This window comes from Bactrocera oleae, chromosome 6 (assembly GCF_042242935.1).
Source record: "Bactrocera oleae isolate idBacOlea1 chromosome 6, idBacOlea1, whole genome shotgun sequence".
Taxonomy (NCBI): Eukaryota; Metazoa; Arthropoda; class Insecta; order Diptera; family Tephritidae; genus Bactrocera; species Bactrocera oleae.
Window position 1 is genome coordinate 40,359,549 of NC_091540.1, and position 104,757 is coordinate 40,464,305.

Sequence of the window (104,757 nt, forward strand, 5' to 3'; positions counted from 1 at the left end):
CTTTACTTCATGCTTTTAAAGTTATAAAACATTCCTTTATTCCGATTGGAAGGCTTTTCGAAGAAACTTTCAGGCAAAAACTAAAGATTTAAAAAGGTTCCGGATTTAATAAACAAATTGCTTTTAAGGTCTGATCCCTTTATTATTGGGCAACAGGAACTAGCTTATAGCCACAAATCAACGCTACTGAAGTCAACTACAGATTTACTTGATGAGATAATATGAAAATTATTTATAAATTTGTTGTTTTCTAATGTTTGTTACATGTTTTTCTTGATTTAATTTTTGTTATCACAACATTATTTAGTACTACCAATTAATGCGAATATTCTTGAAATGGTGTGTTTTTCTTTTGTATTGTATTATTATTAGTAATATCACGCCCGACTTTCCTTAAAATAAAAATAAAAGTACTTGATCGATCCGATAGTCGTCTAATTTTTTTATAATATATGTATCATACTTTTGTAGATTTTTGGTGAAAACCCTAGGTGCACTTTGCAGCTTTGCATACTACTACAGATATCATTAAAATGCAAACGGTTCACAAAACATGATGGAGATATTGTTGCATAATTATAGGCTCTGCTTATGAATTGATGAAAGCAGAGAATTTCAATAAATAGAGAAGGCGGAAATTTTAAATCAAATATTTTTGAGTACTAATATTGTAGTTTTCAAATGAGAGAACATCGAAAAATGCAACTTCGACAAGAAAAATACACCACGCAGTGAGGGAGTAAACAGTGGCTAAAGCGATTATATTTCCACCTTTAAGGTGATTGAGGTCGTAAGCGTGAAGGAGCTGAGTCATTCCGAATACGAGCATTTACGTTCGAATCAGAGAATACAAAATATACGTTATCTGTTCGAATCCTGAAAATCTTAAGTCTTAAATTTTATTTTCATTTTCATTTTATTAATTGAAGCCTTAGCTGTTGAGATCAGCTCCTTTAATAGCAAATTTTACATACTGAGATAATTAAAATATTTCAGGAAAATATGATCATATGTTTATTAAATGTTCCCTTCCCTACAAGAACAGTGACAGTCATCTGACCAGTAATATGACAGTCATAGTTGAAAAAATTTCGTCAGCGCGCAGAACAAAGTTTCTATCATTTTCTTAGGAGCCTTGTGCAAAAACTGATGTAAGCAAACGTATGTGTGTGAATTGGCATCTCTCTTTTACAGATGGATACTCGGAGTTGATTCACTATATATCTATACTGCTCACTCTCATGTCTTTTTCTAAGTCATTATTTCTTTAATAAATTCAAAACTTTTAATTAAAATTAGTTATAATAATATACATACATAAATATAAAAAAATATAATTAAATAATAAATTTTCACTTAATTCCATGCTTGCTCCTCTCAAAAGCTCTGATGTACGTATTTCTCCAGTTTATGAATATTTATTTTATTTTTATTTAAAAATGAAAATAACTAAAAATATAATTTTATTTTAAACTTAATAATAACTTACGTATATTTTATTTGAAAACTCCTTCGTTATTTATTTATTTTTAATAAAACAAAAATTGTTATTGCACAGGAGCACACAACTCTTTCAGTTTATCGCATGAAATAACTTATAATTATAATAGTACAGCAACTGGTTTGCTTTTTGATTATACTTTGCTGATGTGCAGACAAAAATTTAGTGTTGCCGACTTTTTGCATAAATTACGCGCAAAAAGTGACAGAAGAACGTGATGGTGTTGGAAGTGTTGCCAGAAATTTACGCAGAACGTGATACTTTGACAAATTTGAAACGCTGCAGTGATTGCCATCTTGAACGCACCCTTTATTGCATATTTATTGCTTTTCCGCAGCCCCTCTGAGGTTTTAATGTATTCGCGTTACCATTTTCGTAACAAATATGACTAGAAAAAAAATATAGATATAAAACTGTACTGACTTTTGTCATGTATTTTTGATAAATTGGAAACATTTAATAAAATTATGTTACAATATATAATAATTTAGACAAAACTATGTAAATTTTAATAATCGAAAAATATTTGAATAGGTAATAGAAACATTCTTAAAGTTATAAATTTTATAAAATAACACGGCAACGCACTATAGCATATTTGAGGCATTTGGACGTTTTAGTAGTAGAATACTAGTAGGCAGCCCGTACCAGTATGAATTTAGAACTAAAATATTTGGGGGCAACCCGTACCAAGTGTGACATTTTTGCGTATGTATTACTGAAAAACTTAGGGCTGGTTACTTGATGATTTATACAATGGAACGAAGCAAGTTGAACGATCGTAGACAAGCAGGGGTCAAGGGGTACACTGCCACATAAATATTTCAGATATTTTTTATTAATCGAATTTATTTTATAAACATTTAAGTATGAATTTACGTAAATATTATAATATTACGAAAATAAACTCTAAGATGTCAGTATTTTTTAATACAAATTAGGCAATATAATAATATGTTATAAATCCTCCGTTGAAACGCCTCTGTTCAAGGTGGAAGTAAAGGCGAGTTCGCGGGGAGACGCTGCGGGGTAAAAAATTGAGTTCTGACAAAACGTTGAAAAAAAAGATATGAAAACTTTGCCGACAAACATACATACATACGATCTCGCATACATATTGACACCAAATTTTGAGCACCGTCCCGGAGTTGACAAAACTTGTTTGAATCCACAATTTTGCGACAATGTTTGTCCTTTTTGCAGTACTTTACTATTGAAAATTTACTTATGCTATTTTGAAATACTACGAGTACTGTTGGCTGTATTTTCATAGCGTCGTATTTAGATAAAATCGGCTAAATCAATAACTATGAAGTAATGATAATAAGTAAACATATAAAAGTACTATGTGGAATGTGCTTAGAACTTATAGAAGTAGTAAAAGTTTGTATGAGTGGTAATTGTACAGAAATTGTTGTTGTTGTAACGGTTACCTAATCCCCGCTTGGGTGGTACGTTTTAATTTGGTTGTCGTCGGGGTCATCTAACGGGAGGCCGCCAGAAACGTGCTGCTTGGACGGGGTCGGACCATATTGAGTACAGAAATTGTATAAATTAATGCCATATATTGTGCAAAATATGAAATAAATTAGAACAATATTTTAAGTCGCTTATAGGCCATGTTGCCAATTCTCCGTTCTAAAGGAGAGCATCATCGTGAGGAAGCAGCTTATGGGCAACATGCAACTCCGGAGGGATGGTAGGATTTTCAGTAATGGTGGATTGTAAAATGTAAATTTTTACTAAAATCATTTTTTTCCTTTTATTCAAACTTCATTTTTGTTATGAACCAACGCACTTTGCTTTGTAGCAGACGCACGCTCCTTATGAATGAATTTTTCGTCATGTATGAAATACTTAGAAAAGTTGCGCAAACTTCTCGAATCTTACTGCTGATCATGCTGCGTCTGCGCTTTTTTTTATCGCTTGTGCGATGTGTTTGATTTTTTACAAATGGCATATTGTGTACTTGTGTACATATGTAAGTATGTACATATATACAAATGGGAATATGTGTATATGCAAATATATTTGGACATGCGCATAAAGAAAAGGCATGAATATTAATACACAAATTGGCCAATTGAAACAACTAAAAATTAATACATACAAAGCTGTTGGAGTTCACACATGAGACTATTTTACTCAGATGTGACACAATTACTAATTGCAACATCAAATATTTTGGCTAAGTTCAAATCCTTTCACAAATATTTTTTATTTTTATAAACCTTTTTTATTACATGACATTTTAATTTAATTCCTTTTTGTTATTTTAATTTTCGTTCATACGCGTGCCAAAGAACATCTGCATTTTTGAACTTGCGCTTTTTCGATATTTTCTCATAATAATTTATTAATTTCTCTATTCATTAACATTTTCTGGCCCTACTCCATTTCCGGTCAACCTGATGAATAATTACAATTTTGACAAATTGACTCGTTTTTGATTTTCTCCTCTGCTATATTAATGAAAATATATATACACTTTTCCGTAGTAGTTATGTTTATTTGTTTGTTTCTTTGAGTTGACAAACGTGAATGCATTATATAATATGTAATCTACTTAAATAATAGAACCTAAACTTCAAATCAATCAATTAAATGTTGACAACTCTCAACAGAATGTAGAATCTTGTATGTAGCAATTAAATATTGTATTGTTTGCTGTTTCTGTTCAGCAAGGATTCCCAAATCTTTTATAATCGCTCATTCTGTAGCTATATTGAAAGTAGGCATATATGTATCTTACAAATTTCTTAGCATGCGATGATGAATATTTTCAAAACAAATTTCAAGGTGTTTAACGCAAGTAGTATACGCTTTGAAAATTGGATCTTATTGGGAGGGGGGCGGGAGGTCTCCAAAAGTCCTACTTATTACTTTAAGTATTAATAATTGTGTCGGTTACAAACTAAATTATTTTGTGGAGTACATAAAAAATTAATCAGGCAAAATGATAAAATGTGGAGCATACACATTATCCAGTCGTTCCTGCATATGTCTGTCTACCATTGTTAATTTAGGTCTTTACTCGTTCTTTTTCATTGATTTTAAAGCCCTTTCACGCAACTGTTTCTCTAAGTCTTCATTTACTCCTCCTAGAAGTAAAGACGCCGATGTAGATTTTCCGATACGTTCGCGGACTTCATCTTCCTCGCCACTGCTTGAAGAGCTATCAGCCTTTTTGTTCTTCTTCTTATGTTTCTTGTGTTTCTTACTCTTCTTGGCGTGTTTTTTATGCTTCTTATGCTTTTTCTTTTTTGACATTGCCTCAGCTTCGGAATCCGAAGAGCTATCATCGTCTGAATTACGTTTTGATGTTTTCTTTGCCTTCTTTCGTTTCTTCTTTGAAATTTGGTCATCATCTGAATCCGATGATTCGCGCTTGGATTTTTTCAAACCAGAAACCGAAGTTGCACGTTTGCGTGAAGTGATTTGTTTCGATTTCGAGCCAGCTGTTTTGCTTTCCGACTGTTCTTTTTCGGAGTCATCGCTTGAATTGGATGAATCATTATCTCTTGGAGCGTGTTTCTCGACCACTATTTTTTTATTTCCCTTCAAACTACTTTGAACCGTTACTTCTGATACATCGTTTAGGTATTTGCCTTTACCGACCTCAACTGCATTTCGCTCTTCTCGAATTTCTTCGGTGTGTGCATTCTTTTCTTTGCGCCCAGCCTTGCCACTTGCTGGTAATTCTACCACTATCTGACCTTTGCTTGATCCTTTTGAATTCAACTTTTTCATGGCTTGTTCGTCATCGCTATCATCGTCAGACTCGTCTTCACTTGTTACTGACTTTCGTCTTTTAGATTTGGTACGCAATTCAGAATTCTTCATTCTCGACACTCTTGTTTTTTCAACTATATTACGCTCCTCCTCATCTTCACTGTCATCACTATCGCCGGAACTTTCTGAAGACGAGGAATAACTTTCTTTACGGCTCTTTTGTGGCTTTTTCTCCTGCGATTTCTTTAGCGCATTTTTCTGAAGTTTTTCACGTTCGTGAGGCTTCAAAAATGGTGACGGTGTGCGAGACAAACTTGAACTGTATCGATCACGTAATTTCTCGTTGCGTAAAGTTGGACCAGTAGTAGCGGTAGTGGCTACAACCAGCGGAGCTTGCTTCTTTACTTGGTGAGATTCAGTTTGAATTGCTTCCATCTTTGCTTTACGATTTTCGCCACGTTCTTCTTTGGATAAGTCAATGGTTTTGACAGAGGGACCTGCATATTCAACCGACGACCGTCGTCCTGAAATGATTATAATTTAGAAGAATATGTGAAATTCTCTTAATGGCCATAGTTACCTGAATTTGCACGAGCTTTTGACATTTTTTCCGAAGACTGGCTGGAATCCCGACCGCTTCTATCGCGGGACCGTATGAGACTTCTTGAACGGTCTCCGTTGTTTTTAATTGGACTAGTTTGTTTTGTTGTGCTGGGCTGACGGTTCGCTGCTTGTTTAGTAGGTTCATCGTCTAACTCCCAATTCGAACTTTCTGACGAGGCTCTAGCTTTTGGTTTTTGAACATTGCGGTTATTTTGATCCCACCGACTGAAATTATTTCCTCCGCCTCGATCACGAGAATTGTCACGCATTGGAGAGGATGGTCGGCGATCACGTGGACCTGGACTAAATCTTCGTTCTCTTGACCTTCTTTGGTACTGCATATTTTGGGGTGGAGAGAATCGCCGTTGCGGAGAAAATTTGCGGAATTGATTTTGCATCGGCGACATACGGCGATCACGATCTCGTTCGCGCGAATATCTGCGCTGAGGTGAGAAACGACGATCAAAGCGTCCGCCAGGACCACCTACACCTCCTCCTCCTCCACCACCGCGACCTCTACTGGGACTACGGCGCCAGAAGTTCATACGACCACGATTATTTCCTCCACCTCGACCTCGAAAGTGCATCATTGGAGATCGACGTCGATTAAAACTGTAATATTAAACAATTTAAATTAGCAAATATATTTTATTGAAAATATATATATATATATATATATACAACAAAATATATTTCTATATTCAAAATATTACTCACCGTCGGGGAGATCGCGAACGTCGCATAGGAGAACGTGATCGATTGCGTGATCTAGAACGATTACGAGATTTTGAACGGCGGCGAGATCGAGAACGTTGATTGCGTCCGCCACCACCACCATCATTTCGAGGACTTCGATTATGTGGTGAGAATCGTCGGCCAGGCATGTCTCCTCGTCTGCCTCTATTGTCCGCCATCATCCTTCGCCCACCATCCCGCTCGTGTTCTCTATCCATGGAGCTCGCTGAAGAATCGCGATTATGCCGATAATGCCGCTTCTTTTGAACGCTGTTCTTGTTACGTCGTATTTCGAAGTCCTCTTTATGCTCAGGCGATGGCGAAAGACTGGTGTTTCGTGAACTAGATCGACGTACGCCTTTTTTATTTAAACGCTCAGAAGCTCTTGACGAAGGGGATGAAGATCTTGAACGTGAACGTGATGACACAGCACCTCTTACTGATCTTTTACTAGCGGATCTATTAAATTATATGTTAAATTTAATGAACTTGAATCCATTTTATGATATAAATGAAAGTCGGAATTTATATTAATATAAATATGTAAATTTAAAACGTTACCCTTAAAAGTTAATTTTTAAATCACTGCCACATAATATACTTACGTTTTTATATTACTTTATGAATTGTTATATGTTTCAAAATTGATTTCAATTATTATTGGAAATAAAAGAACAATTTATGTATATCTAAAAGCTTCAAATGACCAGGTGTATCCCAAAAATTTTATGTAGTTCACGATATACCAGATTATTTTCTTTTATTTTATATTATTTTAAAATGAATACGTGTAATTACATGTATAACACAGATTTTGTATATATTACCTTGAACGAGAACGGCCTTTAGGTGATTTGCGTGCAGTGGCCCTTTTGTCAACACCTGATACACGAGAGCTTTCACTATGATTCGGGGAGGGAGTACGCTTTCTTGCGTCGCGCTTTTTAGCGGCTCCGCCGTCTTCATGCCCGTTGACTGGTGTGTGTGGGTTAGAGTGTCGAGAGCTTGAACGCTTCCGATAGGGAGATGAAATTGTGTTTTTGGAATTTCTTACTGCCGCTGGGGATGGCTTTCGTTTCACGGGTGATTTTGAACGTGATCTTGATCTAGATCGTCTATCTTTGGAACGACGACTTTTTGATTTCGGACTTTGACGTTTTTGCGGAGAATTAGAGCGTGATAGCTGACGCTTCTTGCTTGGTGGTCGTCTAACACTACGATCCCTGGAACGACTACGAGTGCTACGACGACGACGACGATCTCCACCAGATGATCTTCGCCTCGGTGAACGCGATGGTCGCCTTCTATCTCTGGGAGAATTGCGTCGTCTCTGCGGTGACGAATTGCGTTCACGAGATGATTTTCGCATCACTGATCTATCCCTGGAGCGTTTTCTTGGTGATCGATTACGTATTTTTGATGCGGCCGCTTCTGCTGCTGCAGATCTTGCACTAGCATTGGGTGACCTGGAACGGTCGCGCAGTAAAGCTGCAGCTGCTGCTGCTGCCGCAGCATTCACACCGGCTGAATTGCCCCCCTCAAATTGCTTGCTTTGGGAAACATTACCTAAATTAGTTTCTTCAGCCGAATTCGATCTAGATTTAGCTGATAATTGTGACCTAACCTGCTCGATCGCGCTCAATGTACTTGGTGGTAACTGCTGCTCACGTTGACTCATTTCATCACGTTGTCCATCATTGGAGCGATCTCTACCGGATCGTCTGTCACGGTCACGATCCCGATCGCGTTCATTATCCCTATCACGATCCCTGTCTCTATCCCTATCGCGTGAACGCGAACGATCATTTTGTCGTTGTTGCTCTTCCCTCTTAAGTATCTCATCTTTCTTTTGCTGAATAAACTCGGCAGGGATTCCACTTTCGCTCTCTTGTGCAGATAGTAACAAAGACCATAATTCACCCATAAACTGTCGTGCATTTTTTCCATTTAAAAATCCTGTCATATTTATTTGCATTTTCTTTGGGCACGGAAATTTTTCTTCCTCCAACTGATTGTAAACAAATTCAACGACGACATCGTCTTCGATGTGTAAAATATCCGTGATTTTTTTGCTGATCCAGGGGCGCAACACATCTAGTTTCACCTTTGACATATCCACACGTTTATTTAAGCAATCTCCAAATTTCATTTGCTTCATTAATTTCTTCTCCTTGTCGCTGAAACGAGTGTCCTGCTGTTGGGTGGTGCCCTGGAAATATTTATTGTTACCGAATAAGTTAATTTTTACAAAAGAGAACATATCTTATGTGAAAATTAAAAAAAAAAATTTTAATATATTTCAACGTCAGGTCCCTTTACTTAATGAAAATTTTTTTTTTTACTTTTATTATAAAAATATTCTTTTCAAATTAAAACTAGAAACATTATTGCACGCTTCGCATTGACTTTAAAGAAATCTAACGTTTCTAAATACATTTTTAATATTACTCCATCAAGAGCATGAACGAGTTTTTTCGCCTAACTTAACGTTTCTTTGGTTATTTATTAGGAAGCAATATATCTTAAGTAATTAAAATTGTCTCATGAAATATTAAATTATACAAAAATCATTTTTTAACATATATCAACTAAATTATAGTGATAACTGTTTAATAATTTGACTTCGCATCAAAAATGTCTAAACATGCATTTAAATACATAACCTAATTTTTTCGCTTTATTTGTTTATAGTTCTAACATACATAGCAATAGGCGGGTAATCAACTCTGAGATACCTTGTTCGCAGAAATATATTTAATATGTTTATGCAAAACATTTTTTTATAAAAGCAGCAAAAGGTGTGAAAAACGCTTTCCTCCTGTTAACATAAGTTCGTTCATATCTTCAATATATTTCGATTTTTTTTTATGTGAAACATATGAAAAATTGAGATGAAAATAATCACTTTTAAATAATGTATATATTTAAATATTTAAATAAAGGAAGTGATGTAACATTAATTTCCATCCCATTATCTATTTAAAAGTAATCACTACTTACCGTGAACATCATTTTCAAGCAGTTTTTTTCAACAGTTGCGAGTGTCTTACAATTTTTTTTAGATATCCACAAATGAGCACCTTCACGACATGACAGTGTTTCAATATCTTCCTTTAATGGATTTGGTTCAGGTATAGTAGTTATATACCTTGTTTTTAATTACTCTCAATTAGTTGTTTCTGCCACACGGAAATAGTTGCGCCCGGCAACTGGGGCTTCAGATACGCACACGGCGGCAAGCGTAAAATTCAGCGTTTTGAACAGAAAAAATAGGAGGCGGGGGTAAGTAACCACATTCGTTATTTTAGCACACAAACTAACCTCAAACGTTATAAACTCAGTATAATAAACTTATTTAATATATTTCCACAGCGTTTATTCTAAAACTCCACATACTTTTACTTTATTATATCAGTAATAAACTTTTTTCGCACAATAAAAATTTTTCAATGCGGCCTGCTGCACTGCAAAATGGAGACGACGCAACGAAAAATTCAACGAAATTAGAGCTGCCATATGCATGAAGGAAAATTAACACAAAAGTAATTACAAAAATTCACAATAGCTGCTGGCTAAAAATAACTGAAGTTTTTTTAAATCCAAATAATACTATCGAATTTTAATAAAATGCTATATATTTGGTAATATTTTAAATATTATATGCACGGAGTTTAAAAGCAAAGGAAATTAATGAACAATTGATGTGGAATGGAGCGTTCTAAGCAGAATAAAACCGATGTTTTGCACCGTTATGACATCAGTTTTTTTGAATGCAAAAGGAATTTTGTAAATTGATTATCTGCAGAAAGGTAAAACAATCAACTCAAAATATTATTGCAGCCTTTTGAATAAGCTGGGTGAAAAAATTCGTGATAAAAGACCTGGTTTGCAGCATAATAAAGTCATTTCTCATCAAGACAATGCACCGCTCACAAAAGTGTTTTAACAATGACAAAATTCAACGAATTAAAGTACGAATTGCTTGAGAATCCACCGTATTCATCAGATTTGGCTCCCAGCGACTACCAGCTCTTCACATACCTGAAACAATTCCTTCGTGAAAGCCGTAGACGAGTATTTTGCAGAGCTTCCGGAAAGTCATTATAGGGATGGCATAAAATTATTGGAAGATCATTGGAATAAGTGTATTGAGGTTAAGGGAGATTATATTGAATAAAAAACTATATTTCGTACCAAAAACAGTATATTTTTTTATTTCGAGCGCAGAAACTTTTCAACCACCCTGTATACTATAGAGAAGGCAAAGACTTAAAAAAAAACTTCATTCACATTCTTTGATTTCCCCAAAAAAATTTATAAGCGGATTTCATCAGAGTTTGACCCCTGCGGACTCGAAAATAACAGAATTGAGCATATTGAGTGTTATATTTGCATATAATTTAAAGATATTCTGCATATATTTGGTATCAATGCATAAAGGTATATATATATGTGCAAATGTACATATTTCATAATGAATTTTATAAAATCTCTTGAAATATATAAAGAATTGAGATTTGTATTATTACAATATATATAAACAATATATTTACCATATATTTATTTGTTTTGGTAATTAAAAGTTTTGATAACATCTGAAAAGACCAAGCAGTCGTACCAGAGAACGTATATTATAATAAAATTATAATATAATATAATATAATTATAATATAAAATACGTTCTCTGCTCGTACGAACATAGTTTACGTTTTCTGTTTTCAGCGGAAGTTAAAGAGGAACGTCAAACGAATACGTCAAAATCTACAGGAACAGGAAGTTTTAGCAGAGGATGTAAATTAATGTTCTTTTAAGTTCTCTGATTGAAAGGCCTTATCAAATTGAGATTAAATAATAACGCTTCAGCAGTAAACTAATGTTTGTTGAAATTATGGTTTATTAAAATAATTTATTGTTACAGATGTTCAGATACATACATACATACGTAAATGCAAAATTCCGCTTTCTTCCTTAATTCTTATACTACATACATTCATAGTTTTTATTTTATTTGCAAAAAACAAATACGTACTTGCGAGTACGCCTAGTACGAGTGTACATACAAGAATATTAACACTAGCTTAATATATAACATATTATTTTCATTTATGGTATAGACTTGTATTTATTTGTATACATTTGTAAATATGTCTTTAGCATAAAACTTATTAAAAATAATTAAATAGAGAAAACTTTGAAGTAATCAATAAATAGGCAATCTTAAACCTAAGCTTTTGTTCGTATATTTAATTATTTCTGATATACTGTTACGGAGAGACGTACATACGCTTAACTTATAATGAAACCCATAATAACAAACCTATGCGAATAAAATATCGTATTTATTTTAGCTCGTATGTTATTTTTTTAGTATAAAGAAAAGTAAATTATTTGAAAATACCTTTACAAACAAACATATGTCTATATGAAAATACGACATTTTAAATATATAAGTCATATTTTTAAAAGAAAATCTTGTATATCAAAAAATAATGGTATTGCTTTCGTTATTAACATGGCGACACACACATATTTTATCTCTCTTTATCTCTTACATAATTTTTAATTTTTAACGTATTAATAGATATACTAAATTTTCTCTAAAACTGTTTATACGAAGAATAATATTGCAAATATTCATTTAACTCCTTTTAACATTATTATTCAAGTAATTTGCTGTTCATTTAAATTATTTGAAATCAACATTCAACTATTCTAGAGAAATATGTATATTTATGCATATTTATCGAAATCAAAATATTTATGCTAATAAATATTTTACAACTAAATTTGTAAGTATATTAATAACTGTAAAATTCAACAGAGAAAACTTGTTGAATTCATCATATTTAGAGTAAAAATGGGCATTCGTAGCAAATATAATATAAACTCTATCGAAAGATGTTACATCTTTTATGCATACAAATGTCCATTTTAAACAGTTTAGTTTATATGTAGGTATGTAGCAGTATATCAGATATTAACAAATTAAACTTTTATTTGGTTCTGAAAATAAACTAAGGTATCATATTTGGCTCCTGCGCGGCCCCCGTAGAATATTTGGGCTTGCATACACACCCGCTCTCAACCAGTACGTAGTCCTGACCAGTCAGTGTGACTGGACCCAATGGAATTACAAGAAACAGATACGGCACATATGTCTGAGTGCATTCACCACGTACAACGTCACATTCGCCCGATCTGCGGAAAATAATAGATAAATTATATAAGTTTAAAAATATGTGAACAGGAGTTATGAGGAGTTGAAAAACAAATAAGCTCTGACTAACTGGTGTTAAAATACTATACTTGTTTTTCTTTTGCTAAAATTTAAAACTCTTATGTATGTACATATATTCTGAACACAGTTTTTCTTAGCCTAAGGGCTAAAATACTTTGAAAGATACTAGAATTGTAGATCAGAAACATATCAAAGATATGTGATTTTCCTCAAATCCAGAATGGAGCAAGAGTTAGAAATCTAATTGCTTCAACTACCAAGCCTCTAATAAAATATCGTTTCTTAATGAATTTTGCTTTCTATTTTCATCCCATATCTTTCTTATTAAACCGACTTACTCGCACACTTCGAATACGACTTGTTGTAACAGATCAGGGAACTTTTGTACAATGGTAACCGGCTGTCCAGATGTCAAACTAACTCCATACATTGGCGCCGTCGTATTGTAGCGTGTTTTGCACAGACGTGATGGTGTTTCTCTGCATTGGCTAACAGGCGCATTTGCCAAAGAGCGACCTATGTGATTTATAAAGAATTAACAAAGAATTATAAAAATTGCCAGGAATCAAATAATAAAATGAAATAGCTAACCAAAACGATTGCTGGCAGGAAGATCATTATTGACTTCGTCATAGGCACGTAGTAGAGCATTCGTTGTTATCGCAGGATCTAGCGTTGAGGGGAATTTACTTTGACGTCCACGCCTAGTGTTGCCATTCCAATTCGAGAAGGTTCGTGCCACAGCCGCGCTGATGAGAAAAGAGGAATTGTTAATTACATTAACTTTCAAAGAAAAAGTTAAGAATAATGGTGAAGATTTCAATTTTATAGTTTAACTTTCGAGGAGTCCAACGGATATTTTTATTTTACCTTGGATAAGGCGAGTTGTTCGGCCCCAGACAATTGGGAGAATCAATTAGCGCATTGCCGGACAAATATTTCAAGCCCACACTGCCACTACATTTCTCAGCCTTTTCAGTATCATAATTTGACCATAGTGCCGCACTCACAACCTGCATGCTTAAAGCAATTATAGCAACTGCCAACTTCATCTGTAATAGAAAAATATATTTTAATTTTAATTATGCAGTTAAGGCAAAATACTTTGTGATAGAACAAAAGCACGCAAACTTTTTACACATTATATAGAAATTAAAAGGATGTATGAGGAACCAAATCGAAATCTAGTTTCATTAGGCAGTTTTAGCTGCACTTTATTAGATCAATTCTAAAATAGTATCCTATATTGTGACAAAATACAAACATTTTAGCTGAGAGAGATTCAGGATTGATTACAGATATGTGCCATTAATTTCGGAAAATTTTAAAATAATTTTTAAAAATTTATTGATCATTAAAACCTTTTTATACGTATTTTAATACCCTGAGCAGAGTATATTAGGTTTTCCATGAAGTTTGTAATGCCCAGAAGTAAACGTAAGCGACCCTATAAAGTGTATATATTATATATGTAAATGATCAGCTTAACGAGCAGAGTTTTTGAGATATCGATCTGAATCTTTGCACACATTCTTTCTTCCTCAAGAAGCTGCTTATTTGTCTGAACCCCCGATATCGGGCTGCTATAGCGTATAGCTGCAATACAAACTGAACCAGCAAAATCAAGTTCTTGTATAGAAAATTTTTTTATTTCACAAGATATCTTTACAAAATTGGGCATATATTTTTATTCAAGACAACAGTAAAATCTTCGAACAAATTGTTTTGATCGGATCACTATATCATATAGCTGCCATATAAACTGACTGATCAAGATCAAGATAAAGATCTTTTTATACTCTTTTATGATATAAAAATGCACCTGTGAAGAGTATTATTGCTTCGCTTGTTGGTTCTTGTTTTATTTCCTTCAATAAATAACTTTTCTCTCTACCTGATACAACCTGAATAAAGTTATTACTTCGCTTGTCAGTCAGAATTGCAAAAATCATAAATTCAATTAAAGCTAAAAAATTTCTTACTAAATATTAAACCGAAATCCAAGCATATACATAAAGGGTTCAATTGTATTTGTAAACAGAACTTAATACCATTTAAATTATTACAAATTGTTATGAGTTTTTTGACTTCGGTAAGTCTTAAGTGTCATAAAACTAGACTTCGAGTCATGAATTCACTTTCGTTTGCTTACGCCGCTTTGTTCTGGTATAGATATTGGTATCACTTTGCTATACAGCAGTATGCATATGTACAATATATTAAGCGTAAATATCTACATATATAAATTTATTTGTTGTAGCTCGTTTTATTAACATTCAATTTAGTTTTATTTTTCGTTAGTGATTTCATTGTCTAAGAAATAGTTGGTGTGAAAGTTAAAACGCGAATTTTTTTTCATACATACAAACACACTACATAAGCATTCGTACATAAGTAGATACATATAAATGAAGAGAGTGGACTTGTTTTGCGATTTTTTGATTATATATATGGCGATCAATTTGAGACTTATTTAAACTTTATAGGTCAAGCCAAGTTAGTAAGCATATAAGCTTATTCACTTTCACTACAAACTTCCTCTTTTAGAAGTGGTTAATTACGATATAATGCGAAGAACAAGTCATGTGTGCATATATATACTATAATATAAGCATATAAATGTATGTTTGTAATTCGATCGTCGTGCTGCTGATGCGGCCACTGATTACAGTCTCATTTTCGATTCAAATCAAGGGAAATAAAATTTTCTGTTACTTATTGAAATAAATTTCTTTTTTGCAATATGTATCGAAAGTTCTGCATTAGTAGTCGATATATGTATACACGTAGCGTGTAAAGAGCAAAATAATCATTTATATGAACAATGAATTGAATCAGCGGCGGCATGCCGCCCCACTAACCTCCATCAGCTTACAGTGTTTATAGAATGCAAATGATACGAAAATATTCGTTGGTACAATATACCTACATGAACATACATAGAAACTCTGTGAACTGACAAGTGATCGGTATGCAGTAAGGCTTGGGCATGCGAATACAACGAAACACTCAAGTGACAAACTTTCTTTTCTTCTCAAAATCGTACGCAGCGGCGGCGAATGTCCATTCATTACTTTTGATTTTATTTTTGAAATTTTTTTCTTACTGTTCCATTTTCTCTCAACTGTACACGCTTAGTAAAATAATGAAGGGAAAATCATATTAATTGCTGAATTTGCTTGAATTTTTATTTGCACTTTGCTTGTAGTTGTTTGTAGTTTGAGTTTCATTTGCCTCGAGAAAATGAAAGCGAAATTCTATTATTCAATTCTTTATATGGTCGAGCCATCGCTTTAATGAAGAAGACGATCAAGTTTGCTATTACATTCGCCCATCAAACTGCCGCCTATGCATGCTATGCGGCATGCAAAATCGTTAGTCTGTCGTGTCTATATGATTTAGTGGATATAGCACTTGCTACCACACACACATATATATACTTGTATATATGCTTTGTAAATACCCGTTGGTATATACATTTGTATGACTTAATGGCCTACCGTGTGAATCACTCTCGCCAACACCCGGCACTTTCATCTCACTGCCCACGGTGCGACTCATAACGGCACGTTTTTTTCATGATTCTCTTCTTTGCCTTTTTACTGTAAATGTACAAGTTTTTCAACTCGATTAAAATGTAAACACTTTTTTATGCAGTAGTTTTACATATGTAAGTAATATATGTACTTGCAGGTAAATACATACTTATGCAGAGCCGTAAGTACAACTAGTTACTCCGCTTAGGTAAATAGCCTGCAATGAAGGGCAATGACATTTGTTGTCATTGAATTAATAGCTTGTCAAGTAAATTTTTTATTCTTTGCTTTGTTTTTGTTTTTATTTTTGTTTTTAAGAAAATGTGGACATGGAAATGGCCAACCAATGTTACCGTACGTTGTTATTGCTCGAGTCTACCTATTGAGACTTTCTATTTAGTAAATCGTCATCGTCATAATTATCAATTATGAAGGCAAAATCTTTTTTCTTCGGCTATTACATTGTTTAAAGGCATTAAAGTTATACAATGAAAAGCCGTTAATGTCACACACTAGCGGTACTGTGAAAAAGAAAAGCTATGTTTCGACATTTATTAAAAGAAAAGCCAATAATAAAAACTTTGTTCACCAAATTTATGTTTATTGAAAAACTTTCGAAAACTATTAAAAGGGTTTTGTTTTTCTTGACAATGCGAATTTCTTGGCGAAAAGCTGCTTTTGTTTATTAGTACTGAATCGCTCGCAATTATATTTTGAAAGACCGATGTAGATTAATTGGAGTGCCATAGCTGACTAGTAAGTTTCAGGATTTTTCAAGTGTTTATATTATAATAACATTGTATTTGTTGTTTAAAAGTTTAAAATACAATTAAGCGAAGGAAATGCTTATTTTGAACTGGATCTCAATTACACGTATAGCACGATAACAATTGTGATTAAAAGTGAAACGACTTGCTTAAAGTTCTTCCTGAAGATCTGAATCATAAAAAGATTGTTCGTATTACTACAAACCCTTAGGCATCCTATATATGTAAAGTCAAACGGCATTTGGTTGTCTATTAAAATCGCCAAAACGACTCTTACTGCAAAAAAGCATCGATAGAAATGAAAATTATCCTAAAACTTGAATTACTCTAAAAATCCTCTGAATACCCCTCACTTTCCTTAGATGCAATATAATATCTGCAAGATAGCTGCCTCGCACTCAACTTCGATAAACTTTTCGAATAGATAATCGACATTTAAATAATAATACGAACGGAACAATCATACCAGGCACTTTCGTTTTTACACACTGACCTGGTATCATATTACAAAATTGGTTAAGCCGCAATCAAATTAATACATTTTTTACCTTCTTACTTATTACTATTATACATACTACATACAAATTGCTTCGGTCATTTATTTACCTTTTAATAAACTCGTATTGCATATTAATACTTCTGCTTTCTTTGGATCAGTTTTCTTAAGCAACGAATGAAAGACTATGCATTGATCCGTAGAAGGCTTTTCCGTCAACAGGGTGGCACATTGCATCTATACGAGCAAAAATCAACATACGTGCGCGTCTATTTACAATCACTCTGTTCTATTCGGGCTATCTACTGTTGCCTTAGAAAAGAGCGAATACTTTGTTGTACTTCTAAGCTCTTTGCTGGTCACACACATCTAACATTCCATAGAAAGAAAACACAACAGAACTGAATTAACTAACACTTCAGAGTATAATAACAAACAAAACAAATATACAAAACCAAGAGACGGCTTAAACTATTTCTGTAAAACCCGAGAGCTGAGGGATGTTTGATTCGGGATCGCTTTCGAGTTTAGCGATCAGCTGACTTTTACAGGCTATAAGAAATCTAACTAGAAATCACTATATTTATCTATTTAAGTAAATATTGTCGTGGAATAAGATTAAGACTTTCAATAAAGTCTTGTTGTTTCCTTAACTAACCCAATATGGTATGTAAAAAAATGGAGAGCATACGAACTAGATTGAGCTGCTAATTCAAAGAAAAAAGTTTGCAGATACTTTTATTATAAGAATTGGTTTGTGGAATATTTGTTTTTATGATCTTGGCAGTTATTTTACTTTTTCATCATTTCGCTTTTTGTGGGCATTCTTCTTAAATGCTGAACCCTTTCTAATATATGTATTTCGTGATTGTTAGCTGCTTCAAATAATAAAGATACAAAGTTTATATTGGCATTCCGAAATACTTGATTGTTCTATTTCACGACAATTGATTGCCACCTGAGTACCAAAAAAATATATTTTATCGACTATTCAGATTCAAAGCAGGAAAAGTTGCATTAAGTGAGTTTTTTCTACAGCCCTGAAAGCTTTCGGGATTAAAGACACAAAGTGGTGACCGCTCGCAGTATGCTTAGAAATATACTCATACGCATCAAAGATACTCGCACAATGTGGTATATAGAAAATGACAAGCACCGTTAGATTGAGGTCGATGACCCATATATGGTCAAGTGGAAGTAAAAATTGTATTGGCGATAAATATTAAATACTCACCGCTACTGTTCGGTTAGAAATAAATACAAAATAACGATAACAAGTATATACATACATATGTACATATGTATGTTACTACACATATATACAGTCTTAGGGTGTTTGTGTAGATATATTCAGAGACGTTTTTAATGCTTATGTTGGACAACGGAAGAGCATGTTATTCTCTGTTCTACATCCGTGGACATATGTGTTTGTGTGTGTGTGTGGGTAATAATAAATGTGTTTGTTTGCAATTAAATCCATTAACAGCTATTAGTATCGAAGTATCTTGGTGATCGCTTGTCGCTGGTTTTTATCTCTACGAACGCTGTATAAAATAAAGAGTTGTCATGTGTTTCTATACATTTGTACATATATGTATGTATGTATGCTTTAGCATTTCCGCAACACATTTCAGTAAGAAAAGATAATTTAGATTGAAAGTAGACTACTGATAATCAAAATGTATTGAATTTTATAGTATAAATGTATATATATAAAAGGTAAACTTGGTTTTAACGATTTCAAAACTTTTCAGTAAAATTTTAACACTTTACTTATCTGTGGGGAGCTTAAAGCAAGTTACTCGTTGAAAAAAATAGTTTCGGAGTTCATTTGAGCTGACTTTCAACCCAAATAAATCGAATATCTTTACTTTTGCAGTAAAATCATGTAAGCACATACGCTTATACTCGAGTGCAATTTCTAAGCTCTCGTTAATTCTAACACAAGTTTTGAAGTAATATTTCGAACTACTATATATCTAATTTGTGGGAAAATCATTTAAGTAGGCCAATATATAATTATCTTACAAATTTATATTTGATTTGGAGATATTAAGTATCCGTCGAGCTATACATTATTACCTCTAATCCGTAGTTGAATACACAATATTTTAAAATAAGTGAAGCTTTTGTCTGTGCCCAGAACTGTGTCAAAGTGCTATGGTTTTTAATTTACTAAATCTAATAACTAATTGATATAATGTAGTACGTTAATTATTTAAGTAGTTGTCGCTTGATTGCTTCAGAACCACCAGTCCAAGTTCGTTGCTTAAGTCTTTTGAATATCTCGCGAGCTGAGTTTTTAACGGCTGATAGGTGCTTACCAATAATATACTATTGCAAACAAATATGGACGAGATAAATTAAAAAGATGTGGAAAACAGCCAACATTCACTCAATGAGCAATTTGATTAATATTCAAACATTCCATGCAATAATTATTGGAAATAACGCTACCTCTGCGAGTCTGCCAAAGTTTAGTGCACTTCCATTTATAATACTTTCGAGCAGTTTTAATACCGTTTTGAGTTGTCCCATCTTCTGTAATGGCTTCCGGCTAAATAAACAAACCACAGACTTCATTCCAGTCTACCAGACACTTCAACATGTCTGCACTCATATACATTTTCTAGTCGTTTAGCACTTCTTTTTACGCTTGAAATTCATCACAGTACCGGTTTGTGTCACCTAACGTTTAAAATGATGGCATCGAAGATGACTGCATAACGCTTAAGTAATATGTAAAACAAATCAACAGAAATATCAATTTTACTACTAAAACTGTAGAAAAAAGAAAAAACATTTAAAATATACGACCTCATAAATGGTGTAATTTTTCAATACCCGTTGGTGGATAACTCTCTATTATTAAGTAGAAGTATATGCTGACAGGGGCCTCGTGGCATTGATGCTTTATAAAATATGTTCTACGTGGTTGCAAAATAATGATAAAAGAAAATAGTAGGCAGGTATGTATTGTACTAACAAATAGGTATGTATATATGTATTATGAATTATAAAAACTCAATAATATTGTGTTAAATGTGGGAATAATTTCTTCTCTGCCAAATTCACAGAAATTTTTCTGTCAAAAAATATGCGCAGCATATCCCGCGCAAAAACTGATAAAATCCTTAAATTGCCTGTTTAATGGTTGATTGGAATGAGTGCCTCGTACCGTTGACTATGAATTATTAACGGTTACACACAAGATTATAGAAATATGCGCAGCGCTTTGAAGACAAAATGTTCAAAATGTTGGATGCTTCCATTTACCGTTGACTCTTATGGTTGTGGGAATTCTCCAACCAGTAACCAGTTACTTTTACAAACGCCTTAAGCAGGAATTTCACTTTGTGCATAATAGTTACTCTCCCAAAGCCGTATACACACACACACACACCCACACACTTACATACGAACATTCTTAAAGCATACACAGATATTATGTACGTTGAGCAGTTAAGATTGATGTTGAGTGCTGTTCGTTATGTTTATGATGTGATGACGGACGAGGCTAATTTTCATTTCCCATCACATTTCCACAACAACAGCAATAACCCACCAACTCACGCGTTCGTATCAAATCGAAAGTCTCAAAGCGGTACCCGACATTGGCATTACGCCTGTAATTACTGTCATTTGACACCAACTTTGCTGAAATCTCTGCAACCGCTTTAGCGCCAAGAAGCGTTTGACCCAAAATTGTTTTTTTTTTCACCAAAAAAAAAAAAACACTCGAAAGACGTTGTTAATGGGTTCGGCTTCACGCCAGTACGCTTGAATATTTTAATATTTTTTTATAATATTCTATATATGTATTTACAGTAAATGTATGTATGTGTGTATGCAAATATGTTAATTCGACCGCGGATTTACGATGCTCTTTCTCCGTGAATATGCTTAACCTAGTTTCTTACTCTTCTCGCAATCAGATTTATTCGAAATGAATCATTCGAATAATTATCTCACTCATCATATGTGTGCACGCACAAATACAAGTATGGTATGCATGTGTGATAAAGGTACGTACGGACGTAAGTACAAACACGTTCTCATTATCCACATTAAAATCATTTCAATAAATCATTATATTTTGTGTGAATTCAAGTGAATGGCATGCATGAAATTTCACTTTGCGTACTTATTTTTTTGTTTAGGGGTGTTGTGGTATTCAAGACAGATTTGCGCAACCCAATTCTGATTTTCAATCGAGTATACGCAAAACCAATATTGGAATCAGCTGTTTCTAATGTGACAAAACTTGCAATAATAAATTTGGAAGCATTTGATAAATTTAAAATACTGAATAAAGTCTACTACAGTTTACAATTTTACCTTTTATTATATTTGAAGATAATAAATTAAAAGGAAGATATTAAGTAATCACAGTAATCCACTTGATGCATGTCAAATGTGGCTTGGATTTATTTGTATCGCTTTATACATGCTTACTTTACAAATTTATATGACATTATCGACTGAATAAAGACGCATTTGGGTGTTAAATTACGTTTATTATGTTTTGCAAATTTTCTTAAAATATCTGGATTTTTTCCATAAACTCAATAATTATGACATTTTGTGTTTTATGCTTAGTTTTCCCCTATAGAAATAACGATAAATTAATTAACTTATTAACTACTATCCTGGTGCTTTGTTTCTGATAACAAAACCGATAAAATTTGTTTTCGATTTTTGTTTCGAACGTCAAACTAATAATATCTGAATTCAAGACATCCTTCAAGGAGTAGCGATCGCTTTCATCGGATGCGATTTATTCCCAGCTTTAGCCGGAGTTATTATTTGGAGAATATTTTGTTTGGCATAAATTGATTTGATTGTATCAACGTATGAAAACGATGCAAATTTATCCCTACCCAATTATGGTTATGCTAAAGCCTCTACTTCGAATAGTATATTTAATCTTCTATACGTCTCAATACTCTTTCTATAAAATGTGTAACCTTTCTACTTCACTAATTGTGCCAATTTTATGTTTTTATTGTTTATATAAAGTACATATAAATTTAAAAATATTAATATTGGAACCAAAAAAATCACACACAACCCTTTACAAATAAAAAAGTTTCCATACAGGGATTTTATTTTGATCGGTCAGTTTGTATGGTGGATATACAGTGACTTGTAGAATAATCCATGCTGAATTTGGTGAAAATATCTTGTCAAATAAAAAAGGTTTCCATCGTTAAGTTCAGTTCGGTTCCGACATGTGAGCAGCTGCTTAGAGATAAAAGGACGTGTGCATTTTTTGGATCGATGGCTTAAAAATGGAGGGACTATTTCGTGTTTATACAGGCAGACAGACAGACGAACATAGCTAAATTGACTTAGCTGGTCACGCTGGTCATTTATACATATATATATTTTATAGCGTCTCCGTCGTTTTCTTCTGGGAGTTACAAACTTGATGCTCTCTTTTGAAACTATCCTATGAATATCCTCCCAGTATTTCTTAATACTTGTGCGCAGACCACTCTTTCTATTTTGGTAAATTAAAAAGTTTTAATTACTTTCTTTTCTTTCTTATATATATTTCTTTATTAATATTTTTTATACGCAAACCGCAATTTGCTCACAGAATTGTTAGAAAACTAAGTGCCCAGGCAACCGAAAACAAATCAGAAACCAACTTCACTTGCATTTAATAAAAGCGTTGAAAACTTATATATGGTACATGAGACGAGCTAGCATGAATATATATGTACGTATATACATGTGTGTAAATAAAGTGACTTCTGAATAATACTTTGGCGTATATTTTATGCGATTTTCCTTACTCATATAGACTATGTGGATCCTTTGAAGAATTTTTTGTGAAGTTGACTCTTTAAGCATACAAAATATATTATAGTTGTCTAAATATGTATTAATCTCCACTCATGTATATTACTATATATATAAATATATATGTAGAGATGCATAATACATAAATAAAACAGTAAGCAGACAATTGTACAAGGCGATACTGGTTTGCCACTGAAGAAGAGGCCAAAGTTGGGAACAACAGCAACAGAATTCAAGACGTTCATGGCCATAATAGCCATGCACCAATACAACACCAACATGTTATTGGAATGAGTAATAAGCAGTGAGCAGAGAATCAACATCATCCATTTTCTACACAATTTTCTCCCTGTTCGTTTTTTAATGAGGTCACTTACATTGGTTATGCTTCTCCAAAAGCACCGGTATGCCATTTTGGGTAATGCACGTATTTGTTGTACAGCAGATAGTTATTTCCAAGAAGACAAAACACAACGTCGCAACCAAAGGGGCAGCTCTCCACGAATGCTTTTCTCAAATTGCCTTTATATTATAAATATAAACAATTCAAAAATGTGCACATTTACATAAATAAAATCTCAATTCACTTTCCACTATCGATCACTTTAATCATATGTACGTGTGCATTTGTGTGACTTTTTTTGAATTCTTAATTATTTAGTTATTTTTAAGCATGTAACGTTTCTCTTTTGAACCAAGGTTTGGGTTAATGGTAAAAATATTAAGCGGAATTTCGTTTCGAACGCGTAAGGAACGACAGCAGCGAACAGCGAATGGCAATGACGAGCGTTTGCTTTCCAATACACGAACCGAACTAGTCGAGCGCTCACCTTAGACTGACGGTTAAAATATCTTTTACGATTTCTTAAGCGTTCGCCTGTGATTTGGAGCCAGTTCTTGTCCAACAGCTGCTTGGCGTTGCTAGCGAGCAGTCCCCCCGCTTAATGATTTGGTCGCTTGCTTGGCCGAGCAGGTTTTTGTGCTAGCGCTCTTGCTCTGTCACAGGAACTGTGTTTTCTTCTTTTGCCACACACACCACTACATCTCACGCTATACGAATTTCTTCGCGGCTGTATCCACAGACACACATGCGATTATACACATGTACAGGTGTATAAATTAGTATGTGTGTGATGAAGCTGAAAATTTCTCGCGCTTCATTTTCCCATTCTGTTTGCACTGATAGCGCGACCATGCCTTTAATTAATTTTTGGAATTTTTTTTTTCAACTTAAGTTATCAAAAAGCTAGACTTACATACGTATGTTAAACGTTTTACGAGTTTTAAACCCTTCTTTTTTTTAGCTTACAAGCTTAAGTCGACCTCTTATGTACGACAGATAAAAAACTACAAATTCATATGGTTGGTCCACAATCATGGTGAGTTTGAAGCGCACAATTGATTTTTTAATTACAAATGCATTCCCTTAACTTTTCGACCTCCCCTTTCAGCCAAAAAACGAACTACTAGCCAAGTTTTATTTGTTCCTCTTTAGTTAAATACTCAGCTACTTACACAAGATAATAGTCAGAAGATTAATGTCGAAGGATATTTAGAAGTAATTTAGTATAGTTTAGTCGGAGCTTCTGATCCTCTCTTTAACAAGGAACTACTACTTTAGGGCATCATAATACAGAAATCTCTCAGTGTGCTTTTCCATATTTCAATGGTCTGGAAATCATGATATCGAAACGTTTATATTATATAAGCTTAAATTATTTATTATTAGACCCTTAAAGGTTTAATAAAACTTTAATTGAGAGCAAGTAAGTTAGAGATGATACTTCGCTAAATATTTCAACTAAGAACACATTACCATACCAAGTGCTGTAAAAAGAATAACTGTCGATCAGTGAAATATTTTTGAAATTGCTCTCACCTATGAGCCCCTTTTGTCTGGATAACTTCACTTTAAAATAATAAAAAACGTCAACTTCGGTTGCACCGAAGCTAGAATAAAAGTGAAGTCAAAATACCTTATCAAATAAAACAGTTTTTCATATAATATTTTGATTGTTCAGTTCAGCTATATGTTATAGTAGTCCGATCAAGACGGTTCCGACAAATGTCCAGCTTCTTTGAGAAAAGGACGTGTGCGAAATTTCAGTTTGATATCTCAAAAAACGGAGGAATTAGTTCGCGTATATACAGACGGACATGGCTTAATCGACTCAGCTCGTCACGCTGGTTATTTTTTTATGTATATATTTTATAGAACATCCGACCTTATCTTCTGGGTGTTACAAACTTCGTGGCAAACTTAATACATATACCCTGTTCTGGATAAAACAAATAAAAATCATATAACTTTACTTCGTGTTTGTCGTGCCTTGCAAAGGAAAATCTAGATTTATATGGTAATTAATTTTTTTACACCTTCTCTTCGACTAAAATGGACTCTTTTTTTCTTCAAATAGTTTCATTTCTGGAAATTAATTTTTTGGCACAGAAATCACAATTTCTTGATATCCAAGTAAAGACATTGCCAATATATCATATGTATGTATGTACAAATATTTTTGTTTTTTCATTGAAAGGTGGGTTGTGAATTTTTAGAATGAAGGGAGCACAAATGTTGGCAGCTTACACTTCATCAAAGCAACTTTAATGGTGACGTGTTACCTCATAGTGTTGTTGTTATCTTAATTTATATTTACGCCTTCTCTATTCTTATAATGCTGAGGTGCGGCTAAGTGTTTACAATTCGTTTAAAAATTTAAAGAAAGTTTCTGCAATTCCTCCACAATCAAATTGTCTGCTGGGTAATCCAAAGTACTGACGTGCATGCGTTTTCATTCAAAAAATTTCACCTTGTACGCGACATTTTTAACAATTTCTTATTTAACGTAGACATTATAAAGCAGAGCATTGAAACGGAAAGCGTTTCTTATTTGACAATTTGGAATTGGACAGGTGTAAGTTAAAATCAATCACGACGAGTTCCTATATAATAGCAAAAGCCTGATATTTTTTATGCTAACTATATTATTACTAATTGAATTAAATGTGAAAACGGAAAAAATATTTATTACTTGTTATAATATGGCTGCACACGATGGGCAAAGAGCGTGTGAAAGAGGTGTAAACACAATGCATGACAAAATGATCTGTCGACGTTGGCGAGAAAAATAATTCATATCGATTTCGATTTAGACGTAATTTTTTTTTATTTTACTCGTTTTGGTGGTATATGCTGGGAATGGAAAGTGAAGATGATTAACAATGGTGTGGGTTCTTACATAACCGTACACAAATTTACAAACTGAAAACGCTTGAACTGATCATTTTAATTGACGCATGCACACGCTGCTAAGTATACGCTATGCGACTGTAGTAAGTATAACATATTTTGTTTAGCATTTATGGTTATACTTCAATATATCTGAGAAATATACTTACATACTTATTTAAATGCTCAAATATCAATCAATAAGTATGCATTTATTGTGTGAATGTTTTTTTTTGAAAACATATGTACCCATATGGTATGTATATCCAGTAATAAAATACTTGAAATGGTTTACAAAAGTAGTTAACTTTTTTATGTTTTTATTACCAACTATCTATTTCATGTTCCAATTTAAATTTTTCAATATATTGAAAAAAAATTATTCAAATGTCTAATTTAAATAAAATGTATACATATATAACATATACAGAATTTCAACTAAATTATTATCGTTATAGAATCTAATCTATTAACTTCGATCTAACAGTGTCTTTTCGACACTAAATTCATGAATACCCCAAATAAAAACAACAATTCCCCACTCAACATTCTTATCTGAGAATAAATTTTTTTCTTATCGCTCCACAAAAGGTGTGTCAAAAACGTTTTCAAGTCTACTTTACACTTCTGTGTATTTTTTTTATAAAATTAGCATTAGCACATATTTTAAATATAAGCCTAAGTTGAATTGAAGAAGAATTGTATCAAGTTGCAATTCTATTAGCATATGAACGCCAATGTCTGTTGGAGACTCTATACAACAGAAGTAAGTCACGATCCATATAAATAAAGGGGGTAAGTATGGATGTATATACAAGTGTAAAGATTATTAATTAACAAAACGATTAAATGTGAATTCAATTATTTAAATATTGTACTTTCCGCAAACATCACATATGTATATGTAAAGGTATGTCTTTCGTTACACATACATAAATTGATATCTGTATGTATGTGTACCCATGTGCGCATGCGAGACACATAAAAACGTTTGTAATTATTTGTGCTACAATTGTCAACCAGCTAAATGAGTGATGAGAAAGTTGCTGTTGTTCCAACGTAATTATACTCCACACTTTTTATATCTTTATTTGCAAGCAAATTGAATAAAATACTTATTAGTACAGCAAATTAACGCAAACGATATGATATTTATGTGCTACATAAAAGTCTATATCTATTCACGTTAACTGTGATTTCAACACGTTTTACAACTTTTCTTTTGTTATGTTGCACATATTTTGTTGATAGCATTACGAGCGCTTAGTTTCCCTCGCTAAAAGTTAACAGCTAAAATCACTGTTACAAATTTGGCTTAGACCGGTGAGTATGTACACACATACATACATACACATGTATATTATACATACCAGCTCGTACTTTGATGGATGCGACAGCAATTGGCGTCATTAGGCAGAGTCCGATTGTCATCGAGAAATCCGCTACACTGCAATCATTACGATTTACAAATGCTGAAGCAAAACAACACATGCATTTAGTACGTACACATTTAGAAAAGTAATAAAAATAAATCAAAATTTTAAAACATATGTATACATACAAGACACAAAACAAACCATTTGCGCAAACAACAACAAATTACATTTTGGAACAATAAATACAATGCGCATGCGCAACCAAGCCGTTCAGCGAAAGTAACTGAACAAGTTCCAACGGTTTTATCTTTGGCAAATGACCAAAACCGACCGTACAAATTAGCATTTTTTTTTATATTACACTACCACATATGTATATAAGTATTTGTTTTAGGGTAGTCAACCATAAAAGGGTGAACTAATCATTTTCTATTGGCATAAATTTTAGTCTACATCCTATTGCATTAGCCAAGTGCAGGCAATATTTCCTTTCACTTATACATTCATATTTGTATAGATTGCATTCGGAATTTTTAAAAATCCTTTAAATTAACGATATATAAAATTTAACACTCCAATTATAACATAAAATTTCGTTATAAATATCATTCATACACTTTGGTGAAAAAAGAATATTTATGACTTTATTTCTTTTGTTTCAAGAATATTTAGTTCTCACATCGGAAACATACATATACATATATTGTAAAATTATATACAATGCAGATGTATTCAAATTACTTAAACTACACTATAACTATATTTCTTAATCTTTTACATTAATTAGCTTTGATATTGATGCAAATTATATATAGAGCAAATTTTAAAATTGTTATTCAAATTTAATTGAGTTAACACCCATGTCAATTTGACCCCCACGATAGCTTCCACGCTTCTTCTTGGTTTTTTCATGTTTAAATGACTTTCCCCGTGTATATTTCAAATCTTTGTTCGCTCGATCACCCCACGAACCAGATGCATTTCTCTGTAAAGCAATAAAATTAAGGTTTTCGTAATCATACATCAACATAAATAACACAAGCGTATTTAAAATAGTCGGCGAAATGTTAACGAAATTGTTATGTTGTGTTTTCTAAAATATTTTTCATTCGTTTATCATACGCCTAATCATCAAATGTGATCTTTTTATTCTGTGACCCTGATGAATCGAATGATTTATTAAAGGGTTTATTCGCTCCACCGAAGTTTCCGCGTCCTGATCCACGACCACGTCCACCAAAGCCACCACGACCGCGATCACCGCCACCAAATCCACCGCGACCACGATCACCACCTCCGAATCCACCACGACCACGATCACCGCTACCATATCCACCACGACCACGGTCACCACCTCCAAATCCACCACGACCACGATCACCACCTCCGAATCCACCACGACCTCGATCGCCAAAGCTGCCACGACCACCACGTCCACGTCCACCACCACGTCCGCCACCGCCGTTTTCAAAACCACCAAATGATTTTCTCTCTCCAAACTTTTGGAAACCGCCTTCTCCGTCACCGCCGGCACCACCACCTCTACCTCCTCTGCCGCCTCCGCGACCGCCAAAGCCACCGCCGCCGCCTCTTCTATTATTAAAGTCTCCACCTTCACTCTAATATGATCACATAAATGTTTTGTGAATCGGTTGGCAATAGTTAGGGTAACAGCACATGAAAAAGGAAACACAAATTATTTTATTTTTGAATAATTTCAAATTAAAATCACTTAGAGTAGAACATTTGTTCGAAATAATAATCGGCTTTGTCGCTAAACCGTTGTGAAAAATTTCTTCATAAAATGGAAAACATTAGAAAAATTAAGGATTTGCTTATGTTTTACATTTTATGAAAAATCCATAGGTTTTGCGATAAGACCGTTGGAAAAGAGTACATAATGACGAAAAGCATTTAGAGGTTTTATGTCTAAGGCATAAATCCGTCATAAATAAGTAAGTGCCTCAAACATAAATTTCATAATTTGTGAATTCCATTTTCAGCTGCGATATTGACAGTTCGTAACAATTTCGTCGTACATTTCACCCACTTAATAAACACCATTTGAGGCACTTACCTTGGCTTCGAATGACATATCTTTTACCCGTTCATCTATTTCTACCTCCTCTTCACGCACTCTTCTGAAGGGCGTATTTTTTTTCACTTCACCATTTGATTTTCTCTGATCATTAAAGTTTGCTTTACCATTAAAATTTGGTGTAGATGCAAACCCTTTTTGCTGTGGCTTTAGAAATTTTAAATAATGTGTTAAAAGGCAGCTACAAAATATTTTATATGTTTTAAATTACTTAGCTAAATTTAATACTTTATATTAAATCTGTCAAAAAACAAAGATTTTCTGTCGAAGTTTTTGAACTTTATAACATTAATCTTCTTTCTTTAAATCAAAGCTATCATTTTTGTGGTTAACTTCACCTAACTTTAGTTCAAGGAATTCATATTTTTTTACGTACCTTGCCTTCGCCGCTTTTAACGAAATTATTATATTTATTGTTAGACTGATTTTTTCCAGCAGCAGATTCATCAAATTTTCGCTTTACTCCTAGTTTTGGTTTAGGCTTCTCTTCTTCGTTATTGTCCTCGTCGTCATCGTCATCGTCATCATCAGAGCTGTTTTCCTCTTTCTTTTGTGCCTTTGCTGGTGCTAAAACCTTTGGCTTAGGCTTCGCTGTATCATTTTCGCTGTCATCAGAATCACTGTCGTCACTTGATGATTCAGCTTTCTTGCTAACAGCAACAGCCTTAAAAGCCCCTACGGCTTGTTTTTTTGCTGGTGGTTCATCATCAGAAGATGAATCCTCAGAGCTAGAATCTTCCTTTTTTGTTGGCACAGCAGCTTTAACAATTGCTGCTTTCTTCGCTGGAGGCTCTTTATCATCGGACGAGCTGTCTTCGGAACTACTTGAATCTTTCTTATTTTTGGCCGGGACTACATTCTTTTTTACAGTCGGCGTAACAGCAGGAGTTTCTTCATCACTGGAGCTATCTTCAGAACTAGATTCCTTCTTTGCTCCTACTTTTTTGGCAGCTGGTTTAGAATCTTCGTCGGAGCTGTCCTCATTAGATGAGTCAGCTTTCTTTGTAACAGCAGCAGCTTTAACTATGGGCTTCTTTGAAGCGGTAACTTTAGGTTTTTCGTCTTCACTGTCTGAATCTGAATCAGAAGAGCTTGCTGATTTTACACCTGCATTGGCTTTAGTAGAGACAACCTTGGTGGGTTTAGCATCTTCTTCACTTTCCTCGGAGGAGCTGTCGCTTTTCTGAGCGGTAACAGCTGTGGCTGGTACTGACTTCTGTGCGGGTTTCGCATTTTCTTGTTCACTATCACTGTCTTCAGAACTGTCTTCAGTGTCATCTTTCTTTGCAACATTTTTAGCTAAAGGTGCCTTTGATGGTTTAGTTTCTTCTTCACTATCAGATTCTTCACTGCTTGACTCTTGTTTTTGTTTTTGTGGCACCTTATTTGTAGCAACAGGTTTGACAGGTGATTTGACTTGTGGTTGGTCATCAGAACTATCATCACTAGAACTCTGTAAAATAATAACCATAAAAATCACATAAGAATTTTAAACTCTAAACTATTAATTTACCTCTTTCGCCTTTTGTGTCACCGATTTGCCAACTTTATTTTTTACTGCTGGTTTCTCGTCTTCAGAACTTTCTTCGCTTGAAGATTCATCTTTCTTTGCCTTGGTATCTGTTTTTTTTACTACTGGTGCAGCTTCTTCTTCGGAACTACTATCATCGGAGCCGGATTCTTGCGCTTTACCTTTCGATGTAACAGCCTTACCATTGGTTAAAGCCGAAATAGGTTTATTAGTCTTTAATGCTGCTGTTTCTTCTTCTTCTGAAGAACTGTCCTCATCACTCGAGTTACCTGCGAGAGATTTGATCACAGGCACCTTCTTCTTGTTACTTTGTTGATAACTTTCAATAATTTGCTCCAACTTTGGAAAGCCTTTACCGACGGTACCCTGAAAAAAATAATTCAGCTTTATTTAAAAACCGTCCTACCATAAAAAGTACTGTACCATATACATACCGCATTTGTTTTTTGTTGAAATACTTTAGCCAAATTCTTATCCCTTTTCTTTAAATACTCTAGCACGAGTGCAGATATTAATTGATCATTTGTAGCCATTATTTTAATCACTTATATTTCAATTAATTATAGAAACGCTATACGAAAATAAACGTGGAACTACAACCAACACGTGCTAACACAGTCGAAATTGCAAAGAGGCAGAATACCAGAATACAAGAACAACGTTTATCGCATAAATCGACAGGAAAATTACAATCGCAGAGATGCATTTAAAAAAAATGTGTTTCATAGAGGTGCCACATAATAATAAACAACGCTAATGACAGAGGACGTATATCATAATTTACGTTCTCTGCTAATGAGATATTATTTAAATAAAGTTACGAATAAAAAATGTTTTATATTTTAAAAATTTATATAGACTGCAGATATAATTCATAAAATTCTGAAGTTAAGAAAAAAATTTATATTAGATTTTAATGGGAATAGATAATATAGTTGCTAATTTTGATAACAAACATATATTCATTAGTAACATTAAGCGTTCATGTACCATACAGGCAGAAAATGTAAAATATAATATACGTTCTCTGATACAGGTTTGATATTCTATCCTAGATTATCTGTTTTTTAGAATTGGTAGCATTTACATTAAAAGGTGTTGCCAGTAACAACTTTTTCACAATATTTCGACCAAATGGTATTCACGCAGGACGCTAAAGTTTGTGATTCATTTTATTAGTTTGAGCATGGATTTACCAATTCATAATTGAACTTATATTATACACTTTTGGCATGAGACTAGTTTGCCTCCAATGAGCAACCGTTTGTAAAACTCCAAATAAAATAACTCTTATAATTTTTCAGGCGACATTATCTCCAAAGACCTTAAACGTAAATATATGGAAATAAAAATTACTACCATACATATCCAGGTTTCTTTTATATAAAAAATTATTCAATATTTTGGTTTTGTTTTAAGTTTTATTTTTAATGTTTTTTATAAACTTAAGACTTAAAATTATAAATTATTTGTGTTTTATTTTCAGTTTCACAAAAAGTCCAAACATTTGACGTCTTCTTTTTCAAGAATAAGTGTTTTCATTGTTAGTTTTTACTGGTGGTAGCAGTGTTGTAGATGGTGTTGTTGTTCTTCTCCAGGAAGGCATTTCATATGAACGCAGCAAAGACAGCTTCCCAATAGGATCTATTGAAAATGCCGGGACTTGTCAATGATGCACCCTCTTTCACTTAATACATACTAAATTCCACAACACCTGCTTTGCTTGACTACAAATAAACGTTCGCTACACTTAAATTGTAGCAATTTACATGCTCTTTTCGATCTTGATGAGTTCAGTGATGCCATCGTACATTTCCTTTACGGCCTGGTATTCGGTTAGACCCATGCGGCGTTTGTTGGAGATATCATAGATGCCACCCTCAGCTTCAGTGTGTTCACCACGAGTACCACGCACTTGCAAGTTGTATTTGCCAGCAACTTCCTCCAGTTTAGCAAGGTTGGCAGCCAATTTTGGCAATTTAATGTGCACAGACGCACGGATGGTGGTACCCAAGTTGGTGGGGCAGAATGTCAAGAAGCCCAAACGGTCGTCATGGCTGAATGGAATACGCTTCTCAATTTCATTCACGGCGTTTGTAAGACGACGGAAAACTTCACCCAAATCACCGCCCATTTGCATGGAAATGATACGCAAATGATCTTCCTCATTGCACCATACCAGGAAAGTCTTGTTGTCGTTGTGGTAGATACCACGTCCAGATGGCCAGTAACGGCAAGCATTGGCGGCTTGCAAGAAACGATCACCTTCCTTGAACAAGAAGTGATCATCAATCAATTGCTGTTGAACTGATTTCTCCATGCCGGTCAATGGGTAGAATTTACCCTTCAATTCGCCCTCCAAACCAGACAAAGTAGATGAAACCTTTTCTTCCATTTCTTTGTACTGGGCTTCGGTGAGACATGGGTTGAATGGGTAGCCTTCAAGGGAGCGGCCGCAACGCACACGAGTGGAAATAACGAATTCATTGTTGGGATCCAAATTTCCAAAAGTGCTTACATCACCAAAGTCCTTGGGTGGATGTTTATCGGTCTTCTTGAAACCACCATGGTAATCTTCAATGATTGGGTCGAACAAGTCAGAGAAGACGGTGTAAGCCTCAGCATCGGGAGCGTAAATACCAACACCAGAATCGTGATTGGCCAAGCCAGATTGAATAACATCCAACAAAGATGAGCCAAAAGTTGGGGTCTTCTTGTTTTTCAAGCTGTCGAACACTTCCTTAGTCAAGTACTTCTTCAGCAATGACTTGGAGTCAGAGGCAGCCAACTTGGCGTAACCCTCTTCCAATTTAGCGAGAACTGCAGCGTCAACCATGATGTTTAATTTTCTGCAATTAAATACAAAATTTAAAGAATATTAATATATTTGTAAGAAACTGCTTAAGTTAAATTAAAATATGACAATTACTTGCACCAGTCCGTGTAGCAGACATGAGAAACTTGCTCAAAACGCACTCCGCGGAGTATTAAGGGTCGAAGATTGATGAGCAAGCGCATTTTCTCAGCTTTTATATGAAATTTTTTTTAACGATATGATCAAAAATAAATATTTTAAATTAAACATTTATTGAAAAAAAGGATTTAGAAAGAAAGTTGTCAAAATACTAATATTAACATTACTTATGAATTCGTTTGATATTTTGTATATTATAGTGTTTCAATTTACTAAAATCCGCTAAAAACTAAACAAAAAGTGCTCCAGCGCACATTGCATGTGTGTAGAATGTGGTCTGCGCAAATACTCACAAAAGCGAAAAAACAAAACGAGACCGGCTTTTGTCCTGCCTCAAACCGACTTAATGACATGAATAGTTGTCACGCATGCGATCCAAATTAAGGGCGGTTAAGAGGAAAATGCGATGTGTATCTACTTTCTGTAGTATTTTATTTTAAGTTACCCCAATTCGGAATATTGCACAAACATTCAAATATACATACATACATATATATGACAGTTCCGGAATTCACATTGTCTCCACCCAAAAAACTTAAAAAATTTGAAGACCGGAAATGTGTGACTCATTTTACTGTTGCATCCAACAAATGTAATAATTTAATAGATCCTTTGAAGCGGGCGTTGTTTCTGCGACGACAGCATGACAGCAAACCTATGTGTATGTATATATTATACATATGTACTGATGTACACCCATGCATACATATGTATACCCGCGTATACCATGTACTTATTCCAATTATATTTTAACGAAGAGTATTTAATTTTTTTATTTTAATAAGCTTAAAAATCATAAAGAACCACGTAAATATGGAGACAAAAGTAAACTTATAAACATAAGGATGCAAAAAATCGAAACTAATATATACATATACATATATATTACATTCAACTTTTAGCATTTGTTCCATTTGCTAAAATCACACTTATTTGCAAATATGAAAAAAAATACACACCCTTCGTTGTTGATCGCGTCGCCATTCGCAGTAGTGGCCGAAGGGTCTGCAGTTGTGTTAGTTGCACCGTCCTCTACATTTTCGGCGGTGCCAGGCTTGTCTGCGGCAGCCGCATCCCCGTCGACCACTGTGTCCTTTTTATCTTTTGAAGCACAACCACCCATATCGCAGACTGTCTTTTTGTTTGATTTGTTAATACTTTGTACAGCAGTGGGATTTTTCGTCTACTTTTTTCTATATCTTCTCTACTTTGACTCTACGCGTATAGATAATCCTTAACTTTTGACGTGCAGAATTCAATAAATATCCTACAATACTGGCTATTTGTTATGCCTACCTCCTACTTTGGAAGGGCTTTTATCTTAATGTTAAATCACACAGTTTTCGTTTGTTTCAATATGATTCACTTTTGTCCAAAATGTAAAATGTTGGTATATCAGCGTTATTTTGAGGTTAGTAATTTGCTCAAAACCTCAAGTGGGCGTTTGATTATACTTATCTACTTTATGTAGTTTTGATATACTTCGTATATGTATGTAGGTATATTTTGTACATAAAAATTTGTTAAGATATTTCGTCTACTTTAACTATTGCTTAAGTTTGCACACCAACGCTTGAAATGAAATAAATAATTTCATTAGAGCATAAAAGGCGTAACACCTTTGAAATAAATATGTATGTGTACACAATTTTTAATTTTCGCAATTGTCGTTGTTGATTGAAGTTTATATAGCTGATTTTCCACTCCACTTGTCGACTTCTTTTAGTTACTTGCTTGTGGGATAATGGTGGGTTAGTTATGGAGTTTTATTACATATTATATTGTGTAAAATAAGTTATTTTATTTTAAGTGTCTTTGATTTCGTTGCTTATTGGCAAAAAGGACGCCTGACTTAGATATTCGTTAAAAACGTATTAACTTTGTAAAATTTTTGAAATTCCTCAAAACTTCTTCCAAAAGATTTTGATTTCACAAAGTTTGTGCGTAGCTGTTGATTGATTGATGTTTGCTAATCAATTCCGGTATTTTTTCGCCAGTTGTTTAGCAATACGAGCAAATTAAGTTATCCGTCATATGCTCAATAGAATTTCTTTTGAGTTTGCACGTTTTTCACGTTGGACAATGGTAAGGTAAGCTAATCTATTTTTTATATTTCTTTTCTAGTGGAAACTTTTTTTCAAAGTGCATTTAATACATTTGATTGTGATTTGAAATATACAAATATTTTAGACAAAACTTTTTTTATTACAAAAAACTACACGTTCGCGTTCGCAGTAAGCTAAACGTCGTCGCTTAATGAAAAATTCGTTTATTTGTGGCCGCCGCGCCCAAAAGTATACTTCAGTTATCCTGTGTACAGCTATGATTTTGGTAATTTGATTTGGTAGCTTTGCAAGCGTACGCGAGAAGCTGACTGCTAGCTAGCTAGTGATTTGCCGACAACAAACGAACGCAATCGGAAATTTTAAAGGAACTAAATTTTAGATTCAGGAATCAGCTATGCAGAGGTGGACTTTTTAAATAGCACTTCTACCCGGTGAACGGTGGATATTTTGTGGTTAACGGCATCAGAAGCATGTTGTTGTTGTTCAATAAAGGCAGACGATGCATGCATGTCAGCTATTTGACTAAAAGCTGAATGAAGAGTAACCGGAGAGATTGGAGAGCGAAGTGGTACACATGTGTATATGTGTACATTTTTCACCGGGGGATGGAAAAGGATATTGTTCTTCAAATAATGGCAATTGAATGCATCAAATTGTGATTTTATGAAATCAATGGACAAAATATAGCAATATTTTTTGATGGCACATATAAAAAGTTAAGTATTTAATATATTTTTAGTAATATTTCGGCGACAATCATTTAGTTAAACAATGGTGTTGCATACGTTGAGCACTGTTTAGCGCTTGCGCGTTCAAAAGGTAGGAAAGAATATGCTCATTCTAAGATTTTATACTCCCGACGGGCCCATTATGATGGTTTGTATTGTCACAACGTAAAATATACTATTATATCGTTAGGTATAAATATGGTAACTCCAAACTGACTTGTAATAAAAGTTGATAACCTTCTAAAATCATCATGAATTATGTTGACAAAGAAAATATGCAACGCCAAAAAGATCATTTGTGACTTCATAAATTATTTAAGTGCAATACCCGTTTTTATCATTAGGTCTATTCTATCTCTGATCCTATAAGGGAAATATTCAGGGAAGGAGAGAGGGCATAGATCAGGAAAAATTCCTCCCCAGCCCGGAGGTCTCACGTGAGCTCGAAGCTGTGGTACTATATTTCGCAATATTTTTTTTTCTACTTCCCTGGATATATATATATATTACAGTATTCGGTTCTAAGTCTCTAATTTTGAAACTTTTCATTAAAAGCAATGGTCTATTGGTCCGTGTCAATTTTCCTTTTCTATTGAACACGTTAGTGGAAATTATTGTACATTTTCGGTTGCATATTATATTGTAAAATTCATTTCAATACAAACAGTTATATAGTCGCCTAGGATGTACATGGTGGAAATCTCAATATTTTAGACGCTAATAAACATTTATGGGTTAAGCACGTGCAAATGTCTACTCAAACTGTGTTTTTATGCTAGCGAATATTTGCGCTTGTGGCTTATTTTGAATTTGCTAATTTGGCTATCTTAATAAGTCCCACCAATAGGTAAAATAAAATGATATAATGAAATTTGATAATGAAATATAATTGCTATCAACGCCAATATAAACTAAATGCTGATAAGTAAACTATTGCTTTGGCAGTCTTCACAAGCAATAGGAAATGTTAGTGTGATAATAACCAAGAGAGGTGCATATAAATGGATTCACGTATGCACATATTTATACATTTTCACTTGTGCTTAATTAATGTCCAACATCTTGATTGTCGGAAAATTTACAAAAACGATAACAATGAGTGAAGTGCATCAGCTCATGGAGTCGGACGTCTACAGGGGGTATTTGCCGAAAGACTACCACGTAATCAGTGACTATACAGGCACAAATTACAAGTGCATACAATAAATGTATGTAATTACATATTTACTTAAGGTATAGATATAAAATCAGCTTTTAAGTAAAAACATATGTTTTTCTGTAAGTAAGGTCTTTCTCTTTCGTAAACTATATTATCAGTTCGTTATTTTATACTTTACATCCCTAATATAATATATGTAAATTCCAAGTGCAGTCAACTGTGGTAGATGATATTGAAAACGCACATCAAAAATTAAAATAACTGGAAAAGTTCAAACCAGCCAAGGTTATATGTATTATCTATAAATGTATGTAACTGTATATGTATATTGATTTGTTTTACGTCTTACTAATTATTAATTAACAACCAAAACTGTTTTTCTTTTCACAACTTCTCGTTCAAATTTAACTTTGAGTATGTTCAACACATTTGAATCATTAAACATCAACTCTGTGATTTCCTATTATATTCAATAACAGGTTCATATGTACTAAATTAATTAACCGCCGTTTATTATAAACGTTGTTTCGCGACCGCTTTATTAACAACGACTGCTGGTGAAAAGGTAAAAGTGTGTTTACTGAATTCAAATTGTACAGATTTAATCATTAACTCAATCGTAAAAGTTATCTGAGTAGATATGAATTTTTGCTTGCCATTTGAAATTACCGACTCACTATTTTTTCGCCCGTTATTTGATAGGTAACTTTAAAGTGTGCACTTAAAAGTGTCGCCCAATCATACACACAGGTACATACATATGTAGTAAAATATAGCTACACGAAGTGAATAATTAGTGAAATATATATGTAAAACAAAATTATGTACATATGCAATTGAATTTAGAGAAATTGTTCAGTGCAAATAAATTGACACCTTTTAAGAGCTTATTTTTTATAATAATTGTCAGCACTGGTAGCCGTTGTACCAAAGGAACACGAGGAAATATTTCTTAAATAATACAAATTTAATGGTATCTCATAAATATATGCTTAAAATTTTTTAGCGGGTTCACTGTTACTCATTCATACACACATACGATTCTAATAAATCTAAGTCTAAGAAGTTTATTCGACCAAGCTTGAAGTAATGCAACAACGTTTATTCTATTTGCAAAAGCGGAATAAGTCTTTCCTTCATGTGCATATGTATTGATGTATCTTTCTTAAAAATATAACTCGCTTTAGCCATAACAATACAAAAAAAAAAAACGGATGTTGGCAATTTAAGATTGTCTGGAGCAACAATAAAGATCGTCATTATCTCATATAAAATTAAAAAGGGGTTGCATGTAGATATGTACATATGTGCATATCTATAAATTTTGATATACAAGTGTACAAAGAAATTCAAAGGTACAGAAGAATTAATAAAGATTAAGAAATTGCATAATGTACATATATAAATATTATATAAGTTCTGTACTTCAGATATTCCATTTTATTAAAGAATCCATGACAACCAAATTATAAATTAAAATTCTTTATTAAAATAATAACTACAAAAAAAAATTTAAATAGTTGTTTAACAAGTAACAAAATCTTCGAATGCAATTTCACCTGTTCATATATAAAGGGTATAAAAGAAGCAAATCAGCTGTTAAAATTAAATTCCATGCAAAAAAAGAAAGTTTACAGCAATTGAATATGGAGAAATTAACAGTCTACTGTTACCCGTACAATTACTGTTAAAAGCTTGCAGCCTCATTTCCCCTGTAACGAAAGCTCAACTTTCGTGCTTTTAACTAACGCCAACTAGGTCAACGTTGCATAACCTAAGTAGGGTTATATAATATGCACTATTTACACAGATATATCACCTTTACTTATATTAACTGCATTTTTGCAACATCTGTATTTACTTACATATATGTATATGTAATATACGCACATAGAAAGTCAAAAAGCTGCTTGCTAACGGTTACCACCTTGATTTCCATTTAATATACGGGTTAAATGTTGATTACGCAAACATCCCCTTGTAACGATTTATATGAGTGTGTGTATAAGAAAGTGTGCTCCGACAGTTACTTTGTTGTGGCTCTGATTGGATTCAGTGGGATTCGTTTTGTTTTTAGTATAAATAAAGAAACAAATTTTAAATGGAAACTTGTAAGGTTTTTTGGATTTGATGGTGCCAAGCACTACATGGTATTTATTGAATAAAACGTTATATAGAACGGTTACCTTCTACCTTTATATATCTATGCTTGTATGTACAAACCTACATGTCTAATTAATTTTTTTCCAAATATACTTCCCCGTAGAAGAAATTGTCGATTTCTACAATTAGAGCAATATACATACATACATTTCCTCAATCTATTAATCTACTACCACAATAATAAAAAAATGCACTAGATATATTTTTTTTACTTTTATCAGCGTTAGATCGTCTCAATTGAATGAGCAACATCATTAACGAACGTCCAGAATATAAGGAACGTTGGAAGTGAGGGGCAGTGATGGTGATCGTGATGCTGGTCAGACAATTCACATAAATTTAATAGACTTAATTGAACAATTGTCAAACTTTGCAATGTTTTTCATTCAACTGTGAGTAATTTCTAAAATATGAAGCTCTTTATAAAGCTATATACTTGTGGGCACAAATATGTCTGTATCTATCGTAGTTACTCATACCGAGAATTATTGAATGGAAAGTAAACAAGTTAACCATAATGCCGGCTAACATTTACATATGTACATAACATGATGTGTTTGTACTTAAAATATTGAAATACGAACGTCAACAAACGACCATATAAGCACACCACACTACATATGAACATACAGGCGTTTGTAGTACATATGTGCACATAAATGGTAGAGCTTAGATTTTGATTAAGTCATCACTTGAATCCCTTAGGTATGTACGTATTCAGTTTTTATACAAATTTTACTTATCCAGGTATTAATTTTAGACTTTCATATGTATGTACATATATGATAACACTAACTTTTCATAAATCATACAATCTTAAAAGAATACCGGGAATTGTATAGTTTATGTCCAACAAAGGAGTGTTCATAGTTCTTTTTCATCGAACTCCTTTTAGCACGCAAAAGAATTATGGTTACCCCGGTGTGGGCCCGACCTGGTACCACTTTTTTTAAACGCGGCCGAACGCTGCCAGTGCAGAAAGGAGTTTGACGCGATTGAATTATGAGCACCCCGGTTTTGGACCGACCAGGGTTATTTTTTTGAAGCGCGGCCGAAGGACGCCAGTGCGGAAAGGAGTTCAACGATCTCCGATATTCGTCCATACCAACAGATCGCGGCGGAAAGGAAATTGTGACTGTTAAATTTCTTCAGTATATTTTTTTCATAAGAAAATGTTTAACACGCTGAACTGGTAATTAGTGATTTGAATTCTACAGAATTTTACCGCTACAACAACTAAGTGACTTGAATACGTGATATGTGCAAAGTGTGTTAAATAAATTTTGAAAAATATACATATATTATTGGAAAAATTTATTTTCCGCTAAAGGGTTTGTAATACACGCGTAAAAATATGACGATTTAAAAAAAAAAAATTTTTGAGGCCTCCTTACTTGGGGGACCTAAACTATACATTTACCAATCTATTTTCCCCATTAAAAGTCATGGATGAGTAAAAGCAGCACTAGGGTTCGGATCATTTTAAAATACTCAATTCAATGCTTGCATCATATGATCAAGAATAATAAACAAGTTATCAGCTTTCAGGTGAATGAGCAGTCAGCGAGTTTGAAAAATTACGAACGATTTTCGTACATATGTACAAGTGTATAGACAGTAACGTTCCTATCCAATGCAATGTTTTACAAGTTCATTCATACATACATATGTATGTATACGAATAAACAAATAAATAGCAGCTTTTGAAAAATATCCTATGTACTATACATGCATATATCCCAAAAATCAAATAAATATTTAACTAGATGTATTTAGTGCCACGATCACTTCGGCTAAGTATTTAATACTCAAATTATTTTCACAGCCTTAAGGCACAATTCGCCTACGTGACCAACGAGCACTTATTATAAAACAAAAATTGGAGAAAAAAATAAAAATAATAATTTAACGATAACTTTCTTGTCATATTTTCGGATTTAACTGCAAGCAAAGCGTAGTTAATTTAGCGCACTTCAGTTTGTTATATTCGTTGAACGAAAGCAATAAGAAATGAATCAGTATTTTACCACGAATGCTTTATCAAAGACAATGGATGATAAAAAATAAAAATAACGCCAAAAATGCCGGTAACCGGTTTGGCAGAAATTAAACAAAATGGAATGAAATCACAAAACAATTAAATGCTGACTCACACCCTTTTGAGGATCTTTTTGCAATGTTTAACCAAATATTTAAACACATTTTACTATCCAACCACAAAAACTTAAATAGCAAAAATTAAGGGAAAATTTTGATGTGTTGCGTAACGTAGAAACGCTAAGCAAATTTTCACTTTTCTGAAATACGCACTACAAAAACTTTTAATTTTTCCTCTGAACATATGAAATGAATCAAAGCTTATTTATTTTTCTTCTTGGTTTATTTATTAAGGCACTTGAATTTACTTCCTATGTACATATATTTTTCACAAATTTTAACGATTTGGGAAGAGCGCTCACCTTTTTCAACCGTAGTATCCAACGACCAACTTAACAATGATCAAAATTATTTTGCTATCCGCAACTGTAGCACTTCTTCAGCTTTTTATTTAATTCGTTTTTGTTCAATTGAAAACGCGCACTTTCCCACAATATCCCCGCGAACGTTGCTTTTCCGTCTCTGCCTAGTCAAATCGTGTTACCAGAGAATTTGCAAGAACAACAACAATTGCCACCGGCAAACATTCCTCTGCTTTCAAACTAACGTCGGAGCGTCACTCACACATTTTTACGGCTTCGCTAATATATAACGGTGCAACGAAAAACGAAACTCATACTAATGTACATCGGTGTACACAAGCGCGCCGTGACAGCGCCAAGCGGCAATGATCAACTCCATACATACAAATAAATATGTATATACATATGTTTTTATATGAATATTTGAAAATATAAAAGCTTTATGTACATACATATATATGTAGTATATTATCCATGCAATGCAACTGTTGTTGGGGGCTCGTACGTTCCTCGGCATTCTCTGCCGCAAGGGTACATTGCGTGAGTTGTTCCGTGCATACATAACATACATACATACATACGTGACTTGAAATGTAGTTGGTGCGAAGAGAGGCGGCACAGTAATTAAAGTAAAAACAAATGTATATGTATTACTGTATATAGCAAAACACATACACACCTGTATTAACATAAGGAATATACAGGTTTAACATGCACTCCTCCTATAACCCAGTTACCAAATTTTAACAACTAAAACACATAATGAATAAATACAACGAATTAGCGCAACACATTCAAAGTTTTTGATCAGTTAAAACTGTAAGACTACTCGGCTAGCAAGAAATTGATTTTAAGTTGCAATCGCTCACACTTTTCAACTACCGCACTGTCAGTTTTCGAACTTGAATGCCGTTTTGATATCAATTTTTCCATACAAGTCGTGGGGCAAGTTGACGATCAAATTAAAACAGCCGACATAGTTTTGCAGAAAAATTACATGTTTTTGCCGGAAATTTAAATATTTCGTTTTACTCATGGATTAATATTAAAATATAAGTATATCAGTCCATTACATAATATTACAAATTTCGTGCAAAATTCTCAAGAATTTGAAGCGGATTCCATGAAAACACCATCTTAAAGTTATTATTGATTATCAAGTTGTTTGCAGCCTATATTTAAATAAATTTTGACAAGTAGTTTGTGTGATTAACCTGAAAGCTAGTTCTTGATCGTGTAACTGCAGCGTAATGTATCCTATTAACGAAGTATTTTCGAAATATTTAAGAAGTTGTACAAATATACAGTACTACAGTCGATCTTCTTTGTTACGTGTAATAGTTCAAAACACACTGCAATTTCGTTACGCTTTCAGTATGTTTCGCTCTTCTTAGAGCGAATTTTCCCATACTATGATATTTTTCTATATCAATAAGTCGATTTTTCATTTTCAATCTCCCTTTAATAAATTTCGTTTCGATTTTTCTTTCTTACCGAAAAAATGGAAAAATGTATTTAGAGGAAGTCCCGAACTTCTAATTTGACGATAAAGAGTCTCTCTTATGAGCTTTCCAACAGTAGGATCAATTTGTTAAATAATTTCATAAGGCTTTCACGTTATCGATTTGGCTTGTTGGGATGTGATTTATACCCATGTTCATAACAATGTGCCTTGCACTATGCGCCTGCCAATAGACTAGTTCTACTTACGGGGCTAATGCACTATATATGCATGTACATAAATATATACAAACTTAGCCTCCCACATAAAAATCTTTGCTTGGATTTGTTAGATTAAGATATACTTGTATGTTTGGCTGTTCTCACTTGCATAATATGTGCATGTATGTGCGTATCGTATATAGCGAGGAGCCTGAAAGCTTTTCTTGACGTGCAGTTAATAAAAGCACTGCTTCTGTTAAATTCTCTCCTTTATTAAGTGTGTTTGGATATACATACATACATACATATGTATATATATAGTATGCATGAAAGGGTATTTTTTATGACGGTAATATGTCTGGAATATGAGTATAGAATTGTCATACATTCTAGAGAATTTGCAGCTGTTCATTGCAAGGGTATGAAGAAGTAAAATTTTCTTTGTATGTATAAATATTAATATTTTTTATTAAAATTATGGGATCTTAACAAGGTTTTAGTTATACTTGTAATACCAAGGCGATCCGTTTTCACACTTATTATACTTCAATTAGGTATATTTTTTGCAAATGAAATAAATTTTTGTGTCTTAAACAATTAAATAACATTTTTGCTACAATTGTACATAAGTATGTACATACATACGTACTTATGTAGATACTTCAATGTAGAATCTTGAACCTGAAATGTTTACTCTTCCCAATGGTGGAAAGCAGTAGCCAGGATCCTATACCTAACATACACATATACATACTTATGTACATAAATAAATACATATAAATGAAAATGTATAGTAGATAAATTTTTCACTTTCTACTTGACATCTAAAAATCTTGAACTTGAAGTCTTTTCCTTGTTTTTATTTTTCCCTAAAAAATTGAAACGATGCCAAGTAAGCAATACATATACTATATACGTACATGTATGTATGTATGTCTGTATGAATTTATAGATGGATATAGGAATATAAATATGTATGTACATATGTACATATTATATATTATATATTGATATGATATGCTAAAGTATATTGTACATACAAAATTATAACAAAAAATGTAATAAACAATTTTTTGTTGCGAAAACGTTATTAGAAAATGTGGAAAAAGATCTAATACATACATACATATGTATATGTACATACATACATATGTATATAAAAGGTGTCGTAAGTAAAAGTTTTTAGTGGTTATTTAATTTTTTTCTTTTTCTTGATATGATATGCTAAAGTATATTGTACATACAAAATTATAACAAAAAATGTAATAAACAATTTTTTGTTGCGAAAACGTTATTAGAAAATGTGGAAAAAGATCTAATACATACATACATATGTATATGTACATACATACATATGTATATAAAAGGTGTCGTAAGTAAAAGTTTTTAGTGGTTATTTAATTTTTTTCTTTTTCTTTTCGCGGATAATTTCCAATGATTAATTTATGTTAGTTTGTTTTTCGTTCCTAACTTTAGTAGTTTCAAAAAATCTACGTGGTTTGTAGTAATTTCTCAATACTATAGAACCTTTTTCTTCTGTGATGTCATCACTTTGTTCGCATAGCGTTCTGATTGCCCTAACTTAACATAACCTACCTTACTCTTGACAATAACTTATTGTATAACTTTCACATCTATGTACACATATTAATACGATTTATTACATCTTTGTGTGTATGTATGTATCATATACTAATAGGGGTTTTAGCTTGTTACTCTGAAAAATTGGTTGATAGACAACTCTAGGGATGTCTCTTCAAGTATAAGCTCTTAGTTATAACGAGAAGATAGAAAAGTTCATACATATCTCGCTCTTTTCCTTTTGTTTTTTTTTTTTTTTCTTGGATAGGCATTGATGTTTACGATGAATACCTCGCAGTTAAAATTATTTTTTTTCATTGAGTTGTAAAATTCAAAAGAAAAAAACAAATTTGCCTTAAAATAGTCAAACTTCAAACGTCAATATCTTTTAAACGGTTGGGTTTACGAAAAACCGTAGTAGACCTTTTTTGAAGAGCATTCAATTTTCTACAACATCTACAAAACGAGATATTTTTCAAGTATTTTGAAGAACGATATGAAATCTGATAAGAAAAAAAAAAATGGAAAACTATAATGCTGAAAACAGTTACCGGCGTTCCGCCCATTCGTACTTACCGCCCGCAAGGATGACATGATGCGAGACTCTCTCATTTTCGCTGATTGTTCTGTTATTCTCTTTCCCTGATTATTAAAATCAGGCAATTTCGAACAGCTGATGTCAAAAAAGGCGGGATGCCAGAAATAAACCCGCTAAAAATAGCTAACAAAAGCAGTGCGAAACGAAATTTCAAGGAACGACACCAATACTTTTGAGTAACGTGCAACTAAATTTTGTTTGTTAATTTAATTTAAAACGTTCATCATAAAACCATGATCTTTTATTATGACTTGTATTGTATCTTTGTTATATTTTTTTTTATTTATATGCTATTTTTTTATGTTATATGAGTTTTTAAAAATTTTATTATATAAATACACGTATATAGGGATGTATATGCGTTATATAGGCATACTCGGGGACGGAGCACCTAAAAATAATATCGATATGCAAAATACCCAAAAGCTTTTTTTATAATACCCAATCTATTTCCTTTCGACAGTGGCATGATTGGAAAATGTTATACAAAATGTGGGTTTTGACAGCTCTCTCTCGATTCAAACAGTCTCGCATCATTTCATCCTTGCCACCCGTATTAAACAAAATGTATCGAAAGTTATGCCCGTAGTGGCAACGTAGAAATCAGTTGTACTCTTTTGTTTTCATTTGACTAATGTTGCCATAGTTCAATATGTATAAATTATTTTGCACATAAAAGCTGGTTTTAAGTTACAGTATTTCATAATGTAAAACATCAAAACTAAAATAAAATTATTAAAAATAGTCACCTATTTATAAACCATTGTATTCGACTCTAATTTTGAGTTAGTTTAAGAATATTTCAAATATATTAAAAAAATTTTTTTAATTACTACAAAATATCGAGACTGGCAACCCTGTGTTGTAAGATAGCAACCTACCGTAAGGTCTGTAGAAGCGGGCGGTGAAAGCATTTACAATGCGCTCTCATAAGATAAGTCGTATCAGCTGATTCGGTCTACGGTTTTGCGTCGTGGACTATTTCCAGCATAAAGCGCAGGACCCACCGTTACAATTAAGAGCTCTTTCTTTAAGAAATAGTAACAGATGGTTTGTGATTAATAATATTATGTAATTCATATGCATATCTCATTCGTTCGTATGAGAAAAATAAATAACTGGTATACTTACATATGTATGTATGTGCTTTATTTGACTTGTATATATATATGTATATATTACATATAGTATATATGTACATATGTATATACAAAGAATTTTAGTTCAAGTAACAGCTGCTAAAAATACAACATACTAATTATAAATAGTTAAATAGTTTCAGGAAAATACAATAAGTATGTATTTACATATGTATGTGTTTTGAACCTACATATATTCTTATCCCCTATCCTTTTAAAGCCCTTGTTCGATTATGTATGGTCAAGATTACGCAACATGCTACGTTTAACTTTGGGCTGTAAAATCAGTGATTGTCTAAATTGGAAATTGTAAGCCGACCAGATTTTCTTCAGTGAATCATAATTTTTAACAACTTCCGAAGCACGGAGAGATTTATGCAGCTTCTTTTCGCCATTGTGTCACCAAAATGCCGGTGGAGAGAAGATGTCTTGTTGCTCTAGTACGAGTGGATTCATAAGTATGTAAAAAGAATGGAAATTTTTACCCTTACAGTAAAATTCCACAGCATCTTGGTGAATACGGATACTATTTACAACACACATTTGCTAAAGGAAATTTTAGTCTATGTACATATGAATGTGTGAACTTTTTTTTGTAACAAATTTGTATCTTCACATTAGTCACTTTTCGTTAATTTACCCACAGTAACTTCATACAGAAGCGAACCATCTAGCCAGCCTGTCCGGAGTCAAGTCACATGATCTCCCCCACAAAGTTTATATTTGGATCCAGCGCACATATGTGTATAACATACACACAAACATACAATAAGTACATGTACACAACTGTAGTATAAAAGTCTGAATGTGTTTTCATTTCATTTTCATCTAAACAGAACGGTGCTGAGCTATTTTTATTGTTGTTTCGGGCTTTCGTTTTCAGATATATTTTTCCTTGTTTTTTTTCATTTAACTGCCTTGTTTTGGTTGCTGTCACTGTGTGTTCAAAAAGCACATTCATACATAAATGGATGGAAATATATTGAGTACATAAGATTATGTATGTAGATAAATCGGTTTGTATTTTACGTACATACATACTACTCATCATCATTGCATTCACACATTTCATACATACATATGTATGTACGTATGATTGTATGTAGTATGTAGTATGTATGGCGTGTTATGCGTCAAAAAGTGTCGGCCGATTCGTTTTGAATTGTTCAACAAAAGCGACGTTCTAATATAAATTAAATGTAGATTTGTGGCTTACATAACTAACATAGAAAAAACAATTAAGGAGGGGCTAATTTCGGGTGCAACCAAAAACTGGAAACTCTATTTACTGTGAAAATCTTGGATATTTTGGTGATTTAATGGTGGATGGTAATTTGATGACAACAACAGATCTTATTGAATTTTCCCGCAACCAATTTCACAATTAAACGCTCTGCCGTTATATAGGGTAGCAATTCTTGTAATAAAACCGAATTAATTTTTAAGCACTTATGTGTTGTGAAAAACAGCTTACGACTTAGACCACGCTCTAACTTCATTAGGATATCGTCTTAATACCTGAAATACTCATTTCGAAGTCAATCAGATTAAGAGAAATCAGTATTGACCCATATCGGTAAAGTTTCGCAAATTAATTCCTAATGTTATACAGATATCTCGCTTTATGGACGAGTGTGTAGTATAAAGTCTGCAAGAAAAACGAAATTCCTCAAATTAAGGGGAAGTTGTCAGACGTCAGCGCCAGCGTTGGTGGATTCAGTATAAATAAACAAATTTTAGTAATTTTTTAGGATAATTGGGGATTAAGTGAGTAAAAGTGTTATTTTTGGCTTTTTCAGTAATACAGTTAGTCCAATTTACGGCGTCATTCTCATAATTTTCATATTTAAGATTTTACATCTATCTTGAATAGTTTAAGGTGTTTCAAACTATCGTTAGATGAACAAAACTACTATACTCCGTGCATCAAGTTGCGTTAGTACAATAATACCGTGAACGAAATTAAAATACAATTCATTGTACCAAAATAATATTACTATATTTAATGAATGTTTTGGTTTTTAATTTTTTCTTTCGTTTTTATCACATTATATTTGTTTAAGAAGATTAATATTTGTTCTTAGTCAGTTAATCCTTTAAGCAGAACAAATATCTAAAATTATTTTGACTTGTGTATTAAATAATTGTAGTAAATTAGTACACATACATACATACATATACAAATACACATACATATGTCCTGCTTAAACAATTGTACAGAGACTAACGCTTGGTTGGAAACTTTTTTAGCGTCTGGAATGATGAATTACTTTATTATTGTTGAGTAATTGATTTTTAATTGTAATCAACAGTTTATATATTTTATTTTGTTCGAGTAAATTAGTTTCCGGTGTGCAATTTTGACATAAGTATATATTTTTGAATATAATACTTTATAATTTATAATTTGCCTAATGAATTATGACTTAAGCTGGTATATTTTCTTTTCGAGTTATGATATTTTCTGAGATCAAATCCATTTTCTTATGAAAGCATATATACATACATATGTACATATGTACATATATATATATACATACATATAGGGTATGTATGCTTTCAAGGTCCCTATCAAAAGGTTACACAGACTATATCACATAACATAAAATTCTTAGCGATGCAATAGAAAATTAGTATTGTTGTTGTGAGAATTATTTATTTCGGCCCAATTAAATGAATAAAAGTGTTGGTGTGTGGTATTTTAGTTAAGAAAAGCATTATAAGAAAACTTTTGCAGATATCATTAGGAAATCCAACGATTTCTTAATAAATTCTCTTTGAATTCTTCGCCTGACAACACGTAATGAAATACATATGCATCTTGAATACACTGCAGCATGGTACTGTACATTTGGATGTGTAGGTAGGTTCGTATTTTGTAGGCTGCCCGGTCGTGTGTATGGTGTTCGGGATAAATATTGTGTAAAAGTTCCCAGATTTTCTTACATTTACCACGTCATTTAAGTTTCAAAATGAATTTTAGTCTATCATTTTCTTCTTTTGAAATAAATTGAATATATTATGATGGCAAAACTCGTTGAACACATACAGACATACACAGGCAGATTTATGTAGGTGCAACTGCAGTACGCGCCTTTTGCTTAAAATTTTTGACTTGATGCCAAATTATTGTTGAACAAACAAGTGGCCAGTTTTTGGCAATATTCACACAAAACTTTTACGTAATTTTGCACAGGAAGCGGCAAAAATACATGTGAGGCAAAAATATATTAAATTTTTTTAGTTTAATAATTTCTGTTTTGTCACGCCGACGAATTTTATGCTTAGTAAATTTAATTTCTTTCAAATTATGAGATAATAGACAAGTTTCTAAAAGCTTTACATAAAACTGGGTTCTTACCTCAAGCAAACAAAATATAATATATACATAAGTAAGTATATCTATATTGTTTTCAAAAATTGGATAATAATTTGTTTATAATTGTGAAGCTATGCGCGAACACAGACATACAATTTTTTACCGTAAAATATCTATGAATATTATAAGCTCTCCGCTCATGCACAGACATACATATGAATTGTACAATAGCTTCTGCTTCTTCTTAACCTTTATTAACTTTTATATAATAAATATTAAACCACGGCGAATTTCTTATGTATTCTTTATAAAATAAATATTATGCCACAAAATGTTCGTCACTTTCTCAGAAAGTAACGCTATTGATAAGCGTTAAGTCCATTGGCATATTTAAAGACGTTCCTCGAAACCGCATAAACCACTATTGCAAGATTATGAAAAGATGCGAGAATGCAGTTTGTGCAATTCACGATTTGTTTAGTAATTGAATAATATTGCCATATTGTACATATGCATGTATGTAAATGATATACTTGTACTCTCGATTTGGAGCTGCCTAATTATTATAGTTAAAGGATGTTCCTGATTTAAGATGATCATTTATTTCAAACAGTGTTGAAATAAAGTCGAACAGTTTTTCCAAATTTAACTAAAGCAATGTCTTTATGAAAATAACACAAAAAGATCTGCTTCATTATAAATTAGATAACTGAGTAAATGGTAACTCTATTTCAGACACGTGATTACTCATTATTTCTTAAGTATCTATAGAGTATACCTTTCTGGCTCCCTTTGTGACTCGTTTACTAAGAATCCAGTTGTGGCATCTTTCAGATTAGCTTTAAGTTTTTCATTTCCATTTTCGAAAGGCTTGCTAGCCTCTTTTAATTTTTTATCTAAGGCATCAGCTACTACTTCTTTTTTGAAAGTAGTAGGGCTTGAAGTTGGTTTTATGGATGGACTTGTTGTTGGCGTCGTTGGAGGTGTCGCTGGCGCCGGTTTTTCAATAGGCTTCGGTGGACTTGGTGCTGGGGTGGGAGCAACAACGGGTTTTGGTGTCGGTTGCGCTGGTTTTGGAGCAGGCGCCGGTTTAGTTTCTGCAATTTGTGGAGAAGCTGCTGTTGGTTGTGGTTGAAGCGCAGGTGGCTGCTTATTCTCTATAGCTTTATTAGCACCCTTTATTTTTATATTAGCGAAAAACCAACCAAAGTGTTTTCTAAAAAAATAAAAGTATGAAAAAGAAGAGAAAACAAAAACGTAATATAATATAAAGAAAATTATTAATAAATAAAAAAAAGAAAATTTGAAATTTTTAAATGTAGTAATAACAAAAAAAAAACATCGAAAACGCATAATAGAAAATAGAGTAAACTTAGGCATTGCTAAACAAATTTAAATTTGTTTTAAATGCCTCTAGTAATTAGTAGTGGATAGTAGTTGTTTATATTTGATATTTTGAGCGCACATGTGGAGAAGTGTGCAAATATGCGAATTATCTGTAGTCTCACGTTAAGAGCTTATTTTACCATTTTTTCACAAAATGTAAACAAATTTGCTAACTAATAAGTATTGCTATTTCTATTACTAATAACAAAATATGCATAAATTAAGGAAAATACATACATACATACATATGGAATGTTAATAATAAGAAGAAGCATTTTACCGAAAAATAAATAAATAGTAAGCTGCCAATTCCATTAAGCTTGTTGAAATATTCATACGTAAGTCCATTGTTATATTCCTACTTGTATAGATGTATTCAAATATTTTTGTAAATATTTAAAATTGAGCGAAACGCTTAAACGGTTGTTAATTCATAAATCGGTAATTAATCCGTATTTTCGAAAGCAACGGAAATTACTCGATTTCTTTTAAGTGCATATACGCTTACATACATAAATACAATGTGAATATATGTATGTATGTAAGTCCATTCATACATTCATACATATTTACTTTCGGTTTCAGAAGTCGATTATATAAAAGTGAATGGAAAATGGGCACAAGCATCTGCCGTAGTCACACCTTTTTCCTGTCGCTTCCACACAAAATTAGTTAAATACACGAATAAAGAAAACAATAACAAAATTGCATTCAAACCGTGTAGATAAACATAAGTTCAAAGAAAAGTACTGTCGGATGATATTGTTTCCAACCTGTTGCCAAAGAGCAAAACTCATTTCGTCACATGATATAGTAAACCGATTCTTTATACAAAGGTATGTACCTACCTTTTCACCGCTGCGCAATCAACCACTTGTTGACGATCTACATTTTCTATAAATTCTTAGTCTTATTATGGTAAACATATACTCATGATCGCACAAATCTATTGTATACTCTATGAAAATGCAAATAAATGTAGGTGTGTATGTTCACTTGCTGTGATGGACTAGCAATACACAGAATTGCAATTACTCACTATGACAGTTAATCAGACAGATTGTGCCTACACACACACATAAAAGACAAACAGTAATTGAAGATAAACACAGTTTGATATGAATATATCATGTGCATGTCTATTATGCCGCTTTGATGATTAATAACAAGCACCCGGTAAACATTTTCTCAAGCCTTCGCACGAGAACAAAGTAGTTTCGAGAGTCCGATAACCACGAACAAAATGAGAAATAGGTAATAGTAGTTAAGAATGAATATATATGTATAACTATCAAATGGATCTTGTATCAACCTAACAGAGGAGATCCGAAGAAAGTATAAGTATTGTATAAATTATCAACGTCACGAGCTGATTTGTCATAGCCGCGTCCTTTTGTCTGTCTGTATATACATAAGTTCCTCAGTTTTTAAAATATTGACCTTATATTTTGATCGGTCAGTTTGTATGGCAGCTACATATATACTCTAGTATTCCGATCCGAAGAATGTGTTCGGAGATTGTAGCGCTGCTTTGGGCAATAATCTATGCCAAATTTCGTGAAGATAAAAAAGTTTTCCATACAAGAACTTGATTTGGATTGGTCTGGCAGCTATATGCTACAATTGATATTGTCAGTTCCGACAAATGAGCAGCTTCTTGGGAAAAAGTGACGTGTGCAAATTTTCAAGTCGATCAATAGCTGAGAGACTATTTCTTCTACGACGTTTCCTTCTGGGTCTCACAAATTTCGTGGCAAACTTAATGTACCCTCTTCGGGGTAAAAAATTATAAAAATCAATGAATCAGCGCATCTTTCGAGTTCCGAACTATCATTATCGTGGAACCAATATTTCAATCGTATCGCTTGGAACGTTGAAGAGATTGTCATCAACAAACACCAGCAAATTTCTGGACTCTTTACAACCGATTTGATCAGTTTTTGTTAATTGGGTTGCACTAGGTGTATGCAGTGTTCTTTATTCGTTTACACATACAAGCGCACATAAGTAATTATAGAGCCATTGTTGAGTATAACAAATTAGCACAGTAACCAAATTTGTTAAATTATGTTTAGGAATTATTTGTCATTAATAAAAGTGTTAATTGAATTGAAGATAACGGCGGTGACAGGGGAATATTAAATGAAAGAGATTTCACGTCAACTTTTTAAAATTTGCAAAAAAGTTATTTTTGTTTCCTATTTTCTTCTTCTTCGTTCTTTTGGCCAAGCAACGAATCGCGTACGTGACAACGGTGGTGTACAGGGGAATTTTTCCGGTGCAGACTTGGGCCTATCAACGATTACGACTCTGTAAATCAGCGATCGGCGTAGATGATTGTATTCTTATGGTACACAGCCATACATGCAAATGGCATATACTTGTACATATGTATGTATGTACAATCATGTTTGTATGCACATATATGTGTAATAAAAAAATTGAAACGTTTGCACTTATTTATGTTTATGCTTTGTGAATTTAAATACACAAGAATGTATAAACACACATACGTATGTATGTAGCTATTGCAAACAATTGTGCTGGTTAAGCCATTGGGGCAGGTTACATAACGGTTAAATGATTCTATGGATAACAGTGCAAATTGTTACTTTGGAGAGTAGGTGTGCTTATGTAATGCTTTGCTTCGGTGCAAATACGAAGATTATATTTGCTGTGATTAATATTTATATACATACATACATACATATGTGCATACATATACTTAAATGAGTTATCGCCACTCCGTTATAGAGACAAATAATGGTCATATCTCGATGTTAATATAAATTCTTTATGACAGGTTAAGTACTGCTGACATTTGCGGAAAATTTACAACAAACAAGAATAAACATTAATTTCGACTGCACCGAAGCTTTATACCCTCCACAGGCTCATGTTTTCTTACAAAAGTTTGAATGGCAGCTACTTATATGCTTTAATAGTCCGATATTGGGGAGTAAAGATTGTGTGAAAAATTCCACATCGATATCTCAAAAACTGAGGGACTAGTATATAGTCACAGTATAACAGTAAGAACAGTCAGACTGGCTAAAGCGACTCAACTTGTCACGCTCATCATTTATATAATATATGTACATATGTATATGTACATTTTGTAGCGTCTCCGATGTTTTCTTCTGGGTGTTACAAAAGGCGTGGCAAGCTTAATATACCCTGTTCAGGGTTAAAAAAGAAGTGACAGAAATCACATAGTTTTATGGAAGATGGTCAATGATATTCATCAGATTTTGATTTATTTTGCATCAATAATTTGCTCAGAGTTCACATAACGGTCGTTTGTGACACCATAAAAATCGAAATAGATATCTGATAAATTATAAGAATGACCTCGCAATTTATTTATGTGTATCTATCTATCTGTCTGTCCGCTGTTCAGAACCATTGATATAAGCTCCAATCTTCCCCTTTTCGGTTATGTCTTGTTTGCCACTTTAAAAATTTAAAAATGCGAAAAATGGCAAACAAATATCTAAACAAAATAAATTATTTGAATATTTATTATTAATTATATATTTTTTAAGGCAGACCAAATATTTTGATATATTATTGAAAGAATATGGCAACACAAGAACACACTCAAAGCTCTAAAGCTTATTCACAAAAGCGCAACGTAAGCTTTTTTGATATAGAACAAATCTGAATTTGTGGTAGACATAGCCTAAAAGTATGCAATTAATATTTAAAAGTTGTAAAATCTATTTTTATATAAATATGTATACCTATACATAAGTTCGAATATTGCTATTAAATAAAATTCACGCTAAATCATTTTTGAATGCGCAGTACTTTTTAATAGACAAAAAACATTTGTCAACGAATTTTTTCTTGGTATAAAAATCGAAGACGGTCCTTCGTGCAAATGCATGCAGGAAATAAAATATTTCGAGAAATTTAATTTTAGATTAGATGTTGATTTCCGTTACTCACCTTATTTCATCGATGGCAAACGATAAGTACCACAAAGCAAACATTTTTTCTGAAAAATAAATACATTGTTTAAATACTAATATAGGCAAAGTGAATAGAAATCTAACTTTTTAAAATGGAACCTTTTCAGATGTAAAGTAATCTGCTGGTATTTTCGATAACATAAAAAAATTTCAACATTTTGTGGTTTGGTTGTTAGCAGCTATAAAAAGAAAATATCGTATGCATATGAAATTTATAATGAACGTTATAAATAGTTTTAATGAAACTATATCAGTCAATTAACAAAACAAAAACAATATAAAAACAAAATAAAAACATTAAATGGAATTTTTTAAATTTCATAAATTTTATCGGAACTTTGGGCCTTAATTGTGGATAATGAATTCCTTCATTGCCAGTATGACTATTCCATTGTGTGTACACAAGTGAGGTAGTCATGCGGACACTTTGAATTTGCTCATACCGTGTATTTATAGCCCATGTACGAGTACAGGAAATCTAAAAGATTTGTGTAGTACAAAGTTAGCGGTGCGACAACTTTGCTAACTCAGCCACATTCACATGCATATACACAAACACAATTATCTGATAAAATTTGAAATAAAGCCGCCGAAAGCAATTTTTCGTTGAGCGGTCGTAGAAAGTCTATAAGCAAAATGGACAGGTGAATGCACGTAATTGCCTCTGTGCATTCTACATATATACACTCATATATATGTACAGTTAGACATTAACAAATGTATTAAAAATTGCAATAAAACAAATTTCACAAATGTGACATCTGGAAAATTTGTATATAAATTATGTTTTTTTCTCAGAATTGTCTACAGCTGCTAGCAATTTTCTCTGTCGGAAGGCCTAAAGCCCGTAATTTTCCCAAACACTCCTCAAGCAGTACCTGCTTCAAGCAAGGAAGGCATACATATATAAGGATTGTACCATAGAAGGTCTTGAAAACCTCTCTGGTTTTATTCTTTGACGATTTTAAAGAGATAATAAAAAAGAGCTGGCAATTAGAAAATATGCAACTCGGAGGTGTGGTCAAGTATTCAACAACGTTTGAATCTTAAGCCTTGGGTTATGTTAGCTGAGACATGGTTGAAAATTTAGATAAACCACTTTGATTAAAAAATGATTCTCGAAGCTATTAAAGACGACTAATAGAGTCTTTGGAAATATATATATTTTTGGGCACAGAAGTTTCAAGCTGAATAAACTTCGAAAAAAAGGTATAGCAAACCCTATTGTACTTGTATAGTAGATTTATACTTTCATTTGATTTTGAAACTAATAAAAAGTATCATAATTCAAAATGTCGGAAAGGAAGAGCGCCATTTTCGGTTTGAAAAACCAAGTGAAGGAGATAACACATCAGCGCCAATATTCATTATTATAATGACGAAAAACAAAAGCTTAACGGTTTCGTCATTGCTTATGGATTTGAGCATTTTCATGAGCAGAACTCGGTTCCCTGAGTCACCTAATAACAGCCAGCCGTTTGCAATTTTTGGTTTAGTTGGTTAGAAAAATAAAATTCGTTCAGCAATCACTGTTTCAAATATCCCGCAGGGTATGTCGAAAATTAGTTAGAACTTCACATTTTACTAGAACCTCATTTTTATCATAGCATAGACAAAACCAAATGCGGAGATATATCTATATACATACATACGAGTATGTACATACATTTTTTCGATTTTTCAACAATTTCATTAACAAATGTCAATCAGGCGAATTTCACCTTGTGCACGCTTGTATATCGGTAATTTATAGCCGAACAAGTATCCCTGTCATATTAGTGAAACATTTCGGCATTTGTTATCAAAAAACATTGTGCTCTGTTACGTCATCAAAGCATGGGAAAAAGCGTGAGTAATTCGCCCCAAATCATAATACTTACAGCTGTACATACATATGTACATAAAGATGTGTGTGGATATGTACAACGCACCAACTGTCATGTGTATCCAAATTGCACTCACCTGCTTTCTCTCAATAAATTTTACTACAATCAAATATTTTTTTAGACTCTTAAAATTTAGCGCTCTTTATTATTATTATTATTATTGTTTTAAATTTTTTCTTATTTGGGTTTTATATTGACTTTTTCCATTAGCAGAAATAACGTTTTGTTAGAAATTCTTCGTTTTTTTGTTGCGTTTGACTCGCCTTGTAACTTTTATCTTTTAAGGCGTTAATTGATATAACACGATACTTCTTTAACACTTTACCAACACGAATCGCTGTAAACTATGTACATATGTACATACATATGAATATATATATATCATTCGAGTGCAATATTTAACGAAAAGTGGAAATGTTTTTATTGATCACCGAAATGCATGTGATGTATTCTTATGTACATATGTATGTATGTATGTAGGTATGTATTTGTCAATAGTACTTTAGATTTTAGCACTAACCACAATAATTTGCTCAATTCCACATGCAGTGGGGGACGACTTGCAGCTATAAACGTTTCACACCGATTTTACTGTTCTTATTGTCGTTTAAAATAAATAGAAAACTTGCGATAAAATTTTTACGAATAATTTACCTGCTTTACTTGAACAATTTTCAAGATTTCAATTTATCACAAAATTTCGTGTTCACGTTTTCTTCGCTCAACGGCAGCCAAATGAGACGTACAGATTTTCAGTTTCAATTATTCACCGGTTACTTAAGAGCTCACCAAACTCACTGATTCACGGTTTCACTACTCTGAGGACACATACTGACTATATTTATGTATATACAAGCATATATGTAACTATCTATACATACATATATCGATGTGAATTCGTTCACATTTCGGATGACATAACCCAAACAAAATGAGTTCAATGAAGAATTTTTCTCTTTATAGCACAATTGCTGCAGAATTGAGCATGAGCGGCGAATAAACTGTTTATGCGAATATTTATGTATTCACTTATGTGTTATCCAATGTATTTTTGTTAAAAGACTCTTTTCGCTTAGCGGTAATTTAAACATTAGCGTTAATTTAAGCTGTCATCGCGAGTGCAGGGTGCGTATGAGTAACTGTCATTTATCGGCGAGCGCAAGAGCAACTAAAAAAAAATATATTGTGTGCAAGCATACCTTTAGGCGAAAGAGAGAAATAGTGAGAGAGAACAATGGCAAAAACCCCATTTCCCTGCTCTAAAGCAATACGCACATTTTCTACTGACATTTTTGTTATCAGATTGATATTGGAGGGTGGGGTGTCGAATGGAAGGTCATTGTTACAGTTTTAATACGAGTAACCACGTTGAAATACGGTTTCGCTGATGAAATCTCAAAACTAAACTCTTTTATCAATTAAGTGCTTAGTCGGATCCATCCAATAGATTCACGCTTACGGTACAAAATTTATTAAATTATCTTTCTTTTATAAACTGCTTTTAGGCTAAACTTTGCTTAGCTTGTTTCAGTGTTTTCAAAAGTAAAATATTTAGTAAGAAGTAAGCAAAAGAGTCGAAATAAACCCAAAAACATTATGATGTCATTTGTCTAAGCGGACTTTTGACAAAACAATTGATTGGAGTAAGTTTGATTCTTAACAAAATGATTATAGTTCGTTTTTGAAATTCGTTTAGAAATAATTCCATTTCTGCCTTGAGAATAAAAATACTGAATCGAGATGAGTCGTTTTGTAAAACGTTCCTTATATGTATATGTATGTAAGAATGTATTGCTACACTAACTATAAATACTTACTGAGTTCACTACCAGGTCCGATCACTGTATATACTGTAAACACCTATCTATTTTTATATATTTAAAAACGTGTTTTTTTTTTTTGGAAACCAAACTAAATTTTTATTTACATCATAAAATTACATAATTAAAGAAAACACTTTATAATTACTATCGCAAATTACATTTTATTTAAATTCATATGGACAATGCGTAGAACACAGGTCAATCTTGGAATAAGCTGCTCTGATCGCAGTTAGAGAAACGGAACATATAAATAAATATTCAAAATTAAAATATAAAAACTTTAAGTAAATAATGCAGCGTTTTGGGTAATAACGACTTTCGGATAATATGAAAAATATTGCAGAAAAGTATTATAAAAATGGCGGCGTCGTTTAATCCTAAGCATTAGCGACCGTAAAGCTACAGTTAGCAGTAGCATACATCCTTTACTGCGATGTTCACATTACCTTCTCCAAATTGTACAATGAAAATTAGTTTTTCAAAAATAATTACCTGAGTAATGGTAGTAAATTATATAAATACTTGATAGATATTTGAAAGCGATTTCGTTTAAAGTTTTTATGATACAATGGAAAATTTCGACAATGGCTAAAGGGGAAAAACTTAATTAAAGTAGGTGCAAAGAAGAGTTGGGGCAAAGAAAGCCTTTTTTAATGAATTAATACATACAAAAGTACTCGTAGTAATCTTTACGGTCGCTTGTATGCAAATAGTTGCTTAAAATTTCCTTTTGACTAAATTTTTTATTTTTTTATCATTACTTGATTACTTTACCACTACATTTTTTGACAATTTTTGTTTCTTATACAATAATAGTTATAAATAACGACTTATTGTGATTTTGCTTTCATTTTCTCTTTTTAAATTGCACGTAATGTGATTATTATTATTTTTTTCATCCTTAACTAACGCCATTTTATATATGTATGTAATTGCGATTAACAGTTAAAGTTTATGGAAATTCGAGCTGAGCATTTGTAACGTTTATATATTGCATAATACATGCTAATGCTCTCGTATAATCAGTTTTTTCTGGGGTCTCTTGCTTATTTATATTTCAAATCTTAATTTTTCGGATGTTGTTTATTATTTCTCCGTTTAATTTGATTATCACAGCTCCACTTAATGATTTTATCATTTCTTATCATTCATGTTGTTGTTATAACAATTATTTATGTACCTACATTATGTATATATACATATATATATGTATATATAAGGATGTAAGTGTTTGTGTATATACATACATACATAGTATATCGGTGTCGTTAATATTTTTATTTGCTTAAATTGATTTTCTTACAAGCGTATGTTGTATGTCTTAACGACCTTTGTTACCACTATTCATATTCAATTTCAGAAGTACATATCTCTTTAATTGCACAATTATATCCATTGAAATGATGTATTTAAACGATATCTTTCAGAAGATAACTAGAATTATGTAATCATGAATAATTGATAGAAGTTCGGAGTTTAAAAAAATCTTTTGTTTTTTATGATAATAATCTCTGCACTCACAGATCCAGCTATATGACCATACCAAAAGGTTTATAATCTCTTCTCACAGAATATGTCGCTTTTACTATTAAGAATAAAAATGAAATGTGGATTGTTCAATAAAATACTCTTCTACTTCTTCTACTCTATAGCTATTGTAACGGCTTTTTAATTATATACATTTTATATAACTTTCTTTAATTTGAAAATAAGTCGAGAGAAAATAGCCATACATATGCCGCTAATGAACTAGAACTGAAGTTCTATTGCTTCGCCATTTTTTCAAAGCAAAATTATGGATATAGTTCCAAATAATAGTCAGATCGACAAGATAGAGTTGACATCCTCTGATAACCTAACCTAATTTTCTCATATTGCCAAAAAAAGAGAAAAACAAAAATGCTATAAAATTAAAAAGACAATGAAATTCCGAATGGCTTTTAACGTATTATTAATTTAGAAATTTATTTAATAATTTTTAAGTATAAAATCATATGAAATTACTTAATTTTTTCAATTTTCATATTATAAAGTAATTCATTAATTTTGAATGACAAAATATAACATTAAATAGCAGAATTTTCATGAAATAAAAAATAATATATATTTTATTTTTAAGAAACTTTTTTCTTAAATATTCATTATTTTTCTATTGAAAGTTACCGTTTTAGCACACATTTATATAGTATTGAACAGTTTTTTAATACCAAAAATTTTAACCTAAATATTGAAATCAAACGTGGACCAAAATATTGGATACATATACGTATGTAAAAGTACGTGCAGCTCGCTCAACTTTGAAAACCAAAGATATTGTGAATCTGTAATCTTTGGAACATTTTTACGCATCTCTTCCTCTAACAATATTTTTACTATAGAATATATAGCTGTCAACCGACTTATTTGCTGAATGTCATGATTCAATCATATAAAGTTATGTTGCTAGAAAATGTGTTTCTTCTTACGAAAATAATTTTTTAATATTTACTGACAAAGTATTTTTTTTTAGTGTATTTTGTTTGCATTTTGATGATTTTGGATCTGTAATAGTCTATTCGTATTCAACACGCACTTTCATTGGATGGAATATTTAATTTCGCCATTATGAGTGCTAGCATACAAGTATATGTCAAATTGTTCTTTTTGTGTTGAATCATGTAGAATGTAATACTGTCTTCTTGAAATGGAACGAAGTCTCAATTTCTAAAATGTGTAGAGCAATTACTAAGTACAAGTATACCATCATCGTCTCAATAAATTCGTTTGTAAAGACAAGCCCTTAAGTCCGTAAGAGTCTATTCTTAACAATTTGCTATGGCACAAAATTACAAAAATGTTGAAAGTTGTTGAAGAAAATATACAATGTGCTTTTTATGGCTAGTCAAGGCTAATCATTCCAAAAAATAAGAATATAGATTCACAAATCTTTTTGGCTGTTCAGTTTTAGTTTTTGCTTGTGGAATACTAGTAAATGAAATGCTCTTTTCTTATTTGCTAAGCAGTTTGATTTCAAGTTATAATCATTAAGAATGACATCGATTTATTGATTGCTGATTTTTCTAACATTTCGTATAGCACAATGTTGTTTATTTATCGATTTGACAAACTTCACATACTGCTTCCTTTCGGATTGTTTTTAATTCTGTGCTTCTTTAAAAGCTATATTAAAAGCTCTTTCGTCAATTTACAATTTACAATGCTATAACTATATTTGTTGTTGTTGTTGTTGTTGTTCACGTTGTTTTTTTAAATTAAATAGTTAATATCACTTTAAACACTCTTTGTTTAGATGTTGCGTTTGCTTGTTTTTGTAGTAGGTTGTTGCTTGCCGCTAACTTATTGTTGTTATGGCGGACGCATATCACATATCAATTAAATTGCATAATACATATGTATGTACATTTGTTTGCCCATACATACGTATACGAGTACATTGGTACAATTGTATTGTGTACGTACTATATACATATAATATTTACCATTTGCCCTGGCTGCATTTGTTCTTATTTTATTGACATACAGAAGCTGTTAATAAATTTGTTGTTTGTCTTTCAATTCTCTCCTCGCTAAATTACTTGGTTGATATATTCATAATTATACTTTTCATCACAATTTGTTGGTTGTTTATGTTTTTTTTTTGCTTTTCATAATGCATACTCTGCTTTTGTGTGTGTCTTTATTTATTCGTGCATTTTGGTACTGAGTAGTTGGAATTTTTTCTAAGTTTGTACCGCGTAAGGTTCTTAAAAACAGGTTTATGCTGTTAAATTTGGTTTTATATACACTTCTAACACTTTATGTGGGCTACTTCCAAACAAATATGCACACTTTACCAGCATCTTTTGAGCATTGTTGACATTTGAGCTTATTATGTAAAGGTAACTAACATATTTCTGCTTGATTGAGCAGAGAGCTTCAATTAAAATAAATTATAATTGTAATAATACTAATTTAGATGACCTTATTTAGTAAATGGTAAATAACAGTACACAGGTAAAGGTGACATTTGTAAGTTACATATAAAAAAGACATTTATTCTTTGTTGTGCCCTTTAAAGATATTTTTATAATCATAAAAAAGCAATTACAATTTGGTAATGACAAGTTCGGCCTATGTAATTCGGAACGGCCCGTATTTATAATCATCCAAAATTGTGGTATTAAGAGATTTTTATTTCTGATTCTGGCTGATATAAAAATGTGTGTATAGTGTTTGTAAAATGCTCTTAGGCTTATAAAAAGATTTGGAATGCTATAAAATTAACAGATAAGTCAAATAAATGTAATTTGAAAATTTATCAGGCACACTATATGTACTTAAAAGTTGTTCGAAACATATGCCAGTGCTCTGCTTCGAGTTGACTAATTTAATTAAATTTTTTCCTTTCTAAAGATATGTTTTGGATTATTCGAACATTTATTTGTAAAAGTGCATTTTGTTTGTGGTATAAGGCTTTCTTTCTATTAAGCTTTAAAATTTATTAACACATGTTGTTGTAAAATTTAGCTCTCTGCTCTCTGTACGCACATACATATCAATATTTGTTTGTTAATTGCTGTCAACAGATTTTTACTTAACTAATCTAAACATTTTAATTATAATATTTGTTCTTCATCTTACAATGGATTTTAGTTGTTGTTGTTGTTGTTTGTCGTTTTTTGTTGTAGTTGCATTCTTAACGTATGCTGGCTTGCATAAAATCACAGCTTTGGTTCACATTAAACAAAATATTAATGTTGTTGTTTGTTTTTCAATATTTGTTCAGTTTGTTTTTTCTTAGAGATTTCCATTCACTTCAATTCGAATTCCATGAATTGCGTCGTTTCAACTTTAAATTAACTTTCGCTCGTTCTTCATCATCACATTCATAATGGTCTTAAGTCTTTTGAATCTCGTTTACATTTGTAGAATGGTTACACACAGTTACATAAATATACAGCTTTCTTAAAAAAAAAGTTTAACACTCATTTGCCGCTGAACAAATTACATACAAATAAGCGTTTCATTTCAAACAATTTTTTGATGTCTAAAATATACTTTTGAATGCGTTTAGTATTAACAAATGCACATGCTTATTTTGTTCTTTACAGTTTCATAATGTGCAGTGTTCCATTAAATTATGCCTATAATAATTGTAGCAGTAGTATGTGTTTTTTGAACAAAAATGCGGCTATAAAATATTATGCTTGGTAATTGCATTAATTATATAAAGATTCACAAAAATATAAATACATGTTACAATTTTTATTTTTGTACCGGTGCCTTTGGAAATTGTAAGACGGCACCTTTGCCTAATATGTTGCTAATTTTTTGTATTTCTTTTTATATATTCGATGTTATTTATATATTTACATTTTATCCCTTTTGATGTTTATCTTTCGCAAATTTTATATTTTTCGAAATAACTAAAATTAACTAGCAAAAGTTTTACATTTTTTTAGTTTTGAAATCAAAATTTTCGAATGTAATTTTAATTATTCCTGCAGTTAATAAACTCTAAATCGTGTGGATGAATATTAAGACAAGAATTAAAGAATTCCGTTATTGGCAATAAATGAAATTAACGTCCATTTTAGGTTATGTAGGTATGCAACTGTTATTCTTTTCTGTTATTTAGTGACCCAATTATATAAACGTATAAGTCAAGTAAAATTATATTCTTTATAGTTATTTTTTTATAAAACAAAGAAATAAAATAATATGGAATATATGTATGTGAGCTTTTCATATGTATATAACACAATGCTTATTGGTTTATGTGTGTATATGTAGGTCTATATAAAAATTATGAAATAATTACTTTCGCTGCTTTAGTGAAATCTACAATACATTGTTCTTGTTGTTACATTATTCCGGTGTAATACTCATACTATAAATAAACAATTAGAATGCTTTGAATAATATGGAGTTATAATCATCTGAGGATAAGTCCGGCGTGTAGTTAGACTTCCATAGCTTTTTTTAGATGTTGTGGCATTCCGTTACCGTTATAGATCGATGTGTTTTTATGGTTTCCATTGCAAATAAATTGTTTGCCGAAATATTTTCTTCGGGAGCGATTTGTGATTTTCTAAGGATGTTTATCTTTGATAGGTTTGTGTTTCATTTGAGTCAATGTCAATGTCATATATTTAAATACAAATTAATTTGTCCCCCTTTTATCACAAGAGTGGTTGTTATTGTTTCTTCTTAAACTATAATCGCCTAAAGATATATATTTATATAGTAATGTAGGTAATTGAGTTTTGATGCTTCCACATTTTTTCGTTTTTTGTGATTTTTTTATACTAAATCTTGCTTTCCACTATGGTTTTTCAAATGATAGTTGTTTGAATTTACCAATATTCTCTCTTTCGCATTAACGCATAATATGTGATTTAAAGATATTAAAAAGTATCACTGCAATGCTTTTATATTTCAACTTTTAGTTTTACTTTGGTTGTTGCTGTTGTTTCTGTGAAGCCACATTGTTAAGGTATTTTCGCTAAGCACGTCGTTTGAGTTCTCATATATGTAGTTTTGTTCTTTTTAATGAATATGTATTACGTTACATACTTTTACTGTTCGTTATAAATCTATAGTTAACCTAAAATAATTTGTACGCTTTTACTTGCTACGTATAACGCAAAACGAAATATAAACTCACCTAAATTCGCTTAAGTTGTTGCAATTAATCATAATAGCCCATATCACGACGCATGAGATCGAAGACGTATTTATCACGTACATCATCTGTCACTGGTATGTATCCGAGTGCCGGATGTAATTTATTTGGGGGTATGGGTTCCCATTTGTGGCCAAGCAATGTATTGATTTCCTTTAAATAAAAATCGAAATATTTACAATATTGCAATATTTTATAAAATGAAATTACAAATTTACATCAATGAATGAGTCCATGCTCGCTTCTGTTGGAGTTTCGTCAATCATTGAAATTTCTAGGCGCTTAAGGGATTGGCCGCGGAGACGTGACATACCAACAATATTATGAGGATCTATAACATAGCCATGTATTACGATTTCCTCTAAATTTTTGCAACGCCATGCCATCATAACGAAGGGATCTTGACCGGAGCGTATAAACAAATCCATCACATTTTTATTGGAATGTTTGTAAGCCTGGACATTTTTTTTTATAAAATACATTACTATAAAATATATTTATTAATTATTAAAAATATACTTACAGAATCTATCCACTGTATGCTCTTCAGCGTGTTGCTATTATTGATAGACATCCATTCTAAGGCCTCTGCGTTCATCTAAAACAATATATGAACTTGCTTTATAATATATTTATATAAAGATAAACACATGTAAATAAAAATTTGAAACTATCATTATCTTACAATGTCACAAAATAGCACGCGCAAATGTGTTATTGGCATATTACGTCGCAGTATGCGTACTTGTAGCACTTCAACCGCTTCAAATGCGTATACTAATGACACAATCAAATCGATATTGGGAAAAGTAGCTCCAAATCTAGCCCAAGATGTATCGGATATACCAGGATGTTGACGATTTACACTGTGAATACAGATTAACAGCTTTTTCAATGGTAGTAATTCCATGGCATGCAATAAATTCTCATTTAAACAATCGTAATCGAGCGATAAAGCCTAAAAAGTAAATAGATAAAACATTTCATTAGCGATTAAGCGAAATAAGTTAGATAAATTCATGAATTCTCAAAATGGCACCTGCAGTGAAGAGCATTTTTGCAACAACGAAGGCTCTATGGTAGGTATGGTATAATTACAGGAATCGAATTTAATTGAAGCCAGTGTTAACTGCAGCAATGCGTCAGGTTTCCCTAAGGATTTTAGTATTTCTAAGCCATAGAAGGTTAAAGCTTCAATCGCACCTAAGTCCAATATTTGACATGGAGAATTTTTACGATTTAAGAACATTTTTAGAGGCTCTATGAAACATCTGTAAATACAAATACAATAAATTTATCAAATTCGATCGTTGAAATATGTTATATTTTTTCCTACTGTTCAATATCGATAAGTTTCTCTTTATTTTTAATACCAGGGGCGATTATTCCCATATTACTTGTGGAGAAATGTAAACCTTGCAGATTATTACAACGTGCGATCCTATAAATGAAGAAAATATTCGCTAGAGAAACTATATTTGAATATCGATTTTTTATATTCGTACATACCTGTATAGAATTTTTCTAACTTTCTCTATATGGAAAACGTTCATAAAGTCAAAATTAATGGTAACTTCAGTTGCCAAATTACAAAGGGTTTGGCGAAAAAACGTGTATTGCCGCTCATTGTTTATGTGCAATGTGAACTTAAAATTGTTGAAAAATCTGAAAATGCATTTTACGACATTATTATTTACGAGTGTAAAAAAAAGTCTGAAAGACTATTACGGAAACGGTATACCGAACCGAATATAGGAACGGCTTGAGCTAATAAGTTTTAAATACATATGTACAATAATGTTTATACGATTACATACTAATTAGTTTGTAGGTAAGGCAACTTGTATTTTATTTTTTGCCAACTATGTAAACAAGTTTTACAAATATTTGATATCTATCTTTTACTCATATTTGCGATACACACCTCTTTTGGAAGAGCACCCCACGCCAGTGACGGCACGTCTGCGACGCGTTTAATCGATCTTGTGGTTCAAGGTAGTTATATATTTTACCCAACACGAGAAAGGGTATCTGATCCCATGCTGGTAAGACACAGCGGTTCATGACTAGGACCAAACTCAGCACTAATCGAGTCTATTGTAGTCCCACTTTTTGCCTGAAAGTGCGTCACTGTCCCTTTAATTTTTACACGTCTGGTTTCGCAGCTCCAACTACAACAAAAAATAGGGGTTCAATATTTCGTCACATCTGCCAACTAACTACCGTTAATTGAAAATTATATTATTAAACGTTATTTTTCTATGCAACGGATTTAAATTGTTTTTTGTGTATTCTAATTTCAATAGTTTTTGTATTTTTTTTGCAAACGACACACAAATAACGTCGCAAAAATGAATTGCTCAAAAATTGAAAACTAAAAATTTTGATAATCAATAAAAATTTCGAGTTTCACTTTTCTATTACTTCTTTCTAATTGTGTTCAATTTAAAAATGTAAGCTTACCGTTTGTATTTCAACCTGTTTCGCCCTTTAATAATTTTCTTTATTTAATTTGTGCTGAAACGACTTTCCTAATGCGTCTTTTGCGAAATACCTTTTTATTTTTCTGCATTAGATTTGCTTATGAGCTATTTTTCATTTTATATCAACTCATATTCGACAAAATAAACACAATATTGCCAGACAATTTATAAAATAATGCTTCGTCTACACATAGCAAAATATTTAAAAATTTAAGATTTAAACTTTAAAGTTTCAAACGTATGAATGTCAATTTAATTTATTCAAAATTCATTACGAACTTTTGAAATTTAATACTAACTCAAATTACATCCCATATATAAAACAGTGCTATTTTTCTTCATTTTACAAAGATATCTCGTAAATTAAATATTCCCGATATATATTGACTTGTATGCGAAATCATACAAAAATTTGCGATAATTCAAAATTTTTAACTTCCAAATAGTGATTGTTCAGTTATACAGTTTAAAGGTACATTTATAAATAAGTAACGCTTTCCAATACTTCTTTCAAAGAAATGTCAATACATCAGTGGTCTATAACCTATCAGCTGCTTTTTGTTTTGCTTTTGTTTTCGTATAATAGTACACTCGTTCTGTTTAGTTATAAATAAAACATGTTACTTCTTAGAAGTTTGCAAAATAAAATAGTTCCAAATATTCGGCACAACCGCCAATATTCTATATGTGAGCGTACATCATGGTATTTTGGATCAAGTAGTAGTTTTTCAAAAAAATTGTTTGGGGACACAAATCGCAATTCACTAAGAACATGGTTGAAAGGGATGCAACACCGCAGTCTCTCGGAAGTTACAAGTGCGCCTACTCTAGCTGCAACACAAGTCCATTCACCGTTTACAGGAATTTGGCATACACTTTCACAAAGTACACCAGTAGCATATATGCAGGATACACTGACAACGATACATGACTACAGTGGATTGCCTTGGTGGGCCTCCATTGTTATATCCACAATACTCTTTCGCACACTAATAACATTACCATTGGCAATATATCAGCATAAAATTATGGCGCGATTAGAGTTGTTGGCTTTAGAAATGCCAGCAATTGTGGCCGAGCTAAAAAAAGAGGCGGCAGTAGCCATGAAAAAATTCAATTGGACTGAGAAACAAACCAGACTAGTTTATAATCGGTCGGTGCGTAAGTTAAAGGGTACACATGAATTTATAATTTGAATTTAATAATTTTAGTTGAAAAAACAGTGGAATGCATTGGTAGTACGGGACAATTGTCACCCGGCAAAAACATTTATCGTACTATGGTGTCAAATACCGTTATGGATATGTCAATCAGTAGCATTAAGAAATCTTGTTCATATGATGCCTGATCCAACAACATTACAGGCACAAATTATTTATACAGAGATGACTATCGGTGGTTTTGGTTGGATACCAAATTTAACAGAAGTCGACAGCTCATATATTTTGCCCGTCACCTTAGGTGTAATAAATTTGACTATAATAGAAGTAAGCGATTTTATGCTGTAATACATATAAAATTCTTAAAAATTAAATTTTATTTTAGATGCAAACTATTCTACGAAACCGTCCCACTACCCGTTTGCAAAAATATGCAACCAACGTGTTTCGTGTATTGACCGTCGCAATGGTTCCTGTGGCCTGTTCTGTGCCATCGGTAAAATACTGCGATTTCGGAATTTTATTTAAATATCAACTGTGTCAATTTTATTTTAGGCTCTTTGTGTATACTGGGTTGCTTCAAGTAGTTACAGTTTAGCGCAAAATCTGCTGCTCACTGCACCTGTTGTGCGACGTTCAGTTGGTATTCCGCATACGAATTCAGAAATAGCGAATCCTTATGAAAGAATATGGCTGAGGATGAAAGCAGTAACCTCAACAAGCGAACAAAAAGCTGTGGAAAAAAGTACAAATGTAACACAAAATGAGACTAGGTCGAAATAGATATTGTTTATTTTCCGCAGTGTTGCGTTTAACTTTTAATTATATGTATTTGTAAGTAAACAATTATTGTACGATGTAAAATAAATCCTAAATTGTGAGTTTAATGAAAATATACATCATAAAAGGTACAAATCTTGAAATAAGCTTAATTATCGCATCTTTTATATCAACAAGTATGTACACAAAAATATGCATACTTATAAATATTTAAAAAGGTCTAGGAAAAATGCATGCCAAATAGTATATATTTTGAAATGATAACATCTGATTGCTTACTTATTTTATTTTTGCAACAGAGGAGAAAATATAATTTCTCTGCTACTTTATTAAATATAAATTCACCAAGAAAGTTCTTTAAATGTAATGCCTATTACATATGGAATTTAGAACTGTTATACTACTATACACTCAAAAAAGATAATGCAAATACATATGCTATAAATAAATGTTAATACATACGTATATATTTTGCTATCGGATGGATGAAGCGCCTTATTTAGCTCAATGCATTTACATAAATCTTCAATGTCTCTGATAAGAACCCTTATGTATGTTGGTATGTGCAGCAGAAAGGTCTAGAGATTGCCACTGGCGATAATCGATGCTGATTAGTCAAAGTCAAAACATTGTAGCTTAAACAAAATAATTTTGTTTATTTGCCTATATTAAATTTTTTAAGTTTCGCATATAAAATGAGCAATATAAAAAGAACAAGCGATTTAAAATTCTTTATAGGCAGGGCATCATGCTTTTACGCGCTCCTGCTTTGCTATCCCGAACACATAATTATATGCACACTCACACATACAATTACAATATATTCTTCCAGATGATTCAAATTTTGCTCTCATTTCGCTGGCGCAGTCTTAATTGTCTCTACCATGAGATACTGCGCGGCGGACGCTTAATTGAAATTAAAACCGTCTGTTTGCTTTTAAAACGCAAATACTGTCGGCTGGGAAAACACGAACTTTATTGCCTAAAAGTACATGGGAATTTTCGTGTTTCTGTTTTGAAAAATATAGTGCGATTTGGCTATAAGATTCTTGGAAAATATACTATATATATATATATATATATGATATACTGTGTTAGCTAAATTTAATTAATAAAGGACTAGTAGAGCAATTTGTTGCGTACAAGTGCCCTTAAAGATACTTATGTAAGTGCCTTTGTAAATATTTAGAAAAAATAGTGAATTAATTCCGTTTCCTATCGAAAAATTTGTGAAAAAATATGTATGTGTGAAATATTTAATATGAAGCAGTGTTTGTAAGTAAAAAAACGCAAAACTTAGAAAAGAAAGTATTTATGATTGGAGTGAAAATGATGTCGAAGCTGTGGATTCTTATTTGCGCGACTCACATCGTTATCACTAAGGGTGTAAGTACTTATTTGTATATATGAACATACATACATACGTATCTTATATATGTTGTAGTATACATAGTTTTTGGTTAAATAAATATGCGATGAACATTATCAGAGTTACAAAAAATTAAACATTCATTTCCTCAAGTATATATGTACATACATACTTGTATATGTATATTTGGGTTTAAGAAGTGTACATAATATACATTTACTTGTTATGCTTATATGTATATATTTACATGCAAATGTAATATATATGCAAGAGCAGCTTATTTCTCTGCAGGATATATAATTTATATTATTTAAATAGTACTATTTAAGACTGCATCTGTGCGTTAACATCAATTATATTGACTTGTAAGCGTTGCTGGGATAAATTGTATGAGTTTGTCTACGTTGCCTCTATAAGGTTAGATTTGGGTCAAGCGAAATCTCTTATCACCATTGTCGGCGATTTGATTTTGTACGTCCAAGGGGTATACCAAACAGTGTATTTGTTAAATGTAAAGCGGCTTGTTGAAAAACGGGAGTTCTACTTGTATTGCCCTCATACCATATATATGGAAATTAGACTAATTATTGTTAAATATCTTGCTAAATTTACGCAAGTTTTTATCACACTTAACCGAAGCCTTAATGTATGCTTTGATTTTTGTTCCCAATTTGCAAGTAGAGCTTAAAAATGCATAACATTTCCTTGCTTTGAAAGGCTGCTGTCGTCTGAGCTCTATTATCATAAAATAAACCGCGTATGATGACGAAGTAAAACGAGTAGCGTGGGAGTTTCATGCGTCAAGAGATTAAATTGCTTTTAAATCGCTTACTCAGCCCTTAGCGTTTGTACGCATCAATATCGGCTTTAATATTCTAAGTATTTGAGTCATAGCAAGCGGCAGAGACATAAACCAACTGATTATCCTTTACTGCAACAATGCACCACTGCACTTTAAGTAGTTATTCTCTGATAAAAATAGTGGTGTTTAAAATTTTTACTTCATTGAAAATAACACGTTTTTTAGAAACCTCGACATTTTTAAAAGTTGAATAAGCTTGGCTTTAATATGTACAAAACAAGCAATTGCTATTAAAACTCTGAAATACTATTTATTTTACTAACCATCAGTGTCTGCGATCCGAGAATCAAAGTACATCGTAAAGAACTGGTGAATCCGTTGATTTTATTTTAAAATCTTGTAGACACTGCTATCCCGAATGTTTTTCTTTAACTATTTCTAACATTATAAATAAATATTAAACCTCGAATTACAGACCTACGACCCAGCTCTTACGGGTATAAAGACAAGAAACTATCATCGAGTTTATCCAGAGCAGGAGCCATATACCAATGCGCAGTCGTATGAACCCAAACCCACTTCCAATAGAAATTACGGTGCCGGTTCAGTGAGGTTATCGCCAACTAATTCATACCAACACTATGATGAACCTCGCATTCAACATCATCCCTCACACAGCCACCAACATCAGCAGCAACAGCAGCAACAACAGCAACATCAACAACAAACCGACTCTTATCAACAACGCGAATTACCGCTATTTAATCGCAATGCACATGTGCGTCAAGCATTGCCGTCACAGCGCTCGGAGCGCAGAGACAGCGTTTTGGGCGGCGTAGAGAGCACAATACCAGATTATGGCACTGGTTGTCCGCCGAAGCATACAGGGCCGGTGCCGTATGCTTATGATTGCCGGCGATTTGTCAACTGTTTGCATGGACGCGGTCACATACAGAGCTGTGGTCCCGGTACGGTCTTTAATCCTGAAACTCTTGAATGCGATCGGCCTGACAAAGTTGTTTGTGGTAGTGCGCTTACAAATGGAGAGCACAGAGAGCAGCAGAGCACCCCTCAGCACAACAAATATCGCGCTGGACGTTTAATAGACGCAAACACAGATAGTGTAAAATCTCTTTGCCCCAACGGCTTTAGTGGATTGGCGCCACATCCAACCGATTGTACGAAGTTCTTGAATTGCGCTAATGGCAATACCCACGTACAAAACTGTGGACCCGGTACTGCGTTTAGCGCATCGAAGAAGGTGTGCGATTTTAAGGAAAATGTTGATTGCAGTGATCGTGAGAATTCGGCTTACGGAGCAGTGAATAGCCGTGATAGCCGTCAGTATGGTATGTACTTACATGCTATCGAGTTCTATATTTAATATAGTAAAATTAATACACAAAGAAAGTATACATTTGTAGTATATGAAGTTAGTGAAATTCCATTCCTTCTTTGTTTGTGGCATACTCGTAACTTCTCTTAGCGACTTGACTTAGTCTGTTATGACAAATTTAAATACCGTATATAGAATAAAAAATTAAAAAAAATTTGGGAATACCTCTTACAAAGACATAGCGTTGCATTTAAGACTACAAGTCCGCTTATGCTGCTAACTTTTCAAAATCAAAATATTGTTTGAAGTTGACTTTATAATAAATTCCATCTGAGACTGTATATTACACATATACCATCTGAGCAAATATGACACGAACAAAAAACCCAAAGGTTAACATATTTTAATACAAATCTTTATTATAGGTTCATTTTGGGCCAATACAAACATGTCAACAATTAATTTTTTCGGTTTCGGTTAATTTTTGGTCTCATCATCAGTAGTGATGCATTTGATGAATGTAGGGTATTCAGCTACGATGTCAAGCATCAAATATCACTTTATGACCTCTAATTTTTGTAAAAGAATCAGGTCTTTGGGTATGAGTCTAGCATTGACATGTTTCACATTAACAAAAACGTGTTGAGTCGTTCCATAAGATATATTGAGATCCGCTACTATCTCTCTGAAGCCACCACAATGTTTTTCAAGCACTGTTTCTTTAATTTTTTCGACTTTATTTTCATTATCAGAGGTGGATGGACGATTCGCATGAGGCAAGTTTTCGATGACTTCACGCTCATGCTTCATGCTTTGTGTCACTCTAATACTTGTTTTCGTGATAAAGCAGACTAACGCAGACACTTCCGCAAAACTGTTACCGATGCCGTGATTCCATTGGAACACACAAAATTTTTTTACAAGGTAAAAATTACCAGGCAAACTGTTCGCGTCGTAAACAAACAGCTGCCAAACACACTCATTGACATTTAAAGATCAAATTTCACACGGACACGAAAAAAGGTTGTACTAATCTAGGAAACAATTTTTCTTGATTTGACTTACGCGCGCAGATCAAATGGAACGGTCCGAGTCAATCAAGTGATCAGATGGTATATTGGGTTTTTGACATCAGTCTTAATGAAATATAGAAATTTGTAGAGTATATCAAGACAAATGATATTCAAATATATATGAGCATAGATAGGTTAAGGGTATTCACAAGTGAGTTTAAACAATTAATATTAAAATATATTGAATAAGTGTTTTGTCCTGCGGGTGCGAGTGGCTTACATCCACATCCTTACGATTGCACTCGATTTCTTAATTGTGCGCACGGACAGATGGTGGTACAATCCTGTGGACCTGGTACAGCGTTCGATCGAGTAAAATCGATATGCGACTACGTGCAAAATGTTGACTGCAAAACGACAATTAAAGCCAAATGTGAGTTTAAATGAATGGTGCTCGCTTATCCATCATTGCAACTCAACGCATTATGCTGCTGCATTTTTACCACCAAAAAAAAAAACAAATATATAAACGCTTTGAATGCATGCCATCAAAAACCATTTTCATTTGAGTCACTTAAATAATTTTTTTTAAGAAATGAAAAACAATCATTGCTCATCATCCATTTATGCTTTTGCTTCCTCTTAGAAATAAAATATTTACATATATACTTATTACTTAATATATGTTTATATATTTATTATGTATACATATAAACATGATGAAATATTCATGAAAAATAATCGATTGCCTTTAAGCCAATTTAAACTATGTGGACACAAATGTTAAGCAGAACGAGTTGGGAAGAGGAATGGAAAAAGAAGAAGGTGATATATTCTGTCCACCCGGCGTGTCTGGACACTTTCCATATCCCTTTGATTACACCAAATTTATAAATTGTAAAAATGGAAACACGGCGATACAAAACTGTCTTCCGGGAACTGCGTTCAGCATATCGAGGAGTTACTGTGAATCCAAGGAGAACGTGCCGCATACCGACCACGTCGCTTACATAGTGTCCGAAGTTCGCTACGAATATTGTAAGTGCGCAGTAGAAGATCTCCTATTCGAATTTTATGCTTAAACTCATAAATATCGTAATTTACACAGCTCTCACAATGATCAGTTGTCCACCATCCACTGATGGTCTACATTTATATCCATATGATTTCACTAAATATATAAACTGCCAACAAGGACACATGAGTATCATCGAGTGTGCACCGCAAAATGTATTTAGTATATCTCGCAGGAGATGTCTGCCTGAAATTCAAGTGAATATCGCCGATCGCGTACGAAATGCTTGGGAGCTTCGACACAACGTCGATACAACTGATTGTAAGTTTGTAGTAATTAAAATTGTCACTTTCTTTAAAATACACTTCCAATTCGACTTTAGCCAGGAATGCAGCACTCAACTACATGAATGAGTTGCCTGAATGCCCTCAAGGTCAATCTAGCCTCTATCCATACCCTTTTGATTGCAAAAAATATCTGCAATGCATTGACGGTAGGCTGTCTATAGAGACCTGCGTTTCGGGTTATGTTTTCAGTTTGTCATCAAAACACTGTGATCCAAAAGATTTGGTTGGCAATACTGAACAGGTTCAACTATCGTTTGATATTGGCCAGATTAGGACATCTGAATCAGATTATGACTACTGTGAGTGGCTTGACTAAACGTGTATATGTGTTTGTATGTATGATTCCCGAAACTTTGCTCCTTCAACTAAATTGTAATTCGAACGATGATATTTGTTTGATTTTCCAATTAAGCTGTCGAGACCTCGTTATAAACCTGTAGACTACGTTGTCCAACAAATCTTTCTTACGTATTGTACTAATTGGAGTTGAAGGATCAGTTTTTATAGTTTAAAATATAGGTAACGTGTTAATAGCTGATTATTGATCCGGATATTACACTTGAACAATATGAGAACTTTCTCTCGCAAAAGCATGACGGGTTTCCCTAGCATTCTTCTAGAAAATTTCGACATTGTATCTGTCGGAAAATTACCAATCGTAACCACTATAACTAGAGAAAGACTTACTGCGTCCCAGACCTCTAGATTGGCTAATATGAAATAAAATAGCTTAGTGGTGGAGAATGTAGGAACAGAAAGTTACTCATCAAATTCGTGACTTCTAATATCAGTAAACCGGATTCATGTATACATACACATAAATGCAGATATAACATTGATAAGGATTTAACTTATACATGCTCTTCCACATCCAGTTAATAATAATCTAGGAGGCATACAATCGCTTTGTCCGCAAGATGTAAGAGGCTTCTTTTTATATCCCTTCGATTGCACCAAATACTTGTATTGTCGTGATGGTCAAGGGCAAATAGAAAACTGCATTTCTGATAAAGTCTTCAGTATATCGGCTAGAGAATGTATAAATCGTAATCTGGTTGAGGCATATGATCGTGTGGAATATTTAAGTGAGGTTCCAAACGAATTCTCAGAACTGGAGACAAGTAAAAGTGAGTTCACAAATTTTGGATAAAATCAAGATAAATAAATACATATATATATCTTGATCTTCTTAGATCAGTTGTATGTGCCAAACTGTTCTTTGGGTGCTGACGGACTTTATCCACATCCTAATGATAATACAAAGTATATAAAATGTGTAGATGGGTATGCAACCGTTGAGAATTGCATAAGTGGAATGATTTTCAGTAAAGCTAGAAAATACTGCGACTATGAACGGAAAGTTTACGAATACGATAGTGGAAAAAGTTATAATACATTAAATGAAAACCACTGGGTCCCAGGCAGCACAAATATAATAAGGGAAGGTAAAAGTAAGTTTGTCTCTATCTTTAAAGTGTTGTCCAAATACTCACAGGAAACATTTTATTAGCTGTGGACGAGATTGAGGGCGCGCAAATTGCATGTCCAGCTAATTCGATGGGAACGTATCCGCATCCACAAGATTGCAGAAAATTCCTTTCGTGTACCAATGGTATAGTTGATATCAAGGACTGTGGTCCAGGTACTGCATGGAGTGTTGAGATGGAAGTGTGTGACTTTGAGAAAACTGTAAATTGCTCGGGACGCACGAAGTTACATACAACCGCTAAGAGTACATTTACAGAGGACAAGGTGTCATGTCCATCTAATGCAAAAGGTTTATTCTTGCAGCCATTTAATCCATATCAATACATTGAATGTAGAAATGGCGACACTAACTTACAAAGCTGCCCACCGGGAAGTGTGTTCAGTATTTCAAGGAGATTATGTCTCTCCGAAGAGCAAGTAAATATCTTAGATCATGTAATGTGCGTTCAAGAGTATATGACGGATATAAGTGAGTATTTCTACAGATAATAACTACCATAGTTAAGCTAAAGCTTGCTGAACTTACAGCCCTACATTATAATTACGTCGTCTGTCCGGCATCCGCACTTGGTTACTTCATTTATCCTTTTGACGGCTTACTATTTATTGAATGCAAGGCCGGTAATACCATAATACAGAACTGTGCACCGAATATGTTGTTCAGCTTATCAAATAAGATTTGTATAGCCTCTACCGAAGCAAAAGACACTGATCATTTGTGGTTAAGTTCAGTTGGGCAGATCGCTGATAATAGTTTTGGCGCCTATGACCACAACCGTGAGTGGGGAGCCGTAGATATGACAGGTTCTGGTACTCACACCCTCAGCTTAGAACATACCGCTCAAACAGCAGCATGTCCATCTGGCGCTTCAGGTCTTTATTCTCATCCAACGGACTGCACGAAATATTTGCGATGTGACAACGGCATTACTTATGTAATGGATTGTGGTCCCGGTACAGCTTTTAATGCTGCGCTTGAGGTGTGTGATTTTAAAGACAAAGTTGACTGCTCGCAAAATGCGCAAATTAATATAGCTTCGGGCCACGACAAAGGTGAAATGTGTGCTGTGAAAGATACCTTCGCTATGTATTATAATATAATGCTTTTCGTAAACCTCATATAGATCCCAGTATGCACCCCATTACATGTCCTGAGGGAGCCACTGGTATATATCCTCATCCTCTGGATTGCAGAAAGTTTCTTAATTGTGATAATGGCATAACAAATATACAAGATTGTGGCCCCGGTACTGCCTGGAATGCAAAACTGGAAACTTGCGACTTTATTAAGAATGTCGATTGTTCAGATAGTAAGTGGCACAGGCAAAGTTCCTCAAAAAGTAGTAAGGTATTAATGTAATGTTAATGTGTTATAAATAGCTCGGAAGAAAATTATTTGAAGTTGAAATATATGGAGAAACGAAAATGTTGTGCTTTTGGACATATTGCCCCAATTTTTTCTAAATTTGCCAGAATTTTAATCCCTTTACTTAATTAGCTTCGATTTTGAAAAATACCTTTGGAATCAAAAATAGTCTGAATAAATAACCACTCATACTAAAAAGCCGAATTATTTCGTTACAGCTCACAACGTTCATGGTAATAATCCTAACGTAAACTACCCACCACCGCCAACTCAACCGAACCACCGGGACTCAACAAAAATCGGCTTTAGGCAGGAACATCATGAGCATAGTATTTCTCCTCAGCAAAGAACTGCTAACAATAGACAAGCTTATGGCAACGGTTTACCAACAGCATCAACTCAAACGGGCAGCTATGGAGAACGTTGGTCCAACATGGATGTGCAGCGCCCTATACCTAGTGACATAACTTACGGTGGTCCATATATAGCCGATCGACAACAACGTCCACCTATGCACGGCAGAGAATTACAACAGCACAGTAGTTCAAATAATTGGATCGCTTCTGGCTCTGCAATTGATCAACAAAGGCCCGCACAAAGCGTCATCTATGAAGAAGGCTCCCTGCAACCAAATCGTAATTATAATACTTTCAGCACATATACAACTCCTCTAGCATCTTTCAAACCTGAGTCCGTACCTGATGTAGCAGTTAATAGTAAAATATTTGCAAATGAGACAACAAACATTTACTATGCACAACCTGTTGGGTCTGAAGAAAACACTGAGGAAGTATTTGATGATTCCAAAATACCTACACAATCCTCAAACCATTCCCCATTTAATAAAAAAGAAATTAATTTTGAACAAACTTCGAACAAATGGATTCCAATACCTAATCAAGTGCTTTTGCCACCGAAGCGCACTGAGGAGCCGCAAACTGAAGCGCAAGATTTTCCACCAAAAAATATTTTTACTCCAGCATCTTATATTACGCCTACACCCGGACATCCTCATAGTTCTACGGCGGACGGTCCAACATTTATACCGCATAACAGTTTTGACTCTTCTAACCTATATGGCGGTTTGCTACCACCACCGCCACCGCCACCAGCTCCCACGATCCCTCAAAGTCCTTTGTCGCATGCTTCAAATCCTATTCACAAATTTGAGCCATCATATCCAACTAAAGGTCGACCCTTGGGTAGATCCATAGACGAAATTGAACCTATCAGAGCTTTCAGCACGAATGCTCAGGGAAAACCGCATTTGCTTTCTCCTCCTTCAAGCATTAATGTTTATAAAACTGACATTAGTACGAGTACACCTGCAACTTACCTTCAGCCGCCTGCATTACCCACACCTGCAGCTGCAACTGCAACTAGATCATATTCGACGGTTTCTACTCGTTTAAAGCCTGTACACAATTTTCTAGAGAATACAACTTTAGAAATGTTCCCTAAAGATCCCCACTATAGTGGTTCATATTCAAATGTTGCACATGCAAGTCCACCAAAGTCCGTCGATCGGGAAGACGTACAGACTTCTGAAGATGTACTTATGGCTGATGCTTTACGCCTACTTTTGCGTCCCTATTTTAATCGTAGCGGCACAGTTTCGGAAGAAAATGCCGATCATGTCGAGGGTCATATAATGAAACTCTCACCCAAACTTACTTCACACACATCCGTCATAACTTCATCAACAGATAAAACTAGCAAAAACTCGCCAGTTGGTGCTGAAAATGAAAAGGAGGTTGAACTTATACTTGCAGGTGAACAACACAGTTTGACCACAGTCCCAACCCAGAATAGCACACACGATACACGTACTGAATTTTATTCGAAAAATACAAGACAAGAGTCGAAGACTAATTTGAATTGGCACAATCACGGACATAGTCGCGAATTTCACCGTAAACATCCAAATTTAATTAACTCCTTTAATGAGGACGAACACACAAGTACTCATACACATCATCGACACAATCATAATAGGGCATATCACCAGAGACACCCCGAAATACTAAACCCGTTTATAACACCCGAATCACCACAGACCACAACCAATTTTGAGTTAAGTAATACTAAGCTACCAAATCCACATGCAGAGTACACGACTCCATTTAGTGTGAGACCCGGGATAGATGAGAGTGCAGGAGATATTGATTGTCAGTTTGATTGCGGAAATGGAAATTGTGTAAAGTCTCATGAGGTGAGCATAAGTAAATCCATCATCATAGAGTCTGTTATAATTTAAAAATATTTTCCCTTAGGTTTGTAACGGTATTAATAATTGTGGCAATCGAAAGGATGAAGAGGATTGCAAACATTTGGGTTACGAAGTGCGTCTGACTGATGGCGAAAGTTCAAACATGGGGCGTATTGAGGTTAAAAGTAAGTATTTTTTGAATATAACAGTCTGGTGCCGTTATGTTCCTCAATCGATTCGGGCTTCAGATGTTACGACACACTACTAAACACCATGACCTCTTTCAGATGATTGGAACTGTTATTCTAGGATCACTAACATTTAATCCAGTTTTTCCCAATTTCTTTTCTTTCGATTTCTATGCCTTCAAGTATATGTAGTTGTCCGTACCTTGTTTGTATGTACGAGTATGTTTGTTATAAATTTCGGATATTTTTTGATCGTTTCAGAGTGAAGAAATAGATTGAAGAAAATCTTGGATGCTGTCCTAGGTACATACCTTTCTATCTATTTTTAAATCGGTCATGGTTGCGTAAATAGACGAGTATTTGCATAAGCCCCTTATCATCCTTATCGAAATTATTCATTTCGGATATTACGTTACGTATTTTTATACTTTTGACAGTACTTGGAAAATGGAGGTACGTGTGCGATGACAAGTTTGGTCTAAGTGATGCTGAAGTGGTGTGCCGAGAACTGGGCTTCAAATTGGGAGCTAGCGAAGTGCGTGGCTTTTCATATTACCCACCAACAACAGGGGATGTATCATTCGCGATGGACGAAGTCGAATGTCGCGGCGATGAAACGTCTTTAAAAGAATGCAACTTTAAAGGTTGGGGAGTTAGCAATTGTGGACCGGACGAAGTGGTCGGTGTAGTTTGCAAGGTGCCGCAACTTAAATGTCCCAACAACTATTGGCTATGTAGTACCTCACAAGAGTGCATACCACCGGCGTTCGTGTGCGACAATACGCCAGATTGTGCTGATAAATCGGATGAGAGTGAGAATGTTTGCAATGTACGAAATCAGCAGAAACTCCGGTTTATAAAAGCATCTGTGTTCAAATGTTAATTTGTATAATTTGTTTTATAGTCTCCCATAAAATATCGGCTGGAGGGTGGACGTAGCCCGAATGAGGGACGGCTCGAAGTAAGATATCGTGGTGAGTGGGGCACTATATGTGATGATGATTTCGGCTTCAAGGAGGCTCAAGTTATGTGCAACTCAATGGGTTTATACGGGATACCGGTATGAATAATATTTTGTTGTTCTGCACATTGGAACGTTGATTAAACTTTATTATTTTCCAGACTATTGTTAAGAACAAATATGGACCTGGCAGCGGGCCTATTTGGTTGGATCAGGTATCTTGCTATGGCAATGAGACCACACTCGATCAGTGCAGTCATTTTACATGGGGCGAACATAATTGCAATCACACTGAGGATGTTGGCTTAAAGTGTACACTGGGTGTGCCGCCTCAAAAGGAGATCTCGTTGCCACAGTTGAATGATTATGAAAACTCACAGAGAGAGTTGGATGAGGCACAACAACAATTAGAAGATATTGGCTTATATTCCGAACAATGGGAGCGCAAGAGCAAGGTGGTGGGCGAGCAAAGGCGTTGTGGCCATTTCAAAAACAACCTGCTAGATGAATTTGCACATCCAGAGGAGCGTGTTGTGAACGGCAGTATTGCCAAGCGTGGTCATCATCCTTGGCAGGCTACGATACGCACACGAGGCAGGGGCGGCATATCGAGCCATTGGTGTGGCGCGGTATTAATTTCCTCCAGGCATTTATTAACTGCTGCTCATTGTCTCGCTGGCTATCCAAAAGGCGCCTACTTTGTACGCATGGGTGATCACTATGCAAACATAGCAGAATCTTCGGAGGTCGATTCGTTCATTGAGAATTGGTATGTACACGAGAAGTTCCGTGATGCCACCCATATGAACAATGATATTGCCGTGGTTGTGCTGAAGACGCCGGTAAAATTCAACGATTACATTCAACCGGTCTGTCTGCCGAACAAGGGGGCAGCGCTGGCAGAAAATCGCTTGTGCACAATATCCGGTTGGGGCTCAATAAAGTCCGGTGTTTCAAGTAAGTTGAATTTTCAAAATAACTGTAAAAAAATAATATAAACATTTTATTTTTTATTTCTCCTTAAAAATATATATTTAGCACCCTCAAATATCCTTCGTGCAGCTGAATTGCCAATTTTGTCCGATGATGTTTGTAAGCAAAAACATGTCTACGGCGCATCTCTCACTGAGGGTATGTTTTGCGCCGGTTATATGGATGAGAGCGTCGATGCTTGCGACGGTGATTCTGGTGGTCCGCTGATTTGTCATGATGAAGGTGTGTAGTTCATAGTAATTGCTCAATATATTAAATTAATTTAACCAAAACCTGATTTTTTCATTCTCTTCTAGATGGTGAAACCTTGTATGGTATAATCTCATGGGGCCAGCACTGCGGTTATGCAAATAAGCCGGGCGTTTATGTGCGTGTGGAGAAATACGTTGATTGGATATTGGAAAAAATCAACTTTTCTATGAACAATAACAATAAATTGTAAAATAGAAAAATTTTAAATTTGACCGTTATATACTTATTAGTTTAGAAATATTTGAATTTATGTGCAAAATAAAGGGGAATGTATAGTTATTCTAACATTTAATTATCTATGAATTTCATTGTGGCAATGAAACGTATGCTTAAATCTCAAGGATGACCCCAACCCTTCTGCTGGTTGTATTAAATGTCGATATGAGATTTTTAAGGTTATAGGGTCCACAAATTAGTGGAAAATATTATCTTTACGAAAAAATTTCCTGATTTTTGAACATCCAAATCCAGACCGTGTTCATTTCTATCGTATGAGGTTCTATTATATAGTATGTATAACTAACCTCCTTTGTACTCCTTTAAGTTCAGTTCAAGTAATTAAAAATCCTTAAAATCCGTAACTACAGGAATGTGTTGTATGGTTAAACTTTAGAACATCTAATCAGCAGGTCTTTTCATACTTTATTAGAGACCATAATATAGGATATTCAAAAATCTTGCAAGAATAATATTAATGGCCAGATGTTCTTGAACTAAATTGAAAAAGAAAAAATAAAAATAAATAAACAAAATATATTATAGTGGCTTTAGAAAAACAAATTTATATTGCCCTCCCTCGGAAATTCATTGGCGACAAAAGTGATTGCTTGATGCCTCGGTATGATTCATAACATAACTTTCAACAAATTGGACATATACGAGTAGAGCATTTACGGTCAACGCCATTTATAGCGGTATAAAGGGCAAACATCAGGCCCCTTGGCGAACTCGCAGCATTAATTGATAAATTTCTATTCATTGGAGGCGTTCAAGAATTCTCTCTTCGCTCACCATTTGTGGTGCTGCCAATTTACTATATTGGTATGCAGTTTTCATAACAGTTCAACCCACTCAAAACGATCACACACATATACGCCACATATGTACAAAATATACAATGCTATATGGTATACATATGTATATACTTATACCATTCATACTACAATTTGCTAACACGTATGTGTGTGCAATTAAGTATAACTACGGAAAGCGAATGGTGCTTCTAAATTGATCCATGTTTTCCAAAAGCGAGATGTGAGAGCGTGTGCACGTACCGTTGTTGGAATGGAATAACAGTAGCTTCCATCGTCTTTATTAATGTCAACAGCTAGTAAAATTAAGAAGAATGAGCATTGGAACAACAATAAATAGCAACAAATCGGCAATAATGTTGAGTGCTACTGGAGAAAATATCGCTTATCGCTCCTGATCTGCTTAATGGTGATGAGCTGCCCTCTCTAGTTGAAAACTGTGCTGCGAGCTTTAACGTTGTGCGCGCTGTGTTATGTTCGACTTGCGGAATAATCACAAAATATTACGTTAATAACGTGTTAAAATTGAATTTATTTTTGAAAATATTTATATGAATGTTGAAAATGCAGTTGCAATTTTTTATGCGTTTTCTTGTGTTTCAATTCAGCATACTTTGCTGTTTTGCCATAAATCAATATCAAAGCTATGATGATGTGCCCTCAAGCACGGATCGAAATTTCTACACAAATTCGCTTTTGTGCATGGATATTAAGCCCCAACACTCTGTGGATATAGGACAGGTAGGAAAATTAAAAAATATATTTAAATAAATAGTTTGAATTAACATTCTGTGAATCATGAAATTTATATACTGCAAGCTTGAACCTTGTGTGACATCTAAAAAATTTGCCGACATTAACCTATTACATACTTTCAAAGATTATGCTAACATGACTAATCGAAATATTAACAATAAATTCACCAATTATATATGTATGTACATATGTATGTATGTATGTACTAAGTTAATTCGCATTAAAAAAATTAGAAATGAAAGCATCTACATCTGTTAACTTCTACAAGTACTACTTGTACAGTGACTCCCGGCCAAAATGGTACCAATAATGGTAACTACACCTGCGACCACGCCGAATTACCGACACTTTTTTAAATTCTTTTCGGAATTTTCTTAAAATTTTCTTTTTAATGATTTTAGTAAGCACAAGTAATCTGTATTATATTACCTAATTATAATTATAGTCAATAATTTATTTTATTTAATGAATTAATCAAAAACCTTATTTTATTTGCTTATACAAAAGCGTCCGATTAAATTAATAACGCTACTAAACTTTGTATTTCAATTTAAAACAAATTAATTTTAATTATAATTTAGTTAAATTAAATTTTAAAATACAAAGTATTATAAATTTTTAATCGCGTCAGTCTCTTATATGGTATTTCGAGTTCATTTTGTAAGCCTCACTAACTTGTAAATTATTTAGTCTACAACTGAATGTGTTTTGTTTTTAATTCTTAATTTTTTTTATAAATAACATGTTACTTACTTATTTCTAAATATAAAAATTTGATAAAAAGTACCGCTATAAAATCTTGCCAAATATGCGTAACATTTGAAAATTTTGAATGGTAAGTTGTGCATGGCCGCAAGTATAATTAGTTACTAGGCTGAAATAAAAAATATACATATATTTAAAATATTTGGCGGGCTAAGTATTCTGTTTTATAAAATTAATGTAACTTCTAGTATATCAGGTATCCGTTAAATGCTACTTGCTATATTATAACAAGTACAAAGTAGAAAGTGGAGGGCTTACAGAGCTATATGTTAAATTTATATAACATATTAATAATACAAAACGAATTAGAGTAATTTGGATCCGAAAATCTTAAGTATATTGTTCGATGTGGAACTCGACTGATATTTATATGAGTATAATGGTACATTATGTACATATACTGCCCGTGGCGATAGTCCCGCCTTCAAGAATATTACTCTATTATCTTTTATTTTTATTTTTAGATATATTACTTTCTCAGTGCTTGAATCGGTTTCATTTTACTTTGCACCTGTTTTAAGGTTCAAACTCAAAATTCGAGTAAGGGTGTTTATTCAGCATTCAGATTTGGGAATATAATTCATTTATTTGATTTATGAAAGTTTCCTATGCTGGAATAAAATTTTCCTTAAATTATTTGTGTTGTATGTAAAAATTAATCAACTTATGCTTAGCCATAAGATATACGGCATAATATTTATTGCAGAGACTGTATAATAATCAGGTTGAAAGTTAAATGTTTGCATTTATTTATAATTGCCGAATTATAAATCATTTTTCTACTAGGGACATATTCTACATCGACGTGATTGTATGCTACAAAGCTTAGCAGAGCTGTGCAGATAAGAATTCACCCTACGTGGAATAATGCGAATGCAATTGTGATTACGGTAATTGCTTCTTCGGTATCACGACTACTAGCATACATAAATAAGATTGAATTCTTAAATATTAGGGAAGGTTTTCTGCAGCTCTCAATCTGAATTATAAATATCTAAGCGAGAAATTATCCTATATTAAATGGAATAAGTACATAGCCATAGTAGGTGTTTTACTTCAACATGGCATGGTTAACCGACACAGAGGACTGGAAAGTATGTTAAGTAAAAATAAATCATTTTAGAAAAGCAAAAAGTTAAAAAAAAATATTTTTACAAACCAAATAGAGTTGATTTCCAGAGCTGATTGCACTCAGTGAACGAAGTCTTAAACTGTGAATTTTTTATTTCCAACAACCAAATTTTAAAATTAAGTACATAAGAATGCGTGAGAAGTTATTTGAGTACATAAATATCTAGATATATACCAATAACATAAGATACATACATACATATGCACATGCTTCACTTTGGTTTCTTCCCTGGCGCCTATATGCTCAACTACTCTGACAGAAGTCAACAAAAGGTTACACAAATTTAATAATAAAATTGACATAAGAGTCTAGCAAAAAGAATGAATGGCCATGTATTATGTACCAAATGTGTATATGTAAAGGTTGGTTAAAGGTTTTTGCGCTCGAAATGAAAAAATACTGATTTTGGTACAAAATATATATATATTTTTTAATATAATCTCCCTTAACTTCAATACACTTATTCCAATGATGGCTGTAATAGCTTCTTCATTCCACGAAAAACACATTCTACGAAAAAATTGTTTCAGGTCTCTGAAGAGAAGAAATTTGTTTTCGATCCAGTTTTTGTTGAACTGTTAACGTCTGCGCCACTAACTTCTCAAACAGCTTTTTCATATGTAATTCTCCATGTAAGATATGAAGTACTCATTCGTCTGAGATGCCTATGGCATTAGAAATTTCACACTTAGTCATGCTTGGATTTTCACTAACAATATTATGAACTTGCGAAATAATTTCTGGTGTGTTTGCGGTTTTTGGTTGTCCTGCGCGTGGATCGTCTTCAAGCCTAGTACGACCACGTTTAATTTCACCAGGTTACAATTTAAGGGTGCGTTTGTGAGGACTCCTTATACACTTCAAACAAATGTTCATAAATTTATTTGCTTTTAAACCTTTCAAAACAAAGATTCTAAACATTGCGCGATATTTATTTTTTTCCATATTAAAAAAATACTCTGAAACGTCAACTTCAGTTGGCTTGTAAACCAAGAATTAATTGACAGAATGACTTGTAACTTTGCATGTGTTCTCACGACAGATGTACTAACTTCACAAAAAAATTTGAATCTAGTAGTGCTAATTCTTGGTGAGACCAACCAACTTTTTAACCAACCTGTATGTATAAAGTGTGTATATCATAGAATAAATTTTCTTTTAGTGCATCACAAGGGCTAACGCATCATTTTATGCGTTATTTGTTGTTTTTGTATTTTTTGCAGATCACGGGCATGTGGTATGGGAGCGAAATCATTATTCATACTCAGGATATACCCGGTATTTACGAGTATGACAGTTGCGTAATAATTCATCTGAATGATATAACCGAACAAGTGAGTAGCCGAAAGATTTTATAAGTATTTTGCATTTTGCTAGCGAAACAATTTTCTCATTGTCATCATAGACTAAAGTCATGCACAACATAATTTTTTTTTTCGTGCGCTCACTACATTCATTTTCTCGATGCTCATATGGCCACTAAAGGAGGGTTGCCAATTTTTGGTATCATCAGTGTTTTCCAACAAAAATCAGTGCTCCATTAACACCCCAAATTCCTTTTTATACATTTTGTCCTTCAAAATACTGAAGATTACCTAATAGGTGCGCCACAGCGTATGAGTTATATTACAGCACGCCTCTGTTTTATTTGTCTGAAAAAATATGGTTAATTGTAACAGAGATGTGAAATATTTTTGTTTTTTTAATTTCAAGAAGTTATTATATTATAATTAGCACAAAGGCCTTTATGATTAAAAAATGCTATCGCTTTTGAAAATTGTGACCATGGTGAGCAGTTTCTACCAGGTAAAAAGGACATGTTTCGTAGTGGCAATTACAGGTTGATACAAATAGATGCCTAGTTAATTTCAACTCTAAATTCTCGCTCAATCACTTATCTCATGTATTGTGTATGTTGGTCTAGATGTAGCTACAAATTTCAAATAAAACATGCTCGACCTATGACAAATTTGTAAACATTTTATTTTATTATTATTCTATTATTATTGTTTATATAGTTTATTACAACAACAAATATGAGTACTGACATGCCACTGATTTACAGATGCGCAATCATTATAATAATCAACAATACACGCAACAATACAATCAACGACGTACTCAAAACGAACAACAACAACAACATATACAAAACACAAACAACGAACGCAATTCAGCACGTTACCTCCGATTAATTTGGAGCGAAAGTGATAAGAATCTGGAGTACATGTTTAATTACACCGAAAGAAGTCCAGGTTTATGGACAAATATAGGGGAACAGCGGGGCTCACTAGTGGCGCTCAACTCTTATAACCAATTTACAGGTACTGTGCAGGTGGTGAAAGCCGTTAATGATCATTTGGTATTGACATTTTGCGGCAATGATATGTCTAGTTCCATATACACGCTGGTCCTTAGTCGAACGGAAAAGGGCCTAAGTATAGAGGTGTGTATGCAATAATATGAATGCATTAGTATAAAAAGAATATGTTGATAATTAAAGATTTTATTATAAAATTTAATTTGATACTAAATGTATATAAATAATTGATATTCTTACAGGAGTTGCGTGGTATTCGAAATCTGCTATCGAGACGCGGTTTACACACGGAGACGATTCGAAAGGTGTGCAGTTCAGCGGCTGCGAGTCCGGCGATGATGCATATTTCCATTTTAACACTACTTGGATTATTTGCTATGCTTAAATCCTATTCTAACCATTGAATTTTTAATTGGATTCTAAGTCTTTTGTAGTTCGACATCTTTCTCATTTTCGGCGCTTAAATTCATGCAATAATCTCTATACTTGTACAGCTAATTGATTTGAAATACATTTACTAAAAACTCATTTAATATATGTTTTTCACTTTTTTAATATTAGCATATCTACATGGATCTGTATTTGTGTGTGTACCCACGCTCACATACAAACACTGACCACTATTGAATGAATTTTTGACAGCATACAAAGTCTTTTCGAATTGTGGCCAATTAAATTCAATTCAATTAAATTAGTCATCGCAAACTCCAGTGTCAGACAGAGTAAGAAACGATGAGAAAGCAACTAAGCACACACATACATATGTATTACATCGAGAAATGTGTGTGGGCGTATGTTGCGTCTAATTAAATTATTTGTGCAACTAATTAAGTTAAGATTACAACAACAACTACATGACGCAGCATTTATGTCCATCTAAGATTGGATAAGCGTACAGACCGAGACCCATTAAGTAAAACAAACAGTAACTTCCTCTTACATAATCAATGTGTGTGTACTGTGAAGCTTGTGTGGAGCATAACTGTGTGACGTCAAAACGTCTAGCGGTTGAAAATTGAAAAAAAATATACGCTAGTTGTAGGGAAGACATTTTGTATTTCAGTGTGCGGAATAAAGTTCACAGACTCGAAAAAAAGTTCACAAAACTTGTATTTATCTGTTGACCCATATGTATGAGATGTAACTAACCTATAGGCCCGTCAGATACTATGAAGTCAATGGGGTTACATATCAATTTATATGTATCTAACTAAATGTTAAATTCGTGGATGGATAAACTTGACACGTTAAGATTCTATATGTTACTGAAAAAGTGTTCTAGAGCAAGTTTTTAACTATGTTGATTTGGGAGTTAATATTGACCCTAAGCTTAATTTCAGTCTTCATATTGATACCATGGTCTTGGAAGCAAAAGCTGTCCTCAGTTTTGTTAAACGTTGGTCTAAAGAATTTAGAGATCCGTATATTACTAAAACACTTTATACAACTTTGGTTAGACCTATATTGGAATATGGCTCTGTGGTATGGAACCCTAGCTACCAAATCCATTCTGACAAGTTAGAGTCGGTTCAAAAACAATTTTTACTTTTCGCCTTAGCGCATTTCCGATGGAATGCTAGGGTAAGTCTACCTCCATACACTAGTCGTTTAAAACTTATTAATCTACCTACACTTTCTAGTCGTAGGGAAATGCTTGGCATAATATTCTTAGTGAAACTTTTGAATGAAACTGTTTGCAGTTCTTTTCTCCTATCTGAAATTAAATTTAATATCCCGGTTCGCCTTTCGAGGCAGTTTAGACCTTTACTGCTAAAATCCTGTAGATCAAATTTTGAACTAAACGAGCCATTCCGCCGTATATGTCATGATTTTAATTCTCATTCCAGCACATTTGACTTATCTGACTCACTTTTCAAAATTAAAAAGACTTTATTGTTTTCTTCTAATAAATGAAAATGTAACAATTTATTATATTGTAACTTTAGATCTTAGCTGTTGAAATTTTTGTTTCTGTAGCTGAGCAGTTTTAGATCTCAATACTTAAAAAACTCTCTTGCCTTTTCTGACTCGGCTAATTCCGCACGTATGCGGATTGCGCCCCTCGCGTCGGTTGGGCGGGAGGAGGGTAATCGTTGGGTTTATAAAAATAATTAAATTATTCTTAGATATTTCACACACACTTTTCGGCAAATAAGTATCAAACTAAAATCTATGAACAAAAAATTTTCAACAGAGCAGCATCTTAACTTAGCTTAATTTCCCTGCGGAACAACGTTTTTATAAAAGAAATCATAAATATAGACAGAATTGTAGATAACCTTGCTGCCACTGTACTATGCTTCTGGCCTAAGGCTATGTACCTTGTCTAAGTATAAAAAAGGTAGCAATAAGAAGCGATGTGGCGCATAAATGTATAAGCTGTCGTAAAGCATATCAATCACCAATAATTAGCAGTTCGGAAATTAATTTCGCTCAAAATAAAGTTCGTCCATTCAAGTTTACGGGTTTTATTTCCAATTAAGTAATAAAAAACATGAATGTAAATATGTTTAATAGTAATACAAGTATATCATAACAAATTCAGTATTAAATTCTTTGAATGCAAATATGAAACTCATGACAAGCCTGATTAATTAACTGTAAAATTATAAAATAAACAATTCTATTCTATAAAAGAAAAATATTTCTAGCTTAAGAGAATTCCTTTTATTCTATAATATATCAAAAATCCCTAATTTGATGCGTTTTGCACAAAGCATCATCTTATAAGCGTTTTTTGTTTTTGTATTAGCTAACATTAACAATTTTTTTTATTTTTTAATCCGCGGCTTTATAAATGAGTATAGCATAAGCCTTATGTGGACTATGTTCATTGACGTAAAAAGTATTCCTGCTTATCTACATTTGAAATAAAAAATTTGCAATAATATTTAATTACACACTTTTATATTAATTACCCCAAAAAAAAGAGCATTTGCGATTTAATTTAGTTTTTTTCGCCATAATAAGCGACAATTGGGTAGGTGAATTCATTAGAAAATTTGGTTGATTATGATAGTGGGCTGTAAAAATCATTTATACATTGACAATATTAATTTAAACCCCCCCACAACTTTAAAAAAATGCTTTATTTGAATTATCACATTTTTATAACCATTACACTAAGCTTACTTAACTAGATAATCATACGGATTTCTCCAAATCGAAAATGTCTATCACACTGTTTACACTGCATAGCAACTGTTCACCTTTTGTTTGGATTCTTCCATTTTTGCAAAGAGATTGTTTATTTACAATAACATTGCCACAATCTAATCATTCTAACATACGATCAGTTATTTTAAAAATATTCGGCGGAAGTCTACCATATTGAACAAAATGATTCAAAAAATTGTACACAACGCGAATTTAAAAGTTTGCGCTAATTGCGTTTTTCACCCAAAATCATTTACACTTCAAAATAGCTAAAACAAATCGAATAGCAAAATATAACTTATCTTCGGAGGTAAAATCAGTTATTTATTTTCTCTACATTATCGTCTAGGCTTTTCTTTTTCAGTAGTTAATTTTTCTTTGAACGTTGTTCATTTGTCTGACTCCTGCAAAAATATTTATATTAAAATATACATATTAATTATGAAAGCGCCGCGATTGCAATACGCTATGTATCAAATGAAATAAACTCTCGCCCTTTCACAATAATTGTAAACGAAACTTTCCCTTTCTTTCGTTAATGACGTCACGAACCAATGTATTTTCTGTCAATGACACTTCAAAAAAAGGAATGGGACGAAATTGTCTTAATATTTATTTCTTTTATATCATTTGATAAAAATTTTATAGAATACTAATTCCTTACGCTTGTGCTTTTTGTCTCTTAAAATATCGTGAAAAAATTAGGTTTAAAATAACAACTTCTTTGACCGAAATTAATGCTCGAACAATTTTCCCGGAGTGTATTATCAATTTAAGCTCTAAGCTAATACATTTTCAAGTACTCTGTTAATTAGGGTAGCCCATGTGGCACCGTGATGATTTTTGACAATAAAATATGCATTGTCCTAATTATTTTCACGTCAAACAAAATATTTTAAACCCAATGCACGTTATGGCGATTTAATTTATGTCGATTTAATTATTATTTATTACTTATCAAATTTTAAAATGAAGCAAATATACTATGAAGCTTTTATTCTAATAAATCAATATGGAATATGACAGTATATATTTCATAAAAAATAAAAAAAAAATGTTTTCCAGTCAATCAATATTTAAAAAATTCAATATAATATATTGTAATGTTTATTTAATCGGTTTACCAAGTCGAAAATGACTAATGCAGCACACCTATCTTAATATGATTTAAGCTATTCTGCCATTGGACCACTTATTTTACAATTTGTTATTAGCTATATATTATCGCGAAATAGTGGTGCATTGGGTGTAATTATATTACGTTTATAATATACATATGTATATACATATAGTATAACATTTGACAATACAGATATACTCGTATACTCGTGTATACTCGTGTGTGGGAATTTTATCAGTTTTGACTGACCAAGAAATAGAACTTTATGCATTGACAACCTCAAGTGCGATTAGTATAAACTAACAAATAAATGTGAGGTGTTCCCAATGGAAGCCACAATTAATTGTTTGATAAGCTCGCAGACATTCTAAATCTTCGGCGATAAGCATGCGAGACGGGCATGCACGTCCGTGCATAACAAACTCTTGAACTTGGTTCCATTATTTGTTTACAAATTAAATAATACTCGTATTTGTACTGTGAGACATATATTGTTAAAGCGTTTTATCGCCTTCTATGTAAATAACAACAACAATTAGCAAAACAAAACATTTTTTAAAGAAGAATTTTGAAGTACTATTATAAAGTGAGCACTTTAGAGGAACGGGTACTTTTAAGTGTCGCTAATAAAAGTCGAAACGTAGAAAGCAATTTTAATCATTCATATATAAATTTCTGGTTGAACAAATCCAGAACTAATTTACCCAATTGATGAAAACATGTGATCTTCTTGTTGTTCTAAAAGTTTTTATATCATGCCTGAATAAGGATTTTATCAGAAGATCTTTTACTTTCTAAAATAGAATACACCTAATTCTGTTTTTTCACGGTTTGAAAATACATTGTTTTTAAATTTTTAAACGATTTTAGAGTTGCAAATAATGCATTAAAAAAATAATGGAATTAACATTTGAATTAGAAGTTTAGTTTATTTGGTAATCCCAAATCCAGGATCCCGGATCCCAGATATAATCCCAAAAACCGAATTAAAAACTTGTTTTTAATTTTTTAAAATTTGTCTTTATTTTTTAATTAAAAAAAAAATATTTTAATCCCAACTATGTATGTATGTTTAATGTTTTAGAATTATAATTTTTTCACGTTCGTTCAAATCAAAGAATAATATTTTCAATTTTTAATCCCAAGCATCTTGGATTAAAAAATAAAAATAAAATTTTATTATTTATAAAAAATGAAAATCTAATTTTTTAACAACCCTGAAGCAGGAATTTAGAAAAGCTGTGTCAATGGCAGTAGCGGCAATAGTAATTGTTTTTATTTAAAATAACATAATTCCGTGGTAGCCGACAACACCGTCGCTACCGAATAAAGTAACAGTAACCGATAATAAAAAATTAACTTATATGTTTTCAATTCGATGCTCCATGAAATTGTTGGCCTTAGTCGCGCTCATCTTTTTTCAGTCATTACAAAAGACATTTATATCAAGTAGATTTTACAAATGGTATTATGATATTTGTGTATCAATATTTATATGATTTTAACCTCAACAATTCTGTCAAAGTTTTTATTGTATTTTGTAGGTGCGCAAAAGATTTTATCTAACCGAACATTGTGATTTTAACGTACATGATAAAATAATATCTGATTATAGAACTTTAGCTTTTTGTCAGAACTTTTAGAATTCTAATGCAATTTACGGAGCCTGTGACTTCGTTTTAGTTAAGGCACTAAATATGTAATTGCAAAAAGACCGAAAAGCGAAACTGTCACTCAATTTAGCTGCTACTAGTGTCATCACTAACTGTAAGTAGCATCATACGAGTACCATCAATAAATTTGCCGATCAAAACTGTTATCACTCATTATACTGCGTATAAAAAGCTGGTGAGTCAAACGCTAATATCTGTTTACATAAATTATTGTACATGAATTAAATGTATGATTACAGACGACTGTTTTGTAAGTATGTACGAGTATGCTGAATGAAATTTACTATTACGCAGGCGCCAATACTAATAAGGCAAGTAGTATAACGCAGTATTTTAGTATTTGGCTACAAATAAAATATATTCATTTATTAACCCTAGTATTTATTGTTTGTATGTTATATAATTAATAAATATTTTCCAACGGTATATCGATAGTACACGCGCCAAAGAAACCTTTGACGTAATCGATGATTGCGATTAAACAAAGCATAGCTTACGTTTGCGAAGGAAATGGCGTTACGATGCGTATTAAGCGCAGTAAATATTTCATTGCAAATTTGTGTAAGTAAATATTCTATATGTTCTACATATATGTACATATGTACAATGTATTGTACTTTGTACCTATGTGAGTGCCTATATTTTAGCTCATTGTTTACTAGATAACTGATTGCCATTAAATAAATATATATTAACAAAGTATGACGCAAGCTTTCACATTCTATCTCCTCGTCTACATCCTGGATGATGTAAATAAAGTGTTTTGATATTATGAAATATCTGATGGTGATATTTACAAATACAATATTTATAACATGTGACGTAAGATATTTACATATATTTGAAGTAATACAATGTTGCTATCGAATATTACTAGATAATATAAGTATCTATATAAAGTATATGTTCATTTAAAAGTAAATTAGTCTTCATTAAGTGGTTATATCCACTTGCAAGTCAGAAAAGCATGTATTTATATATTTGAAGAGGAATTTCGTTTAATAAATAAATGAAAAGAATGTGCATATACTTACCTATTTAATCAACTTTAATAATCGAAAATTAATTTTGACAAATTTTGCAGCCCTTGATACCGTAGTAGATTTTCAGGAGGACCTCCGAAAAAAGGTAACTGGCGGTGAGGAGGACTATTTTGCTAAGAATTATCCAAAAACCAATAAAAATGTATTATAACAATAGATGAATAAATTTTGATTTTTGACAAAATGGCCGCTTCCCAAAATGAGTAATTATTTGTGAAAATATTTACGCTTCAGAGCGTCTTTAAAAATCGAAATTATTAACAAAAATCTTATTACTACGATCATTTCCTGACAAATAAGTATATTTAAAAAAGTCGTAAGCAAATTTTAAATCGGTCGGTCTAGCAGTTTTGTGGAATGTTTCCTTATCAGCTCTTAAAACAGCGTTTAGAGAAAAATGCGTTTAAAGTTTCGAGAGCCGATAACTCTACGTTAAAAAATTCGTACAAATACGCCTCATATCTCCGATTTGTCGAATCAACTTCGAAACCTTAGATATATTAATATTGGGATATGAATCTTTTTTAATATACATATGTACATTCTATATGTGTAAAACAAAGTTATATTTTTTTATTTTGGTTTTGATTAATAATAAAAATTACTTTAAAATCAAAGTTTGGTGAAGTTTCTTATTAAGCCAGTTTTACTATTTATGCATTCCATTGTGATGTGCAGCCTTGGCCACTTTTAGTAGGCGTTTTGAATTAGTGCTTACTTGAGAAATAAATGTACAATTTGTGCGTTTCAAAAAACAAAAAATTATTTATAACAGTAATTAAAATGAACAAATCAAGTAGTCTTTCAAAAAACAAAAAATAATAATAATTCAAGCGAAAGCTCTTGTTTAAGCCTCTTGTACCATAAAAAAGTGATATCATTTGAAACTACAAACAAACAAAAACTCAATAACAATAAAAGTTTATTTGAAATCACAACAAAAACTGCAAACTACACAAATACACTTACAAACGAAGTGAAAATTGATAAGAACCAACAGGCCACCAGCTGATTGCGACTTCAATCACTAGTAAAAACCAACAATAAAACAAAGCGACAATCGAGAACTAAGACTTTGGCACTTAAGTGACTGACTATATAAAGATTGTTTCAGCCCGGGTATTCAGCAGATTGTCGTGAACATTGAAAGCAAGAATATAAGCACTGAACTTACATTAGCCAAACTAAGAAATTTAGTTTAGTACAGCAATATATTTAAAGTTAAAAACAATAAAGTTATCGAAAATGTCTGCGAAAAACGTAAATTCACTTGTCGGTGCCACCACACGCTACATCGCCGGCCGAAATGCAATGCAGACAGTTTATTGGCGTTTACTGCCCGGAACTGATGGACGCATGGTGAAAATACATAAAAATTGCGAATTCGACAAAGTACAGAACCTGCCCGTCAAAATTCGCATGCAGTATTACAATAAAAACTTTTGGACATCAACGGATGGAGCACATTGATCTCGGCCGAACAAATCGAATTTTTAGACTATCGAATTTAGTATAAGATGTGCATTTGTGTTCTTCTATTAGTTATTAATATCGCAACTCAATTAGTTAATTAGTAAATTATTAACACTGAAATATTTACGTATTTATTTATTGGTTTGTTTTTGTTTTGGTACAGTTAAAACGTCAAAATCCGCACCTATATCACACACTCAGCCATATTGATATATTTAAATGTCTGTGATTGTATGTGTCAAAGTACGCGCACGCTTCATGTAAATGCCCATACTAAACACTTAAATTAATTTAATCGCCAACTAATAAGCAGCGATAACGCCGAATGTGTGTGCGTACACCTTGCACATGCTCATGGTGTGACTTGGATTGTAGGCCAATGAAAGTCACTACGTCCAAAGTACTTAAGTACATATTCACTCTAATGCCATTTGACACATATACATATAAGCACTTAGTGTTACAATAATCTGTGCCATTCATACTGTGGTATGTACATTATGTGACGTCAACTCCCACGTAATAATGCAATATTAAGAAAATCGGTACACTCGTCTACCCGACAAATTCGGTTAAAGCCTGTTAATTCTTCAACAATAGCACTTCAAGCTCGATATTTCCAGACAGATTTGCACCTTATCAGAGGCTGTGTTGGTGCACCTAAACGTAATGCGGCTCTTCCCATTGAGAGTTGCTCCCATCATATATATACTAAAATTCATTGGTTTTATTATACTTAAAACGCTCCAAATTATACTGAGAAATTTGTTTTCGATCCAGTTATTGTTGAATTGTTAACGACTGCGCCACTAACTTTCCAAACAGCTTTTTCATATGTACTCGTTTGTCTGAGATACATATGGCATTAGCAATTTCACACTTAGTCATGTTTGGATCTTCACTAACAATATTATGAACTTCCTCAATGATTTCTGGTGTGATTGCCCAAAATTCAACGGTGCGTTTTGAAGGTGGGGACTAGGACACTTCTAACAATTGTTCATAAATTTTCTTTGCTTTTAAACCTTTTAAAACAAAGATTCTAATCATTGCGCGATATTTAATTTTTTCCTTATTAAAAAAATACTCTGAAACGTCAACTTCAATTGGCTTGTAAACAAAGAATTAATTAACAAAATGACTTGTAACTTTGCATGTGTTCTCATGCCCGATGTACAAACTTGAGAAAAAAAATTAGGATTAGCTAGTAGTACTATTTCTTGGTGAGACCAACCAACTTTTAAACCAATCTGTATTTATAAATGTGACTGATCATAATGTGGCTCCGTTAGGTTAGGTTAGGAGGTCGATCCCAAGAAGGATCCCACTTGGACAGCTTAAGACGCCGGTCCGTTGTGATACCTTCAAAATTCCTATAATCTGGATCAAAAGACCCTTATAAGTCAACGAAACGCTTTGTGCTTGCAACAAACTTGTTAAGGCGGCCAATATCCATTTCGGCTAAGTATTCAGGTCCGCCAAAAGTGTGATTTCCGAGATATTTCAATCTCAGCCTAGCGAAAGCCGGACATTAGAGGAGAAAGTGCCGGGATGTTTCCACCTCGCCCTCCTTCATGCTGCTTTGGCAACTAGCATCGGTTAGTACTCTAAGTCGTACCGCAAGAGTGCCCATTGGACAGTGTCCAGTGAGAACTCCTACCATAGCGGCGAGATGAACTTTGTTCAAGGCGAGAAGATCCCCCGACCTCCTGCGATCCACTCTCGGCCAGAAGGATCTCGCGGTCGCACCTTGATAGCAGCCACTTCCGCCTGAAACACACTACAGTGGTCCGGTAGCCTGAAGCTAAGATTGACGGAGCTCCTTGCAGAAAACCCCCCTCCCACCCACTCTCCTAGCCTTGATCCATCTGTGGAAAAGCTCACCGCGCCTCTTCTCCAGCGGCTTCTTCCCATCCACATGTCCCTCGTTGAAATATGAGCGGAGAAGGAGCCGCCTCGAGTGGCCTCAGTGACGCAGTGATCTAAATTTTTCGGAATGCAGCTGAAGGAGGAAAGAATTTCGGAGTGTCCTTGTTCGGGCCTCTTTATAAGCCCAGCTTCCCTGAGCCTTAGAGCACACTTCGCAGCAATGCACTTACCGGCAATGTTCACAGGTGCTATGTTTAAAATAGCATTAAGAGCTATTGTAGGTGTGGTCCGCAGTGCACCGGAGATTCCGATGAGCGCCACTCTTTGGACCCGCTCAAGCTTTTTAGCCAGTATGGACCTTTCGAGCGCCCTCCACCAGACTAACACACCATAGAACATTATTGGCTTAACTACGGTTTCGTAGAGCCAGAACACCACCTTAGGTGAGAGTGCCCACCTTTTCCCTATAGACCCTTTGCAGCAGTATAAGGCGACCGATGCCTTCTTAACTCTCTCCTCAATGTTTGCCCTCCAGGAAAGTTTTCTATCGAGGATAAGCTCTAGGTATTTCACTTTATCAACAGGTTGAAGAAGTGAACCCCCGAAGGAGGGGAGAGGCACATTTGGGATCTTATACTTCCTAGTAAATAAAACCATTTCAGTTCTACTTGGGTTGACGGCTGGCCGCTTCTATTCGCCCAGTTAGATACCACGTTCAGGTACCCCTCAGTGAGCTCGTAGACGGTATTCAGGAATTTTCCTTTAACCATAAGAACCACATCATCAGCATAGGCTGTCACCCGACAGCCTTGCGCCTCGAGTTCTATTAGTAGGTCGTTTACCACCAATATCCAGAGCAGAGGGGAGAGTACTCCCCCCTGCGGAGTTCCCCTATTCACTTTTCTGGTTGTCTCGGCACCACCCCACACCGCTGCGACAGTTCTGTCGCAAAGAAGACTAAAAATAAGGTGTTTGAAGTTCGATTCCACCTCCAACTTTTCGAGGGCTTTAACCACTGTCTCTGGTCGCACGTTATTGAAGGCCCCCTCGATGTCGAGAAAGGTGCCCACAGCAAATTACTTGTGCTTGAGAGCTATCTCCAGCCATGACACTACATCATGTAAAGCAGTGTCGACCGACCTGCCTTTGATATAGGCATGCTGCGCCCGTAACAGTTTACCCCTCGATATTCTGTTCCCAATGTACAGATCCATAAGCCTCTCCAATGTTTTCAACAGAAACGAGGATAGGCTAATGGGTCTGAAATCTTTTGCACCGACGTGAGAGCTTTTGCCTCCTTTACTTTCCTTAAATAAATAAACATTTCTCCCCTTATTTAGTTATGCTTATTATTTTACTGAAAGCTCTTCAATTAGAGCAAGAGATTGGACTCACTCGTATTCTCAAATCACCAGTAGGTACAGTTCATAGTTTTTCAATATCACAATGCTTACTTCTACAAATTTATTATAAGTCTTCTGAGCAATAATAATGTTGAAGGAGAGTTAGACAAAAGGTTTATAAAGCGATTTTTTTTATTTCTACTGAAAATAATAACTGAATATAAAAATGTTTTCAATCTATTATAATTTACAAAGAAATAAACTTAAATGGGCGAAGGCTAGTCGTCGATTGATAGGCATTTTGGAAATGAGCCAAAATCGTTGACGTGTTTGCCACTTCAATAAGGAAAAAATTAGATTAGAGATTTGTTGAAAGCAATTTCTATTAAATATTCAAATATGCACAACGTGAGGTTGTTATAAATGAAAGGAACATTTATTGAGCTGAATGTTAATTCCTTTATATTTATAGGCTTGTCGAAGAACCTGATAGAAATCTATAAAATATAACCGAGTCGCAAAAGAACAATTAATATAGTGTATAATATTCTGGCTGGCTGGATAATTTATTTTTTATTGGTTTGGTCAATTGGGATCTCGTTTTGTACCCCACATAGAGAAAACTTTCGCATATCCAAATATTCATGAACCTATGTTCGACACTGCTGAACAATCGAACAGCAAACATCTACAGATTATCAAATCTCGATAAATGTCATTTAAAGGTTGAAAAAATCATGTGGATGTTTTTTAAGCAATATACACAGAGTCCGGGGAACATTCACCAAACCATGGTGTGACATCAGCAGCATTTTTTTTAGAAAAAGAGTTTTGCTTGAACACACGAAACTTTTAATTTAAAATGGGCCTAGCTCAAAATACATCAGTGCTTTTCACAAAATACACATTTATTTTGATGGGTCTAACATCCAAATTTATTAATTCAATTGTCATGTCAAAGTATTACCGATTCAAAGAAAATTGTTTCGAAATTAATTTATTTTTACTTCACGCAATTACCCTTGCTTTGTTTCACTTTTTCTTTTAGGAATTTTTCAAAATGTCTGAAATCAATTATGCGCCATGCACTTGTATATAACTAAGGTACAGGTTAGTTGAAAAGTTTCTGCGCTACAAATGAAAAAATACTGGTTTTGGTACGAAATATATTTTTTTATTTAATATTATCTCCCTTAACTTCAATACAGTTATTCCAATGATGATCCAATAATTTTATGCCATCCCTATAATGACTTTCGGACTACGGCTGTAATAGCTTCTTCATTCGACGAAAAACGCTTTCTACGAAGGAATTGTTTCTGGTCTCTGAAGAGGTAGTAGTCGCTGGGAGCTAAATCTGGTGAATGCGGTGGATTCTCAAGCAATTCGTACTTTAATTCGTTGAATTTTGTCATTGTTAAAACGCCTTTGTGAACAAGTAAATTGCCTTGATGAAAAATTATTTTTTTAGTGCTGCAAATCTTATATTTTCTCACAAATTTTTTCATCCAGCAGATTGTTAAGGCTGCAATAATACTCAAAGTTGATTGTTGCACCTTTCTGCAGATAATCAATCAACAAAATTCCCGTTGCATCCCAAACAAACTGATGCCATAACCTTCTTTGCTGATCGTTGTGGCTTCACCTGCTTTGTAGCTGAACAACCAGTTTCAGTCAACTGTAAAAGTTCTTGTTCAATTTAGGGTCATCCATAATTATTGCGTTAAAATAAAATTGGAAGAATATAAAACGACTCAAGAAATCGGTTTTGTTCTGCTTAAAACGCTCCAAATTATGCTGAGAAATTTGTTTTCGATCCAGTTTTTGTTGAATTGTTAACGTGTGCGGCTCTAACTTTTCAAACGGCTTTTTTTATGTAATTCTCCATGTTAAATATAAAGTACTCGTTCGTCTGAGATGTCTATGGCATTAACAATTTCACGCTTAGTCAAACTTGGATCTTCGCTAACAATATTATGAACTTCCTCAATGATTTCTGGTGTGATTGCCCAAAATTCAACGGTGCGTTTTGAAGGTGAGGACTCCTTATACACTTCTAACAATTGTTCATAAATTTTCTTTA

At 33.3% G+C, this 104,757-nt stretch overlaps 9 protein-coding genes and 2 long non-coding RNA genes across 20 annotated transcripts; 6 read left to right on the plus strand and 5 right to left on the minus strand.

Annotated features, from left to right (window-relative positions):
* Nucleotides 1-3,989: 3,989 nt before the first annotated feature.
* Nucleotides 3,990-9,989, minus strand: Srrm1 (Serine-arginine repetitive matrix 1). The gene is made up of 5 exons (XM_070112190.1): nt 9,572-9,989; nt 7,399-8,780; nt 6,554-7,030; nt 5,814-6,448; nt 3,990-5,757 (listed from the first exon to the last, which is right to left on the minus strand). The coding sequence occupies exons 1-5, from the start codon at nt 9,581-9,583 to the stop codon at nt 4,532-4,534; spliced, it is 3,732 nt and encodes a 1,243-aa protein (XP_069968291.1). The 5' UTR covers nt 9,584-9,989; the 3' UTR covers nt 3,990-4,531.
* A 1,777-nt stretch (nt 9,990-11,766) lies between these two features.
* LOC106616938 (uncharacterized) lies at nt 11,767-24,251 on the minus strand. The gene is made up of 5 exons (XM_036366271.2): nt 23,794-24,251; nt 13,680-13,861; nt 13,401-13,558; nt 13,148-13,325; nt 11,767-12,769 (listed from the first exon to the last, which is right to left on the minus strand). The coding sequence occupies exons 1-5, from the start codon at nt 23,827-23,829 to the stop codon at nt 12,586-12,588; spliced, it is 738 nt and encodes a 245-aa protein (XP_036222164.1). The 5' UTR covers nt 23,830-24,251; the 3' UTR covers nt 11,767-12,585.
* A 4,387-nt stretch (nt 24,252-28,638) lies between these two features.
* On the minus strand, nt 28,639-32,294 carry Nopp140 (nucleolar and coiled-body phosphoprotein 1). 4 transcript variants are annotated; one of them, XM_070111240.1, is made up of 5 exons: nt 32,085-32,294; nt 31,633-32,016; nt 30,496-31,572; nt 30,099-30,260; nt 28,639-29,640 (listed from the first exon to the last, which is right to left on the minus strand). In XM_070111240.1, the coding sequence occupies exons 1-5, from the start codon at nt 32,181-32,183 to the stop codon at nt 29,146-29,148; spliced, it is 2,217 nt and encodes a 738-aa protein (XP_069967341.1). In that variant the 5' UTR covers nt 32,184-32,294; the 3' UTR covers nt 28,639-29,145. The 4 variants fall into 4 exon arrangements, with proteins under 4 accessions (XP_069967341.1, XP_014089410.2, XP_014089412.2 ...); XM_014233935.3 differs by having other exon boundaries at nt 30,099-30,266; XM_014233937.3 differs by having other exon boundaries at nt 28,639-29,006; nt 30,099-30,266; nt 32,085-32,293.
* A 757-nt stretch (nt 32,295-33,051) lies between these two features.
* Nucleotides 33,052-59,529, minus strand: LOC106616976 (arginine kinase 1). 3 transcript variants are annotated; one of them, XM_014233915.3, is made up of 4 exons: nt 59,399-59,529; nt 56,836-56,884; nt 52,277-52,714; nt 33,052-34,499 (listed from the first exon to the last, which is right to left on the minus strand). In XM_014233915.3, exons 2-4 carry the CDS (start codon nt 56,877-56,879, stop codon nt 33,416-33,418), a joined length of 1,566 nt encoding a protein of 521 aa, XP_014089390.2. In that variant the 5' UTR covers nt 56,880-56,884; nt 59,399-59,529; the 3' UTR covers nt 33,052-33,415. The 3 variants fall into 3 exon arrangements, with proteins under 3 accessions (XP_014089390.2, XP_014089391.2, XP_014089393.1); XM_014233916.3 differs by lacking the exons at nt 52,277-52,714; nt 56,836-56,884; nt 59,399-59,529 and adding exons at nt 35,584-35,839; nt 38,927-39,089; XM_014233918.3 differs by lacking the exons at nt 52,277-52,714; nt 56,836-56,884; nt 59,399-59,529 and adding an exon at nt 43,200-43,363.
* Nucleotides 59,530-64,161: 4,632 nt separating this feature from the next.
* On the minus strand, nt 64,162-69,854 carry LOC106616983 (F-box only protein 33). Its single transcript, XM_014233934.3, has 10 exons — nt 69,695-69,854; nt 69,156-69,402; nt 68,741-68,896; nt 68,568-68,672; nt 68,271-68,502; nt 67,917-68,189; nt 67,755-67,829; nt 67,450-67,686; nt 67,214-67,384; nt 64,162-67,153 (listed from the first exon to the last, which is right to left on the minus strand). The coding sequence occupies exons 2-9, from the start codon at nt 69,293-69,295 to the stop codon at nt 67,238-67,240; spliced, it is 1,365 nt and encodes a 454-aa protein (XP_014089409.1). The 5' UTR covers nt 69,296-69,402; nt 69,695-69,854; the 3' UTR covers nt 64,162-67,153; nt 67,214-67,237.
* Nucleotides 69,855-70,277: 423 nt separating this feature from the next.
* LOC106616944 (cytochrome c oxidase assembly protein COX18, mitochondrial) lies at nt 70,278-71,806 on the plus strand. The gene is made up of 4 exons (XM_014233879.3): nt 70,278-70,871; nt 70,926-71,201; nt 71,260-71,370; nt 71,430-71,806. The coding sequence occupies exons 1-4, from the start codon at nt 70,332-70,334 to the stop codon at nt 71,655-71,657; spliced, it is 1,155 nt and encodes a 384-aa protein (XP_014089354.2). The 5' UTR covers nt 70,278-70,331; the 3' UTR covers nt 71,658-71,806.
* Nucleotides 71,807-72,756: 950 nt separating this feature from the next.
* On the plus strand, nt 72,757-85,285 carry teq (Tequila). Of its 5 annotated transcripts, none has more exons than XM_036365865.2 (19): nt 72,757-73,040; nt 74,301-75,174; nt 76,425-76,607; nt 76,931-77,212; nt 77,283-77,510; nt 77,572-77,835; nt 78,412-78,663; nt 78,730-78,987; nt 79,047-79,493; nt 79,553-80,077; nt 80,149-80,334; nt 80,609-81,025; nt 82,163-82,602; nt 82,664-82,784; nt 83,225-83,616; nt 83,692-83,847; nt 83,910-84,705; nt 84,787-84,963; nt 85,038-85,285. In XM_036365865.2, the coding sequence occupies exons 1-19, from the start codon at nt 72,969-72,971 to the stop codon at nt 85,181-85,183; spliced, it is 6,216 nt and encodes a 2,071-aa protein (XP_036221758.2). In that variant the 5' UTR covers nt 72,757-72,968; the 3' UTR covers nt 85,184-85,285. The 5 variants fall into 5 exon arrangements, with proteins under 5 accessions (XP_036221758.2, XP_036221763.2, XP_014089389.2 ...); XM_036365870.2 differs by having other exon boundaries at nt 82,499-82,602; XM_014233914.3 differs by having other exon boundaries at nt 80,609-82,602.
* Nucleotides 85,286-86,378: 1,093 nt separating this feature from the next.
* LOC106616955 (uncharacterized) lies at nt 86,379-91,530 on the plus strand. The gene is made up of 4 exons (XM_014233891.3): nt 86,379-86,765; nt 89,901-90,011; nt 90,743-91,123; nt 91,240-91,530. Exons 1-4 carry the CDS (start codon nt 86,580-86,582, stop codon nt 91,399-91,401), a joined length of 840 nt encoding a protein of 279 aa, XP_014089366.2. The 5' UTR covers nt 86,379-86,579; the 3' UTR covers nt 91,402-91,530.
* A 4,872-nt stretch (nt 91,531-96,402) lies between these two features.
* Nucleotides 96,403-98,189, plus strand: LOC118681521 (uncharacterized). The gene is made up of 3 exons (XR_004977245.2): nt 96,403-97,121; nt 97,186-97,507; nt 98,031-98,189. It is a non-coding gene; the product is annotated as an uncharacterized lncRNA (long non-coding RNA).
* Nucleotides 98,190-99,095: 906 nt separating this feature from the next.
* Nucleotides 99,096-99,582, plus strand: LOC106616960 (uncharacterized). Its single transcript, XM_014233897.3, has one exon. It carries the CDS (start codon nt 99,235-99,237, stop codon nt 99,457-99,459), a length of 225 nt encoding a protein of 74 aa, XP_014089372.1. The 5' UTR covers nt 99,096-99,234; the 3' UTR covers nt 99,460-99,582.
* A 3,576-nt stretch (nt 99,583-103,158) lies between these two features.
* On the plus strand, nt 103,159-104,103 carry LOC118681522 (uncharacterized). Its single transcript, XR_004977248.2, has 3 exons — nt 103,159-103,468; nt 103,723-103,784; nt 103,883-104,103. It is a non-coding gene; the product is annotated as an uncharacterized lncRNA (long non-coding RNA).
* Nucleotides 104,104-104,757: the final 654 nt, after the last annotated feature.

Excerpts from the sequence above, each read along its gene's own strand:
- Srrm1 (XM_070112190.1), bottom strand. Across the intron at positions 6,449-6,553 it reads CGTTCGCGATCTCCCCGACG|TTTTAATCGACGTCGATCTC; the intron begins GTGAGTAATATT and ends TTAATATTACAG. Across the intron at positions 5,758-5,813 it reads AAAAGCTCGTGCAAATTCAG|GACGACGGTCGTCGGTTGAA; the intron begins GTAACTATGGCC and ends TAATCATTTCAG.
- LOC106616938 (XM_036366271.2), bottom strand. The coding sequence starts at position 23,829 with ATGGCATACCGGTGCTTTTGGAGAAGCATAACCAAT. Across the intron at positions 13,862-23,793 it reads TTTGGAGAAGCATAACCAAT|ATGAAGTTGGCAGTTGCTAT; the intron begins GTAAGTGACCTC and ends TTTCTATTACAG. Across the intron at positions 13,326-13,400 it reads TCCTGCCAGCAATCGTTTTG|GTCGCTCTTTGGCAAATGCG; the intron begins GTTAGCTATTTC and ends TAAATCACATAG.
- Nopp140 (XM_014233935.3), bottom strand. The coding sequence starts at position 32,183 with ATGGCTACAAATGATCAATTAATATCTGCACTCGTGCTAGAGTATTTA. Across the intron at positions 30,267-30,495 it reads TTAAAAGCGGCGAAGGCAAG|CCACAGCAAAAAGGGTTTGC; the intron begins GTACGTAAAAAA and ends AAATTTCTAAAG. Across the intron at positions 29,641-30,098 it reads ATATGTCATTCGAAGCCAAG|AGTGAAGGTGGAGACTTTAA; the intron begins GTAAGTGCCTCA and ends TGATCATATTAG.
- LOC106616976 (XM_014233915.3), bottom strand. The coding sequence starts at position 56,879 with ATGTTTGCTTTGTGGTACTTATCGTTTGCCATCGATGAAATAAG. Across the intron at positions 52,715-56,835 it reads TTTGCCATCGATGAAATAAG|AAAACACTTTGGTTGGTTTT; the intron begins GTGAGTAACGGA and ends TTATTTTTTTAG. Across the intron at positions 34,500-52,276 it reads TCACAAAGGGAGCCAGAAAG|AAAATTAAACATCATGGTTG; the intron begins GTATACTCTATA and ends ATTTAATTGCAG.
- LOC106616983 (XM_014233934.3), bottom strand. The coding sequence starts at position 69,295 with ATGAACCGCTGTGTCTTACCAGCATGGGATCAGATACCCTTTCTCGTG. Across the intron at positions 68,673-68,740 it reads GTTAGAAAAATTCTATACAG|GATCGCACGTTGTAATAATC; the intron begins GTATGTACGAAT and ends CTTCATTTATAG. Across the intron at positions 67,385-67,449 it reads GCATGGACTCATTCATTGAT|GAAATCAATACATTGCTTGG; the intron begins GTAAATTTGTAA and ends TTTTATTTAAAG.
- LOC106616944 (XM_014233879.3), top strand. The coding sequence starts at position 70,332 with ATGTTACTTCTTAGAAGTTTGCAAAATAAAATAGTTCCAAATATTCGG. Across the intron at positions 71,202-71,259 it reads TAAATTTGACTATAATAGAA|ATGCAAACTATTCTACGAAA; the intron begins GTAAGCGATTTT and ends ATTTTATTTTAG. Across the intron at positions 71,371-71,429 it reads TGGCCTGTTCTGTGCCATCG|GCTCTTTGTGTATACTGGGT; the intron begins GTAAAATACTGC and ends ATTTTATTTTAG.
- teq (XM_014233914.3), top strand. The coding sequence starts at position 72,969 with ATGATTGGAGTGAAAATGATGTCGAAGCTGTGGATTCTTATTTGCGCG. Across the intron at positions 76,608-76,930 it reads AACGACAATTAAAGCCAAAT|CCAATTTAAACTATGTGGAC; the intron begins GTGAGTTTAAAT and ends ATTGCCTTTAAG. Across the intron at positions 79,494-79,552 it reads AGAGTATATGACGGATATAA|CCCTACATTATAATTACGTC; the intron begins GTGAGTATTTCT and ends CTGAACTTACAG.
- LOC106616955 (XM_014233891.3), top strand. The coding sequence starts at position 86,580 with ATGTTGAAAATGCAGTTGCAATTTTTTATGCGTTTTCTTGTGTTTCAA. Across the intron at positions 90,012-90,742 it reads TGAATGATATAACCGAACAA|ATGCGCAATCATTATAATAA; the intron begins GTGAGTAGCCGA and ends ACTGATTTACAG. Across the intron at positions 91,124-91,239 it reads AAAAGGGCCTAAGTATAGAG|GAGTTGCGTGGTATTCGAAA; the intron begins GTGTGTATGCAA and ends ATATTCTTACAG.
- LOC106616960 (XM_014233897.3), top strand. The coding sequence starts at position 99,235 with ATGTCTGCGAAAAACGTAAATTCACTTGTCGGTGCCACCACACGCTAC.